The sequence below is a fragment of the Leptodactylus fuscus genome, chromosome 9 (genome assembly GCF_031893055.1).
Source record: "Leptodactylus fuscus isolate aLepFus1 chromosome 9, aLepFus1.hap2, whole genome shotgun sequence".
Taxonomy (NCBI): domain Eukaryota; kingdom Metazoa; phylum Chordata; class Amphibia; order Anura; family Leptodactylidae; genus Leptodactylus; species Leptodactylus fuscus.
The window spans coordinates 53,905,487-54,013,447 of NC_134273.1; the positions used below are offsets into that span (position 1 = coordinate 53,905,487).

Sequence of the window (107,961 nt, forward strand, 5' to 3'; positions counted from 1 at the left end):
CTCTGCCCCAGATTCATGTCCCTTCATCTCTGCCCCCAGATTCATGTCCCCCCCATCTCTGCCCCCAGATTCATGTCCTCTCCATCTCTGCCCCCAGATTCATGTCCTCTCCATCTCTGCCCCCAGATTCATGTGCCCCATCTCTGCCCCCAGATTCATGTCCCCTCCATCTCTGCCCCCAGATTCATGTCCCCCATCTCTCCCCTAGATTCATGTCCCTCCATCTCTGCCCCCAGATTCATGTCCTCTCCATCTCTGCCCCCAGATTCATGTCCCCTCCATCTCTGCCCCCAGATTCATGTCCCCTCCATCTCTGCCCCCAGATTCATGTCCCCTCCATCTCTGCCCCCAGATTCATGTCCCCCATCCCTGCCCCAGAGTCATGTCCCTCCATCTCTGCCCCCAGATTCATGCCCCCATCTCTGCCCCCAGATTCATGTCCCCCCATCTCTGCCCCCAGATTCATGTCCCCTCCATCTCTGCCCCCAGATTCATGTCCTCTCCATCTCTGCCCCCAGATTCATGTCCTCTCCATCTCTGCCCCCAGTGTCATGCCGTCCTCTCCATCTCTGCCCCCAGTGTCATGCCGTCCCCTCCTTCATCTGCCCCCAGTTTCACGTTCCACCTCTATGTGTACACATTAAACTTACCTTCTCCGACGACTCTGAGTCCTCGCTCCCCCGCCACACTCTCTCTCGCGCGCGCTTAACAGTTGTAGATGCGATGTGACGTCATCACGTCACATCATGTCTACACGTCACATCACGTCTACACAGCAGCGTACAGCAGCGAGTAGCAGCGTGAGTTTTGCACCTCTGCGGCCCGCACAAAAATCTTAAACTTTGTTTGACATGCCTGTTGTGCAGTATATGATCCTGTCACACCTAGTATGAGCTATGGTTCTGTATAGATGACAACACCTATTCTTTACATTTTTATACTAGCCCCTTTGCATTTGATTTCAGCAAAATTAAAACTTATGACATCTAGATTATACGTAAAAGACATTCCATAGTATTAGAATTTTGGGCAGGTGGGACCTCTCCTCTTGAGCACTCACACATGGCAGCCACTTATAAGAACCAATATGAATGACCGCCGCACGTCATCAGCTTCTCTTGTGTAACTGCCAGATGCTGCTGGCCTGTCAAGCATTGCACCAGTGCATGGGCAGTGACTGTAAGGCCTCATTCTTTCCTTAATGAACCGTGCACTTCACAGAGATTACCTCTCACAGTATCTGAGCAGACACAATGTCATTTATAGACAGTCAGTAATATACTTGAAGAGATTCATACCTATACTCAGTCATATATATTGCATGGAGTCTGCCTTTTACTACAGCAATATATTGTACATTTAAATGCCATATGTTGCAGAGGAAAAAACCACGTAGCTTATGTCATGCAATAATTTCCCATCAATGACACTGAGGCTACATGGGTACTAGTTACAGTTTGCTCTTTGTGTCTACATATACTATGTAAACCTTTTCCCCAGGGTCAGGATGAGTTGTAGATATCCACAAACAGCTCCATTAGGAAGGAAATTCATTTTATGGATTGAAACACGCACACATACACACATGCACCCACACACAAGCGGGTTAAAAATAGGTCCACCGCCCTCTTATAAAATATGGTCCCCTGTCTGATATGCACCCCACCGAGTAGCACTGAGCTGCTTCCTCTTGTTGCTGCACAAAGTCTAATCTAGAAAAAAAGGATATATCCCAATGAATGGGTACAGGCAGGGGTAGATTAAGGGTACAATGGGCCCCAAGCTGTTCAGAAAGCACCTCCCCTTTCATAGCAGAAGATCACTGTGACACAATAATATCCCATACCGGCCCTCCATGCAGTTTAATATCCCATTGCAGCTCTCCACGCATTATAATGCGACATAGTGGCCCTTCCATGCAGCATAATGTCCCATAGTGGCCCCTGTACACAGTATAATGTGTAATGTGTAACAGTATAAATATAGTGTCCCCCCATACATTATAATATCCCATTGCAGCCCCTCCCCACAGTATAATGTCACATAGTAACCCTTCCATGCAGTATAATGTACCACAGTGGGCCTTCCACACAATATAATTTCCCATAGAGGCCCCTCCATACAGTAGAATGCCCCCATACGTTATAATTAGAGATGAGCGAACAGTGTTCTATCGAACTCATGTTCGATCGGATATTAGGCTGTTCGGCATGTTCGAATCGAATCGAACACCGCGTGGTAAAGTGCGCCATTACTCGATTCCCCTCCCACCTTCCCTGGCGCCTTTTTTGCTCCAATAACAGCGCAGGGTAGGTGGGACAGGAACTACGACACCGGTGACGTTGAGAAAAGTAGGCAAAACCCATTGGCTGCCGAAAACATGTGACCTCTAATTTAAAAGAACAGCGCCGCCCAGCTTCGCGTCATTCTGAGCTTGCAATTCACCGAGGACGGAGGTTTCCGTCCAGCTAGCTAGGGCTTAGATTCTGGGTAGGCAGGGACAGGCTAGGATAGGAAGGAGAAGACAACCACAACAGCTCTTGTAAGAGCTAAATTCCAGGGAGAAGCTTGTCAGTGTAACGTGGCACTGACGGGCTCAATCGCCGCAACCCAGCTTTCCCAGGATCCTGAATGGAATACACTGTCAGTGTATTCCCGTATACCCGATATATACCCCCGATACCTGTTCCATCGGTGTGCCCCCCCACCTTCACCCCAGAAATACCCTGCAAGTCCCCTAGCAATAGAATTGGGGCTATATACACCCACTATTTTTGCTACTGGTATACAGTGCCATTGTCTGACTGGGAATTCAAAGAATATATTGGGGTTACGTGCACCCACAATTTTTACTACTGGTATACAGTGCCATTGTCTGACTGGGAATTCAAAGAATATATTGGGGTTATAAATACCCTCATTTCTTGCTACTGGTATATAGTGCCATTGTCTGACTGGGAATTCAAAGAATATATTGGGGTTACGTGCACCCACAATTTTTACTACTGGTATACAGTGCCAGTTTCTGACTGGGAATTCAAAGAATATATTGGGGTTACAAATACCTTCATTTCTTGCTACTGCCATATAGTGCCATTGTCTGACTGGGAATTCAAAGAATATATTGGGGTTACGTGCACCCACAATTTTTACTACTGGTATACAGTGCCATTGTCTGACTGGGAATTCAAAGAATATATTGGGGTTACGTGCACCCACAATTTTTACTACTGGTATACAGTGCCAGTTTCTGACTGGGAATTCAAAGAATATATTGGGGTTACAAATACCCTCATTTCTTGCTACTGCCATATAGTGCCAGTTTCTGACTGGTAATTCAAAGAATATATTGGGGTTACGTGCACCCACAATTTTTACTACTGGTATACAGTGCCATTGTCTGACTGGGAATTCAAAGAATATATTGGGGTTATAAATACCCTCATTTCTTGCTACTGCCATATAGTGCCAGTTTCTGACTGGGAATTCAAAGAATATATTGGGGTTACGTGCACCCACAATTTTTACTATTGGTATACAGTGCCATTGTCTGACTGGGAATTCAAAGAATATATTGGGGTTATAAATACCCTCATTTCTTGCTACTGGTATATAGTGCCATTGTCTGACTGGGAATTCAAAGAATATATTGGGGTTACGTGCACCCACAATTTTTACTACTGGTATACAGTGCCATTGTCTGACTGGGAATTCAAAGAATATATTGGGGTTATAAATACCCTCATTTCTTGCTACTGGTATATAGTGCCATTGTCTGACTGGGAATTCAAAGAATATATTGGGGTTACGTGCACCCACAATTTTTACTACTGGTATACAGTGCCAGTTTCTGACTGGGAATTCAAAGAATATATTGGGGTTACGTGCACCCACAATTTTTACTACTGGTATATAGTGCCATTGTCTGACTGGGAATTCAAAGAATATATTGGGGTTACGTGCACCCACAATTTTTACTACTGGTATACAGTGCCAGTTTCTGACTGGGAATTCAAAGAATATATTGGGGTTACAAATACCCTCATTTCTTGCTACTGCCATATAGTGCCAGTTTCTGACTGGTAATTCAAAGAATATATTGGGGTTACGTGCACCCACAATTTTTACTACTGGTATACAGTGCCAGTTTCTGACTGGGAATTCAAAGAATATATTGGGGTTACAAATACCCTCATTTCTTGCTACTGCCATATAGTGCCAGTTTCTGACTGGTAATTCAAAGAATATATTGGGGTTACGTGCACCCACAATTTTTACTACTGGTATACAGTGCCATTGTCTGACTGGGAATTCAAAGAATATATTGGGGTTATAAATACCCTCATTTCTTGCTACTGGTATATAGTGCCATTGTCTGACTGGGAATTCAAAGAATATATTGGGGTTACGTGCACCCACAATTTTTACTACTGGTATACAGTGCCAGTTTCTGACTGGGAATTCAAAGAATATATTGGGGTTACGTGCACCCACAATTTTTACTACTGGTATATAGTGCCATTGTCTGACTGGGAATTCAAAGAATATATTGGGGTTACGTGCACCCACAATTTTTACTACTGGTATACAGTGCCAGTTTCTGACTGGGAATTCAAAGAATATATTGGGGTTACAAATACCCTCATTTCTTGCTACTGCCATATAGTGCCAGTTTCTGACTGGTAATTCAAAGAATATATTGGGGTTACGTGCACCCACAATTTTTACTACTGGTATACAGTGCCATTGTCTGACTGGGAATTCAAAGAATATATTGGGGTTATAAATACCCTCATTTCTTGCTACTGGTATATAGTGCCATTGTCTGACTGGGAATTCAAAGAATATATTGGGGTTACGTGCACCCACAATTTTTACTACTGGTATACAGTGCCAGTTTCTGACTGGGAATTCAAAGAATATATTGGGGTTACGTGCACCCACAATTTTTACTACTGGTATATAGTGCCATTGTCTGACTGGGAATTCAAAGAATATATTGGGGTTACGTGCACCCACAATTTTTACTACTGGTATACAGTGCCAGTTTCTGACTGGGAATTCAAAGAATATATTGGGGTTACAAATACCCTCATTTCTTGCTACTGCCATATAGTGCCAGTTTCTGACTGGTAATTCAAAGAATATATTGGGGTTACGTGCACCCACAATTTTTACTACTGGTATACAGTGCCAGTTTCTGACTGGGAATTCAAAGAATATATTGGGGTTACAAATACCCTCATTTCTTGCTACTGCCATATAGTGCCAGTTTCTGACTGGTAATTCAAAGAATATATTGGGGTTACGTGCACCCACAATTTTTGCTACTGGTATACAGTGCCATTGTCTGACTGGGAATTCAAAGAATATATTGGGGTTATAAATACCCTCATTTCTTGCTACTGGTATATAGTGCCATTGTCTGACTGGGAATTCAAAGAATATATTGGGGTTACGTGCACCCACAATTTTTACTACTGGTATACAGTGCCAGTTTCTGACTGGGAATTCAAAGAATATATTGGGGTTACAAATACCCTCATTTCTTGCTACTGCCATATAGTGCCAGTTTCTGACTGGTAATTCAAAGAATATATTGGGGTTACGTGCACCCACAATTTTTACTACTGGTATATAGTGCCATTGTCTGACTGGGAATTCAAAGAATATATTGGGGTTACGTACACCCACAATTTTTACTACTGGTATACAGTGCCAGTTTCTGACTGGGAATTCAAAGAATATATTGGGGTTACAAATACCCTCATTTCTTGCTACTGCCATATAGTGCCAGTTTCTGACTGGTAATTCAAAGAATATATTGGGGTTACGTGCACCCACAATTTTTACTACTGGTATACAGTGCCAGTTTCTGACTGGGAATTCAAAGAATATATTGGGGTTACAAATACCCTCATTTCTTGCTACTGCCATATAGTGCCAGTTTCTGACTGGTAATTCAAAGAATATATTGGGGTTACGTGCACCCACAATTTTTACTACTGGTATACAGTGCCATTGTCTGACTGGGAATTCAAAGAATATATTGGGGTTATAAATACCCTCATTTCTTGCTACTGGTATATAGTGCCATTGTCTGACTGGGAATTCAAAGAATATATTGGGGTTACGTGCACCCACAATTTTTACTACTGGTATACAGTGCCAGTTTCTGACTGGGAATTCAAAGAATATATTGGGGTTACGTGCACCCACAATTTTTACTACTGGTATATAGTGCCATTGTCTGACTGGGAATTCAAAGAATATATTGGGGTTACGTGCACCCACAATTTTTACTACTGGTATACAGTGCCAGTTTCTGACTGGGAATTCAAAGAATATATTGGGGTTACAAATACCCTCATTTCTTGCTACTGCCATATAGTGCCAGTTTCTGACTGGTAATTCAAAGAATATATTGGGGTTACGTGCACCCACAATTTTTACTACTGGTATACAGTGCCATTGTCTGACTGGGAATTCAAAGAATATATTGGGGTTATAAATACCCTCATTTCTTGCTACTGGTATATAGTGCCATTGTCTGACTGGGAATTCAAAGAATATATTGGGGTTACGTGCACCCACAATTTTTACTACTGGTATACAGTGCCAGTTTCTGACTGGGAATTCAAAGAATATATTGGGGTTACGTGCACCCACAATTTTTACTACTGGTATATAGTGCCATTGTCTGACTGGGAATTCAAAGAATATATTGGGGTTACGTGCACCCACAATTTTTACTACTGGTATACAGTGCCAGTTTCTGACTGGGAATTCAAAGAATATATTGGGGTTACAAATACCCTCATTTCTTGCTACTGCCATATAGTGCCAGTTTCTGACTGGTAATTCAAAGAATATATTGGGGTTACGTGCACCCACAATTTTTACTACTGGTATACAGTGCCAGTTTCTGACTGGGAATTCAAAGAATATATTGGGGTTACAAATACCCTCATTTCTTGCTACTGCCATATAGTGCCAGTTTCTGACTGGTAATTCAAAGAATATATTGGGGTTACGTGCACCCACAATTTTTACTACTGGTATACAGTGCCATTGTCTGACTGGGAATTCAAAGAATATATTGGGGTTATAAATACCCTCATTTCTTGCTACTGGTATATAGTGCCATTGTCTGACTGGGAATTCAAAGAATATATTGGGGTTACGTGCACCCACAATTTTTACTACTGGTATACAGTGCCAGTTTCTGACTGGGAATTCAAAGAATATATTGGGGTTACAAATACCCTCATTTCTTGCTACTGCCATATAGTGCCAGTTTCTGACTGGTAATTCAAAGAATATATTGGGGTTACGTGCACCCACAATTTTTACTACTGGTATATAGTGCCATTGTCTGACTGGGAATTCAAAGAATATATTGGGGTTACGTGCACCCACAATTTTTGCTACTGGTATATAGTGCCAATTTCTAACTGGGAATTCAAAATGCGCAAGGCTCCCGGAAAGGGACGTGGACGAGGCCGTGGGCGAGGTCGGGGGAATGGTTCTGGGGAGCAAGGTAGCAGTGAAGCCACAGGGCGTCCCGTGCCTACTCCTGTGGGGCAGCAAGCATTGCGCCACTCCACAGTGCCAGGGTTGCTTGCCACATTAACTAAACTGCAGGGTACAAACCTTAGTAGGCCCGAGAACCAGGAACAGGTCTTGCAATGGCTGTCAGAGAACGCTTACAGCACATTGTCCAGCAGCCAGTCAGACTCTGCCTCCTCTCCTCCTATTACCCAACAGTCTTGTCCTCCTTCCTCCCAAAATTCCCAAGCTTCACAGAACAATAACCCCAACTGTCCCTGCTCCCCAGAGCTGTTCTCCGCTCCTTTCATTGTCCCTCAACCTGCCTCTCCACGTCACGATTCCACGAACCTAACAGAGGAGCATCTGTGTCCAGATGCTCAAACACTAGAGTCTCCTCCATCTCCGTTCGATTTGGTGGTGGATGACCAGCAACCCACCCTCATCGACGATGATGTGACGCAGTTGCCGTCAGGGCATCCAGTTGACCGGCGCATTGTGCGGGAGGAGGAGATGAGACAGGAGTTGGAAGAGGAAGTGGTGGATGATGAGGACACTGACCCGACCTGGACAGGGGGGATGTCAAGCGGGGAAAGTAGTGTGGATGTTGAGGCAAGTGCAGCACCAAAAAGGGTAGCTAGAGGCAGAGGCAGAGGTCAGCAGCTTAGGCGAAGCCAGGCCACACCCGGAATCTCCCAAGATGTTCCAGTTCGTACCCAGCCCCGAAAAACTCCCACCTCGAGGGCACGTTTCTCGAAGGTGTGGAGTTTTTTCAAGGAATGCGCCGAGGACAGATATAGTGTTGTCTGCACAATTTGCCTCTCGAAATTGATTAGGGGCTCTGAGAAGAGCAACCTGTCCACCACTTCAATGCGCCGTCATTTGGAATCCAAGCACTGGAATCAGTGGCAGGCAGCAACGGCAGGACAAAGGCCGCCTGCCGTTCACGCCACTGCCACTGCCTCTGCCACTGCCTCTGCCACTGCTGACTGTGCTAGCGATGCACTCCAGAGGACGAGCCAGGACACCACTTCATCTGCCTCCGCCACTTTGTTGACTTCTCCCTCATCCTCCCGTTCCTGTCTTATCTCCTTCTCCTGCACCATCAAAGGCACCATCAGGCGCTTCTTTACAACAACCCACCATCTCTCAGACATTGGAGCGGCGGCAGAAATACACTTCTAACCACCCACACGCGCAAGCCTTGAACGCCAACATCGCTAAACTGCTGGCCCAGGAGATGTTGGCGTTCCGGCTTGTTGAAACTCCCGCCTTCCTGGACCTGACGGCACCTCGCTATGCCGTCCCTAGCCGTCACTACTTCTCCCGGTGTGCCGTCCCCGCCTTGCACCAGCACGTGTCACTCAACATCAGGCGGGCCCTTAGTTCCGCGCTTTGCACAAAGGTCCACTTGACCACCGACGCGTGGACAAGTGCATGCGGACAGGGACGCTACATTTCACTGACGGCACACTGGGTGAATGTAGTTGAGGCTGGGACTGCTTCCCAAACTGGCCCGGTGTACCTCGTCTCCCCGCCTAACATTCCTGGCAGGGACACGAGAAGAACACCCCCCTCCTCCTCTACCGCCTCCTCCTCCGCCACCGCCTCCTCCTCCGCCACCGCCTCCTCCTCCGCTGTTAGATTGACCCCAGCTACGAGTTGGAAACGTTGCAGCACTGGCGTTGGTAGACGTCAGCAGGCTGTGCTGAAGCTGATCAGCTTGGGGGACAGACAGCACACTGCCTCCGAGGTGAGGGATGCCCTCCTCGATGAGACGGCAATATGGTTTGAGCCGCTGCACCTGGGCCCAGGCATGGTCGTTTGTGATAACGGCCGGAACCTGGTAGCAGCTCTGGAGCTTGCCGGACTCCAACATGTTCCATGCCTGGCCCACGTCTTCAACCTAGTGGTGCAACGTTTCCTAAAGAGCTACCCCAATGTTCCAGAGCTACTGGTGAAAGTGCGGCGCATGTGCGCCCACTTTCGCAAGTCGACAGTAGCCGCTGCTAGCTTCAAATCTCTCCAGAAATGCCTGCATGTGCCACAACACCGGCTTTTGTGCGACGTCCCCACACGCTGGAACTCAACGTTTCAGATGTTGAATAGAGTGGTTGAGCAGCAGAGACCTTTGATGGAATACCAGCTACAAAACCCTAGGGTGCCACTAAGTCAGCTGCCTCAGTTTCACATCCATGAGTGGCCATGGATGAGAGACCTTTGTGACATCCTACGGGTCTTTGAGGAGTCCACAAGGAGGGTGAGCTCTGAGGATACGATGGTGAGCCTTACAATCCCGCTCTTGTGTGTTCTGAGAGAATCCCTGATTGACATCAGGGATAACTCAGATCACACAGAGGAGTTAGGGATAGCATCCGATCCGTCACAGCTGGAGAGTAGGTCCACACATCTGTCCGCTTCACTGCGTTTAATGGAGGAGGAGGAGGAGGAGGAGGAAGAAGAGTTGTCCGATGATGTGATGGTGATACAGGAGGCTTCCGGGCAACTTCGAATCGTCCCATTGTTGCAGCGCGGATGGGTAGACATGGAGGATGAGGAGGAAATGGAGATTGAACTTTCCGGTGGGGCCAGAGGAGTCATGCCAACTAACACTGTGGCAGACATGGCTGAGTTCATGTTGGGGTGCTTTACAACCGACAAGCGTATTGTCAAAATCATGGAGGACAACCAGTACTGGATCTTTGCTATCCTTGACCCCCGGTATAAAAACAACATCTCGTCTTTTATTCCGGTAGAGGGGAGGGCCAATCGCATCAATGCTTGCCACAGGCAATTGGTGCAGAATATGATGGAGATGTTTCCAGCATGTGACGTTGGCGGCAGGGAGGGCAGTTCCTCCAGTAGGCAACCAAGTTCTCACCGGTCCACACAAACGAGGGGCACACTGTCTAAGGTCTGGGACACCTTGATGGCACCCCCTCGCCAAAGTGCCGCCACGGAGGGTCCTAGTGTCACCAGGCGTGAGAAGTATAGGCGCATGTTGCGGGAATACCTTTCCGACCACAGCCCTGTCCTCTCCGACCCCTCTGCGCCCTACACGTATTGGGTGTCGAAGTTGGACCTGTGGCTTGAACTTGCCCTATATGCCTTGGAGGTGCTGTCCTGTCCTGCCGCCAGCGTCCTATCTGAGAGGGTGTTCAGTGCAGCCGGTGGCATCATCACTGACAAGCGCACCCGTCTGTCAGCTGAGAGTGCCGACCGGCTCACTTTGATAAAAATGAACCACCACTGGATAGAGCCTTCATTTTTGGGCCCACCTGTGTAAAGCACCCCAACATGAAACTCCATGTCTGTACTCAACCTCTCCAATTCCTCCGCATCCTCATACTCATCCACCATAAGCGTTGCACAATTCTGCTAATACTAGGCTCCCTCCACCCTGATTTCCCCCAACTCTGCTGGTTAGAGGCTCCCTCCACCCTGCTTTCCCACAACTCTGCTGGTTAGAGGCTCCCTCCACCCTGATTTCCACCAACTTTGCTGGTTAGAGGCTCCCTCCACCATGAATTGGTCCAAACTGGGCTGTTTAGCGGCTCCCTCCACCATGAATTGGTCCAAACTGGGGTTTTTAGAGGCTCCCTCCACCATGAATTTGTCCAAACTGGGCTGTTTAGAGGCTCCCTCCACCATGAATTGGTCCAAACTGGGGTTTTTAGAGGCTCTCTCCACCATGAATTGGTCCAAACTGGGCTGTTTAGAGGCTCCCTCCACCATGAATTGGTCCAAACTGGGGTTTTTAGAGGCTCCCTCCACCATGAATTGGTCCAAACTGGGGTTTTTAGAGGCTCCCTCCACCATGAATTTGCCCAAACTGGGCTGTTTAGAGGCTCCCTCCATCATGAATTGGTCCAAACTGGGGTTTTTAGAGGCTCCCTCCACCATGAATTGGTCCAAACTGGGGTTTTTAGAGGCTCCCTCCACCATGAATTGGTCCAAACTGGGGTTTTTAGAGGCTCCCTCCACCATGAATTTGCCCAAACTGGGCTGTTTAGAGGCTCCCTCCACCATGAATTTGCCCAAACTGGGCTGTTTAGAGGCTCCCTCCACCATGAATTGGTCCAAACTGGGCTGTTTAGCGGCTCCCTCCACCATGAATTGGTCCAAACTGGGCTGTTTAGAGGCTCCCTCCACCATGAATTGGTCCAAACTGGGGTTTTTAGAGGCTCCCTCCACCATGAATTGGTCCAAACTGGGCTGTTTAGAGGCTCCCTCCACCATGAATTTGCCCAAACTGGGCTGTTTAGAGGCTCCCTCCACCATGAATTTGCCCAAACTGGGCTGTTTAGAGGCTCCCTCCACCATGAATTGGTCCAAACTGGGGTTTTTAGAGGCTCCCTCCACCATGAATTGGTCCAAACTGGGGGTTTTTAGAGGCTCCCTCCACCATGAATTTGCCCAAACTGGGCTGTTTAGAGGCTCCCTCCACCATGAATTGGTCCAAACTGGGGTTTTTAGAGGCTCCCTCCACCATGAATTTGTCCAAACTGGGCTGTTTAGAGGCTCCCTCCACCATGAATTGGTCCAAACTGGGGTTTTTAGAGGCTCTCTCCACCATGAATTGGTCCAAACTGGGCTGTTTAGAGGCTCCCTCCACCATGAATTGGTCCAAACTGGGGTTTTTAGAGGCTCCCTCCACCATGAATTGGTCCAAACTGGGCTGTTTAGAGGCTCCCTCCACCATGAATTGGTCCAAACTGGGGTTTTTAGAGGCTCCCTCCACCATGAATTGGTCCAAACTGGGCTGTTTAGAGGCTCCCTCCACCATGAATTTGCCCAAACTGGGCTGTTTAGAGGCTCCCTCCATCATGAATTGGTCCAAACTGGGGTTTTTAGAGGCTCCCTCCACCATGAATTGGTCCAAACTGGGGTTTTTAGAGGCTCCCTCCACCATGAATTGGTCCAAACTGGGGTTTTTAGAGGCTCCCTCCACCATGAATTTGCCCAAACTGGGCTGTTTAGAGGCTCCCTCCACCATGAATTTGCCCAAACTGGGCTGTTTAGAGGCTCCCTCCACCATGAATTGGTCCAAACTGGGGTTTTTAGAGGCTCCCTCCACCATGAATTGGTCCAAACTGGGGGTTTTTAGAGGCTCCCTCCACCATGAATTTGCCCAAACTGGGCTGTTTAGAGGCTCCCTCCACCATGAATTGGTCCAAACTGGGGTTTTAGAGGCTCCCTCCACCATGAATTGGTCCAAACTGGGGTTTTTAGAGGCTCCCTCCACCATGAATTGGTCCAAACTGGGGTTTTTAGAGGCTCCCTCCACCATGAATTTGCCCAAACTGAGCTGTTTAGAGGCTCCCTCCACCATGAATTGGTCCAAACTGGGGTTTTTAGAGGCTCCCTCCACCATGAATTGGTCCAAACTGGGGGTTTTTAGAGGCTCCCTCCACCATGAATTTGCCCAAACTGGGCTGTTTAGAGGCTCCCTCCACCATGAATTGGTCCAAACTGGGGTTTTTAGAGGCTCCCTCCACCATGAATTGGTCCAAACTGGGCTGGTTAGAGGCTCCCTCCACCATGAATTTGCCCAAACTGGGCTGTTTAGAGGCTCCCTCCACCATGAATTGGTCCAAACGGGGGTTTTTAGAGGCTCCCTCCACCATGAATTTGCCCAAACTGGGCTGGTTAGAGGCTCCCTCCACCATGAATTTGCCCAAACTGGGCTGTTTAGAGGCTCCCTCCACCATGAATTGGTCCAAATTGGGCTGTTTAGAGGCTCCCTCCACCATGAATTGGTCCAAACTGGGTTTTTTAGAGGCTCCCTCCACCATGAATTGGTCCAAACTGGGGTTTTTAGAGGCTCCCTCCACCATGAATTGGTCCAAACTGGGCTGTTTAGAGGCTCCCTCCACCATGAATTGGTCCAAACTGGGGTTTTTAGAGGCTCCCTCCACCATGAATTGGTCCAAACTGGGCTGTTTAGAGGCTCCCTCCACCATGAATTGGTCCAAACTGGGGTTTTTAGAGGCTCCCTCCACCATGAATTGGTCCAAACTGGGCTGTTTAGAGGCTCCCTCCACCATGAATTGGTCCAAACTGGGGTTTTTAGAGGCTCCCTCCACCATGAATTGGTCCAAACTGGGCTGTTTAGAGGCTCCCTCCACCATGAATTTGCCCAAACTGGGCTGTTTAGAGGCTCCCTCCATCATGAATTGGTCCAAACTGGGGTTTTTAGAGGCTCCCTCCACCATGAATTGGTCCAAACTGGGGTTTTTAGAGGCTCCCTCCACCATGAATTGGTCCAAACTGGGGTTTTTAGAGGCTCCCTCCACCATGAATTGGTCCAAACTGGGCTGTTTAGAGGCTCCCTCCACCATGAATTGGTCCAAACTGGGGTTTTTAGAGGCTCCCTCCACCATGAATTGGTCCAAACTGGGCTGTTTAGAGGCTCCCTCCACCATGAATTTGCCCAAACTGGGCTGTTTAGAGGCTCCCTCCATCATGATTTGGTCCAAACTGGGGTTTTTAGAGGCTCCCTCCACCATGAATTGGTCCAAACTGGGGTTTTTAGAGGCTCCCTCCACCATGAATTGGTCCAAACTGGGGTTTTTAGAGGCTCCCTCCACCATGAATTTGCCCAAACTGGGCTGTTTAGAGGCTCCCTCCACCATGAATTTGCCCAAACTGGGCTGTTTAGAGGCTCCCTCCACCATGAATTGGTCCAAACTGGGGTTTTTAGAGGCTCCCTCCACCATGAATTGGTCCAAACTGGGGGTTTTTAGAGGCTCCCTCCACCATGAATTTGCCCAAACTGGGCTGTTTAGAGGCTCCCTCCACCATGAATTGGTCCAAACTGGGGTTTTTAGAGGCTCCCTCCACCATGAATTGGTCCAAACTGGGGTTTTTAGAGGCTCCCTCAACCATGAATTGGTCCAAACTGGGCTGTTTAGAGGCTCCCTCCACCATGAATTTGCCCAAACTGGGCTGTTTAGAGGCTCCCTCCACCATGAATTTGCCCAAACTGGGCTGTTTAGAGGCTCCCTCCACCATGAATTGGTCCAAACTGGGGGTTTTTAGAGGCTCCCTCCACCATGAATTTGCCCAAACTGGGCTGTTTAGAGACTCCCTCCACCATGAATTGGTCCAAACTGGGGTTTTTAGAGGCTCCCTCCACCATGAATTGGTCCAAACTGGGGTTTTTAGAGGCTCCCTCCACCATGAATTGGTCCAAACTGGGGTTTTTAGAGGCTCCCTCCACCATGAATTTGCCCAAACTGAGCTGTTTAGAGGCTCCCTCCACCATGAATTGGTCCAAACTGGGGTTTTTAGAGGCTCCCTCCACCATGAATTGGTCCAAACTGGGGGTTTTTAGAGGCTCCCTCCACCATGAATTTGCCCAAACTGGGCTGTTTAGAGGCTCCCTCCACCATGAATTGGTCCAAACTGGGTTTTTTAGAGGCTCCCTCCACCATGAATTGGTCCAAACTGGGGTTTTTAGAGGCTCCCTCCACCATGAATTGGTCCAAACTGGGGTTTTTAGAGGCTCCCTCCACCATGAATTGGTCCAAACGGGGGTTTTTAGAGGCTCCCTCCACCATGAATTTGCCCAAACTGGGCTGGTTAGAGGCTCCCTCCACCATGAATTTGCCCAAACTGGGTTTTTTAGAGGCTCCCTCCACCATGAATTGGTCCAAACTGGGGTTTTTAGAGGCTCCCTCCACCATGAATTGGTCCAAACTGGGGTTTTTAGAGGCTCCCTCCACCATGAATTGGTCCAAACGGGGGTTTTTAGAGGCTCCCTCCACCATGAATTTGCCCAAACTGGGCTGTTTAGAGGCTCCCTCCACCATGAATTGGTCCAAACTGGGTTTTTTAGAGGCTCCCTCCACCATGAATTGGTCCAAACTGGGGTTTTTAGAGGATCCCTCCACCATGAATTGGTCCAAACTGGGGTTTTTAGAGGCTCCCTCCACCATGAATTGGTCCAAACTGGGGTTTTTAGAGGCTCCCTCCACCATGAATTTGCCCAAACTCTGCTGGTTAGAGGCTCAATCCACCCTGATTTTCAAAACAAATGTTGGTGCCAACCTCAACTTACTACAAGGGCCAAATTCACTGCTGGTGACAAGCTCTCCTCACTGCAAGTGCCAAATACACATGTTTCAAGGTGTTTTCCTACTGTCAGAGAGGTGGTATTGAGTGTGTAAAGTGTGTAGTTGTTAGGCTGTGATGTTGGGGTAATAGAGGGTCTTTGGTGTGTTAGATGCCCCCAGACATGCTTCCCCTGCTGTCCCAGTGTCATTCCAGAGGTGTTGGCATCATTTCCTGGGTTGTCTTAGTGGACTTGGTGACCCTCCAGACACGGATTTGGGTTTCCCCCTTAACGAGTATCTGTTCCCCATAGACTATAATGGGGTTCGAAACCCGTTCGAACACACGAACATTGAGCGGCTGTTCGAATCGAATTTCGAACCTCGAACATTTTAGTGTTCGCTCATCTCTAGTTATAATATCCCATGGTGGTCCCTTGACACACTATGATGTCCTATAGTGGCCCTCATACAGTATAATGTCCCATAGTGGCCCCATACAGTATAATGTCAAACAGTACCACTCCACACAGTATAATGTCAGATCAGAGCCTTACTGAGGGTCCCCCTCTATCCCATTTACACATTTATTGAGGAACCCCCTTCCCCTACTTCTACATTCCCTAACAGTGGTGGATGTGTCCCTCAGTAAGTGCATGGCTGGTGTGGGAAAAGTCCTCAGTAAATGTATGAGTGTAGTTGGAGGACCAATCAGTAAATGTTTGTGTTAAGGGGGGGCTCAATACATGTATGAGTGGTGCAGAGGGAGCCTTAAAACATGTATGAGAGGATAAGAGGGGATCCCCTACTGAATGTTTGAGTGACAGGATTAGTACATATAAGTAGGGTGTGGAGGAAGGGCAGTACATGTAAGTAGGGTGTGGAGGGGGCTCAGTACATGTATGTAGGATATGGAAGGGGGGACAGTACATGTATGTAAGTTATGGAGAGAGGCTCAGTATGTGTAAGTAGGTTGTGGAGAGGGGCTCAGTATATGTATATAGTGTAAGCCGATGGCTGGTCAGGTAATGGAGGGAGTGTACGTCTCACCCAGACTACTCAGGTGGGTGAGATGAGAAAACTCCAGGAATGTTTGTTTTCAGCAGACAACTTTCGTCTGCTGAGCATTTTGGTAAATGCTCAGTATTGGGCTGGATTTTTAGGAATGGCAGGTAGGTTGGTAGTGGGACCTGTCATTCCACTCCCCTCAAGTCCACACTTTGGGGATGTGCCGGCAGCTACTCAGCTGCAGAGAGTCTCGTCAAGGAGGTTTAAGAAGCCAGCTCCAGCAGCAGACTCTGGGCAGAGTTTGGCTGGAGAGCTGACAGAGAGGTCGTATTTGTGGAGCTGTGTCCTGAATGACTCAACTGACTTTTGGATTTCTGTTATTCTAGGTGAGGTCACCTATTCTTATGCTTAGTTAGAGCCTAGCCGGGCAGGTATTTATTTTTGTATTGTTTCCTTTTGTTGCTGCACTGTATTTTTGAGTGAAAATAAAACTACCTTTGTTTTGGACTAAAGAAACTGGACTTATGTGTCTATGCCAGCCCATCTAGCAACCCCAGAACCTGACAGTAGGTTGTGGAGGGGGTCAGTATATGTATGTAGGTTGTGAAGGGGGTCAATATATGTATGTATTGTGTGGAAGGGGGGTCAGTACATGTATGTAGTTTGTGGAGGGTTCTCGGTACATGTATGAATGGTATGGGAGGAGGGCTAGTACATGTATGTAGGATGTGGAAGGTTGGCAGTATATGTATGTAGGTTGTGGAGGAGGGCTCAGTACATGTATGAATGTTGTGGGGGGTTCAGTAAACCTATGTAGGTTGTGGAGGAAATCAATATATGTATGTAGGTTGTGGAGGGGATCAGTATATGTATGTAGGTTATGAAGGGGGTCAATATATGTATGTAGGGTGTGGAAGGGGGTCAGTGCATGTATGTAGGTTGTGGATCAGGGTCTCGGCACATGTATGAATGGTGTGGAGGGTGGTTCAGCACATGTATGTAGGTTGTGGAGGGGGGCTCATTACATATATGTAGGTTATGAAGGGGGGGATCAGTACATGTATGTAGGTTGTCAAAGGAGGCTCAGTACATGTATGTAGGTTGTGGAGGTGGCTCAGTACATGTATGAATGGTATGGACGGCTCAGTACATGTATGTAGGTTGTCGAGGGGGGATCAATACATGTATGAATGGTGTGGAGGGAGGGTCAGTACATACATAAATGGTGGTAGTGTCCAGTGGTTCACATGGTCATATTCATTCCATTCGTGAAACATGGTTTGTTTGTCAGTTGTATTTTCCAGACTGACTATGGTTGTCTAAGTGGAACTCACTGCATTATAGTGAGTTGTGATGCAGTGAACTTCCAAATGACAAGATCGGACCACGGATGGAATTCGGTTGTGGATGTCTTAGGAGGGCTACAGTGTTTATTTGTTACTCTCAATTTTGTTTTGTGGAAAACATCATTGGATCCAAAAGAGTAGAGAAAAGCTTTAAAAGACTTTCTTCCCTACAGAATCTGCTCTCATCTTAAGCAAGAAAAATGTGGGTAGCAAATTCTGCATTACAGTCTATCAGATGGCATGCTAAAAGGTCTGCAAAAATTCTGCTGGGAATTGGAAACACTGAAATTTAAAATTCCCTACTGGCCTGTGTGCTATTATTAGGTTACTCCTACACCAGGGAGCACACATCACACAGATAGTAACAAGTTGTGTCGCTGATATCACATCTCTCCATAATCTTACTCTACTTGTTATTCTCCTTTTGTGTGCACTGCTTAGACTACTTGTTTTCATGGTATACTTACATGACAGGGCCTGCCATGTGACTGAAGCCTTGGATCACATTAAATGAAAAAAATAAAGCAAAAAGGGCACCAAGCAGTATTGCTCCTTAATAAGAACAAGCCTGATCCAACGCTGCCCAGGAGCACTTCCATGCTAGTAATGGAGGAAAGAGGGCCCTTTGTTATTGGGATCCCGACACACTCTATATGGGGACCAGCCTTCCCACTAAAAGTGAGATGGGTGTATGCTGATCTGCTGAATGACAATAAGGCATTGGACATGAAGTCTGTGCAGCTACTTGCCATGGACATCCTTGGGAAGCTTTATCAGATTTGAAGGTAGACCCATCACCATCTACAGCTCTAAAGAAGACTCTGCCATGTCATCCACGCACAATACCCCCGTATTATAATATTAATATACAGTATTTATGTATTTTGCACACCATATGATTTTAGGATAAATGGAGGTAATGGAGACCTGAGATATAATTTATACATAGGGTGTAAATGCCAGATGTAGCTTACGAGGGTGACTCATAGAATCCAACTTAGAGTAATTTATTTAGTAGTTTATTTTATTTGATCATGTATTTGGAGATTTGTCACCTTCTGATGAATACCATAAGAAGAAAGACCTGAAGAAGTACGCAGTACACCTCCGAGCCATATACCATAAACCATATGCATTCTACATTTAGACATCTATAGTAGCGTCTACATCTGCTGCTTACATTTTGTATCTCTATCACATCCACAACTACCTGGCGTGATACTGGACTGTACATTCTTTTTCTATGGGTTTTTGGGGTTTCCACACACCCGAACTGAACCACCAGTGACTTGTCACTTCTTGGAGCATTTAAGAAGCTGATTTTTACCCAATAAACTCCAAATCTGCTTCTTTGCCATTTCATCTGTATCTTGTAAGCTTTTATGCTACTGTAAAAAGGGAATACACCATAAATTTCCTAGATTTCTGAAACTGATTCTTTTTCAAATCACCTCCATGTTTCTCAGCCAGTAAAATATGTTGTGCGAGTAAACCCTTGTTATAATTGCAACACTTAGGAGAGAAATGTATTCCTTGCTTGCATTTTGGCAGCTAAGCCGGGTTTGACCCATAACCATCACCTTCAGTAAGCTGCTGTATAGCCCACAATATCAGTAAATCTGAATGTACTAGACTGGAAGTACTACACATTATGCAAAACCCCAACCACACCTTGAAGAACACTAATGCATATGAAACGACTGAGTCAGTGTATACTGTCATCATTTAGGGAAGGAAATATTCCTGGAGCTAAAATGGAAATTTAGAGTACATGAACAAATCCATAAATGTTCTTCTTGATGCTATAAATGTCTCCTTTTCTTACAACCTTTATATCAGTTCTCAGGAGGTTCTGTATACATGAGTGGATATTAAAGACGTGCCTTACGCTGTATGTACTTCCACATTTGTGGACACGTGATGTCTAGAGATGAGCGAGTAGTGAAATATTCGAGATTCGATATTCGTTTCAAGTAGAGACTCAATATTCGAGTACTCGATCGAATATCAAATCCCATTATAGTCGATGGGAAAAAATGCTCATTTCAGGGGAAACCACTATTCGACTAAAGGAGAGTCACCAAGTCCATGAATAGAGGGAGGAGAGTGTTTAGGGGGAGCGAAGTGCAGTTGAGGAGTGTTGAGGAGGAGCGCTGTGCAGTTAAAGCGCACGGACCCCATAGACTATAACAGGGTCCGTGTGCTTGCAGCGCACATCCCGCACAAATGATTTGTGTGGGCAGTGCACGGCAAGCACAAAGACCCCATTATAGTCTATGGGGTCCGTGCGCTTTAACTGCACAGCGCTTGCAGTTGCGCTGATATTCTGTTCGGAATCCTTCCGGATGAGAGGCAAGCGCTAATGTGAACCGGCCCTAAAAGCAAAGTGGAAGGAGTAGGACACGGCGCGGGGAGAATGATAGACCCGCAGGATAATATTGCAGCATCCCTCCTGCAGAACCAGCGTTGATTGGCTGAATGCTATAGGTCTGCAGGTTTCCATGGTTACAGCTTCCTTAGGATGACAGGTTTTCTGTCCTTCTGGTCCCCATACAAATGTGAAGGACCGAACTGAGTGCTAGTGTGAACCTAGGCTTAGGCCTTATTACCCAACAGTGAAAAATGGCAGTGTCTCAGACGGCCATTTTTAAAACAATGGTAGTGCATGAGTATATTCACATGTCCATGTTTTAGACAGACAGAAAAAACAATCCATAAAAAAACCAAACATATTCTATATTTGTTAGGATTGTTCTATTTTGAAGGACACACAGATTAAAGTCTGCGTTATGTCTATTAAAAACCGTGGATTGTGAGGAAAAAAAGACTAGTGAAATTCATCCATTTTTTTATCAGTCCCTTATAAATGGATGCAAAATAGATGACATTTGGCTGGCAGAGATGGACAAATGGATGCAGTTGTGTGAATATAGCCTAACCCTACATTCAGATGATCGTGAGTGAAAATTGTGGTGAAACGTCCATTTGTCACTGCCGTTTTGCACCCGAGTGGCGCCCATTATCACTGATATCTCATATATTGCAGTGTATAGAACGATCCGTGAAAACTGACAAAAATAGAGCATAACTAATATTTTGACCAACACATGCCTGATTCACTTTTGTGTATTGGACAATAATTTACATTAGTAGTTGTACTCTATAGAGATCATAAAAAGCACAGTATTCTCATATATGCAGCCCTCATGTGGTTTACACTCCTGCTTTGGCTTGTAAATATTGATGCAAAACACTAATTAAAATATACATGTGTGAATAAAGCTAGGGCCACATAGTGACTTTTATTGGGCAATTACAAACTGTACTTATGTTATGCAACAACATATTTAATGTATTGCTGTGGTGTGACTATGCATGTGACATCTCTCCCAAAGACATGTAGCACGTTGCATGCAATAGTGACTATGAGCTAATGCCAGGAGTAGACTGAGCAGAAGGTAGAAGTATAAGAAGTTCCCATTCCTTTTGTGATCATTCTTGGCTTTGGTTCAAAAAACCATAGTAAAATCTGCAATAACAAAAAAAAGCTGCGTTTATGCAACATGGGACCTTAGCCTAAACAATGTTGCAAATCTATGTCAGATATGAGCTGGCGTACATGTCTTCTCCAGGCATCTGCCTCGTCAAAAATGACTGACTCCAGGGTTATGAAGAATGGCGATAATAATGCCAGTCTTTATAAATAGCTCCTATTGGCTTTCTCTCTAATTTTTGCTTTGCCTGTAATGTCTGTTTGTGCAGCTGCAATTGTAGGCACATATATAGCAACAAATCGTGGTTATGCAGCATCTCTGTGGCATGGCATTGCATAAAAATCCAATTTTCTTTTTAGTTGTGTGGCACGTTACCTTATAGCCCTTGCCTAAATCCTTAACCATGGTGTGAAAAGACCTCAGAATTAAAGTGGCACCTTTGCGTGGAGCACACATTTGGGCACTACAATGTCCAGTCCTAGCTCAGTTTTTGATGTGATTGTTCATACACTTCTGAAGCACATATTGGATGAATCCACCCATACTAGAATCCCCTTTACCTATATATTTCATTATAGGTTTGGTTACTCTTGCGTGGATGCAAATATCACTGGAAATGATTTTATAAAACAGGCGGCTATAAATGGTATATTCAGCAGTATCTTCAGGATCATAATGGTACACTTTAATTCTGCAAAGATATATGACATGACCTTGTTCATTCAGTATAATGTCAGCGAAGACCTGTGTCAGTAAACTGGCATTATATTAGTCTCATAAAACAAATGTGTCAAGTCTCAGTGATCTTTAGCATCCACAGCGCCTTTCACTTTAACACTTTCAATACCAGAAGCTTTTCACACCTGCGTTTCTAGCTAATGTCATTTGTATAGGTGTAATGTATGCAGATGCAATGAAAGCTAAAGGGTCCATATAGACAAGGCTATTGCCAGTAGGCGAGGATGAGGAGCATTTCTGCCTTAAGCCACAGCTGTGTTTTGTGCCTGAGCATGATGAAGGCCTGCTAGACCGGCTGTCTAAATGAGTAGCTGTCTCTCACCCCTCCCATCCCCTCCCTTTTTTCCTCTCTCCTGTTCTTTTTTTTTTTTCTCTCTTCTCTTTTCCTGCTGAGCGACTGCAAAAAGGAGCTTTTACACTTCTGTTCTGCTGTGTTCACCCTAAACGTCTATTCATCCCAACGTCATTGCTTCCTTTTTTTTTGCGCTCTGGAGTCAAAAAAGCACTAAATCGTTTAACGCAACAGCGACGGTGGCAGAAGCAGCATCATCGCTGAAAGGTAGGGGAGGCAGAGCCCAAGTCACTGTCAATGGGGAGACGAAAATAATTCCTGCTGTGATTTCAATTGTGTGCTGTTTATTTCTATCTGGGTTACAGGAGCTGAAAGGCCTGCAGTCTCCTGTCAGACAGGGGAGATAGGGTTTCTTGCATATCCCTGCTTTGGTCTATTTATAGCAGACGGCTTGTTTATAAGCATCTATATATATATATATATATATATATATATATATTCAATTTAACTGAATTGTAGTGATTCTGCTATATTCTGTTTTTATTATCGAGTTTACCCTTGTACTCATTGTATTGACTTGCTCAAGTTCTCTGTATATAGGAATTTCATTTTAGCCCACAGCTATAGCTTATTTTCTATCACACGTCTCTGCTCCGTCTAGAATTTTCTTTCCACTTTCTAGGTTTAAAGTTCCATTTCCATTTACTTTGGTATTCTCACTCCTCCACCTCTTACCAGCTTGTCCTGACAGCTGAACTTTGTCCTTGCGTCTACTTTAGTGAATTGGTAATATCATTTCAGATGGTGGGTGTGTAAGTTTTTAGCCATCTTATGAGTTAACTGTCTTATTGCCAGAAGCCATGAGTCTATAACTTCCCCTTTCCCTTTTTTCCAAGATAAAACCTAGACTCTCCTCTTCCTGTTTTTGCAATATGACTATTAATGAAATGTCTATGAATAATGGGAATTTCCTGTAGAGTAATAAATTGTTTTCATGTGCATGACAATAACGGTGTAACTTGTGATGTAAAATATGAAGCTGCATTGTGCACGTAGTAGTGAGCAGGGCCGACCGTCCTTGAATATTCCTATAACCTCAGATGTGTTCTAGCTGTAAATAACACTGGCATTTCTAAGATGCATTGTCTTTCATTGACATAGTACAATAGGGCAGAAGGTGAACACTAATGAACTCTTCCTCCACAACCTTGTGCTAGGGCTGATAACCAACAACAACCTCTGGTGGCTGTCAATACAATATACACGGGCTACACGACCACCGCACCTAGTCATGGCTGTGAATGTTTCAGGATATGCCATAAAATTTACAAGAAATTCCTAAACTATTAGATGATGGGTTAATATAATGTAATATAAATCTGTACCCTTTAGTGCAAAGGGGCTGGGGGTATGGCTGCCTGTCCTGTAAGTTTAGTTATGCTGGAAATATTTATATGACGTGTAGTAAATATGATACAGACACTCATTATCATTAGACCATACTGACATGGGTGACCCTGTTTCCATAATATTGTGCCTGCAGCCAAATGAAAAATAATAATGGTCCACATTTACTAAGGTTTTTGCACCAGAATATTCGCTTGGTTTACGCAAATTTATCATTGATCCCAACTGAAAAGAACTGATGCTTGGGCTTTTCAATAGACAAGGGGGTGTGGTTTTGTCGGTCCTTAAATGCTCCAGATTTATTACTGACGGGCACCAGTTTTTTGTCTTAAGAAGGACAACTTATAAGAGTTGCTGTAAAAAGAGCAAAGTGTTTTAGCAAGCAAACTTTTATCAAGATGTGTCAAGTCTATCACACACCGTGCACAACTGAATGTGGCGCTTGTAGTGACTGTGGGGTCCAAGTTTACACTGTCACACTAATGGACCGTAGAATAAATACAGTGAAAATCATCTGTGCATCTTCTGCAGACTTTTTACATCCCATTACTGTACATTTAATTTTATTAACCACATCTAAATGATCCTCAGTGCCCAATATTGGTACAAGAAGAAGATGGACATTTACATCCTTATCATTATCATACTGTATGTACAGGGAAAGTCGCCCTAGATTTCTGTAATAATTCTTGCTAGGAAACAATCTGAAGAAAACAACCTGCAACATGATCCTCAGAATATGGAGCTTTGGACAGCGGTGACACATACACATACAGTTTTGCCCCTTTTTCAGCTCTTTGACACATTTAATAAGATCTCCCAGTCTCCAGTGGTTTTGTAGGCGACTGCTCCAGATGATGTTGCATGTCACTATTTGTGTTGTGCAACTTTTTTTGGACAGTCTTCTCCATGAGATAGGATCAATGATCTTGTTGTTTCCAATTTCTGTATACTCTTCTGTTACGTCACAAACACCATCTGACGTAACTTAAAGAAATTGGTGGCCCAGTAGGTTTTAATCATGAATCTGCTCTGCTCAATACTGTATACCACCATCTTCAGTCGAATGACTGAGGGAATGAGTACAGGGATATGCACTATGTGGTGGAATGCACCGGGAGGGTGCAAACTGAGGTTACGCATTGTGACAACGGTCTGGCGCCTTCCTCATTGCTCCAATGTGTAGGCATACCAGCTTGATCTAAGTGCCATATACTATAGAGCACATTGCATTGTTTTGTTCAGATTGCGTTGTCCTAGTAAGAGTTGTTACTGAATATTTGGGGTCTCATTCAAGTGACTCTCTCCGTAAGAGGACTAGTTTTTAAGAGAAACTTCATCATAGTAGAAATACAGTAAAATTGGAAAAACTGCAGGAAATTATTTGCTTCCAGTGATACAGATTAGACATGGATGACCAGTTTTTATCTTTGCTGTCATTGCTACAATGCTTAGAAATGTTTATTACATAATATTGCTGCAGTTTTTTTCTGGCTGATTCTTTTTCTTATTGTTGTTCTGTTATGGTTGGTTTTAGGGTCACAAGTAATATTTTTGAGCCTGCCTGCTTTTGACAATATTTCATACTATACTGCTCCTTATCATATGGAGGGGCAGTTTAGTTATTAAATAAGCACAATCGGCCATCTCGAGTTGGGTGACCCTGAGCCAGGAGCAGCCGATTGTGCCAAACCCGATGACGACTGAACAGTCTCAGTATTTTCATTTTGGCTTGCAAAAATCTAATGTGAATAGTCCTCTTAAAGCTACTCTCACACTAGTGTCTTTTGGTTAGTATTTCCAAGCTAAAATCAGGAATGGTACAAGCCATGTTCCATGGAAGAACTACAAATCACTCCATTATATTTGTCTTTATTCTAGTACTGACTTTACCTTCTAAATACTTAAAGGGGTTGTCCCATTAAGGATAAGGTATACGTGTCAGATTGCTTCAGGTCCATTCTCATGGTGGAGGCATAAGGTACCCCATTCTCCTGTCCATTGGGGTAACGGTAGTTGGACCCCCAATGATCTGAGATTTTTCCCTATCCTGTGAATGCGGAATAAGTGTCTTTAATGAGACAACCCCTTCGACTACTGACCTAAACATGCAAGTGTGAAGTAATGGCAGTAACAACAAATCTGCCGTTTGGGTATCTTAGGCCTTATTCCACTTGCATACAGTTATTTCTTAGCCTATATTAGATTTCTTTTGCATTACAAGTGTATTGTAAAAAAAAACTAAACAAGTTACAGTCCGTCCTAGTGCAAACAATCTCAGTTCATATATTACTCACATGTTCATGCTGTAATCTTGGCTCAGATTGCAATACAGCATATCACAGATGATAAAGGGCTGTGGAGTTCTGGCCTTAAACATCTCCCATCTCACAGAAACAGTCTGCACAAGTAGACATTGTGAATAACCCCTTTTACTGTATCTGGGACTATGATATTGTTTGCCTTGTCCTCCGCATTACTTACCAAGCACAGCGCCTTACATTGTATAGTGGCTATGCTTGGTATAGCAACACCTGTCCATTCATTTGAATGGAATTACGTGCCAGTATGGCATGTGACCAATGGATGTGATGTCACTGCCTGAAAAGAGGAAGTGGAGCTCACTATCATAGTCCTGGATAACTTGTTTGACTGTGGTTGTACATTTACTTTATTGTACCTTTTTGTTTCTCAATGCAGGAGTTTTAGATTTACCTTGGTACCTGAACTGTAGCATGGTGGAAAGATTCTTCACTCCATAACCACCAAGGGCCCCCATCGCCATCCCTTCTAGTAGTCTCTAGTGATTTGATAATGCATATTTCCTAACGTCAACCCCGAACGTACACAATTCTGTACTGAGCCAGATGTGTCCGCCCCTATAATGTATACCTCAATTCTTTGATTTAGATCATCACTGACAGCAACATGCCAACAGGAATGACTCAATGGGGGAAATTATTAAACTGAGCATGCCAGTTTTTGAGCGGAAAAGTTGTGTATTTGTTTTTGTTGTATTATTGCTTACTGACAACAGATGTGACATTACTTATATTTTTTGCCAGGCTTGCTAGCCAGGCAGGATGAGAAGACAGGGTGGGACATGGGACACCTTGGCCCAAAAGATTTAGTATAGTTTGCACCAGAAAACTCTCTGAATGCTAGCTGGCTTAGATGTCAGATCTATAATAATAATAATAAATTTTATTTATATAGCGCCAACATATTCCGCAGCGCTATACAATTTGTAGGGTTCAAATACAGACCGATACATAACAAAGAACATCATTTCACACAATGGGACTGAGGGCCCTGCTTGCAAGAGCTTACAATCTAAGGATCTGATGCACAGAACCTCCTGACATGCACCAGAGTTCTTAGGCGGCTAGAGCAAATAGGGAAAAGCAATTCTTAGTCTTAACCTAATATGTGATCATGTTTGCAATGCTATTAGTTTCTGCCGCTATCTGCTGTAAGGCTGTTCAGGAAATCAGTTTCATTACATTATCATCATCTTCTTCTTCTAAACTGACTATAGGAATTCAAAAGCAGAAATAGTTGTGATCCATTCCTACGCATTTCCTTTTAAAACATCTTGTCTCCAAGTTTCTAAAGATAAACAGAACATAACAGAGCTTCTTGTTCTATAAAAGTTTGGTATAGTTGTGTCTATCCATTAAAAAGCCAGACAGCACAAGTGTAAGGAGGTTGAGAAGAGTCACCACTTAATATAGGTCACTAGTGACCTTGTTGTGATGGAAATATCACCTGCTTACCAATGTTGTGTCAGTGCTGTGTATGTCACATAATGTGATGACCTTCTATGATGTGACTGTTGCTAGATAGTATTACGCCCTTGTAGCATGCGTAATGTTACTTTGATGTCTTTGTAATATGACAGACTCACAACTGCTAACATTAGGCCTCAATTAGTAATGATGTCCTAGTTGGAATTCGCAGGGGAGATACGCCTATAGAAATGCCTCATACAGGGTGTTGCGGGGTGGCAGTTACAGAGTTTTTGGTACCATTATAGCTGGGCAAAGGTTTTTCACTTTGTCATTGAAGTTAGAGCGTGAACTAGTCTGCAAGGGGTCGGTGGGCTCATAGTTCAGCATAGGTTTATCCTCACGTGCGTCCTAATACCCCAGAGAATGTTAAGAGTGCGTTTCCCAACAGTAAAAGGTCTCAACTCCAGGTAGAGATGAGAAACCCTCACTATTTAGGTCCACCCTAGGGCTATGATAGGGCAATGGGATGATAAGGAGGCGCTCCCGGAAAGGAATTGTGAGAATTTTTTTTAAATTTTCCACCTCCACTCCAAATTTCGGCCAGAATCTACCTCTGTCCAATTCCAATGTTAGGCAGTGAAGGACATCCATCCCACCACTGTTCCCAACATCTTAGTGTGCCACATGACCACCTGCAAGATAAAGACGGTGTACTTGTATCCTGCACTCTCCAACCATGAGCAGACCAGCATGTATGCGGTTGTGTGATGGTACCCACAATGGAAGTCACATCCTCTTGTACTTCTTGATGATTATAAGCCAGCTCAGGGATGCCACCAATACCACTGGCTGCAGTAGTGGCAAGGCTTTCCATACACTTTGCCAGCGTCCTATGCATTCCATCTTTTTGGTGCCCCCCCCCCCCCCCCCCAGACCACCCTTTTCCCTAACATACAGCTACATAAGCCACAACTCAACAATGTTTGGAAGCTGTATATGCCTCTAGATCCTTGTTGCTTTCCTCTTCATTCTGCATATACCTTTTATGCATATGTCACTTACTATATAGTACACACCAACTGTCCTGACCCCTGCCACCTTGCCCTTTCATTATGGCAGCCATCAAAAGAAACGCTCATCTCCCAATTACTGTCGCCTACACCTCAAACGTTACAATAGTGTAAAGCTCGGCATCATCACTGCTGCCTGCACTGGAGCGTAATACTTAGGGGACAGCAGTTGTGAGATGAGAACTTCTCTTGACCACGGTTGGTGTCAATTCTTTCTAGAGGAATACTGTGTGGAGTTACTCATAAGCATTATTGCTATGCGGGATGGCGGAGGCACTAATGGGGAATTATACTTTGTGGGGGGCATTAAGGAACATATTGTGATGTGGCATTAATAGATCATTATAACATATCCCAATAGTGTACCCCAGATAGTATAATGTAATGTTGGTACCCCTCCACAGTATAATTCTCCATTAGTGCACCACATACAGTATATTGTTTGTAGACTCCAATAGGACATAGTTTGGGGACACCAATGGGGCCTTTTGTGTACAGTACAGACCAAAAGTTTGGACACATCTTCTCATTCAAAGAGTTTTCTGTATTTTCATGACCAACCACCATATCTTTGTGCGACGCAGAAAAGGTGAACGGATGGACTCTACATGCCTGGTTCCAACCGTGAAGCATGGAGGAGGAGTTGTGATGGTGTGGGGGTGCTTTGCTGGTGGCACTGTTGGGGATTTATTCATAATTGAAGGTATACTGAACCAGCATGGCTACCACAGCCTCTTGCAGCGGCATGCTATTCCATCCGGTTTGCGTTTAGTTGGACCATCATTTATTTTTCAACATGACAATGACCCCAAACACACTGCCAGGCTGTGTAAGGGCTATTTGACCAAGAAGGAGAGTAATGGGGTGCTATGCTAGATGACCTGGCCTCCACAGTCACCAGATCTGAACCCAATCGAGATGGTTTGGGGTGAGCTGGACCGCAGAGTGAAGGCAAAAGGGCCAACAAGTACTAAGCATCTCTGGAAACTCCTTCAAGACTGTTGGAAGACCATTTCCGGTGACTACCTCTTGAAGCTCATCAAGAAAATGCCAAGAGTGTGCATAGCAGTAATCAAAACAAAAGGTGGATACTTTGAAGAACCTAGAATATAAGACAGATTTTCAGTTGTTTCACACTTTTTTGTTAATTATATAATTCCACATGTGTTACTTCATAGTTTTGATGCCTTAAGTGTGAATCTACAATTTTCATAGTCATGAAAATACAGAAAACTCTTTGAATGAGAACTGTTAGTTATTCTCCCCTCCATTTGTCTTCCCTAGCATACCAAATAGTGGTTCAGACCCTTCTACTTCATTTGACCATCAGAGAAGATTTAATTAATATTAAAGAATTGTTCTAAATTTTGTCTAAAACTGGAGTACATTTTATAATCGGCCATGTCTTATCATCCAAAAAATGTGGTAAATACTGGATATGTTCAGCTTGAACCTTTACTTGATGGTGGACTTTTTACTAAAAGTAGTCAAGTACCCCTAGCCCTACCCCTGTTTCTGTACCTATGCACATTTGATATGTTTTGATGTACTTGGCTGGAGGCCTCCAGCACTATACTGTTATTAGCCATAAACACTCATATTATATGTCTTGACTCCATACAGATCTGGCTTGAGAAAGGTCAAGGATGACCAAAATGTCACCAATTGTCTCAGATCTGGAAATATAATGTAAAACATTTTATATACAATGGCTGTGGCTTATTGTATGTCAAAATAATTTTACCTATGAATACCAGTGAGATGAGCGAGTACTATTCGAAATGGCCGTTTCGAATAGCACCCACCCATAGGAATGAATGGAAGTGGGCACTTAACCCCCTGCGTGCCGGCTGCGTCCATTCATTCCTATGGGTGCGTGCTATTCGAAACGGCAGTTTCGAATAGTATTCGCTCATCTCTACCAGTGAATAAATTGGATCCCTGAATTGCACCTACAACTGTGTGCCATAGATTTGCTTTCACAGATGTTACTGTGAAGTAACGTGTGTTACTGGAGAATCCTACTATGAACATCCTGTACATGTGAATGTGCAGTACCATTGATATTTCGGTACACACAGGCATTTATATATATTTCTTGTTTAACATGAAATATATATGCATGGGTTCATGGATATATATAGATGTGTACATGCAACACAACCTTTTAATTCAGTACCAGTCAGGACCATATAACTACTGGTTTTGCTATGTTGGACATGCCCTGTACTCAGTATTAATAAAACTCCAAAACAAAAATTATGTTGAGGTGAATGAGACTTACGGATTTATTAAATTCAGCTCTAAAGGTCCTTTTCAACTAGTCTGAGAATGGTAAACTGTGATAAGTGGGACAGAGGGAGAAACAGTACTTTGTGTTTTCGTAGATATGGGATAATGTCTGTGATGTTTACTGCCTAAGGTAGATGGACAGGTATGGGAATAAGATAACATATCACTCTGGAGTGTGTAATATTTATGTACAGCATATCTCAAAGTTCTCTCCCAAAGTATGTCAATGTAGACAACTGCTTATATCAATAAGGTGTATTAGTCTATTAACCTACCCTAGTGAGGTTATCTTATGGTGCACATTGGAGCAGTGATGAAATATTATACAATCTGAATGTCAGGAGCTCTTCGCCAGGGTCGCTTTATCCATAGGTCAAATGGTGCACTTACACCAGGCCCTTTGGTAGTGGGGGGCTCCCTTGGCACAGCGGGACAGTCCACCATTTAGATTGTTGTCTCGCTATTCTGGGCTGTTGGCCTGAACCACCCCATTATGTCACAACTCCTACTCATCTGCTTTCTCTGGGTACAGATGAGTTGAATACAATGGTGAAGCAGGAAGCCATCTGCTCCTTGCTTTACCGTTTGTCTCCTGTGTCTTGCTCCCAATGTCTTGGGAGCAGTAGGTGCAATGTGGTGACGTCTCTTACATCATGCCTGTTGTTCCATAAAACCTTTTCTTTCACAAAGAGGCATGGGAATCTTGGTGATTACTATACATTTTCATGGTCCATATGGATATTGGTCACATTCACTTAAGTGGTACAATGCTTGACATGTTTCCTTCACTGCCGATGGGTGCTGGTGCATCTGCTACAGGAATGACCCGCTCACCCAATAATAGCATTATATTGTAATAAATGGCATGGGATCAATGACTACATTATACAAATGGGTAACACAGTTCTCAGTAAATGAAAACATTTAGTAAAGAATAGGGGCAAGCGTGTGAAGAATTATTGCTGGAGAATGTATACTGACCTGATTTTCTGCACCTAAAATCAGAAACTCAACAAAATGTCTTAAACTATTTAAAAAGAATTAAATCTGTTGAAATATGTAGAGCGAATTTGTTAGCTGGTTGTAAACAGATCATAGTGCCTTGTAGAGATGATTGTACAGTTTCCAAATACGTCTGTGTTATTCAGTTTTGGAGCCCCATTGTCATGTAGATCACCATTTTATTCATATGCAAATGAGACGAAACGTGCTTTGTGAGCATGCCTTAGCTTTCTTGGGCTTTGGTCTCCGCTATAGACTCCCTGGGCTCTAAACTTGAATAACAGAGGCATATTTGGAAATGGTAGACTCGCCTCTACTAGGTTTAGTTCAAAGAGCTTGGGTCTATACCAAATTTACTTCATATAGGTTCCATTTTTAAAATTGAGTTTTTATTGAATTTTTAGAACCTACATACAAGAAAAGGAAAACCGTATTAAAACTGAAGGTTGGATATCAGGACAAACCCATATAATGTAAAGACAATACCAGCAGCACCGTCTATATACATATTCACATGCCAAGGTCAAGGATGGTTCAAAAAACACTCAAGCAGTACCATACTACTTTCACTAAAAGTCCAACAGAATTGATGGATCAAAAAGAAAAAAGCCCATTGCCCAGATAAAGGCATGTTAGCAAGTAGGAAATATCTAATCAGGCTGTGTGTATGTGTGGGGTGGGGGTGTTAAAGAGGAAACTATACATATCGGAAACTATAGATATCCATAATGAGATCCTGTGTTGAAGGGTTTCCTTTGCATAATAACTCAAAAGGTGTAGGTTTGAGAATTTAGGACTCGAGTCTTGCAGATGGGCCATCTTTCGGATAGATAAATGATGGGTCCAGACTGTGTACACCAAATCTAGACTGGGGGGATTGAAATTGCAGTTTATTTCTAATGGTCAGCAATGTCCACCTAATACGACAGGCCCAAATCTATCCAGGGTCTGATCATGGCGGAAAGACTAGCAAGGAGGGAGTGAATGAGAATAGTGTCATTGGGGCTTTCAGGGATGTTGGGGACATTTGTTACAGATGCTACAAAGACTTTTAGTGAAGCTCATATGACCCACAGTTTCTCTCAGTCCTTTCGTTATTATTATAAAGGGATTCTTGTATATTTGGAGGGTATGCATGAAGATTTGCTGTAAAGATTTTTCCATTATAAAACTAGGTAAATACATTTTGGATTCTAATTTAACTAAAAACTATCCAACTAGCAATAACGTAAGAATCACTAGCAATATTAACAATAAAGGTATAAATGATGTCATTATGGCATATTTGGTGATATCATAGTTTTGCATCCTTTATGTAATATGTCACCCTAACATACCAGACATCACCGTATTTTGTAAATTGCTGCAGGTATGTGCTACAATATTGAACTTAGATGTTTATACCTATTATTGTTGCGATGCTACGCTTGGAGGGGTCTTGTTTCTTTTGTTTATGTTCTATTGAAATAATTGCAAACAAAATGTTTGGATTTTTTTTTTCTGTTTTCTCAATTTGCTAAATCAAATATTTCTTGTACATGGGTGATTTCACATGTAGGATTATTTTGGAAATTTTTGTACAGTTCTTGATCCAAAGCCAAAAGTAGATCTAGAAGGTATGGGAAATATAAAAGAAGGACGTCTCTTTCCTACTGGATCCACCTTGGCTTTTGCTCAAAAAACTCATCAAAATCTCAGTGGTATTTTCCAAAAAAAAAGTGTGAAACCGCCCCCAGGCCAGAGTTACATGGTGCATTAATGCAGCAGATTAATTCCCACAATTGCAGCACTGTGTCATAGGACTTATCCACATGTCAACATTTTATGGATGTGTGATGTCTGGGATAATATATCCTGATTATTTTTGGTTAAACCATTACTGAATTCTCTGAATTTACTAAAAGCACAGTAAAGCATTGAAAACAATCGGACATCTGCATGAGCACATTAAAATCAATGGTTGCACATAAAGTTTGTGGTTTATATAGATATCACATGTCCGCATTTTGTGTCTAAGTAAATAAGCCCTAACTGTGCTTTTGGCAAATAAGGGTTTGATCCAACATGTCACCTAGTGTGCAGCAGCGCACAGAACTGCAAATCGCACACAACAGTACTTTTAACTATATACGTATCTGAATGACACATATACAGTTGAAATGCATGCTAGAGCAGGAAGCATTCAGCTTCCTACTCTGCCACAAGCCACTTCAGGCTTTCTGGCTCACAAGATGTAACTGCGGACAAGATGTCTGCTTTGCTTCCTGGTACAAGCAGGTGCAATGAAGTTACAGCATTGCCTCCTCCAGGTAGATGTCTTGTGTGTGTGGTCACGGCATCTTGTAAGGGAGGAGATAGAATAGGCAGCTGCTCTGTGCATCAAGGCACTGTAGGCAGGTGATTAGGACTTTTTTTATTTTATTTTATTTTTATTTTTTTTTTTTTTTTTTTTAGGAAGGGGGCAGTTAGAGTACTTACTATATGAGGCATCAAGGGATCATTAGAAGGCATTATGAATATAAGGGGTATCATTTATATAAGAGATTGTTAGAGGACAGTATTTAAATCAGGGGATATTATAAGAAGGCAGTTGGGCTGTATTAAATTAAGGGGGCACCCAGACTGTAGTAAAGAGGTTTTCTATCTCATTTTATTGATAATCTAACCTCAGGATAGATCATCAGTAAGAGATCAGTGGGGTTCATGGGGTACGTACAAGTATGGTGGCCCCATATGTACATTGCACACTGTCTGTTTATCGTGACCATGTGATGTAATTGTAGCCTTGTCCCATAGAAGTGTATAAGATGAGGCTTCAGTTACATTACATGACCACTATGAAATACATAATACAATGTAAACACAGCACTTGCACAAGTGTCGCGATCCCGTTCATACAGATGTTCAGCATGAGTTTCCAGGTGTCAAAACACTGCATTATTAATAAGGGGCACTATTTAAGAGGGCACTTTATTAATCCTTATATTAGATAGTTTAGTTAGGGAAATGTGGATCAGATGTCTGAAAAGTAAGGACCCAAAGATGTCTGTGTTGCAAACTTTACAGACACAGCTGGAAGCATTGTTCATGGCAGTCTGGATGGAAAGGACGGGAAATGTGAGCGATTATATGCAAAGACGTCACCTGTAAGTCAGTAAATGTTCCTGTGCTGTATTCACCTAAATTGTCTGCGGAGTCCTGTTTAGAGCTGGACCAGTGGCGTAACTACTGCCGTAGCAGCAGAGGCTGCTGCCACAGGGCCCGGTGCATCAGGGACATGGCGACAGCCGCTACTGCTGCAGTTTTTTTTCTCTTAATAGGTCAAGGTCTTCGGTGTCGGGGGGGGGGGGGGGGGGGGGGGGGAAGATGTCAAAAGTTCACCACGGGGCCCCGCCATTCCTAGTTTCGCCACTGACCTGGACTTTTCCACTATACAGACTGTATAGTGATAGTATTGGTATATCATTGTTGGGAGCCCAGTTGACATGTTTGCCTCTCTTCCCCATGCTAAACCCCTAACTACACCTCTGACATAGATGGAATTACAATTCACCTCTCCACTTGAACCTGTATAAGAAGACAGCAGCCAACATAACACAGTACAAAGTAATAACAAAGCTTCAAAATACAACAATCATACGTTGGTGAGTGAAATGAGAATAACACCAAATATAACTCAGCAAACAGAGGCTGCTAATTTGTCTTGGGTAGGGACACCCACTTAAGACTACAAGCTAGAGGTTTACCTTCACTCCTCTACAATTGCATGTCCTGCAATTCCAAATCTGATATGGCGTTGCTGTATATAAGCATTATGCACACGAAGTGACGGTACACATTATTGCACTGACTCCAAGCAGTTCATGAAGACAAACTTGTGCTGGAATAAGAGAAGATTGGGTCACAAAGGAAAACATATGAGCAGCACAACAAGGCCACAGTCTCTAAACTATACCAAATAATGACTTAATAAACAAGATTCAATAAAGAGCAAGATAACAACCTCCGGGTATCAATTTAGAAGAAGAAAGGATTAGTCAAAGATGATGTTGATCTTATCTCTCCAGTTGCATTGCCTGTAAGCGGAGGCACAGAATGTTCTATATAGAGCAGCGAAGACTGTTGGGTATAGAGCAGACATGACGTCACAGTGCAGGAATGTAGCTGAGGCTCTGAGAAGCCTCTTAAAACTGTCGTTAAAAGAATATCTCAATAACTTTTCAATGAAATGGAGAGATGTAGTCCTATAACTTTAGGATGGTTTATAATGCTCCTAAAAAGGCCAAAATATACAGATATAAAAGAGTTAACCTGAACTTTTGCAATTGCTTAAACTGCTGCAATGTGATATGTTATCAATGAAGACCACAAAAAAAATCAATGACAAATATTTTTCCATTGACTTTTTCTGTTGACTTCATTGAGAACATATCCACACTGTTTGGGTTAACTCTGCTATATCTGTTTAATAGAAAATCTCTAAACTTGTATCCTCGATGCGGCTGGAATAGAAGTGTGTCCTGTGTTAACCAGAAATGAAATGCTGATGTTTAACAACCTAATGAAAAGTCGTCTTGTTTATGAAAGGCTCCATATAGCAGACTAAATTATTCATTGATATTGAGTTGTGTGTGGAGTTAACTGCTGGGCGCAGATGCTGCGTCTGAAATGTGGGTCACCAAGCGCTGCTCAGCTAATATTTGGATGTAGCCCAGTGTATTTTAATGGATCAATCAACAGCTTAAGATAAAATGGCTTTTGTTGTGTTAACAGAAAATCAGTTTTTTCTCAATAGACTTAAATTGTGCGGGATTATTTAGCAAATACCATTTTACCAAATAATTAATAATTGTGGCTAAATCTGTGGGGTTTGAAGTGGTTCTATTAACTCACAACGTGAGGAGAAGGTAGCCCGCATTGTTTTACCGCTGTACTATTCATACCTGCCAAGCCTACAAGAAAATTCTTCAAGTCACCGAATTGTTGTATTTACATTGAACTGTTCTGTCCATTCATCTCCACGAAGAGACTTCTTTTCCTTCAAGAAGTTCATACAAGTTTCTGAGTAGTCTAAAATGTACAGTAAATCTCCAGATGAATGGAGGATTAATTTTGACAAGTCCAGATGTGCAATTCAGTTTGTGACCATAAATCTCCCAGTAACCAAACCTATTCGTTACCTAGAGCTTTAGACTGGAATCACACATAGCATTTTGATGGTGTTTCTAGCAGCTTTTTTATTGCCAAAATTCTTGCAGCCAAATGTCGGTTTAAAGTAAGTTTCAAAATATGAAAAATTCTACATTTAGATATTTGGCATTTAGTGCCATCTATCAAAACCTGTTGCATTATAGGTATTGTGTGTGTATGTCTAGAGATGAGCGAGTACTGTTCGGATCAGCCGATCCAAACAGCACGCTCGCATAGAAATGAATGGATGTAGCCGGCACACGGGGGGTTAAGCGGCCGGCCGCCGTCAAAGCGGAAGTACCAGGTGCATCCATTCATTTCTATGGAGCGTGCTGTTCGGATCGGCTGATCCGAACAGTACTCGCTCATCTCTATTTATGTCATAAGTTAAATTTATCCACTGGGATGTCAATATGGCCACTTATCTGACTAGCCCTTGCCATTCCCTTCAGAGTTCTACAATCTCAAACCTGTCAGTGTCTGAATCTGACAAGGTTTTTTCTGCTCTCTGCAATTGGGGAGCCTTGGTACAATCTCTATGTGAGAATAAGGCCTTGCAATGCAAGTGTTAATGAAGCAATAGGGTTAACAACGTCATAGTCTTGGGAAAATTTTAAATGAAAATTTTTAATATAGTTAGGCCATATAAACTGGAGGACTACAAGGTCAACGTTGTACAGAATAGGTTTCTCAGTTAGAGACATACCTTCTCATAGATTGTAAACTCTTGCGCGTGAAATGACGTTCTTTGTTATGTATCTGTCTGTATTTGAACCCTACAATTTGTACAGTGCTGCAGAATATGTTGGCGCTATATAAATAAATTTATTATTCTTATTAGTGTTTCAGCACACAGTGGCACCTCTTGGATACAGGAGATGAATAAAATGGCCCACAGAGTCTCCTTAAGACTCACAGTATGGCATTGGAACTCGCTCCGCAATGCTCTGTTACATACTCAGTAGGGTTCCATCTGATGCCATCTAAGGGTCCATTCACACAGAGGAAAATGGCGCTTTATTTGGCGCTGAAATTTCCACGCTGAAAAAAAAGCCTCCCATTGACTTCAATGGGTTCCTTTTTCAGCAGAACTGAAATTCTGCTAGCAGAAAGAGGAACCCATTGAAGTCAATGGGAGACTTTTTTCAGCACCAAATTCAGCGCCATTTTCCTCTGTGTGAATGGACCCTAAGTACCCCTAGCACCAGTCCAGCTACTGCACATGACTGTTGCAGTCTTTGGGCCTATTCACACGGAGTAAAATGGCGTGTAATTTGGAGTGTAATTTTTACACGTGTAAAAAAAATTTACACGTTTATTTTGGAGTGGTTTTTTTTTTACACGTGGCGTTTCATTAGCGTTTACGGAGCGTTTTTTGGAGCATTTACGAGTGTAAAAAAAACCGCGTCCGTAAACGCTCCAAAAAACGCTCCGTAAATGCTACTGAAACGCCACGTGTAAAAAAAAAAAAAAAAAACAAACAAAAAAAAAAACTCCAAAATACACGTGTAAATTTTTTACATGTGTAAAAATTACACTCCAAATTACACGCCATTTTACTCCGTGTGAATAGGCCCTTTAATTGGATAGTCTGGACACTACTTCAGCGATCAGAAGAAGATGCCATTATTATACTTATCCAGGGCCTGCTCAAGGTTTTTGTGGGTACTTGGGCCCCTTGAGCTTGAGCTTCACTGGGCCCCTTTTGGAGCAACCCATACCCACTGCAGCAAAAAAAAAACAAAAAACCCCAAAACAACTGAAATAGTGTTTTTTTTTTTGTTTTTTTTTTGTTTTTGCTGAGGCGGACCTACTGGAGTGGAGGGGTAATACAGTCCATTCCACAAGAGCAGATAGAACTTGTTCAGACATCAGAAAGGAAAGAGGAATTTTAGGCCCATAGGTGCCTCTGCTTCCTCTTCACTTTCTGCTCCTAGCTCATGGTGGTGGATACAGAGCACCAGCGGGCCCTTGCAGCTTTCTACTGCTGATTAGGCCCAAATAAATGGGGAGTCTCAAGCCGCAGCCTCCGAATCATCTGCAGAATCCGCGGCAAGATCCAGCAGGACACTTAATAATTTTTTTTTTTTTTTTTTTTTTTCTTCAGCGTCCTGCACTAATTGTTTTCAATGGGAGGAAGAGTGAGGGAAAAATCTGACGCTGATTTAGGGGCAAAATCCGCGCCAGATTCCACCATGTAAACGGGGCCTGATTCTATTAACAGTGCAATTAATTCTTTCATCTGTATTAATTAGTGCTCAATGCAAAAAACTGATTTGGCCCCCACAGATACATACACTCATATACATGCATGCATGCATGCATGTATATATACACAGACAGGATATAATAAATATAAACAGGGACATAACTAGCAAAGACTGGGCCCCATAGCGTGCTTTTGGCTTGGGTGCCTCATGGCATAGCGGGCCCTTTCCTGGCCTCCACATAGTATAACACCCCATTTAAACACAGTATAATGTCCCACAGTGGCCCATTCATACATTTCACATGATATATGAAGGAACTCCATTATAAATCTTGCCCTGGGGCCCAGGAACTTAGTTATGCCTCAGTCTGCTATAATCCCCACCTACTGTAGAGTCCATAACACCATGAGAGTCGAAGCCCTGGCCTCAACACGAAAGAAACATAATGGAACAATCGGTCATCTTCTTTCCTGCAAGAGAGCATATAAAAACAAAAATCTAGCCCCTAACTGTACCCTCCACATTTTACATCTGAATGCCTACATGCATGTCACATGGTACTCTTTGCCCCCACCATAAACTACCTCATTTCACTGTACCCTGCCTTCCTTTCCCTCATAGATTTACTGTTGCATGCTTGTGGGTATATCGTCCCCATCTGATTCATTCATTTTTTTTTTATTTGTTGGTAAGGCTCACAAATGAAATATATTTTGGAAGGTAATTTTCAGCTCATACGATGTCTTGTACTAGAGTGCTCTCCAAAGACTATAGTGCTTACATTAGACAAGAGGTATAGTAAAGACAATTAGGAGAGAATTAGAACAGGGAGGAGAGATGTATTTGTAAGTATTGTGCTTACTATTGACAGGTATCTTTAAGATAAAATAAGATAATCCTTTAATAGTCCCACCATGGAGAAATTCAGTGCGTTACAGTAGCATGGATAATACAATCTACAAATACAAAAGCTCCAAGGTAGAGGCATTGCAGAGACAGTAGGTACAGAAAAAGGTAGTAGACGGTATATCATAACTTAAAGGGATCTTATCATTCAGATGACATTTTCTCTTAAGTACCACGTTGGAATAGCCTTAAGAAAGGCTATTCTTCTCCTACCTTTCGTTGAGTTCTCCGTGCGGCCGTTTGCCTACAATCCCGGTTCTTGTCGGTATGTAAATTAGCTCTCTTGCAGTACTGGGGGCTATATTCAGCCATCGATTGTTTGCCTGCTCCAGCATTTCGGCAGCTCTCAAGCTGGTCTGCTACTGAACTTGTTCCTCACGCCGTGCCTGTGATTGTTCCGGCATCTCAGCAGCTCGCTAGAACGCCATATAATGCTATAGTGCTATTGGCGTTGATAATCCCCCTCAGCTCCGCTTGAGGAGAACTCTGTTGACTTCTGGCTACCTTCATAGCTCTCGTTGTTTGCGACAAATTTGACTTTCTTTTTCCAGACATATTTAAAATTGGCAAACTGCCAATGTAGATTAAAGATGTTTTCCCATCCAGTGTCAGCATGTTGCCTGGAGCAGATCAGATAATATGCAAATGCATGTACATAATCCACTTATGTTAGCTGAGTTTTTACATAGCTTCGGATAAAGCTATGTAATCTGAGATAAACTGCTGGCAAGAGCAGTGTAATATAGTATGTGAACATAAATTCATAAGTCGTGAAGCCATGTCATTTACTCGGATAAAAAGTAGCCTATGTGTTAATCGAGGTTTCAAACTATCTATGTGCCACATTTCATTCAAATCTGTTCAGGCGTTTTGCGTGATTGAGGAACAAACATACAAACATACAAACTTTAGTAGGATTAAGCAACCATAACACAACATAACCTTGGTAATTCATTCACACGCACTCACTGTTTTTGATTGTCTATTACAATTTTTTTTAATTAACTATAGTGTAAAATTAAGGTCCCCCACATAATCTGCAAGTCGAAATTAAAGATTTAATGAGTTTGTGTAAAGAGGGTATTTAACATAACACCCATAGTAGAATTCTACTACAAATGTACGTACTATAAATATCTGCCTGAATTAAAGGGTTTTTTCCAGGGCTAAGGGGGCGTTAACACTACCTTCGGTGTCCGACATGTAGTGTTCGCTCCTAGTGTCCGCTCAAAATCTGTCACGGACACTAGGAGCGGACACTAGCTGTGTCAGTGACACCTGTCATTCATCTCAATGGGCATCGGGTGCGTTCTTTTGCACTCCGTGCCCGTCCTTCCCTGTCCGCAAGTGAAGATGTCCGACTTCACAAGCAGACAGAAAAACCCGACATGCAACATTATCCTATTAATATTATAAATTAAAGTTTGTGTATTTGGATGTTTGTGTTCCTCAATCACGCAAAAACGGCTGAATGGATTTGCCTGAAATTCGCCACATACATAGATTGGAACCCCAATTAAAACACGGGCTACTTTTTATCCCAGTAAATCACATCACTACACGACCGCTATGCACGAATTTAGGTTCTCCCTACACTAAAGGACCCATGATGACATCATCACAGCTCACTGAGCCGTTGTCAGATAGGATCATGCTATTGGGTGGGCGGAGCTACACGCTATTTTGTGGGTGGGGTTATATAGGATGAAACTGGCCAGTGTGAAAGCTGAAGAAAGTGGAGTCTCATGGAAGATCAGGAGACTACGAAACATGCAGGCTGTGTGTGGGCAAGAGGAATATATCGGGTGTAGAGTTTCGGTGAGTACGACGGAGGAATGTGTTGGTCTGCCTCTGATAGTGGAGGGGGGAGAACTGTGGCACATTTCAGTAACATCCATTCAGCCGTTTGTAACACAGAGGCTGCTCAGACACTCACATAACCATACCCCTGTACAATTGCCTGATGTACCAGAGCTTAGGCAGTGCTGTAGCACAGCTCTGTAGGCTCTCCATATGCAAAGATATACATACAGCTGGGTATCCTACGCATATGCAGCGAAGTAGCAGAGCCGAGGGAGCAGGCTAATCGAACTGTGGCAAATATCAGCACGATCCGTTCAGTCGTTTCCACCACAGAAGCTGTTCAGACACTGACCTAAGAAGCCCCGTGTACTCCAAATGGCCAGACGTAGCAGAGATTAGGCAGCGCTGTAGCACAGCTCAGTAGGTTCTCCATATGCAGAGATATACATACAGCTGGGTATGCTGCGCACATGCAGCAATATAGCAGAGCCGAGACAGGAGCAGACGGATCATCGACAACAGCAATTGGCTAAATATAAGCGGCTCAGCGCCAACACCAACCTGCAGACTAAGTCGCAGGCAGATGTTAGTTTATATATAATCTGTGAATATCTACATATACATATTTACGCATATATGTATTTGTGTGAATATATAATCTGTATATGTACTTACACATATATGTAGAGTATATATGCAAGTGTATATGTACATTTCTATATACAGTGGGGCAAAAAAGTATTTAGTCAGTCACCAATCGTGCAAGTTCCACCACTTAAAAAGATGAGAGGCGTCTGTAATTTACATCATAGGTAGACCTCAACTATGAGAGACAAAATGAGAAAACAAATCCAGAAAATCACATTGTCAGATTTTGTAAGAATTTATTTGCAAATTATGGTGGAAAATAAATATTTGGTCAGTAACAAAATTTCATCTCAATACTTTTATATATCCTTTGTTGGCAATGACAGAGGTCAAACGTTTTCTGTAAGTCTTCACAAGGTTGGCACACACTGTTGTTGGCCCATTCCTCCATGCAGATCTCCTCTAGAGCAGTGATGTTTTGGGGCTGTCACTTGGCAACATGGACTTTCAACTCCCTCCAAAGGTTTTCTATAGGGTTGAGATCTGGAGACTGGCTAGGCCACTCCAGGACCTTGAAATGCTTCTTACAAAGCCACCCCTTCGTTGCCCTGGCGGTGTGCTTTGGATCATTGTCATGTTGAAAGACCCAGCCACGTTTCGTCTTCAATGCCCTTGCTGATGGAAGGAGGTTTGCACTCAAAATCTCACAATACATGGCCCCATTCATTCTTTCATGTACCTGGATCAGTCGTCCTGGCCCCTTTGCAGAGAAACAGCCCCAAAGCATGATGTTTCCACCCCCATGCTTTACAGTAGGTATGGTGTTTGATGGATGCAACTCAGTATTCTTTTTCCTCCAAACACGAAAAGTGGTGTTTCTACCAAACAGTTCCAGTTTGGTTTCATCAGACCATAGGACATTCTCCCAATACTCTTCTGGATCATCCAAATGCTCTCTAGCAAACTTCAGACGGGCCCGGACATGTACTGGCTTAAGCAGTGGGACACGTCTGGCACTGCAGGATCTGAGTCCCTGGCGGCGTAGTGTGTTACTGATGGTAGGCTTTGTAACATTGGTCCCAGCTCTCTGCAGTTCATTCACTAGGTCCCCCCGCGTTGTGCTGGGATTTTTGCTCACTGTTCTTGTGATCATTTTGACCCCACGGTGTGAGATTTTGCGTGGAGCCCCAGATCGAGGGAGATTATCAGTGGTCTTATATGTCTTCCATTTTCTAATTATTGCTCCCACAGTTGATTTCTTCAATCCAAGCTGGTTGCCTATTGTAGATTCAGTCTTCCCAGCCTGGTGCAGGGCTACAATTTTGTTTCTGGTGTCCTTTGACAGCTCTTTGGTCTTCACCATAGTGGAGTTTGGAGTCTGACTGTTTGAGGGTGTGCACAGGTGTCTTTTTATACTGATAACAAGTTTAAACAGGTGCCATTACTACAGATAATGAGTGGAGGAAAGAGGAGACTCTTAAAGAAGAAGTTACAGGTCTGTGAGAGCCAGAAATCTTGATTGTTTGTAGGTGACCAAATACTTATTTTCCACCATAATTTGCAAATAAATTCTTACAAAATCTGACAATGTGATTTTCTGGATTTGTTTTCTCATTTTGTCTCTCATAGTTGAGGTCTACCTATGATGTAAATTACAGACGCCTCTCATCTTTTTAAGTGGTGGAACTTGCACTATTGGTGACTGACTAAATACTTTTTTGCCCCACTGTACATTGACTGTGCTTTACAGGCCATCATGCAATCTGGCCTCATGATACACAAGATTTCCTAGTAAGGCTGTGTTCACGCAGTGCATTTTTGCTCAAATAGAACATGCAGAAAACCACTAGCAGTTTAAAAAAAATAAATAAAAAAATTATAAATGTTGCCTGGTGCCCATAGCTCAAATAAGCAAGTAGTAAAAAGAACAGATAGTTGCAGCTCTTACCCAGAGACGAGTCTACAAAGTAGGTGGTAGTAGACACGGAAATTAGACACTGACCTAAGCCTTTATTAGTTCCAAAGGGGCAGGAAGGAGGCAACGCACTTCAACACCAACCTGCCATCTTCACCAGGCCACTATATATATATATCTCACACAACCAATGGAAACAAGACACACAATAAACATAGTCAATAAGCCAACTCAAAAAAACGTAATTTAAAAATCACAAGTACGAAAGAAGTGTCTAGAAAGTAATATCAAAAAGATAGACTTTAGAATGACTGTGCATAAATAAATAGATATAGAATGTGTATATAAAGTAAGTATCGTATATACTCGTGTATAAGCTGAATTTTTTAGCACAGTTTTTGTGTTGAAAAAGCTCCCCTCGGCTTATACTCGAGTCAAGCAAAAAAAAAAAATATTTTTTTTTTTTTTTTTTTTGGGGGGGGGTCTATGAGCAGTTGCAATAGTAATGTATAGAATCTCCCAAAAAAAACAGTAAAAAAAATAAAAACTTTAAAAAAATATTGTAAAAAAATAAAATGTTCTAAATCACTCCTTTCCCTAGAATACATATAAAAGTAGAAAATGACTGTGAAACCCGTACACATTAGGTATCCCTGTGTCTGAAAGTGCCCGGTCTACTGAATATAGCATATCTGCAGTGCTCCTGTTCCGTTGGAAAGAGGTTAATAGAAGCACTGCAGATACCCTATATTCAGCCAGGCTGAATTCCAAGTAGGGGGAAAAACCCCAGTCTTCAAGCTCAGGGAAGGGACAGATAGACGACTAAAACACCCCCTCCCCTTCCCCAGCACCCAGCAACTACTGCACCCAAAAACTCCAACCATTTTAATTTTTGAAATTTTCCAATAGCTGCTGCATGTGTGAAGCAGGCTCTGCCTTGTCTGGTGATCAGGACCAGCCCCCCCACCTCCTGACTGGTCTGGTAGTCATTTAAGTTTAGACAAATACTGTTTTCATCGCAACTAACATTACATCCATGGTGGGTGTGGCGAAATGAACTGCACGTGACCAGGACCAATAAGGAAGTGCACTGTGCACAGAAACTGTTTATACACTGTGTATATGATGATGCATGTTGAGAAGGGACCATATATAAATTCAGATAACAGAAATATAGAAGTAACAGAAATGTTAAGTGGTCCACTCTAAAGGATCCAATAACCAAAATGTGCTATTATCTGACCAGTCACCTAGTACTTTCACCTGATCCAAAACCTGGGACTCCAGCACTGTATATTGTATGAGCACAGGTTTATGGTAGTGTAGCTCAGTATTATCAGGGCACTATAAGGCGTTATTATTTCGGTCCTATATAGCTCTGTAACTCTGCCTTTGTAATTGAAATGTATTGTTCATTATATAGTTTTAAAAGGGTTGAAAACAATGGTTGCTTTTTTCAAAAACAGTGCCTTGCCTGTCCACAGGTTGTGTATGGTATTGCAACTGAGATGTAGTCAATTTGAAGGAGTTGAAGTGCAATACCATACACAACCCACGAACAGGTTTCTGAAATAAAGCAGCCATGTTCTTTCTCATGTGTATCTTTAAGGATTTCTAGACGCTATCTGTTGCTTTATATAGGTATTCACCATTTTAATCTACACACAATAGTAGGAATTTATTTAATTTTTCTCATGTTATCACATTTTTGAAGTCAAAATATATCAAGTCTTTTTTACTTTCAAAAAAATTTAGAGAAGCGGACACATTTCTAAGGTTTAGTTCACATGGGCGTGTAATAGCATATTTTGGCCCTGGTTTTGACGCGGGAAGCCATGTCAAAATCGGGACCAGAATACGCCTGCCGCGACTGTCACAGCTTCCCGCTCCGGAGTAGGCCCAAAATGAATGGGCCTAGCTCGGAGGGTGCTGCCGCAAGGCAGAAGCTGAGGCTCAATGAGCGGCAGAGTCCGCCTGAAGAAAGTGCAGCACGTGGTCTCCATAGACCACCATTGTGAGGGCGCGAATTATGATGTGGATTCCGTGCCATAATCCGCCCCCTCTGTGCCTGTGTGAACGGGCCCTAGAATCTGTAGTTACTGGAGTAGGTAGAAACTACTAAACAAGGGCACAATCTACAATATTAAAGGGGTACTTTCCATTTTGGCTGTATACCTAGGATATGCCATAGATTCACTTCAGTTTAATTGACAGACTATTAACACTTCTATTTTTTAAAGCGTTCATGTATAACAATGCATTCAAAAATAGAAGTGTTAATAGTTTTTTGCCAATTAAGAAAATACAATGAATGAACAAAAGAGAAATCTAAATCACATTTAGTATGAGCAACTGCCTAACATTTTTGCATGTTACTGCATATACTGTACATACATATATACTGTGTGGCAAAATTATTAAGTCTTACTAAACACGCGACTGGCGCAGGGCACAGCTGATCTATGAAGAGTGTGTAGCTTCTTCATAAATCTGTTGGAGGTAATTCCGCCAGAATGGAAATCCACAGCAGGTAGGAACTAATATAGATTGACATTCTAACTCTGATTGGAAACTGGCGTGAGCTGTAATAAATCAGCTAGGACTGCCCCTGTCCCCTCTACACCCACATTCTCAGAATATGGAGGGCAAGGCGTGGATTACAGCTTGACTCAAGAAAAGGTCTTAATATCATCCTGAATTATAAAGTTCACCTAGTGTGCGTATGTATAGAACTTCCCCATTTCTTGCACACCCTTTCCCCCACCATAGGTCTCTTATTCATCCCCATAGTTTTTAGGGCCCCATAGCAGCTGCTATTCTGGCAGATATGCCTATGGACCTTATAGCAGTCCAATCCTATCCGCGTGCAGCCTGTGTGTGCAGAATAGAAGATAACCTTGTGCACTTGTCTACAAGGGCTTTTAAGGATCATCTTTCAACCACATTTACCAACCTGCCTGATAATGAGTCCCTTTACTTTAAAAGATAGTATTGCATGTTTATTTTGGGCCATTGAATTATTGGGTGAGTTACCTTATTGCCCCGCCAGTATTCACCTCCAAATAGCTACTTGTTAAGTCTTTTCAGAACATTCTGAAAGCTAAGTGCTATACCTATTGTTTGAAGGACTATCTAACGACTTGGCAATTAATAGGTCAAATAGCGAGGGTGACCCTGAGAGGTAAGCAATAAATGGTCTTGCCAGGAATAATAATTCTAAGAATAGCTCTAGCATGATCTGAAAACCATGTTCTCTAATGTTCCCAGGCAAGAGGACGGAATGTGATTCCTGGCCAAGCAAGCGATACATAATCAATAGACCTTCTAAGATCGGGAGGGTTTGATTTCCGTTTTTATTGATTTCCTTATTGCTACTTTATCCAATTCTGCCTGTGTTCTATGTGGGGGCAGAATGTCAGGCAGACTTCTCACAGCTTTATACTTCGCAGTGGGGTTCGCTTCACACATCTTTACACCATGTTTCCCATATCTTCCTTCTGCAGTTAATTGCAGCTTTTGGACGATGTCTGGATCATTGGCTGTTATCTATATTTGTCTAGTAATGCTAGGTTACCGCACCAGCCCACACGCTTCGAGAATGGACAGTTTCTATATGTTGTTCCAAGATGTTTGACAAGTAACAAGCAAGTTGGGGTTTTTTGGTAAACTATATTCTTGTGAATTCCGGAATGAATATTTTCATATGTTTCTACATCGAAAGGTTATGCATATGCTTATGCTTGGCTGCTTAGATTAAATATGTTTGTGAGCCCACATGCCCTTTATAGTGCTGCCTCCGTAAAATTGTTCCCAGCAATTCTTTGTGGGATTATAACACCATATGGAAATCTGCATGATGTCAAGACGATATTTAGGCTGTATTTATTACTTCTGACATATTAGTAATTCTCAATATTTGCATTAGGCTAAATGTAGAGAGAACTTTGTGCATGGACAGTGTACAGGATGGCATGGAGGCATCCATGTGCTTCTTTGCAGGCTATGTTATATCCCATATACTCTACACAGAAAACCCCCATATGCATATGGAAGTTCAATGGATGTCCCACTCCCCTGAATGGGAGCCCTATTCTGCACTTTACAAAGTAGTGCTGTAATCCAAGCATGTACTGGTAACATACTATAAGAAAGCAACCAATGACAGTCTGTTGAGGCGTGCAATTGTCCATAACACAACCCACACAATTACATGGAGCCAAAAGGATTGGGAGGCCCATTATGGGTTGCATTATGGCATTGCTTTTTTTTTTATTGGCTTTCCATCTATTGGTTTATTCCAAAAGCTAATGGACAGTATTTTATTCACCCACTAGATGGGCTGGAGGTCAAATTGGAGGAGGACATGGCCAGGAGTAAGGATGGGTGAAAAAATATCAGTCACTAGTATGCTGTATTCAGCCAAGTAAAGGAGGTAATATACCGTGTGGGGACCAATGAAGTGGATGTTTTTGATCTGCAAATGGGGGGCAGTGCAGGTAAGGTGGGGACATGGTCTAAAAATTTGGATTAATGGGACCCCCCGACATAATTTTGCTTGGAGCTTCTGAAATAACCAGGCCCCTTCCCAAGTCTGTTTTATAGGTGCTAAACCAACAATATTGCGTAAAATCTCTGATTGGTACATCCCAGTAGGCATTATTTGCCAACTAAAACGGTTATTCTTCTTATCCTGAAATGTATTATACCATAACACTTTTTAAAAATTTATTCTGTCTGCCTAGTCACATTTTGTAAAGTAACAGTGATACTGCTGAAGCTAAGCCAAGGAGTTCCAAAAAAGCATCTCTGACAGATGTCTAAGGAATTTCACCCGAGTCCACAAATTACATTTATTTCCTATCTCCTTTGTCCCTGTCATTGTCATTTTCTGGTCTCTGCTTGGTGCTATGAAATATATGACAATGCTGAATGTGTATGATCGCACTATGCATGCAATTGCCCAATCATGGGAGAGTTAAAGGAATTTTTGAGGTTCAAAGTAAACATTTGAGCCCCAGCCCCTCCCCCCAATAAATCCGCCTATCATTACTGCTGCATCTTTTCATGAGATCAGATCAATGATGGGCTTCTGTAGTAATATGGCCGCCATATATCCATACCGCAGGCTGTAATTGGCAGCCAGCTCATATATTCCTTATGGATGATATGTCAGGCCCAGTTTACATCTGTGTTCGATATTCCATTTGGGGAGTACGGAGAACGGAATACCGAACGCTTTAAGAATAGAGATGAGCGAACACTGTTTGGATCAGCCGATCCGAACAGCACGCTCCCATAGAAATGAATGGAAGCACCTGTGACGCCGGCCCGCCGCCGGCAAAGTCAGTGTCACAGGTGCTTCCATTCATTTCTATGGGAGCGTGCTGTTCGGATCGGCTGATCCGAACAGTGTTCGCTCATCTCTAATTAAGAAGCAATGAATAATGAAACCACACGGACCCCATAAACTATAATGGGGTCCATGTGTTTTCCGCGTGGTGTCCGCATGAATTATGCAGTGACTTCAGGTACTGCTTGAAGTCACTATCTCATATAGAGCTAAATCTAAATTCCATATCAGTATGCCTTTGGAGTGTGAGAGGGAACAGGGGTATCCTGGGGAAACCCACACAAACATAGGGAGAACATACAAACTCCTTGCAGATTTTGTTCCAGCACTGCAGGGTCCTAGTACTAAACACTGAGCCTTTTTCCATTACTAATAATACTGCAATCGATTCTGCAGCTCTGTATATAGAGACTGACCATTCATATGATCACGTCTTACATATATGTTGATTAAAATGACATTATTGAACATTACTAATTATTATATATGCCGTAGAGTGTCTGACACCCTTGTACCCACAAGTTAGTGACCCAGAAATCCACATTTAGCCTGCATACTGCCATAGATGACTATTAGTAGTAAAATCAGCAGTGGTGAGAATATCTTTACCTTTCCCTTACATATTCACACCCTCTGTATTTACCTGCAGTTCGCCAGAGCCAGCTATCTAGCTGAAAGGAATCAGATACTCTGTGGAATTTGAGCCCTAAGGAGAATTGCAAGAGTCAACATGCAATATCATTTGTTATTCTGTTTCCTTGTCAGCTGTTTCTTGACTGTTACCTTTATCTTTATTTTATTTGAACGTTTTTGATGCAAACCACATGTTAAAAAGTAAACATAGGTAAAAGGAAAAACTATAAGTCCGGCATGAGCTAGGAGCTTGACCCAAAGCAGAGCCATAGCTTGAAGCTTGTGAGCCCCAATACAGAAAAGCCTTCCTAGAGCCCTCCACTTGTCATGTGCCGTTTAGAATTATTGTCCTCTTATTTCGCCTTTAGCCCCTCAGGAACCAGGATTTGAAGATAACTACACCTTCATTAACCCCTAGTTAAGGATGAAAATTGTAAGAAACCTGAATTCATAAAAAACAATGAGAAGCAGATTTAAGGAGTCACTCCAGTAATTTTGATTTTTGGTTCCTCTGGTTCTCAGTGTGTATTGCTAAGTTATTCGATAACATGATGACAGCTTTATTGCAAAGTTATGTGCTCCCCTACGAAGGTGCTCACAGGGCTTCCTTTATGAACAAGAGGTCAGACTCTCACCGGTCCAGCTCCACAGACTTTCATAAAGTTTTTAAAGGGGTTCACCAGTTTATAACTTTTTCCAGTATTGTGCAATATGTACCTTAGTCTCCAATGTGTTACTCTGTGGGAGTCAGTCACAGGACCCTCCCTCCCCTCCCCTTCCCCATCAGTAGCCATATCTGTCATTATTTGTAGCACAGCGGTGATATGGTGTTTTTATTGCACAATACTGGAAACCCAAAGAAACTGGCCCATCCCTTTATATCAAATGTGTCAGATGAAGATACTGAATATCACAGCTACATATGTACAGATTTGCACTGTTTGGCTGCTATGAGCACTGAAGGCATGCTGTCTGCATAGGAGTCAGTGTATTAATGATGGAGGAACTTGCTTCTGTCCCTCATGGTGGGCTGCTATATATAAGAATACTATCTATCTATCTATCTATCTATCTATCTATCTATCTATCTATCTATCTATCTATCTATCTATCTATCTATCTATCTATCTATCTATCTATCTATCTATCTAGAGTTGTCTATATATAAGAATACCCTTCAGTATGTCATGTCACTACCTTGAGTAATAGAAAGTGGGGACTCTTAACAAAGAGGCTACTTTTTCTTCTTTCAGTATAATATTTTTTTTTGTGTGCCATTTTGGCTACTAGTAGTATAGACCGATAAGATAATCCTTTAATAGTCCCACAGTGGGGAAATTTCAGTATGTTACAGCAGCATAGTAATACAGATACAGGATAATACACAGTAATATATTACAGAAGTAGACACACATATGCTGAGAAGAGAAGATATACTAGGAGTCCATAGCAGCTAAGGAACAGAAGAAAGAAAGAAGGAAGACTTCATAGTCATTTAGTTCTCTGTGCGGAGTGATCTTTGCGGAGTTGATTATACAACCTGATCGTGGTGGGAAGGAAGGACTTACGATAGCGCTCATTCTTGAAGCAGACTGTCACTTGCAGTGCTGCCAAGTGCCATCAAGGTCTCCTACATGGGGTGGGATTTGTTCTCCCGCATGGAGCTCACCACAGACAGTATCCTTCTGTCACCCACCACCTGTAGAGTGGTGAGTGACAGAGCTGGCCCTTCTGATCAGCCTGTCAAGTCTATTTCTGTCCCTGGTTGATATACTCTCCCCCCCCCCCCCCCCCCCCCCAGCAGGCCACACCAAAAAAGATGGCTGAAACAACCACAGAGTTGAAAAAGATCCTAAGAAGTGGCCCCTGGACTCCGAAGGCCCTCAGCCTCCTGAGCAGGTAGAGTCTGCTGTGGTCCTTTCTGTGCAGCGCCTCCAGGTGATCAGCCCAGTCTAGTTTATTATTGAGGAGCACACTCCGGTACTTATAGGTCCTGACTATCTCAATGCATGTCCAGTGGATCTCCTCCGGGGTCGGAGCACTCCTCCATTTATTAAAGTCCACCACCATCACCTTGGTCTTCCCAGCATTAATACTGAGGTGGTTCTGCTGGCACCATTCAACAAAGCCCTGGTTTAAGTCTCTGTATTCCCTATCGTCACCATCAGTGATAAGGCCTACTATAGCAGAGTCATCGGAGGACTTCTGTAAGTTACAGCTGGATGAGTTGTGCCTAAAGTCAGCAGTGTACAGTGTGAAGAGAAATGGGGCAAGAACTGTACCTTGTGGTGCCCCCGTACTACAGATCACAGTGTCAGACACACAGTCCCGGGCTCTCACATGCTGAGGACGGTTTGTGAGGTAGTCTAGGATCCAGTTGAACAGGTGATGGTCCACTCCACCAAGGTTCAACTTCTCCCTCAATAGCCCTGTCTGAATGGTGTTGAACACACTGGAGAAATCAAAGAACATTATTCTCACAGTGCTCCCGGGTTTCTCCAGGTGAGAGAGAGCTTTGTGAAGAAGGTGGATGATGGCGTCATTCACCCCAATGCCCAGCCAATAGGCAAACTGGAAGGGGTCCAGAGCGGAGCTCACTAGAGGGCGTAGGAGTATCAGTCTCTTTAGGACCTTCATCAGGTGGGATGTCAGTGCTACAGAGCAGTAGTCACTGTAGCCCATCGGGTTGGGTTTCTTTGGTACTGGTACCACACAAGATGTTTTCCACAGTTGAGATACCACTCCCAGCTTTAGACTCTTATTGTACATGTGCGTAATAATACCACACAGCTGGTCTCCGCACATTTTAAGAACTCTTGCGCTTATCCCATCAGATCCTCCGGCCTTGTCTGCTTTAATCCTCTTGATTTCCCTACACACCAGAGACTCCTTGAGGATCAGATGTCATATCTGCTTTTACTAAATCATTAAAAAGCTCAGCAGTTTTGCAATATATACTATACTTTAAATTTCTCTAGATTTTATGAAGTCTGTTCGATGCCAATGAACTGAAATATTCTTGTTTTACATTCAGGGTTTGAAACCTAAAGTACCAGGCCCCCCAACCATAATGTATCATACATAGTATTGTCTCTGCTTATTGGTAAGAGACCCCTTATGGGACCCCTAAGGCTCAACTTCAACAACTCCATCTCTGTATCCCCTCAAGTTACGCTCCTGCTTACAGGTCAAATACTTACAGCTAAGAGTATACTGCAGTATATTGTGTCTGTAGGACTGGGATGATCTTAGAAATGGAGCATATTCTACTCTGCTGCTAAACAATGAATAAAAGAGAATTCTACAGAAGAAACTTTCTGGAGCCATATTGCAAATACCTTCAGCAAATATACAAATGGTGTATAGTCTCTCGTTGTCCATGTACTTACTAGTGGATGACCTGCTTCGTTCATATATTTACTCCTCCCAAGACTTTAAAATAACCAACACTGTATTCTTACCTTTCCGTTTTCCTGAGGATCCAGCAGAGACCATACGTTTATGTCGCAAATCTTTGCACAGTCATTGATGGGCAGCATCGCTCACGCAGGGCCCAAAGGTCAGGAACACCAGGGACCCGAACGCAGACTCTCTGCTGGATGCCCAGCCGAACAGAGAGGTAAGTATACTGTGTGTGTTATTTTAAATCTTGGCAGGAGTTAAAATATAGACTGGAACATCCCCTTAAGCTCCAGTATTTCAGTCCAAAAGACAAAAAGCTGGATTGAAAAATATTTGCTACAGAGGATTGAAGCCTCCTCCTGCTTCTTTGTGTGTTAGTTCATGAATATTTGCTGAGATTGAAGTGTTCTTATCACTAAGCTGTTGCAGTACTTCAGCCGCAATATCGAAAATGATGGCATTGCTAAATAATTGTGATCTGTCACTGGATGTCATTTATCCTCTAAACCTCATGTCCTCATCCTGTTATCCTTCACATTCTTAACATCTGAACTAATTGTCTTTCATCAGTGAGTACATGTAATCTGTGCCATGTAAGTAAAGATGTTAACCCGCTTACTGATTGAAAGGCCTCTTATCTGGGGCCCATTCACTTATTCCAAGCTTCAGACCTTGTCCGGGCTTTTTATGCAATGGTTGAAAAGGTCATGTTCAAATATGACCACCATAGTCATGAATGCTCTCCAGGGATTGGCACACTTTTTGATTTTATTTTTTTTAATTAAATTTGCAACAGTATTCTCTGTTTTAAAGAAACTGATTCTAAACTACTTCTATGCTGTGGTAGGGTGCTTGATATGGTGAACATACCTTTTATGTGTCAAGAAAACCAATATATAAATGAGCTCTTTGGGGTTCATGGGGATGGCCATGTTTGCCAGGGCACCAGAGCATTTTTCATGCGGTTACTTGTACACTCCCTTTAAAACATATGGTCTTAGACACAAGCTAAGCTCAGGGATATATTGTTTTCAATGACTTGATTCAGTATTTTTATGTAACGCACTGCTTAAATGTTGCCACGGCCAATAGAAAAGTCTTAAGAGTCTGCTCCGCTCAGTCCACTCACTGGTGATTGACAGCTCATCCTGATTACAGACTGAAACAAGGAAAGTTGTCAATCACTTTATGTGGGTGGAGGAATCGGTGCTGGCAGCCTTTTACGAGAAACTACTAAAGCAAATCATTGAAAACTATAAATCCCCAAAGCCTCACATGTTTCCCTCTATTATGTGCTGTTCTAAAATAAAGAAGAGTCACTGAAGACTTAACAGATCCTATTATTATTATTATTATTATTATTATTATTATTATTATTATTATTATTTCTTAATAAAGGCAGGGACAGGTCCCAAGAGAAAAATATTTATCCTAATATCCGTCTATACAATCCTTGATTATGTTCCAGGAACTTAGGTGAATACCTTTTAGTGGCAACATGTTCCTTTCTCGATCAGTTGCTGATGGATATGACTATGACTGCAGGAACTTTCTATGGTCCTTCACTTGTCAGAAACCCAGCCAGGATTTCCTTATTGAGGCCGGGTTATCTTCTCTTACATGTATTGCCCCAGTCTGATAACCTGTCCACAATAAGGAAATTACAATGTTGTTTCTGACATTTCCCTGACCTTTAGAAAGTTCTTGGTTGTAACTGATCAAGACAAAAGTCTGTTACCAATAGGCCAGTTACATAAAATCTTTACAACACTACAACATTTTTAATTTTGTATATTTGCAAACATGTTTAAGTTTTGTCTACAATTATTATGTTCATGGAAAAACCCCTTTCGAGGGGACATTCACATGGAATAACGCAATGCTGATTCTTGCGCGATAACTTGCGTAAGAATCAGCGCTGCAAAACAGAATCCCATTGATTTCAATGGGTTCTGTTTAACACGCATAACACATTGAAATCAATGGGTTAAAAAGTCTCCCATTGATTTCAATGTGTAACCCGCGTTAAACGGAACCCATTGAAGTCAATGGGATTCTATTTTGCAGTGCTGATTCTTATGCTTGTTATCATGCAAGAATCAGCTCTGCGTTACTCTGTGTGAATTTCCCCTTAATTAAAAGCCTGGCGATGGGCTGATCACCATAGATCTGGCTTCTCTAATCCCTGGTGATCAGCTGTTATGGGTGGTGAAGCTGAATCCAGTTCTTTCTTAGTAACTGTAAAGTAACAGTACATGTTCGATTTTTCTTGGCCAACCATGGGCTGAATTACTTTGATGCAGTGTCTCCATGTTCTGGATTATAAAAAGAAGTGTCGACCACCCTTTGACATTGACATATAATGTACAGCTTCCTTTGTGAGGCAGAACCTTAAGTGAGGCCATAATCACGGACATGCATTGTTTTACTTACATATTGATCAATGTAATTTCCACACATACAGGCTCCTTTTTAGTAGAGTTGACTCAATATGATAAGGGGAAGAGGTGGCTCCTGGGAGATTGGCTGTTCTGACCGGCGCTCATTCAGGAGACCCCTCCAAGTTCAGCATCTTTTGTGGGCTTGCTATATGTAAATCTCAGCAAATGAATTCACAATAAGCTCCTATTGATAAATTCCTCTGCTCATTTTAACAGATGGTTGGTTAAGCAATAATAAACAACCAATAGTATATTAACAGGAGAAAACAAACCATCTAGGACCTTTACAATCAGGGTCAGACTGGGGTGTTTAGGGCCCACCAGTGGAATTGTTTGTAGGGGCCCACTGCCAGGACCCTGCAGATCAGTGGTACCGAAACAGGGCAGTTAAAGGTAATAACATGTTGGGATGCTGCTCACGCACTATACCATGTGCACTACATATACCTACTGCTACAGCCTGTATGGCAAGTGAACAGCATGGCTCCTAGAAATGTTACCATTACCCGTAGCTGAAGTGTCCTGGAAAAGCTGATCTGCAGAGGTCCTGATTGTTACATAGTTGATGAGGTTGGATAAAGACATTAGTCCTTCAGGACCAACCTATAACCCTACAATCCCCTACAGTGTTGATCCAAGGGAAGGCAAAAAACCCCACGAGGCTCATGTCAATTGCCCTATTTCAGGGGAAAAAATTCCTTCCCGACTCCAAATCTGGCAGTCAGTATAAAACCCTGGATCAACGTGTCCTTAAAATCTAGAGACCATAACCCATTATATTTTTCTTTTCAAGAAAGGCATCCAGGCCCACTTTGAACTTGTTCAGTGAATCCGCCATCACCACTTCCTGGGGCAGAGAGTTCCAGAGCCTCACTGTTCTTACTGTTACTGTTCTTAGAATCCCCTTCTATGTTTCTGGTGAAACCTTCTCTCCACCAGACGTAGAGGATGTCCTCTTGTCACTGTCACTGGCCTAGGAGTAAAAATATCCTTAGAAAGTTCTTTGTATTGTCCCTTCATGTATTTGTACATTGTTATTAGATTTGCCCGTAGACGTCTTTTCTCTAAACTGAATAACCCCAAGTTTGTTAATCTATCGTTGTACTCCAGTCCACCCATTCCCCTAATCATTTTGGTTGCCTGTCTTTGCACTTTTTCAAGTTCACTTATGTCTTTCTTGTATATCGGGGCCCAAAATTATGCACAATATTCTAAGTGTGGCCGTACCAGTGATTTGTATAGAGACATAACTATGTCCTTGTCATGAGAATCTAGACCTCTTTTGATGCATCCCATAATGTTATTTGCCTTGGCAGCAGCTGCCTGACACTGGTCATTAAAGGTAAGCTTGCTGTCCGCCAAAATACTTTAGTCTTTTTCATTGGCAGTCTTACCCAGTAATTTACTATTTAGTACATAGTCATACATTTTATTACGTCGTCCAAAGTGCATTAAACTTCATTTGCCAACATTAAACTTCATTTGCCAAGTCTCCGCCCATGCTTCCAGCTTCCTTAGATCCCCTTGTAATATTCTACTATCCTCCTCATTATTAATTACCCTACAAAGTTTAGTATCATTAGCAAATATGGACACCCTGCTTTGTAAACCCTCTACCAGGTCATTAATAAAGATATTAAACAAGAGAGGACCTAATACTGACCCTTGCGGCACCCCACTGGTGACTGCAGTGGCGGATCCAGACTTTGTGGAGCCCTGGGCAATTGAATTTGGAGGGGTCCTACTTACCGGGGGGTCTGGGAGGTATGAAATACCCCCCAGGGGTACAGGGGGTCTGGGGGTCCCCCCCCCCAGGATTTTTTGAAAAAATTAGCCCTAAAAATGCGTTTTTGAGGCGTTTTTTTAACTAGTGATGCTAGGTTCACACTAGCGCCTGGAGTCCATTCTGAGTTTCCTTCTTCTGCATGCAGAAGACGGAAAGCTGTCAGATCGTGTCCGGCCGTGAGCGCCAGTGAGCGTTTTATGCTCTCTGCTGCAAAACCGTATTCCATGTCCGACTCTGTCCGGTTTAAAAAAAACCTGTTTCACGGCAGAGAGCATAAAACGCTCACCGGCGCTCACGGCCAGACACCTTTTTAACCCATACCTCCCAACTTTTGAAGATTAGAAAGAAGGACAAAATGTGCGGCTCTGCCCACTTTTATGTTGACCCATTCTCAATCATGTTTCATGCGCTCCCACGCAGTATACCTGTAAATTATATGTCCCCTCTCCATCTCTCCCCCAGTTTCATATACACCCTTCATCTGCCCCTAGTTTCATGTCCCCCCGTTTCTGCCCAGTTTCATGCCATTCTCCCCCGCTTCATCTGCCCCAGTGTCATGCTGTTCTCCCCCACCCCACCTTCATCTGCCCACAGTTTCATGGCCCCCCTGTCCCTGCCCCAGTGTCATGCCGTTCTCCCTCCCCCTTCATCTGCCCCAGTGTCATGCCGTTCTCCCTCCCCCTTCATCTGCCCCAGTGTCATGCTGTTCTCCCCCCCCCTTCATCTGCCCCAGTGTCATGCCGCTCCCCCCCATCTGCCCCCAGTTTCATGGGCCCCCTACATTATGTTCCACTTTAATGTTTAACACAAAAAAACACACTCGCCTTCTGTCGCTCCCCCGCCGCTCTCTCATTCATACACATATTGTAGGTGCGATGTGACGTCATAACATTGTGCCTACAAAAATTTCTTTTAATTCAAAAAGTTTTATTGGTTTTTAAAGATTTTGTAACAAACAGTACAAAGCATGAGAACAAAGATGTAAGCCAAAAGGAGTAACAGAAGCCTAATTTAATATAAAGATGATTACAAATGACACAAAAACACTTATGGACATTAAAATAAATTGTATATGCTTAAACATAGAAACCAAGCAAACTGATGGCAGAAAATAACACATGGTTCACCTAGTTTGCCCTTATATTATTTCCTTTCATATCCTTAGGATAGGCATGTGTTTATCCCAGGAATGCTTACATTTACTTGCTTTAGATTTCCCAACTACATCTTCTGGAAGTTTGTTCCAAGCCTCAATTGCTGTTTCACTGAAATAATAACATAAATTCCCATGTCCTAAAGTGTACCTCCGATTAAAAAAACAAATTAATATAATATATAGTACGATAGAACAATTTCTTTGATACTCTTGTTAAATTAAATAAAAAAAATGCTTCTTCCTCCATTGATAAGACTTATCCCCCTCCTTTCATTCAGTCTCTAATCCCTGTATGTATTCCTCTCCTTCTCCCTCCTGCAGCATCTCCTTCTCCCTCCTGCAGCATCTCCTTCTCCCTCCTGCAGCCTCTCCTTCTCCCATCTCCCTCCTGCAGCCTCTCCTTCTCCCATCTCCCTCCTGCAGCCTCTCCTTCTCCCCTCTCCCTCCTGCAGCCTCTTTTTCTCCCTCCTGCAGCCTCTCTTTCTCCCTCCTGCAGCCTCTCTTTCTCCCTCCTGCAGCCTCTCTTTCTCCCTCCTGCAGCCTCTCCTTCTCCCTCCTGCAGCCTCTCCTTCTCCCTCCTGCAGCCTCTCCTTCTCCCTCCTGCAGCCTCTCCTTCTCCCTCCTGCAGCCTCTCCTTCTCCCTCCTGCAGCCTCTCCTTCTCCCTCCTGCAGCGTCTCTTTCTCCCTCCTGCAGTGTCTCTTTCTCCCTCCTGCAGCCTCTCCTTCTTCCTCCTGCACCCTCTTTCTCCCCTCCCTTGTCTATAGTAATAACTTGACCAATGTGTGAGGCTTGACCATCTGTAACCGCTCTCTGGATACAAATTCTATTAGTGATAACAGACTGGAGGTGGGTGCAAAAACAGTCTGATAAATAGAAGCAATTTCTTTTAATAAGGCAAATGACAAAATTTCTTATATTTTCTTTTACAATTCAAGCTCTTTTATAATTTGAAGTATAAAAGTCTAAAGATGTTCTTTCATGTTTTGCATGAAATAGTATATTCCTTGGCAAAGCTGTATTCAGAACACTGTCAGTTTTGCAGCTATGTGTCCCAGTACCAGAGCTATCGGTTCTGTTAGTTTCAGACACCGATTATTGCTGCACTGACAGGGGGGCTGTCCTGAGCTATGAGGCCAGCCCCTCTGACAATATAGTGATATTGGTAACCAAAACTATCAGCACAGATATCTCTGCCACCATTGTACACCTGCAAAACCGAAAGGGCACTGAATTTACTGTAATGTCAGCTTTGCTGCGGTATATCCTTAGCACATCATAGAGAACATGAAAGGTCCTCCATAACTGTGTATCTTGTCGTGTTACCTTCACAGCATATTAGAGTTCTTGGGATACATGATCACTTAAAAATGATAAACTCACAAAGAAAAGCAAATCGATCGCTGCTACGGTTGTCTGTCTCTAGTGAACACATTCACTTTGCAGCTCCCTTTGGTATGTGTCTAATTTGCTTACCCAATACCATTCCTTACCTCGGCACCTTTTTCTTCTTATGAATAAGTCTCTTGACTTTCCCCAGACATTTCTTACAGGATGAATGTTGTTGAAGGAAACCTGTTGATCCCACAGGCATTGCTATCTGCAGAAGTGCTTCATTAGTAGAAGGATTTCATTAGCAACCAATAGGGAGTCATTTCTAATTGAGAACTGTTGGTCGGCATACATTATTTTTATTAGTGTCACCCATGGCTCTCCTCAAGCATGAGATTATTATTAATATTCCAGCATGACGCTTATTTACCAATGGCTGTAAGACTAGTAGATATTATCCAGATTTTCATTTAGACATCTAGATCTGCACCTAGGCCTACATGTAGTGCATTCTGCAGCACAAGGCTCTTCCGACTTTACTTTGTAATTTTTATCATCTGGAGTAAAAATTTTATTAACCTATTACTAACCTTTCTACACCAGTTTTTATTCCAAAAGATTTTGAGTAGTTTTATTTTTAGCTTATAAGACACAAACTTAACCTGGGGCCCAATGTGTAGACACAATCTGTTATCTTGCTGCATCATGAAGTCGTCTTCTGCATTTGCTGTGTCTCATTAATGCTTGAGAAGTGCTAGACTGGTGTTTTATGATCTGCTGACACTTCTGCATTGAATGACCTAGTCTTTGCTGTATTCTTCTGGAAAAGTCTAATACAGACCCTGATGTGAGATCTTGTCTACTTGCATATAAACAGATTTGTTGTTTTGTTGTTTTCTCCATCCATATCCTTTTTAAGCTGAAGCCGTGTACAGTTAGCAGATGTGCATTTTCTCCATATTTATTCCCAGGTATTACATGGGTGGACCAAGTTCACCAAATCCAGAGTTGGCTCTTGGTGAACAGGTCTAGCCCACAAAGGAAGGGCAAGGAGGTGTCCATATGCCCATGTGTCTTCAAGTTTTGCAGTGATTTCAGTGGAGCGTTGGACTATAGTTGTAAAGTTCTTAGTTATATAATATTAGCCTGACCTAACTAAAGGCATTTTCACAAAAACTTTCAGGAACCACTTGCATAGTATAAATGTATTGCACAATAATAAATACTGTATCAGAAGTGGGAATAGTTAAAGGGTTTGTCTACCACAAATGGCTTTTTGATACAGTATAGGTCATCAATATATGGTGTTGGGGTCCATACCCAGAGTCTGTAGACCCAGACTCTGCACAGATCAGCTGCCTCGAGTTGCGGGAAGTTACAGCAGTGGACAAGGAGTGCGCACAAGCTGCTTATATTCGTGCAATGGGCACTGCAGTTCCCTGGAACCATCGCTATTAAGTGGATGGGACTAATGTGTTGTGTGAATTAGGGGTGACATTTTTTTTTTTATCATTTTTTTATTTGCTTATTTAAATAGCACCATCATATTCTGCAGTGCTTTATAGACATTGTCAGTCGCTGTCCCATATAGGGCTCACAAACTAAATTCCCTATCCGTATGTCTTTGGAGTGTGGGAGGAAACCCACTCAAACAGGGGGAGAACATACAAACTCCTTACAGATGTTGTCCTTGGCAGGATTTGAACCCAAGACTCCAGCGCTGCAATACTTCCGTGCTAACCACTGAGCTATTGCATTGCCCTATGTTAGCACAATATAAAAAAAAAAAAAAACAATAGAATTAAAATGATATTTTTAATGGCTATTTACAAATTTTAATGAGATTGCAAATGGGGTGTGATCTGTAGCCAGGATTTTAATACCTTTGATAAAAGCCAAGCATAATATTGTAGTATACCATTGCTCCGTTGATCTAGACTAGATCTAGGAGTGTTTCCGCACTGTCTACCTGGAATTGTATAAATATAAAGTGTCATTTCCTAAGTGCTAACACCCAATTTAATTCACTATATAAAATATAAAACGTTATCCCACAGGAAGCAGACTATTGTGTGCTAGCTGAGTATAAATCCTTAAAGACAGCCAAAGCTATGCTCCAAGAACTATTTTCTTACAAATGGTGACCTGAAATGTATTTATTTATTTTTTCCTCCTGATTTTAAGTGATTTAATACAATTATTGGAAAGGTATCATTTCTAGAGTAGCATCTATAATAAAATGTTAATTTACAGTAAGGAAACTATGAATGAGTATACTATTTGTATACTCTTTCCACCAGGGGCTCGGGTCCTCGTCCTTCTCCACAGATTGGCAGAATCCGGGAGAGAAGACCCCCCCCCCCCCCCGCCCCCCGACCCAGTCCTGTAATCTCCAAAGTTTCTAGGATGCAGAACTGTGGTCTACAAGCTCGGGACAGCTTTAATGTATAAACACTAAAATGTTCGGGGTTCGAAATCCGATTCGAACAGCCTCACACTGTTCGACTGTTCAAACGGGTTTCGAACCCCATTATAGTCTATGGGGGGAAATGCTCGTTTCAGGGGTAGGCAACATTCGATCAAATTCTACTTACCAAGTCCATGAGTGAGGGTCGGGCTGGATTCTTCTCCCTGCGTAGCATCTCCGCGTCCTCTTCCGGCCTTGAATTCACTCTGCTAGGCATCGGGCCTGGGCTGAGCCGACTGCGCATGCCCGCACTACAAGCGGACATGCGCAGTCGGCTCTGCCCAGGCCCGATGCCTGGCAGAGTGAATGAAGAGCCAGAAGACACCGCGGGGAAGCTGCACAGAGAAGACTTCTAAAGGTAAGAGAAGAACCAGCGTTGATTGGCAATGTATAGCATTCGGCCAATCAACTCTGGTTCTGCATCGAATCTTAACTTCGAGCAGCTAGTAGTACTCGATCGAGTATGAGTATTTCGAATACGGTAGTATTCGATCGAACACCTACTCGATCGAGTACTACTCGCTCATCTCTAGTCCACAGCTTTTAATATTGGCAAATTTCTGAGCTGGAAATGGATGTTGGCTCGCTAGTTTTAGAATTCCATTGATATTGGAGCAGAGCATTGTAGTTTTACCTGTAAATTTGTTTGAAGATATTTACTTCTACAATAAAGGTGGGAATCTTGACTTTTGCTGAATAATTTAGTTATATTGATGACCCAAATATGATAATCTCTGCTTATAGTAATATTTCTGCTGCCTTCCTACATGAATGTATTTAAAGAGGTTTGTTAAAGAACCCTGTAATGTTCCAGGCTTATTAACTAAACTCTATGAAGACAAAGAGCAGTCTCCTTTTGTACAATTATAAAGAGGTAGAGAATGGGTGGAAGTGAATCATTTTATCTTCTATTACATTACGGAAATTCACTTTACCAATAATGTCTATTATGAGTTTATTGAGTAACCTTGGACAATTTTCTTCTGAGCAGGGTAGTTAACTTTGTTTCATCCTGTATTCAGCAAATCATACACTAAACAGGATGGTAGATAAGGGAGAGGGCTATTTATAGAAATGAATACAGAGCTCTGTAAAGCCCATGTCTCATTGGCAGACATCCAGAAGCAGAAAAGAGTGGTAAACATTTACTATGTATGCCGAGAGCTTGACATGGGTCTGGAGATACAGCATGACCCTTGCATGAAATGGCAATCAAACATATGACGCCGGTGTCATGCGGAATATTGTCTGGCATGTTTTCTGCCCTTGGGAAGACAAGCGTAAGAAATCTGTGCCGTGTACTCACAGTTTATAGACTATGATCTGATTGTGGAGGGCAAGGCAAGAACAGGAAACAACATGTAGACGTTTTACGTAATTCTCATTACAATGCATCTTCTGTAGGTCATGTTCTATTCAGGTTCACGAAAGCAAAATTATCATTATGATTATAATTCCCAATTTATCCTTGTAACATGAGGGCATCAGTCTGGTTTCTGTTCTGTAATTGAATAGAACATATCTTGCAGATTTTTGGCCTTGGTGCCAAACGTAACTTGGGCTTAGAAGCTATTGAGAATTTAATGCAAAATACTTGTATCCAAGCTGAAATGACATCCACGCTGTTTCCCTGAAAATAAGTCATCCCCTGAAAGTAAGATTAATCAAAAAATGTTGTCGCACACACAGGTTTTGTTGCCAAAAAGGGAAATAAATTTATTTACAACACCGTGTACATCATTTGTTGTGCCTTTGGACGTAGGGGTCGCAGTAATATGAAAAAGACTGATAGATCACAATAGTTGACGTTTCGGTCGTGTAGACCTTCATCTGAACTGATCTATAGTGTGAATACAAGGCATGTAGGATGCGTCCCAGGCCTACGTCCCTACGTCCAAATTTATTTCCCTTTTTGGCAACAAAACCTGTGTGTGCGACAACATTTTTTGATTAATCTGATTGTGGGGTCGAAGGACCCTTTGACGTCTGCACCACACTTTCTAAATTTGTGAGTGTGCGGCACCATTGCCTTTTTTTCATCCCCTGAAAGTAAGACATAGCAGAGGTGTTGTTGAATTGCCTAATATAAGACATGCCTCGAAAGTAAGACATCCCCCAATGATGATAATCTTTCTGTGTAAAGATTATATGAAGAAAAATATTGCAGCCAGTTGAACACTGTGCACGATGTTCTGTGTGCACAGGTATGCCGGCTGTTGACGCCGCTGCAATACGTAGATGAGCTGGGAGATGCCTGTTGTGAATACATTAAGCATCATATGCGGCGGGGAGTCCACTCTCCCAGCTCATCCCACAGCAGCCGGAACAATGGATACAACATACGGTATCGCAGCAGCTGGCTTTCCTGTGCACACGTAGCACTGCACACAGCGTTCAGCCAGTTGCAATGTTTTTCGTCATACAAGTCTTTGCGCAGTAAGCACATCTCAGCATAGCGCAGTGATGGCAGCAGCACACAAAAATAAAATAAGACATCCCCTAAAAATAAGACATAGTATATCTTTAGGACCAAAATTTAATATAAGACACTGTCTTATTTTCGGCGAAACACGCTAGCAGATCACATTGCTAATCTTTTATTCCTCCCATTTTTTTTTCTCACAAGGTATACCACTGCAGAGAAGCTAAGTAGAAATATAAAGTTAGGACATTTGCAAAACTCTTCTTTTTTGTGAAAAGCGCTGCAGAAAAAATCGCACCATGTTTCCGCCATGATCTTTTATGTTTTTTGATGGCGGTTCGCTACATGGGGCCTTAGCCTAAAGGAAATGTATACAGATAAGCTCAGCGCTACATGGAGATATCATGCATTTCACATTTATTACGGTATATAATCCGAAATGTATGTGATGTTTCGGTTGATGCAATATCATCAGACATTGAGATAATTGAGAAACAGATGCTGGTGTATGCCCATGTGAGGAAGGCTGAGGAAGGGTGATGACGTATCAAGTCAACTGAAACATCAAATGAGTTTTGGATTATATAACATAATTCTGAAATGCAGGATATCTTCATAGAGAGCAGAGTTTATTTGTATACTGTAGTATAGCATACCTCCCAACTTTTGAAGAACCGAAAGAGGGACAAAATGTGCGGCGCCCCGCCCACTTTTGTGTTGACCCCGCCCACTCGTTAATTTTTCATGTGCCCGCACACAGTATAATCCTCCTACAGTCACCCGTAAATTATATGTCCCCCCTCTATCTCTCCCCCAGTTTCATATACACCCTTCATCTGCCCTCAGTTTCATGTCCCTCTTCCATCTCTGACCCCAGATTCATGTCCTCTCCATCTCTGCCCCCAGATTCATGTCCCCCATCTCTGCCCCCAGTTTCATGTCCACTCCATCTCTGCCCCCAGATTCATGTCCCTCCATCTCTGCCCCCAGATTCATGTCCCCCCATCTCTGCCCCCAGATTCATGTCCCCTCCATCTCTGCCCCCAGATTCATGTCCTCTCCATCTCTGCCTCCAGTGTCATGCCGTCCTCTCTTTCATCTGCCCCCAGATTCACGTTCCACCTCCACATTAAACTTACCTTCTCCTCCGCTCCCTCGCCGCTCTCTGCCCGCCTCTCTCGCTGACACATGCGGCTGAAGCAAGGAGCTGACACAGGTCAGCTCCTCACTTCGCTGCTGCCCGCCTCTCTCCCTGACACACGCGGCTGAAGCTGCTCGTGTGCTCGCTTCGCCACTGCGTCTTTCTCTCTCGCTGACACATGCGGCTGAAGCGAGGAGCTGACCTGTGTCAGCTCCTCGCTTCGCCGCTGCCGCCGGCTCCTGGCTTGTACATCGCGTCTACAAGCCAGGAGCCGGCGGCAGCGGCGAAGCGAGGAGCTGACCTGTGTCCTCGCTTCAGCCGCATGTGTCAGCGACAGAGAGAGACACAGCGGCGAAGCAAGCACGCGAGCAGCTTCAGCCGCAGGTGTCAGGGAAAGAGGCGGGGAAGCGAGGAGCTGACACAGGTCAGCTCCTCGCTTCAGCCGCATGTGTCAGCGAGAGAGAGAGACACAGCGGCGAAGCAAGCACGCGAGCAGCTTCAGCCGCAGGTGTCAGGGAGAGAGGCGGGCAGCGGGGAAGCGAGGAGCTGATCTATGTCAGCTCCTTGCTTCAGCCGCGTATGTGTTCAACTCAGATCGGCGTCCTCTGGATGCCGATCTGAGTTGAAATCAGGACATACCTCCCTCCAACCGGGACCGCGGGACATGTCACCCAAATCGTGACTGTCCCGCGGAAATCGGGACGGTTGGGAGGTATGGTATAGGGCGGATCCCTACTTATGTACCTGAACACAAGTAGAGCGACTTGTATCCTCTACCTGTACTAAAGAAATGTGTCACCAGAAAATGGCAACCTATATTTTTAATCAAATATTGTGTTACATATTTTTAGGGTTTTTGGTGGGTTTTTATAGAATTTTTTTTATTTCATTTTGTTTATAGTTTAAATAAAAATGCTATTCTGACACTCACCACTAAGACAAATAATATGCTGCCACTGTTTTGTATAGGATGTTTCTTTGCAGCTAGCACACTTACCAGCACACTGATGATCACAGCTGTCATACATGTATAGGTAACAGAGAGTGCACCAGTCACTATAGCTAATTTTACAGCTTATCTACTCCCCTCGCCTACAATGACCTCTGCATATGTCAGAAAACACTCCCATAAGAGTCAATAGGGTCTTCTCAAGACCACTGTATATATGCCCCATGGTCCATCTCTAGGAACCAGGAAGTGACAGACTATTTTAGGCTTAGTGTCAAGCGTTATAAATCAAGATCCGCTTCTAACAGCAAGAAGCTATTCACTACAGTCTGAGCAGGAAGCATAGGTCGCCTTACGTTAGATAAATGGGCTGAGTCTGGCAATTTTGGCAGGACCAGCCAACCATCTAATGTACTGGGTTGTCTCAACTGTTCCCTGATGACAGATGATGAAAGTTAGAAGGAATTGGGTATGTTGGATTTTAATGTGCGTGATCCTTGGATCACATGGGAGATATGCTGCCAACTGAAGTGTCTGGAAGTGGCTTATTGCTATCTTTCTATGGTATAGAGATATAACTGTTCATTCTGATTTCAACAATTAACAGCTTTGTAAGGTGTTTGGCCACTTTAAAATGTAAATAAGCTTATGAACAACTTTTAATTTTCTATCAGCATTTGTGAAATTTATTTGTTGCAATATACAGTAATGAACTTTAATGCACTTTGACTTCTTTCTATGAAATTGTGCACTAAAACCCACATTCTGTCCCTTGTGGTATTCTTTGTCCTGTTCCTAACTGTACAGGTGGGTGGGCTTGTGCACAATGTAGGAAAGCCGAGACTGGGAAGAGGTAATTTCAAACCGATATATCTCAGACAAATCTAGAATTGTTCTGGTGTCGTATGAAATGAGATTTTCAGCTTTCATGGAATTTCATGATTTCAGTTCAACCTGTAGTATTTCCAGAGATGTCACCAACTAAAAAAACAGCCCATATTAAAATGAAGCTGCAGTTGCTTCTGATCCCAACTGTGTTTGTTTCTAACTGGTGATATCTCTGGACATTAATACAGGTATGTACAACTGTGATCTCTGTGTAATTCAAAAGCAAAGATCCTCATGTTTCACATGGTGTAAGGAGCTCAGATGCAGGTACAAGGTCCAGAGTAGTCAGAATAGAGAGAAGCAGCAGAATGGAACCTAATGACCGCTAGCGGAGAAACTGTAACCAAATTGCTACACACCCAGTATGAGCCAAAGCCAGTCTCAGGACATCTTCACCAGAGCTCCTGGTGGTGGAGATGGACTTGGCAATCTCAGACTGGAGTTGACAACACAAATAGATTAACAGCGAGCAGAAGCCAAAGAGCAGAATCGCAAGCAACTCGCCAGATGAAGAGTAGATGACAAAGTAGTGTCGGCAGCAGAGATAGCGACGAAGAACAGGAGCGAGTGATGGAAGGAGAGGTTGAGGTACATGGCCAGGGTCAAATGCCAAAGAGTGTAAGTTCAGCAGTCACTATCCAAAGAGAAGTCCAGGAACACAGTCCGAAGGTTAGAGCCAGAAAAACACAAACAGCAATCAGGAACAGGAAGTAACAGAGATGGGAGCCAAAACCAGGGTGAAACCAATAGCCGGCATGGAAGAGAAATGGAGGGGATTATAAAGACCCAGACTGGCACATAAGTTAAAGCACAGCTTCTTAAAGGGGACGTCTCAACCCTAACACATGGAACCAGAATCACTGTTCTAGGTTTTAAAATAATTGATACCCTATGTAGTGCATGCAAAACTGACATAGGGAAAACATTATTGATCACTGTTTACATTTCATGTCTTAAGCAAAGAGTGACACTGTTTTTCAGAGGAAAATAAATAAATTTATATTTTATATATCTTACTTTTACAGTTCTATTTTATTTGAAATCCTGTAGAAACAATGCAGAATCCATCCATACATCTCCGCTTACTGGACCTTTTTGTTAATAGAATGACTTTCCAATGGAAGGTCGAGTGGTACTAAAACAAGATTATTAGGGATATTGGACAAGGTAAAACAAACTGTAAGATTTCTATCTTGGATTTTAAACCTGGACTATAAGAATGCCTTTATTCTGCTTCTCGGTAGCTCATACTTGCTTCGGAGGGTAGCTGATAACTACTCATGAATTAGATGTTACCATAACAACATTTATTGGCACAGACTTTAAGACAGAATGTAAACTGATTTTAGCTACCATAGGCTGCGTCACCGTGTGGGCTCATCAGAAGGAGTATGTAGAACACTGTTTAAAATTGCAAAGACAGCTGGGAGTTTTTAAGAGAATGAATTTGCATTTTGTTGCTAAAAATAATTGTTGCTGGTGATGTGAAACGATACAAATGTCAGCATTTTGGTTGTACTTCAAATATTAAAGTATAACACATGTGGAAATGTATATTAAAAGTAACATATCCCCTGGCATTTAGAAAAATGTTCTGTGCTAAGCACAATATACATAGCTAATAGGTTTTACATATTTGGAAAACCTAAAGCTTTAACACTCCAGGTCCATAAAAAAGCCTTTCATTTGAGAAGTAAAAAAAATCTTGAACTATCTCCCTTTTTACTGAGTTATAAAAGTTATGTATTATTGAGCTCAGAAGGGTTAAACTTGGTGGACATTATTTAATACTAACTATTTATAGCCTATGATGCCATGTGTCATTCGATGTGTAATCATGTAGCCCTTTATAAAATGCTGACCTAGTATCTGCCATTACTGCCTCTTGTGGTAGAGTACAGTACTGCATAGTTTACACTAGCTGTAAAGAACCTTTTCCAGTACAGTTCTTGGAATAAATGTCATCCATGTTTTTTTTCCTGTCTTCCTGGCTGTTTTATACAACTGGCACCAATTACGAATGGAACTAGAATAGCTCCATATTGGATCTCATCAGTACCCCTGGATCAGTGTCATGACAGCCAGAAGCCTATGAAAATGCACCAGATCTATCATAGATTTCCTAAAAAGAGAGGCCTTACACAGATGTGTAGATGATAATATAACCGGTGTCGAAATATAGCAATGAAGAGAAAATGTTGTTTTAAAAGACGTTTTATAATTGTTTTCAAAGGCATTAAAAATCTATATAAATTTGGTATTTCTGTGATAGTTCTGATCTGCAAAATAACTTGCAAAGAGAATGCTTTAAAAGCCTGTAAAAAATGATCCAACTGTTTTCTTTTTTTATTTCCACCCTATTTAATATTTTTTTTCTCTTGGCTTCCAAATTATTATTATTATTATTATTATTATTATTATTGTTTATTTATATAGCACCATTAATTCCATGGTGCTTTACATTTGGGGGTTACATACAGTACACAAAATATACAAACAGATATAATACTAACAATGACTGACTGTTACAGTGGGATAGAGCGTCCTGCCCGCAAGGGCTTACTATCTATGAGGGAAGAGGGATAGAGGCAGAATGTGAGGGGAGAGACTGTTCAGGTGGTGGTATGGTGATCGTAGTGTTATTGCAGGTTGTAGGCCTTCCTGAATAGGTGAGTCTTCAGGGCTTTCTTGAAGTCTCTGATTGTGACGGTTAGTCTTATGTGTCTCGGTAAGGAGTTCCAGAGTATGGGGGATGCACAAGAGAAATCTTGGAGACAGTTGTGTGAGGAGCTGATGAGCGTAGAGCGGAGTAGGAGTTCTTTGGAGGAGTGGAGGTTACACGTGGGCAGGTAGTGGGAGGTAGTTCAGAGATATATGGAGGGGACAGGTTGTGGATGGCTTTATATGTCAGCGTGAGTAACCTGAACTCTATTCGCTGGGCAACAGGTAGCCAGTGAAGGAGTTGGCAAAGGGGAGCAGCTGATGAAAAACATTGGAATATCTCTAATATTAAGTACAGTTTGTCCTGAAAATAACAAGACCACATATGACCACAAGACCTCAAATTCTTTTGGAAGGAAAAAATGAAAATCTAATAATTGAAAATTTACCATGGCAAAATAGGGTACAAGGGAAGCACCTGTCTCCTTCACCCAACCCCCTGCTTGAAGAGATGGCACCTCCGAAGAGCACCACTTTGTCTTCTCAGTCCAGTGAAATCACTTTTTTTTTGGGATACACGACCATGCTCCAGCTCAGTCTCTTTAAAATGAATGAAAATGAGCTGCAGTACCAAGCACAGCCACTATTCTATGTATAGCACTATGCTTGGTATATAGTGAAGAGTCTGCAGCACTCACCTGAACACCATGACCTCTTCAAGTGGCTAAACTGGCTGTAATATCATTCCCCAATGATATGGTATAGGATAGATAATCGAAATCGTAGTCCCGGAGAAAACCCCCTTTAAACCTAATAGACTATTACATGCAATTTTCATGGCTATCACTAATGGTTATGAATATTGTAGCTGGGTTCAGGTACCTCATAACATTTTATATGGCAATTATCAATATTTATGGACAGGGTTGAAACATTATATCAGAATTATGGTTGAGCCGATCTTGAGATTTCAGGATCGTTTTTAAAATCCGATTTTCGATCATTTTCCATTTGAACCCGATCCCAATTCCGATCCTAATGAAATTCAATGAGATTTTTTTTAATGATTGAAGATCGGATTTTAAAAACAATCCTATTCATTACACAGCATGAAGTCCAAAAATTGAACGCTTCAATTTTTGGACTCCACGCTGTGTAGTGATTGAAAAAAAAATCCCCCAGTTACTTAATTCCTCCCACTTACCTGCACAGAATCGCTGCTGCTCCCCGTTCTTCTCGCTCCTCTTCTCTCTCCTTCACATGCCTTCAGAGCGTCGTGCGCACCCCACCTCCCAGGCTAGTGTTAGAAATGCTGGGAGTGGGTGGGGGTTGTTGTGGTTTAAGAGAGTGTGGGCGGGGAGATGTGAGTGCATCACTCACGTCTCCCCTCTCAGTACCCGCCCACACTCTCCTAAGCCACAAGCCTTGCCTTCTCCCAGCATCTCTAACACTAGCCTGGGAGGCGGGGGCGCGCACGGTGCTCTGAAGGCATGTGAAGGAGAAAGAAAAGGAGCGAGGAGAACAGGGAGCGGCAGCAGATCTGGGCAGGTAAGTTGAGCGATCGGTATCAGAATTCCGTTCCTGATTTTTTTTTAGGCGGAATCGGAACCCGATCACGATCGTGACATTTACTTGATTACCGATTGGGATTCGATCTTTTCCGATCCCAATCGCTCAACCCTAATCAGAATGTGTAGTATGTCTTCCAGTACTCCAGACTGTTCATTATTAAAATGGTCTTTGCTTTTCCTACTTTGTCTTTCTTGTATCAAGATGTATAAATCATGTCTGTCATCTCAATACTCACAAGTAGAGGACAATTGCAAAATAAATTATACTAGACACTGCAACTCAACTACATTTTTCTCTGTACAGGTCCTTTCTGCCCTAATAACAGGCCAAATTAACAGTGGATGGAGCTCTTCTGATAATATGGGCTATCTTGATTGACATCCAGGACTTCCATGTGTCCTATTTCTACAGCTTCCCTTCATGGTTTGCTAAGCATGTCATACCATATATTAATTAGATTGAGTAAACTAAGCCACGGGCACACCAGGCATTGCCATAGATGCTGTATAGATTTATACTGTCATTGGGAGACTTGATGGATTTCTGGTCACTTAATGTAAGCGTCTTTGTAATTTATACATGTGGCTTCTTGACATGCAAACTTCTATTCCATATAATATAACTTATGAAAGAGAGAATTCTTCACTCAATATTCCTTGAGCTTCTGCAAGGTCCAAATGTACACACAAGTGCAGCTGCTGCTTCTTTATGTTTAGTGATTATTTCTTCATCTTATATTGTTCAAGTGCACTTAAGCTATAACAAACTCCCTCCTCCCCCCTCCCTCCCCTACATACACACTACCAGACACACACACCATGGGTTCAATCTGTATTTTGCATTTGCAGTTTAAGGCTAAGGCCCACAGGATGGCCAGCAGTTATAAAGCGCTGCGGGAAAAAACACGGCAGGAACGCATTGCGGTTCTTCCTGCAGCGCGTTAAACAAAGTTTGTAGAGTTTTATGTATAATTGACATGCTGCAATTTCCAAAACTGCGATGGTTTTGGAAATCGAAACATGTCTGTGCTGTGGTTTCTACCTCAAAGTAGGTAGGGGATTCACAAGAATCCCATCTACTTTGCAGTTACTGTAAAACGCCACGTTTCCAGCCCGTGGGGACCCAGCCTTAAAGCAGAAATTTAAAAGTGTGTGGTTTTTTTTGTTTTGTTTTTTTTCAGATAATCATCTGTACTACTGATTTATGAGAAATTTGTGACATTTATGCTTCTTTATTCTCAGATTACGCAATGGTGGATACGTCTTTGAATACTTGGCCTGACTTGAAAGGTGTTCACTAGAAATGATTTTTCTAAGCAGTCAGTCTGGAGCTGACTGAATAAATATGGGATGTGCTTCAGCTAAGCATGTATCTACAGTGCAAAATGATGAAGATGCTCAAAATGGCAAAAGCTACCAAAACGGGGATGCCTTCTGTGGTAAGAACAATCTATAGTCATTGTTTTCTCTTTGAATATGAAGCTTTGTGGCCAATGGCAGGAATCACTGAATGTAAATGTTGATGAAATTTATTGCTAATGTTGTTCAAGACATGTCATTTATAAGGCACAGATGATATACTGTACGTGTGTGATATGTACTGTCAAGTCTGCAGAAATTTTTCACTGAAATGCTTTGCAGGATAATAAAAAAAAAAAATTTGTATTTTACTTACTGTTTCTGATATTATTAGGTTTTAAAATGTAGGTTTTTGAGTAGAAAGAAGTTGATTAATACAGCTTAGTTGAATTTTTTTTCCCCTTCCCCTTTGTCTCCCCTTATCATAGCACTTCATGACAAAACTGTGTGTATGTATGTAGTGTGTGCCTATATATATATATATATATATATATATATATATATATATATATATGTGTGTGTGTATATATATATATATATATATATATATATATATATATATATATATATATACACACTGTAAGCCGATGGCTGGTCAGGTAATGGAGGGGGTGTACGTCTCACCCAGACTACTCAGGTGGGTGAGATGAGAAAACTCCAGGAATGTTTGTTCTCAGCAGACAACTTTCGTCTGCTGAGCATTTTGGGGATGTTCCGGCAGCCACTCTGGCTTTTTGGATTTCTGTTATTCTAGGTGAAGTAACTAATTCTATGTTTAATTAGAGCCTAGCTTGGTAGGTATGTATTTTTGTATTGTTTCCTTTTGTTGCTGCACTATCTTTTTGAGTGAAAATAAACTGTACCTTTGTTTTGGACTAAAGAAACTTGGACTTGTGTGTCTATGCCACCCCACCTAGCAACCCCAGACCCTGACAATAAATAAATTAAATACATATATATCTATCTATCTATCTATCTATCTATCTATCTATCTATCTATCTAATCCAAACACAGTGCATGTGACTATTTGGTAGTGCTGGATGTCATAAGTTTTACAAGAATATCTAAGAGGCCTGGTCCGGTGGAGGCCTTGGCACAGCGGTCACTTTTCTATGCTAATACCATAGAATGAGATAAACTACCCTTCTGAAACTCCTAAGTGTAAATTATATTTTTAAGAGGTTTCTGTTGCTTACAAAGTATTTAAAAAAAACCTACTATACTTGCTTCAAAATAATATTTGGAATTAGACCTGCAAAATTGCTTGTCTTGCATTGATAGTCTTGTATTTTAACAGAATATTATTCCATTGGGTCTCTGTTGAGATAGAGAAATTATCTATACATTACTTTTCAGTAATACACTGTATTTTACTATTCTGCTGCATAACCTTTTGTCCTTGAAGAATAATATCCCTGATAAAGGCTTCAAAGTATCCCTGAGGATAATACGATTTAAACAATCCATGTCTGCTTCTAGAAATGTACCCATTCCAAATCAATCTGATCAAAAGGAATCTGCGTTAAAACAGAAAGATCTTACATTCTCTGCTATCATTTATTGTTTCAAAGATAACTGAATAAAGTAAAGCTTGATCTGACATCCCTCAAGAGTTGTAGTAGACCCCACTAAGGGTCTGTTCACATCGCGGAAAATGAAATAGAATTTCTCTTCATTTTCCACCGCTGGCACTTTCGCGATGGTCTAGCCAAGACAGCATGCCGATGCAATGCACCAGCATCCCATTGCAGCAACCCACTCCTGATTTAGCCCCAGTTGAATGGGCATAATCAGGAGAGAGTATTGAGAGCAGCGGAATCCGCGGCAAGATCGAGCAGGACGCTTCTTTTTTCCATGTTCCTGCTGCGATCTCTGACTCCCATTGAAAACAATGGGAGACTGACCCTGAGAGGAATCTGCTACAGATTCGGGGGCGAAATCTGCCCCCAAATCTGGTGCAAATTCCTCCATGTGAACACACCCTATCATGCGGAATCATAAGCTCATTAACAAAAGTCATCTATTCTTGACACCGTATTGTCAACCTCAAAGAACAGGAAAACTCCATATATTGTCAATCTAGTTCTGTTATTGGCCAAGATATCATATCAACGTTTGCTGGCTTGCGTCAGGGTCACTCCAACTTCTCATTTAATGCTTCATTAAAGGCAAGAAGTGGATCATTCTGATCTGCAATATACCTCGCGTAATACGTGTAACAGTCTGTTACACACATATATCATGTGATCTACTGCATTGCAGAACAGGTTGGCCGCAGTAAGTGGAGAGTAGTTCTTGCACAGTCCCTTGCTGCTGCTGTCAGATTTCTAATCCGTTACACTGTTTGTTGACTTCCTTAAGAAGTTGAGGAAAATGGCTATCATTATATAAAGTCAGATTGCAAGACCTGTTAAAGGGTCAGACATTGACTTAGAATAGAATAACTTCGATAGGTGGCTCTAAAGAAGCGGCTTTTGTCTGTAAATGACCGTCAATACACATACCCTTCAGCCCAGGAAGAATTGCTTGGCCTACAAGACGATGACAACTGGCAGTCTCCATAAGGTGAAACCGTAGCTCCCTAAACCTGAAGTAAGTGTGTACATGTCAGCCCATATACATTTCAGTTGATAGAAATCCAAACACAAAAGATGAGGGAAATTGTTTAAGAACAAGTCACACTGGTTAAACAGAGCCGAGCTGGCATAGGTTTTGGGTGGTGCTACTACAGTATCTGATGGTCTTTCAACCTTGGACTTTCTTTATTGATTTATGAAAACCTTTCTGGAAGATGCTTTGACTTTTTCTGCCAGTTTGTTGTTGTAATGCCAATGTCTCACTGTCCATTGTAATTGCATGCAGGGTTTTTCTGTCCGCTTGAGAAGTCGGACATCTTCACTTGCGGACAGTGAAGGAAGGGCACGGAGTGCAAAAGTACGCACCCGATGCCCATTGAAATAAATGACAGGTGTCATGGACACAGCTAGTGTCCGCTCCTAATGTCCGTGCCAGATTTTGAGCGGACACTAGGAGCGGACACTACCTGTCGGACACCGACGGTAGTGTGAACGCCCCCTAACTAGATGAAACTGAGCTAAGTAAACTGACTGACATCCTGTGTCCTGTGCCTTCAATCCCACCAAACACCAAGGGCACCCCAAACACAGAATGTGCCTTGAGGTCTGTGCAGAAACTCTTCTGTTTAACCCTCTCATCACCCGTGTTGTTGACCTCGCAGCGGCAAGAAGATTTAGTGCCAAAATCTACTATAACTAAGAAATGGGCAGTGACTGACAATATCTGTAAAAGCGCTGCAGAATATGGTGGTGCTATATAAGTAAGCATAATATATAGATTAAATAATAAATAAATGGTGAGACAACATCTTCACACTGCTGAGCTCCAGTGGTGTCTCTTCATTTTTACTTTGGGGTCATAAAACCCCTGTGATGATGGTCGCAGCAAAATTGTACATGTCTTATTCTTTTTCCAGCATGTATTGAATGTGTGTATGTTAATCTACATATATGTAAGTCAGTGTGGAATTTCATACATTAGAGATCTGGGAAATTGCCTGTAGTGCTCTTTGCAGAACAAGTCGAACCAGCTTCTCATGGCCATACTACAGCGATGTTATAACGTCATACACACTTATTCAGCGCTGCAATACACACAAAAGGCGGCAGCAGCACTCTGCTGGCCCCCAGAATATATAGGGGGTTATGAAAATGAGGTGGTTCTTGCACATTTTGATAAAATAGTAAGTTCACATCTGCGTTAGGTAATCCGCATGGGGACCCCCGAACGGAATACCAAACGCAATTGCAAGCGCTGTGCAGTGAAAGCATCCGGACCCCATAGACTATAATTTAGGAAAATTGTGCAAAACTGCAGGGGTTTTTTGCCATGATTTTCCATTCAGTGCCAAAGCTAGAAGTGGATGTGAAACTAATGGAAATTATATGGAAAGACTATCTCTTTTTGGATTAAAGAAAATGCTGTCTATGAATCCGCCCGTAATGTAAAATTTTAATGGATTCACCATTCTCTTATAACACATCTCCGTGTCAGATCAGGGACTTAAGATTCCATATGTAGATGTAAGGTAAAAATATAGTCTTGATAACCTTACTGGCCATTATTGATTGTAATAGAGTAACATATTGGCTTTCTCTCATTTATCTTATCTTGCGTCTCAGAGCCCAACACTATGCTCAGAGCAAAGTTCAGCTAATAGAAATCGACCCATAGTGTAATTTATGAGAACGCTAAACCTGTGTGCCCATGTTAGTCACTGCCGTAACCATTGGACAGCAAAAACTCTGGTCTTAAATAAGATTCAGTACAATACTCCCCAAAATCCAGATGATTCCAAGATTGTTTTTTCGTGACACATTGTATTTTTGTCATTATGGTTTAAACACAGATAGTCATATCGCACAAAATTCTTCATAATTAACATTTACAATCTGTATAATTTTATATTGGAATTGTCTCTTTAAAGGATATTAGAAGGCTTATAATATTAGTAGCAAATTCTAAGCTTTTCAAGAAAATGTCAAGATTCTGATTTCTAGGGACCTATTCAGTAGTAGGGACCCCATTTTAGAAACTGTACTCCTCAAATTATAATTTATTCAAAACCGTGTACAGGAACTTTAACCCTTTAGGTTTTCCACTGAATTCATTCAAAATGAAGGTGAAATTTCCAAATGTCATTTATTTTATGCACATTTTCCAATTGAAACCAGTTTTTCCTGTATCAGAGACTGAGTTAACATCAAAACCTACCATAATATTCATTACTCTAATTCTGTAGTTTTTAGCGCCACATATTGGATAGTTCTATCGTGCAACTTGAGTCAAACACAGTCCTCAGAAATTAAAGAGCACCTTTGGGGATTTCGGTGCAGTGATTTTATTAGGATATTGTTTAGACATCACCCCTTAAGGAATTCATCTAGAGGTGCAGTGAGCATTTTGACCCCACAAGATTTTCAAACTGCAATTTTCAAATCTTATGCCATTTCAGTGCCCAATATATTGTCCTCAGCATGGGCCAGCAGACACATAGACCCCATAAATTGTAATGTGGGTTCTCCAGGAGATGGTAATATCCTACATGTGGCTGGGGGGGGAGGGAGTTGAACCTGCAATCATTTGATTGCAAGTCCCATAGACGGTAATACAGTATTGCCGTCTATGGGACACTCTGTATATTACTATTACGGCTGGTCATAGACTAGCCGCAATGGTAATATAGCAGTGACAGGCCTGGGAGCCTTCAGTAGGCTCCCGGCTGTCACCCGAACAGGTCGGCTCCTGCAATATCGCCATGCAGGAGCCGGCCTGCAACTTTACAGGTATGGGGCCGGTGGGGACCGGCCCCGGGGGAGAAGGGGCCGCCAATACAGACCCAGCATCCGCTGTACTAGAGAGGCGGATGCCGGCGATGGATAGACGCCAGCACAGGTGCCGGGGCCTGAGACATCTCTACGCTCCTGCCCTGCATGAAGCCAGCAGCGGCAGGAGCGATGCTGATATTCCCGGTGGGAGGACGGAGGAGCGGAATGGCATTGCTCCTGCTGCCGCTGCTGGCTTCATGCAGGGCAGGAGCGTAGAGATGTCTCAGGCCCCGGCACATGTGCCGGCGTCTATCCCTTGCTGGCATCCGCCTCTCTATTACAGCGAATGCCGGGCGGCCACATTTGGACTATAAGATGCACCCTTCTTTTCCCCAAAATTTTTTGGGAAAAAAAGTGCGTCTTATAGTCCGAAAAATACGCTAATTCATTTTATGTAGGAAATGGTCAGTTTGGGGCTTTGTAGATGTTATCTATTTTTTTTTCGCATACGTTACACTTTTTTTTTTTTTTTTTTTTTTTTTTTATGTCCCACTAGAACACCAAAATGGTTCAGCACTATACACTACAATACATGAGTATTGCAGTCTATAAAGGAAGTCAGTCTATGTAGACTCATAGGCTGACTTCCTGCATTGGAGGCAGGATCAATCAGGTATAGGGGCTTCTAGCCATTGGCCAGACCCCGGGCTGCTGAAAATGTATAATGGCATCTTCCAATCTTGCCACGGTGGCTGCTGGTCATTATTATTGTGCAACCCCTTGGATGCCACAGCCATGTTTGCACCGACCGGGAGTTAATGGGGTAGCTGGTCCTAGTTCTCGGCTGTGTAACACAGCTAAGAGCCGGATGTAATGCCTCGGGCACAGAAACTGTGCCTGCGGCATTACAGCTCAGTACTGTTACGGCACTGAGCGTTAACATAATGCTTAGCATGACTTAATAGTACGGCGCACAGCGGAAAGGGGTTAATTATCTTAGATATAAGTGACTGTTTCTGTGGGGGGGTTGCACCTTTTTATATTTATTGCTAGAATTCAATGTTTCAATTCCTAAATGTTATTGTATCTATGTGGTGTCTTCATGGGCTGTAGGTGTCTGATTAGTGGTATACCACGAGTCTGTGAAGATTTTGTGGCCAGCTGCCCTGTTGCAGGGTTGCAGGGTTCTTCTGTCCGCTTGAGAAGTCGGACATCTTCACTTGCGGACAGGGAAGGAAGGGCACGGAGTGCAAAAGAACGCACCCGATGCCCATTGAGATGAATGACAGGTGTCACGGACACAGCTAGTGTCCGCTCCTAATGTCCGTGACAGATTTTGAGCGGGCACTAGGAGCGGACACTACATGTCGGACACCGATGGTAGTGTGAATGCCCCCTTAGTAGGTGTTTGTTGCCATAATAATGACTGGATGTTTTACGGTCTGTGGTAAGGAGCCTCACATAAGAGGTGGATATTGGGCTGGTGCCTAACTGGGGTGTATATGATCTGGGTGTGAATAAGTTCACAGAACTCTTACACTTTTATTTAAAAATCTAAAATAAGGCTTTGTTTGCATTTTTATATGATTTTTTTTTTATGTGTTTTGGTATAGTAACTAGAGATGAGCGAACAGTGTTCTATCGAACACATGTTCGATCGGATATCAGGGTGTTCGCCATGTTCGAATCGAATCGAACACCGCGTGGTAAAGTGCGCCAAAATTCGATTCCCCTCCCACCTTCCCTGGCGCCTTTTTTGCACCAATAACAGCGCAGGGGAGGTGGGACAGGAACTACGACACCGGGGGCATTGAAAAAAATTGGAAAAAGTCATTGGCTGCCGAAATCAGGTGACCTCCATTTTAGACGAATAGTGGATTTCAAATCCGGGTCATATGAGAATGTGAACTTTGTGACTATGAGACAGGGATAGCTGTACAGGCAGGGATAGCTAGGGATAACCTTTATTTAGGGGGGAATGTTATTAAAAATAACTTTTTGGGGCTCTATCGGGTGTGTAATTGTGATTTTTGTGAGATAAACTTTTTCCCATAGGGATGCATTGGCCAGCGCTGATTGGCCGAATTCCGTACTCTGGCCAATCAGCGCTGGCCAATGCATTCTATTAGCCCGATGAAGTAGAGCTGAATGTGTGTGCTAAGCACACACATTCAGCACTGCTTCATCACGCCAATACAATGCATTAGCCAGTGCTGATTGGCCAGAGTACGTAATTCGGCCAATCAGCGCTGGCTCTGCTGGAGGAGGCGGTTCTAAGGTCGGACCTGAATGGAGACTGGTGTGGAGCGATCTTAGACTCCGCCTCCTCCAGCAGAGCCAGCGCTGATTGGCCGAATTCCGTACTCTGGCCAATCAGCACTGGCTAATGCATTGTATTGGCGTGATGAAGCAGTGCTGAATGTGTGTGCTTAGCACACACATTCAGCTCTACTTCATCGGGCTAATAGAATGCATTGGCCAGCGCTGATTGGCCGAATTCCGTACTCTGGCCAATCAGCGCTGGCCAATGCATTCTATTAGCGTGAACTGAGTTTGCACAGGGGTTCTAGTGCACCCTCGGCTCTGCTACATCAGATTGCTACATCTGATGTAGCAGTGCCGAGTGTGCATCAGATGTGTAGTTGAGCAAAACTGACTCAGCACTGCTAAGTCTCTGCATTCGCATAGGAATGCATTGGCCAGCCTTCGGCCAATCAGCGCTGGCTCTGCCGGAGGAGGCGGAGTCTAAGGTCGGACCTGAATGGAGACTGGTGTGGAGCGATCTTAGACTCCGCCTCCTCCAGCAGAGCCAGCGCTGATTGGTCGAGTTCCGTACTCTGGCCAATCAGCACTGGCCAATGCATTTCTATGGGGAAAAGTTAGCTTGCGAAAATCGCAAACTGACAGGGATTTCCATGAAATAAAGTGACTTTTATGCCCCCAGACATGCTTCCCCTGCTGTCCCAGTGTCATTCCAGGGTGTTGGTATCATTTCCTGGGGTGTCATAGTGGACTTGGTGACCCTCCAGACACGAATTTGGGTTTCCCCCTTAACGAGTTTATGTTCCCCATAGACTATAATGGGGTTCGAAACCCATTCGAGCACTCGAACAGTGAGCGGCTGTTCGAATCGAATTTCGAACCTCGAACATTTTAGTGTTCGCTCATCTCTAATAGTAACATATTCTGAACCCATGATCAGTCAAACCATATTCATTGTGACTCTGTTATGAAGCCAGATTGTAAATGAAAGCAATGCTAAAAAGACACACAAGTATTTGCAATCCTATCCAACGTGCTTTAGATCATAATTTTGTGTCCCAAGAGATTGCTTTAAATTTATTTTTTTTTTCGATCACAGATGAATACAGGATCAAACCAGTTGAAGAAGTCAAATACATGAAAAATGGGGATGAGGAAGAGCAGAAAATTGTTCAGAAGAACCAAGAAAATTTGGTAAGCATTTACTGGGTTAGACTAGTTAAAGGGATTTATCGGGCATTTCATATTGATCTCCCATTCTTATCAGTTCCCTGTCAATATCAGATCATTGTGAGTCATCTGCTTGGGAACTGAACTGCAGTAATGTGGATCCGCCACTACACAGTGGACGCAGTATTCTACAACTGTATCCACTGTATATAGCTCTGGCATCTGCAGCTTTCTATATCAGCTGACAAGTGAAGTTGCTGACTGTCTGATGTCCACCAATCTGATATTGATGCCTGGAAAACCTATTTAAGGACTCCAATTTCTCATTACCTTAATGTATGGTGTAAGGTGTTTGTAACCTGCTGTTGGCATATTACTAAACCGTAATTTCCACTAGACTCTACTATCTTCTGTAGTCCCTTAAAGTTGAATAGTGCAGTAGTGGAAATACGTAATCGCAACTTCATTCAAACAGACACAAGACCTCTGTTCACAGGACCCAGTGGGGGTCCTTTCGTGGGCTCTCTGTACCCTTCCCATCCCCCTGAATGTTTCATCCATTTTAATGCCTTGTAGTTTAAATCTTTTTCGATGCGTACAACATTTCTGAACAGTTAGAGATTATCAACTCTTAAAGAATTGTTAACTTATCCCTAAGACAGGTCACCATTTTTAAGTTGGCAGGGGTCTGACTGCTGCAACAACTCATAACCACCACTACGAAAGAGACTGCAAGTCAGAACTGCAAACCCTCTGCATATAATCAATGCAGGGAGCAAGGGTCAGGTAAAAAAGCCACCAATTCTAGAACAGTGGATAACCCTTTAAGGCTAAGGCCCCAAAGGGTGACCTGCAGTTATAAAGCGCTGCAGGAAAAACCGTGGCAGGAACACATCGCACAGAGCTTTAAACAGAGAGTTCGCTGAGTTTTCTTCCGCAGATTTTCTGTTACGATTATATCTACGGGAAGCCACCGGCGTTTCCGTAGATATAATTGACATGCTGTGATTTCTAAACCCACGCCGGTTTTGGAAATTGCAGCGTGTCCGCGTTGCAGTTTTTACCACAAGGTGAGCATTACTGTAAAATGCTGCAAAAGCTGCATATAATAAGCAGAGTATGAGAAGTGTTTTTTAGGTTGTTTTTTTTGTTTTTTTAAACATGATTTTTGTACATACAATATTGATTTATGGAAAATGGTTTAATAGAAAAATTAAAGTGTATCTATGTCCATTGCTTATGGGGTGATAGTGCGTGCTGTCAGGAATTAGAATTAGAGCCAAACATCTCTTTATACTAGGCCATTGCTACAGTGGATGAGCCATGCCAAATCCAGCAGCAATATACAGCAGACATGAATGAAGAGCAGGTATGTATGCATTACATATTGACTGGCATATCTGCAATGTGTGCAGTGTTTGAAAGACCATTTACAGATTTTGTGAGTCTTGTAGTTTGATCATGTGATGTGAATATCAGTATGAACGCCACAAGCGGTGGCTAACTACACATTTCTATATGTAGAACAAGAAGCATCAGTGAACACTCTCCATTAGTTATTCTGTAAGGTCTATCGATAAAACAATTCAATGGCATCAGGTCAGTGATGTCTCTACTAAATGGAAAAATTCTGAGATCTAAGGTATTTGACACTGGTGGGGGATGTGACTTTTCATCCCCTCTTTCTTATACATAAGCATCATGAGGCTTCATGGCACCAATTTTCCTTCTTGTTAACTGACGCAAAGTTGGGTAGTAACATTAGATGGCAAGAAAAGGTCAGAAAATTATATAAAAATAATGAATTAAGGTCAAACCATCTCTCTGTAGGTAACAGATTAAAGGGAGTCCACCACCTCCACCAAACATACTCTACTGCCAACAAATCACTACAGAGTTACATTACAGGGATAAACATACCTTATGTAGGTCACTTTTATAGATTTGGAGAAAAAAAACTTATGGACATCTTATACAAATGAGGTAGTTGTGCACTGGGGTAAATGGAATACTAATAGACCTAAATAGATCTCTCTGCTTGCTCCCAACTCTTGTCAAAGCTTGCTTGATTTGCATTTTCAGGGTTCTGTGAAAGCTGGGAATACTCCATAGCATGTGGGGCTGTAATAGAAAATACTGAATACTACATTTATCTAGTTAAATCCTACCCCTTGCCATGTAATTGTGCTATATAATGTCAGATGTGCATTTCAAGATCACGGGGAAGCTTGACAGCACAACAGGTAATGCTGCATTAGGCTGGGGCCCACATGGTGGAATCGCCGTGGCAAAAACTGTAGAGTTTTATAGCCTGTGCAAAGAGGATGGGATTCTAGCAAATTCCATCCACACAAAAATATGCACAGTGGAAATGCAGTGATTTCCAAAACTGTTCTGTTGCATGTGAATTCTACCTACAGAAACGCCGGCGATTTCCCTGTAGTTATAAAAACCTTCCCTTTTGAGAAGTGTTTTATCGTGCAGTGCTTTTTCGCTGCGTGGGGGTCTTAGCCTCAGAGACTACTGAGTATTGAATACACCAAAGTAAACCCTCCTCCTTGCTCCATAATTGTTCATTAAACTTGACAGATGTCTTTGAGGAACTTTGAGAGTTCCAAGAAAGTTGGGTAACATACCTGTTAGTACTGTAATATAGATTGCTGCAGAAGCAAAATCTACCTATATAACGCTCTTTTTAGTTTATGACACCGCTAGCTAATCCTGCCTTTCTGTAATCTGGGAAAGCCAGGTCCACATCTGCGCTTCGGTTTCCTTTTGGGAAGTCCACTTGGGGACACCCTGAATTGAAACCTATCCGCATATTTAAAAAAAAAAAAAAAAAAGCGGTTACCTAAGGAAACACATGGACACGTAGACTATAATGGGGGTCTGTGTGGGTTCTGCATGAAAAATGCAGAGAGAAAAGTGCTGCTTGTAGGACTTTTCTCTCTGCATATTTCATGAGGATAGTTGAACGGAATGACCCGAACGCAGATGAGAACTGGGCCTTAATCCTCCCCTCTCCCTGGTGTAATTCATGCTCTGGAGCTGCATGGTCTCTATTGATCTAACGAAGTGCTTTGAGTATAATATAGTAAATGGGAGCCAAGCCCTGCCCCCTCCCAAAATTCCTGAGAAGCCATATTAGTGCTTATAATGGCACAAAGGCAGTTAGCAGTGTCTACCTTATCTGTTTAAGATTTCTGCAGCCGTTTAGCAGTTAATCTTGAAGACCTGGCAAGAGATGAACTATATCCTGCAGCTTTTTGTTTTTATTCTTGGTCTTTTGGGGTTTAGTCTCCCTTTAAGGAAGTGCTTTGACTTTGAGTGAAATGTCCACCCTCTTCATTTCTCTCAGCACATCTACATTTCTTGGATGAGCAGGATCTCTGCAATCTTTACTGAACTTTATCTTCTACCGATTAAAGTGCAAGGTTAGGAGCAATAGTGGTTTTGACAAAAGAAGCAAGGAAAAAGGTGAGGAGGCATCAAAAGCCCATGGAGGTTAATTGAGGGCACATTTTAAAAAAAATCTTTAAGATAGAAAGATCAAAGGAAATGAGATCTAGAGGTAACTATTGGGATATTGTCCATTACTGCTGAAAGTTAGATGAGAAACGCAGAACTTGAGGTCAAGTCATAACCCTGGAACTGATGTTTTTAAAGCCCATTTCTGAAGCAAAGTATTTTCTATTTCTCTACAAAACTGTGCGAACTATTAAAGGGAGTCTGTCATGTGGAAAATGCCATAGCAATAATAGTGCCCTTAATAGGAGCAGAAACCTACCTTTGTACATGAAGCAAATCAGAGCTAAGTAAATCAGCCTGCTGCGGACAATGACCATTACATACATAATATATTATATCAATAAAAATCCGTCACAGGAAAATCTTGTTTGGATAAGGGGGGGGGGGGGGTCCTCTTAAAGATGGTGGGACTTCATCTATTGTACTTTATACAGTATAATACTAAACTTCTCCTTTAGGTTTATCTGTGTTGTGTACTAGATTTTCTGAAGACTGAGGATATATACACAACCATTACCATTTTATAATGGCCATCACTCAGATGCAAATCTGACTATAAAAACATACCCATTGCCTTTTTTTTTTTTTTTTTTTTTTTTTTTTTAATCGGCTGACCACTTTTTCTGTCCATCAAAAAAATGGAAACACGAATTCACATATTCAGCCTTGTTGTTTTTATCCCCTTTAGCCAATGGTGTATATGTAGAGCGGCTGTATGGAAGCGGATATACACAGCGGATGCCAGCAGTATAATACAGTCAACACCTGCCGCTAACTGGCGTGATCAGTGTTAACACCTTAGATGCCGCAGTTAAACACGTCCGTTGCATCTGAAGTGTGCCATACTTTACTGATCACTGTCCTCCAGAACATTATCGGAGGGCAGCGATCGGTTGCCATGACAGTCAAGAGCCTATTGAAGGTTCCTAGGCTTGTCATTACCATAAATCAAAGAGGGATACATTACTTGAAGCTAAATGGTGTCAGTGAAAGGTGCAATGACCAAATTAAAATTCAACATTTATAAATGTATAAAATAAGGAAATCCAAATGAACAAAACAGAAAAAGTTGTGATGGATAGATCTCCAATACATTCCTTTTTAACCTATATTCAATTGAATACACTACAAAGACAAGATATTTAATGTTCAAATGGATAAACGTTATTATTATTATTATTATTATTTTATTTTTAAACAAATATTCACTCATTTTGCATTTGATGCCTGCAACATGTTCCAAAAAAAGCTTGGACAGCGCAACGAGAGACTGGGAAAGTTGAGGAATGCTCAAAAACCATTTGTTTGGAGCACTCCAGAGGTGAACAGGTTAATTGTTGAGTGTCATGATTAGTAAAAAGGGAGCATCCCTGAAAGGCTCAGCCATTCACAAAGTGGTGAACCTCGCCCCATCCTTGCTTGTGAGCAAATGTCCAACAGTTTAAGAACAATGTTTCTCAACGTACAATTGCAAGGAATTTAGGGATTTCATCATCCACTGTCCATAATATCAACAAAAGATTCAGAGAATCTGGACAACTCTCTGCAAGTAAGCAGCAAGGCCAAAAAACAACATTGAATGCCCATGACCTTCTATCCCTTAGGCGGCACTGCATTAAAAATCATTCTGTAATGGACATTACACACGGGCTCAGGAACAGTTCAGAAAACCATTGTCAGTGAACATCTACAAGTGCAAGTTAAAACTCTACCGTGCAAAGTGAAAGCCATATATCTTTAGCCATATATTTCCACACAAAGTGTAAACGTGTCCTATGGTCTGACCAGTCCACATTACAAATCGTTTTTGGAAATAATGGACATTGTGTCCTCCAGGCCAAAGAGGAAAACTACTGTCTGGATTACTATCAGCGCAAAGTTCAAAACTCAGCATCTCTGATGGTATGGGGATGTGTTATGGCCCATGGCATGGGAAACTTGCACATCTGAGAAGGCACCATTAAAGAGGACCTTTCATCAGATCGGGCACATGCAGTTTTATATACTGCACAGATTGGGAAAGCCGAGAGTGCGCAGAATTCAGCGCACTGTCAGCTTTCCAGCAGTATATAAAACTGCATGTGCCCGATCTGATGAAAGGTCCTCTTTAAAGGGGTTGTCCCATCACAAGGATCCTATCTATAATGCTTGTTAATGTGGATGTAAGACTTTTCCTAAATACATTGCTTCAGCAAAACTGCTTTGTCTGTCCACTATCTTACTTTATTCATTTTTTTTGTGGCCACAGCCCTGACTTAGCTGCTCCTGAGTCAAATGATGTATCTGCTGCTCTCAGGGGGGAGGGAGGAGGGGCTATGTGCATGGAGCCAGCCTGTGTTTCTAGCTAATCCTGTGTCTACACCATGTGACCTAGGTCCTGCACTCAGATAGAGGAGAGGAGCTGCTTTCATTTCTTCTGTTCTCCCAGTTATCAGGCTAGCTAATTCAGTTGTGTTCATTATGGCAGAGACAGGCAGTGTCTGTATGTAACACAGAATGGAGTTGCTGCTGCCTGTACTTCATAGTCCAATGTGGGTGGGCGGGGCTACACACGAATTTGGGGGCGGAGCTAAACGGCAGGTTGCCTGTGAAACCCCGCCCACCAAATGATGCAAGAAACCAGGAAGAAAGAAGATTTTACAAGAGTGAAGACTGCTGAGTATGTGAGGTGGGAATACCCCTTTAATGCTGAAAGGTACATACAGGTTTTGGATTTGCTGCCACACAAGTGACGTCTTTTTTAGGGACATCCCTGCTTATTTCATTAAGACAATGCCAAGCCACCTTCTACACATGTTACAACGGCATGACTTCATAGTGAAAGAGTGCGGGTACTAGACTGGCCCGCCTGCAGTCCAAACCTGTCTCCCATATAAAGCGCAAAATACAACAGAGACCCCGGACTGTGGAGCAACTGAAGTTGTACATCAAGTAAGAATGGGAAAAAATTCTATCTACAGAGCTTCAACAATTCATGTTCTCCATTCCCAAACGTGTTGTTAAACGGAAGGTGATTTAACACAGTTGTAAACATGGCTCAGGCCCAGCTTTTTTGGAACGTGTTTCAGACATCAAATTCAAACTGAATGAATATTTGCAAAAACAAATCAAGGTTTATCCATTTGAACATTACATATTTTGTCTTTGTAGTGTATTCAATTGAATATAGGGTGAAAAGGATTTGCAAATCATTGTATTTTGTTTTCATTTGTGTTTTACACAGCGTCCAAACTTCATTGGAATTGGGGTTGAAGAACAGGATTACAAAAAAGGGGGGTTCTGAGGACTAGGTGAATAAAGTTCTCAACCCAGGAGATGTAATTGTCTGGTAGATCCAGGAAAGTGAGGTGCCCCAGTGACTTGCAGATCCAGTTATTTGCTGCATCAGTGTTATACTCCTATGCCCCAACAGGATATACCCGGTAAAGAATTCTCTCTTGGAAGATGGGGAGGAAAAACCAGATATGAAAAATTGTCTCGGTCTTTAAGGGGTTAAAATGGCCATGTGATGGCTGTTTTTCACTGTTGTATGAATAAGGCCTTACAGTGACTGCCAGTTTCTCTCTTCCTCCACTAGATGGCACTGTGGTAATGCTGCATGGGCCTGGACTGTGCTTATGATTATAGTTTTATATCCAAAATAGTGACCCCTTTTTAGTTTACCTACTGTAATCTTTCAAGATAGTCAGGAATATCAAATGATACAAAAGTGACCATTGAATATAAAACATCTAGAAGCTAGGACAACAGTTATAAGTTACATAAATAAATCAACGTTGCTGAATGCAAAATGGAAGCACTGAATAAAGATCTAATCATAAGACCTATACCATAATGTATCTGCTCTGTAGGTAATAATATAATGATACCCATATTGATTCCTATTTACATAGGAAGTACTGTTGAGTGTTGGCAGCTGGATTTACCCCTTAAAGGAATCCTATCATTCAAACACATTTTTTTTCTCTCTAACACGATGAAATAGCCTTTAAGAAAGACTATTCGTCTCCTACCTTTCGATGTCTTCTCCGCGCCGCTGTTTGCTTGAAATCCCAGTTTTTGTCGTTATGCAAATGGTTCTCTATAAGGATGCAGCCCAAGAATTATTTTTAATTTTTTCATCATCTTATTTGAAAGGCCATTATTCTTTTCTTTTATGTTGGTATAGCTATATGTGTGTCCCCCTCTCCTTCATAATTGGCTTAAAGGAAACTTGTCATCATGAAAATTCTGTGTAGCAAAATGCCTAAGGAAGAGTAATTGAGTCTAGTGGGAGGTACTACCCGAGTTGTTGATCCATTTTAGGACCACCTATTGGACTCCATTACTCATTCTAAGCCTAGAAAGAACAGATAAATGTCAGATTACGGAATCTTTTCCTACAAAACTATATCTCAATCTGCTCTGCACCCCCCGCTCTGACTGTCTGCAGATTAGACTGCATTTTTATGGTGATAGGATCCCTTTAAGCAGCTGGGATGGGTGTTCTCATCACCCCAACTATTGCAGTGGGCGCCTAGCTGTCAGGCTCTTGTGGTGATTCTATTGTTTCGATCACCAGCCACGCATGTATGTGAGAATGGATTCCCTGACATACATGTATGCAGAAATACACAAAGCGGTTAGAACTGGGTTAGATTTGCTGCCCATAACACCAATGATATCACAAGTCACTCGTTTAACTTCCATTCATATACAGCTATCGTTGTGAATATGAAAAAAACAAAACAAATGATTCAATCATTGACCAGCGAGTGTTTGCCCTTTTGTCAGATGATCTATGTGCATGTTTAGATGAGGCAACAATTGGGAATAACTATTTCTACAGTCATTCAGTCAATCATTGCCCTTAAAGGAGTTTTCAGGTAAAAGTTATGATTAAAAAATACCCTGCAGGAAAGTTGATGCTTACTGATACTTACCCAGGTCCCCTCTGGTCTTCTAGTTCCTTGTGTCCTGACTCACAGATGAAACACTGGAGATGCCCACTCAGCCAATCACTGACTGTGGGATCAAGGATGAGCAGCCATCTCCAGTAACTTCCTTTGTTTGAAGGTACTAAAATGTAGAGCTTAGTGGAGACCTAAGCAGCCTCTGAACTGGAGTATAGCTATATATATATATATATATATATATATATATATATATATATATATAATATATATATATATATATATACTGTGTGTGTATGTGTGTGTGTGTGTATATATATATATATATATATATATATATATATATATATATATATGTATATAGGGCCGGCGTCAGCGCACGGCATAGTCGGGCAAGTGCCGGGGCCCACAGAGCCTCTGGGGGCCCCCCGGCACTTGCCCGCCCCAGCACTTGCCTGTCCCGATTTCAGCACATCGGCGTCCGACGGACGCCGATGAGCTGAATACATAGACGATTAAAGCAGGAACTGTGAGCGCAGCTCCTGCTTTAAAGTCGCGGCCCGGCTTGCGTGTGTAGGCGCGATGACGTCATCACATCGCGCTTACACACGCACGCCGGGCCGCAGCTTAAAGCAGGAGCTGCGCTCACAGTTCCTGCTTTAATCGTCTATGTGACTGGAGTGAGAGAGCGGAGAGAGGAGCGTCGGGGGAACGATGGAAGGTGAGTGTGAGTGTAAGTGTTTGTTTTTTATTATATTAAGGTGGAACATAATGAAGGGGGCCTATGAAACTGGGGGGCAAATGAAGGGGAGGGAACGGCATGACACTGGGGACAGAGAAGGAGGGGGCCCAATGAAACTGGGGGGCAAATGAAGGGGAGGGGGGGAACGGCATGACACTGGGGCAGATGGGGGGGTGGAACAGCATGACACTGGGGCAGAGACGGGGGACATGAAACTGTGGGCAGATGAAGGGGGAGAACGTGATGAAACTGGGGGCAGAGGTGGAGGGGGGGGACATGAAACTGGGGGCAGAGGAAAGGTGTATATGAAACTGGGGGAGAGATGGAGGGGGGGGCATATCATTTACGGGTGACTGTAGGAGGATTATACTCTGTGGGAGCACATGATAAATGAATGAGTGGGTGGAGCCAACATAACAGTGGGTGGGGCTAAATTTCCCACGGCACACATTTTGTCCCTCTTTTGGTTCTTCAAAAGTTGGGAGGTATGGGTACAGGGGGAAATAGAAAGATGTTAGAGGGTGGACACGGGGGGGGGGGGGGGGGGGGGATTGTTGGGACATCGGGTGTGCGGCACTGTGGAGCGTGCCGCACATTTTTCCCCTCTTTCTATTCTTTAAAAGTTGGGAGGTATGGCGTTGGTTACGTCACTTGCTTCATCTGCAACGCACAGTGTCTCGACTCCCCTGCCTCCTTTACAAGGGGGCCCACTGAGGCTCTGTCGCCCAAGGGCCCATAAAAACCTGGAGCCGGCCCTGTGTGTGTATATATGTATGTATGTGTATATATATATATATATATATATATATATATATATATATATAATATTTCTACAGCCTGCTTGAGTACTTTTTACCAGGGACATGTTGGTTGGTACAAATATTAAACACTTAGAAGTCCAGTTAGTTCATCAAAAAAACGTGTAGGGTTTGTGCCCTTGTGGAATCTAGAGGATGGTGAGATGTCCATTGGTAGGAAAATACATATGAACAAATGGGTCAGTGATGAATTTGGATGCAAAAGTCCATCCTAAACCTTTTACATCAGGCGGTTGACAGTAACTATCAGCTGTGAGCATGAGATCTCACTATTTGCCAAAGGAACTAACACATGTTATCAAGATAGCTGCATATGTCCCCCACCTCTGCATAAAAGCCTGTTATATCTACATTCTGTGACCCCTCCTCGCAGGGCCGCCATCAGGAATTTTGGGGCCCCATACAGCCTAAGTGTCTGCCCCCCCCCCATTTTAAAACTACCTTATTTTGCGTCATACCAATTCTGTATTACATTTCCCTTTATTTAGCAGCATTACAAGGCTTAATCAGATTCTATTTGCAGGTAAAATCTGCTAAGTGTGACAGCGCCTATAGAGAGCCAACACCATTTATAAGAGCCCTCTTAATAAATCCTCAGGGCTTTTTCACATTGCGTTTTTGGCCTCCCTTTGCCAGGATACATTGGTAACCAGTCAGAATCAGCTGTCAGCTTATCCCTGCACGAAGAACTGGCCAATAAAAAAAAAAGGGGGGGCCTGCAGTTCTCCGTGCAGGGATAAGTGGGGAGCTGATTGTGACTGGTTACCAACGGATCCCGGCAAGGGAGGCCAAAAACGAAATGTGAACACTCCTTTAAAGTGAAAGTCCCACCCCCAAACAGGCTGCTATGCTAGTAGTATAGCGGCCTACATCATTATTAATAAAAAGCACACATACCTTTGGAGGGATTGTGTGCTTTGTAGTTCTCCAGCTAAAAACGCATATATTATATATTATTGCCCCAGTTCCCTCTCCACAGTGCCGCACACCCGACGTCCCAACAATCCCCCCCCCCCGTGTCCACCCTCTAACATCTTTCTATTTCCCCCTGTACCCATACCTCCCAACTTTTGAAGAACCAAAAGAGGGACAAAATGTGTGCCGTGGGAAATTTAGCCCCACCCACTGTTATGTTGACTCCACCCACTCATTAATTTTTCATGTGCCCGCACACTGTATAATCCTCCTACAGTCACCCGTAAATTAAATGTCCCCCTCTCTCTCCCCCAGCTTCATATACACCCTTCATCTGCCCCCAGTTTCATGTCTCCCACTCCATCTCTGCCCCCAAATTCATGTCCCCCCTCCATCTCTGTCCCCAGATTCATATCCCCCATTTCTGCGCACAGTTTCATGTCCCCCATCTCTGCCCCCAAATTCATGTCCCCCCTCCATCTCTGCCCCCAGTTTCATGTCCCCTCCATCTCTGCCCCCAGTTTCATGTCCCCTCCATCTCTGTCCCCAGATTCATGTCCCCCATTTCTGCCCACAGTTTCATGTCCCCCATCTCTACCCCCAGATTCATGCTCCCAGATTCATGTCCCCCATCTCTGCCCCCAGATTCATGTCCCCTCCGTCTCTGCCCCCAGATTCATGTCCCCTCCGTCTCTGCCCCCAGATTCATGTCCCCTCCGTCTCTGCCCCCAGATTCATGTCCCCTCCGTCTCTGCCCCCAGATTCATGTCCCCTCCGTCTCTGCCCCCAGATTCATGTCCCCTCCGTCTCTGCCCCCAGATTCATGTCCCCTCCGTCTCTGCCCCCATTGTCATGTCGTCCTCTCCATCTCTGCCCCCAGTGTCATGCCGTCCTCTCCATCTCTGCCCCCATTGTCATGTCGTCCTCTCCATCTCTGCCCCCAGTGTCATGCCGTCCTCTCCTTCATCTGCCCCCAGTTTCACGTTCCACATTACACTGACTTACCTTCTCCTTCGTTCCCCCGCTGCTCTCTGCACGCCTCTCTTACTGGCGCACAGTTGTAGACGCGATGTGATGTCATCACATTGCATCTACACTGCCATTAGGCGGCGTTTGCGCGCGAAGGAAGGAGCTGACCTGTGTCAGCTCCTTGCTTCAGCCGCGTATGTCTTCAACTCAGATCTGCGCCAAAACCGGGCGCCCCCCCCCACACACACACACTTTTCAATTTGGCCGGGCCCCTGACGCCAGTAGCAGTAGTACTGGCCTATCGGCGGCCCTGCCTCCTCGTGTCCTCCAACCACGGTCAGGCTGTATTATCAACATCACTTCGCACAGAGAACTAAATGATCCTGCAGTTTTGTTTCTTCCTTTTTAGTTGCTATTAGAGATGAGCGCGTACTGTTCGGATCAGCTGATCCGAACAGCACGCTCGCATAGAAATGAATGGACGTAGCCGGCACGCAGGGGGTTAAGCGGCTGGCCGACGTCAAAGCGGAAGTACCAGGTGCATCCATTCATTTCTATGGAGCGTGCTGTTCAGATCGGCTGATCCGAACAGTACTCGCTCATCTCTAGTTGCTATGACTCCTAGTATCTCTATCTGCCATGAGCTTGTATATGTTTCTCTCTTGCTATATACTACTTTACTATCCATGATGCTGTATCACACTGAATTTCCCCATTGTGGGACTATTATAAAGGATTATCTTATCTTAATTCCATTTGGAAGAATCCAATATTTATAAAGAAGTATCAAAGTTACTCTTGGTAGAAAATGAGTTTCTCCTCTAACATAATCTCCCCTTAAAATATAGAGAGATGGAAGTCTGTTTATTTATATGAAGGGATGTATCACATGCAGATATTATGTATGCTTAAAATAAAATACAATGATTTGTAGGATTCAGTGTTGGTCAATTTGGTGATTGTAGTGAAATAGATTATGGCATTTTTATTTGCATATTAGGCCTTGTAATAAGGTCCATTTTTTTCTAGTTTGTACCAAACACAATAATATTATACTTTTAAGTCCTATGTCGGTTTGATTATTTTTTTTTCTTTAACTGTAAATTTGTTTTATAGTTCACAATATAGTAACAAATAAATGATGAATTCAAAACTACACAGGATAAATATAATAAAATGGAAAACCAATAAGAGGGGCAAAACAGATAAAACACCAGGACAAGGAAGATGAGGGGAAGGAGGTCAGAAATTGTGCAGCACACAATAAGTATCCCATGGGGACCAGATTGCATCAAAAGCCACCACCGTACTATTTAGGCTTGCCGTCAGTATTCCACGTTCTGGATGTTCTTTACTTGGGCAAGGAGGTCATGAGTGGATTGGGGGATAATTGATTTCCAATGAAATGCTATAAGGGAGGATGACTGAGGACGGGAGGAAGCATGGAAATACGAAATGGCCGTTGTCTATACAGTTTGTGTCTGTGGCATATTTTTGATGTTTGTCCTGCAGTGAGCTATTAATAAAGAACAAAAAAGTTTTTAGAGAAACGCGAGTGCCGCTTCGCTTTCTACTATCTTACACGTATAGGAGATTTAACTGCATTACTGAGATGAAGGAAGTGTTTGGCAGATTTCTAACCATCTGTCTCGTGGCAAGTTAAGCAAATGGATGATGGGGTCCAACGGTACCGATTATAGAAAGAGGTTGTCTGCAATAGTTTTAACTCCCCTCCAATAGCCTCATATCAGGGGGTAGTCCTGGAATATCAGATTGATTTGTGGATTTCTGTATGTAAGGCTCCATGCACACAAATGAGTACTTTGTCAGTGTTTTTAACTGCTATCACACTGACTCATTAATATCTTATTTCAGCGTACCTACACCCATGTATTATCAAGGGTCTCTGTAGGGGGCCATGAGCCCATGGACAAAACTCAAGACTCCTTTTGCTGTACTGTTCTCTCGGCCAGGCTTATTAATGAAATGAGTGGGTCCCTGGAGGGTAGCGCACAGTTATCATCTATGTGCCACTTTCTCATGGACCTGTATGCATGTAGCTTGTGTGTCAGTACTGTGTACTAAACAATTATACATGCAAATACAATTGTATTTCTTGCATCCTAGGAGAAAAGTGCCACTCATAACGCTCGACCTAGAAATAACACTGAAGCTCCAGGACCAGGGCAAAACCATCGACTAAAGTAAGCTACAAGCTGCATTTAACACGTTGGGAGTCGAGCCTTTTTTTTTTTTTTTTTTTTTTTTAATACATAGTTTCTAGAACCCTCTACTGTACATCCATAATTCCCCAATTTCATATACAAAGAAACTAAATGGCATCTTTAAGTCTAGTTGCATTAATATTACCTGCTTGTGAACACTGCAGAAAATCTATAGAATTCAAGTGTTGTGTTTGTATCATATCAGGTAACAGCTGAAGGCATAGAAACCCCTAGAATGTAATTTGTTGTAGCTCTCAGATTATCCACCATTGGATGTATGGGATTCAGAGTGTACAAGCCTCAGATTATTATTTCTCTTCCCGATACATTTTTCACAATGCAACCTAGACCATGTGGATGATCTGTCACCACTGAATCCATGAATGGTGAATTTACATAATTCCAACTGACTTTATGCTACAGATCTTATTTTATCTTGTGCAATCTTGTACAAATTTAATGTGTTCCATACAAATAACCTGCATCAAAGCCAGTATATGTCAATTTGGCTTTACTATTTATCTACAGGAATCGTACCCGTGCTTGATTTTATTCACCCAATGCTTTTAACTGAATATAAAGTTGGGATGGCAAATATTTGTGTCCAGAACTATGTATAAGATTCTCATGTGGACTCAATTGTTCCTATATAAAGAAATGATTTTGATTATTTATTGTGACATAATCCAGTAATTTTTTTTTTTTTTTTTTTTTTAGCATACACATCTCTGAAAGTCAGCAGGAGTTTTTCAGAATGCTGGATGAAAAAATTGAAAAGGTAAATTTAAGATTTAAAAAAAAAAAATTCCAATAGAATAGTATGTTAGTAACTGGAGGAAAATGTTGTTCTGATACCTTCAAACAGATGTGAGTGGTAGGGTAGTAATGTATCTGATAAAACCGATGAACATAAGAGTGAACTATAGGCAGCATTTATAGGGAAACGTTCTCATGGCACACCACTAGCTTAACCACACAGTTAAGCACAATTCTGGATTGACACACAATGCAAGTCAATATACAGAATAGTATATAGGATTACCTGTCTAAAACCCCCATGAAATACATCTGATGCTTGTATTGTCTGCTACTATGTCGGAACAACTACAGTATACCAAATCATTCTGGAATCCTGACTAGACAGTGCCTGGCTTAAGAACAAGTTGACACTGTAACTTACATAGGACTAGAGATGAGCGAGTACTGTTCGGATCAGCCTATCCGAACAGCACGCTCGCATAGAAATGAATGGACGTAGCCAGCACGCAGGGGGTTAAGCGGCCGGCCGCCGTCAAAGCGGAAGTACCAGGTGCATCCATTCATTTCTATGGAGCGTGCTGTTCGGATCGGCTGATCCGAACAGTACTCACTCATCTCTACATAGGACTGCTTTACATGAATAGAGAGACAGCAGTCCTATGTAACATGAAGGAAGAGGCAGCAGACCTATGTGAATAACGTTACAGTGTCAGTCTGATACTGTGTCTTATATAGGACTCTCCCTTTAACACAAAGCAGTCCTGTATCTGCTTTACATGGAAGGAGAGATGAGGGAATCATCTTGGGTTAATCAAGATTCAATCCAAAGTTTCAGATTCTACCAAGTCTAAAACATTTGCAAACTGTTTCGGACGAACCATTCAAAATGGCCAATAGCGACTTAACGCGTAAAAAGACGGCCACCGTTTATCTGACACCACTTACTTCAGCTGACTCCATTTATATAATAGGGCTACTTATAGATATTTTTCAAGGGACACTTTCATGTCCTAATCCGCTTCTGGATTTATGATCATAAATCGTCAGTGTTGTGACTGGGACCTTTGCTCAGACCTCATAGTAACTGCCTACCCTACCTATGTGGCAGATGTGTCATTGTTTGGAGGACACCCCAAGCTTTCATAGTGTAAGCCTCAATAGACAAGATCATGGGTAATATAAATGTCCTAGATGAGATATATATGTATCTTGTACTAACATATATATGTATATAGATGTAAAACGGTTTCTTAATATTTGTTTTCAAGGGTCGTGACTATTGCTCAGAAGAGGAGGACATTACATGAGTGTCGTCTCCTGTAGAAAGTGTGTAAATATCTTTTATTATGTACTACCCACTGGATATTTTCTACCAAACAACCTATGAAAAGGAGATCTGAAATCATATGGCAGCAAAATGCAATGTTTTAACGTGAACTGATGATCTAAACTTCTTTTCATAAAGACTACAATACTGTATCTAGCAAATGCTTTTAATTCTCATAAACAAGGCTGTGTGACATCTGAAAATAAGCTGACCTACTGTAGCAGGAGATTTCTATGCTTCCAGATTGCTATTTAGCCCAGCGAACAGATAAGAGGGCACTGCACTGCTTGAGAGATTACAGGGGGCAGATCTGATGTTCTTCACTTGGTAGCGGTTTGGGGGATAGCTGCCTATTCTCTCTTCTCCCATAACAATGTCATGACATTCAGTCTACAATTTGTTGCACATATTAATGTCCATTTGAATATTTTCCCCATTTTTATATAATATATATTTTTATTTTACTAAAATAAATGTTTGTTTTCGGTTTGTTGTGCATTTTCATTGTGTACTGGAAAGACTTGTGCTTGAGTGTTGCCCGCGTACAAATAACAATTGGCTGTGGTTTTGATATTAACTGAACTGGGATCTCCATACTGTACATACTCTTCAGCACTCATAGACTAAAGACTTGATGTCCAAAAGCTAGATTGGGATCCCTTGTTGAACCCTCATCACTTATATGATAAAACCTAATGTAATGTCGTAAGATGCCAAATTACCATATAGTGTTAAATGTGGGCATTTCCAGTTATTTTGATACTGAACCCCTCCAATCCTTCCAATAAATTGCACTTGTATTGAAAATCTAGAATTCAGAAACAATTGCAACTATTTAATGGCCTCCAGAATGCTGATGACAAAGAAGACGGCATCAAACGATCTTGTATCACCACAAATAGCATATACGGTATTTCATATCTAGAGCTATTACATGTGAACATAAGCTCAGACATGGTTATAACCTCATCCGAGCATTTGACGTTATACACACTACTCTGTTATGAAAGTATGTGAGAAGGTAGAGACGTCTATCTGACCATGTAATGCCTTTATAATTCACAAGTCCTAATAAGATCATTCTCCTTTATCCTCAAAAATTGTTTAATTTTAAAGGGGTTTTCTGAGCAAATTATATTGCTGGATGGAGTTATTGCAGCTCGGCTTCCATCCACTTGGCATGTATGCTATATAGAGAACAGCGCTATCTGCTTCTCAGTATAACAGGGAGTTGCTCCGTATCTCTTTGGAGCAATGAGGGTGCTCAATTGCTCCAAAGGGCTCACTTATATAACCGCAAAAACTAGATCTCCGTGATGGAAGCATGGGGAAAACACTGTTAGATGAGGGTCACCTGGATCAAAATGTGGGGCTGGGTTCTGGTGACAAACCCCCAGGGTGACAGGATGGGCACAGAAGCTGCACTCTGTTAGAAAGTGGCGCCCTGTGATGTAATCGCTGTGTGTCAATGGCAGTTGGGAGCCATAGGTATGGCCTTAGCGCCTCTTAGTAACACATTACTGAAAAACAAAATCTGCGATGAAGGGATTACTGAGACAAAAGCACAAGAAAAGCTTCATACCATGTATCTGCTATAGTGTCTGTAGAGCAGGACGTATGTTCAACTTAATATTCATTCCCAAATGTGTCCTAAAAACTGACACGCTTATCTCTCCTACCAACTGAATCCAATTATAAAACATCTTTAATAAATGAATAGTATGGGTAAATACAGCTTAAGAAACGTGTTTCGTTCTCCATTTATCAAGCTGAGTTACTTTTTTATATATTAGTCTAAAGAGAGGGAAGGGGGAGGAGGGATCTGCTGGAAATCGCACACTGCAGCCGCTACATTCTACTATTCCGTGAGCCAGGTAGCTCTTTATACACGACTATTCTTCAATATAAGACACTAGCAATACACAGAAGGAGGCAATAAATCAACAGCCGCCTCCTACCCTCTCCATAGAGTTCTGTGTGAGGTGAGTACAGAGACAGTCTTATGTAAACACACTGTATGAGCAAAGATATGGAGGTCGTCCTACAGCCTAATCAGTGAAAAAGGAAACAAATTTCCTTTTTAAGATGTATCACAAAGTTTCTTATACTCACGTATAGCATTCAAGAATGAAAAGTTAATTGGAGATATGTGGTTTGCTGTAAGCAAATGCATAGTAAAGAATCAAGCCTCATCCACCATGCCGTAAATCACTGTGTACATTAGGTCCATAGATAGTGTTTGGGGAAAATCAGATTCATTCTTGTTTTTAAGAACTACAGTACATGGCCCATATTACAGTATTGTGAATTTGCTGTTATAGAAGGAAGTAGACTGTGCAGTCCTCGTATTTCCAGCCATTGCGCTGTAAGAGGCCTGCAGATCTTATCCACTGGTAATCTTTTAACTTTCATGCTGTGAAAGATTATAATCCCACAGACTTGTCTCCATGTGTATGTAATTTTCACGGTTAAAGATTTTTTTAGGATAATGTGATGCATTAGATTCTTTTTAAAGTTTGCAGCTTAAAATGGACTGTACATTTAATGTAAAAAAAACAAACAAACCCAAAAACAAAAAACCTTTTCAAGGCGATTCTCTTACACCATTTATTAACATGAGCTCCATTTGGTCTTCAACCAATGATCTGCATAGAATATAGAAATTATGAAAGCATAACTCCAGTGATAAACTACCTAACGTAAATGAATAGTACGCATGACGCTAGGTTCACACCTGCGTTCATCACTCCGTTCTGAGCTTTCCGTCTTCTGCATGCCAGAAGACGGAAACCACAGACCGGGTCCGGCCGTGAGCGACGGTGAGCGTTTTGTGCTCTCCGCCGCGAAACCGGTTTTTTAAATCCGGACACAAAGTACTGCATGTCTGACTCTGTGTCCGGATTATAAAACCCAGTTTCGCGGCGGAGAGCGGAAAACGCTCACCGCCGCTCACGGCCGGACAGCTTTCTCACCCATTCAAATGAATGGGTGAGAGACTCCTGCAAGTTTTCGTCTCCTGCCTCTGTTTTATGCAGGAAACGGAAACCTGCAGTATGGAGAGGACAACGCAGATGTGAATGAGCCCTTAATAAAATATATTACAAAGTTTCTTGTATGAAGCTGTTCTCCTGCTCCTCATCTTCAATCTGACTGTTTGTTTACATTAGATTTGTCTCCGTATTCAGCCTTTACACATAGGGCTCTATGAAGAAGGTAGGGGGGAGCTGTTGCTGATTTATTGCCTCATTCTGTGTTGTAGTAATAGACCAATATGTAGAAAGTAGATCAATCAGAAAAGTGAAGAAAACCTATTTCTTGGATATTACAATCTTATTAAATAAATGTTTTGTTTCCCACTTTCTACATATTAATCTTTGAAGAGGGAAGGGAAAGAGGCTACTAGAAAGTTAACTCAATTGTTGCTGAACTCTGCTACTCTTTCAGCTTTTTGAACAAAACTAAGTTGTAGATAAGAGGCAGCAAATCAACTAAGAAGGCAGCAACAACTTCTGACTCCATCCCTCCCCTCTCCATAGAGCTCTAAGAGAGCGGCTGAATAAGGAGATAAATATAATGTAAATAGAGGTCAGATTGAAGATAATGGGCAGGAGAATAAGTCGTGAATGAAACAGATCTCCTTAAAGGGGCTCTATTATTGGGAAAAGTCATTTGCCCTTAGAAAGTCTATTCCACACCTACCTTTTGTATGTAAATCGCCTCTGGGTTTTTGAATAAGCCCGTTTTTATTCATATGCTAATTAGCCTCTCGGTGCACCCTGGACTTCTGATTGATGCATCCTCTGCCTATTGTTCCCTATGTATATGTACAGCACAAGCTGCTGCTGCTGATGACTCAGCTTCCTGTTTGCACACACACATAGGAGATAATAGCAGAGACGACTGCTGCTGGGAACTTCCTGTGCTGGCTGGAAGCTAATTAGCATATGAATAAAAACAGGCTCATTCAACAACCACTGAGGCAATTTACATACTAAAGGTAGGTGTGGAATAGCCTTTCTAAATTTCCTATGCAAGCATGTGCTTAGTTAAGAATGACTTTTTCCAATGATAGAGCCCCTTTAATAAGATATATTGCAACGTTTTTTATATTGACATGCACTATTCATGTATGAAAAGTAGATTAGAACTGCGGGTACGCTTCATGGCTACGGACAGAACACTTATCATTGGTGTATTTAAAATTCTATAACTTTGGAACAAAATATCTCCTGATGTGTCATTAAACCCTTATTAAACAACCATTTTCCAGCTTGTGTGTGTCTGGTATGTGTTTGTTTAGCTGAAGGAGGGCGTCTGTAAAATAAGAATTTCAATGATCTAGGCTTTGAAATATGCAAATGATATAGATTTATATGTATAATAGATTGTATAATGTGACAGAGAGGTTTTGTGAAAACAAACAATGTTATATAACTTCTTAATTTGGCTATAAAAATGCTATTTTTGTCATATGTTTATATTTTTGTCATTTTCAAATCTATGAGTATGGAAGCTTCAGAATGGGCATAGGATATTTTTATAAAAATACCATAGGATACAATAAAAACAAAACATGACCTTCCCTTAAGAAATTCTCCAATCCCTAACGTGATTGAAATCTACTAGGACAATGTTAGGTCTCCTGAAGGTAGTGACATTCATATTAAACCAGCCAACCACCTGCATACACTTATGTAAAGTCAACTCTACTTTTGTGACATCAAATTGTTCATAGTTCAGTACCTATATGTAACGTACAGTATAATTGCCAAAACGTAAACCGCTATATTCCACCCTAGTAAGAGGGACTGGTGCAGTTTTATTGCCCCATAAAAGCTGAAGAATTTCAACCGCTTGCTATATAGTCCAGTAGCGGTCTATAGCTTGCTGGTAATGTCTCGGGGCAATTATGGGGCTTTAAAATTCTTATTGCTGTGGTTCTAAGTTTTCAAAATGCATATGTACAGCTGAGCACGGTACCACAGACTGTAAGAAATATGGCATTTCCCTTAGACCAGGGGTGCTCACACTTTTTCAGCATGTGAGATCTTTGGACTTGGGCATGTTACAAAGTAGCTACTACCCACTTCTTGTGGGCGGGGGCAGGGCGGTCCTGTGGGTGGGGCCGGGCAAGTGGGCGAGGCCAGTGCGGAGCAGGAGACAGCGGAGTTCTGTGGCCGCCCAGGGATCCCCGCTGTCTGCTTGTTCACAGCGCAGGCAGAGAGTTATCTCTGGACACTGGTAGGCTGGGGCTGTGGCAGCCCCACCTGCCAGTGTCCGTAGATGACTCTCCCTGGCTGCATCCCGTGATCGACCCATACGTCATTTGCGATCGACCAGTTGATCGCGATCGACATATTGGGCACCCCTGCCTTAGACTGTCCCTTTTGGCTCTTGCTGGATAGTCAATCTGGTTCATCCTTAAACTTCCAACTTTACACCAAGTACGGGATGGATTATTTTGCTTCAAAAGTTTGAAAGTCTTTAACAATTTGAAATTTTAAAATAATTTTATTTTAAAGCTAAACATTATTGAGACTATATTTGACTATTTTGTAGAGTTTTAAAGCCTTTTTTTCTGTAACCATTTTAGCTGTAGCTCTCTTTTGCTTTGACAGGTTGCTGATGTGATGATTTCTATGGTCTGGTATTTGTTTAGAAATGGAGTCTTGATTTACTTATTGTGACCAAGTTATTAGGCTGGCATTCACAAGAAGATAACCCGACCATAAGGAAATCATGACTGGGTTTCTGTTAAGTGCCAGACCATAGAAAGTCACATGCATGGTTATATCCATTGGTAAGCCATTGAGACAAAAGACTCCACACTGTGTATTGCTTTGTTCACACTTGCACCCCCGGGTGTCTGGTGTGTGCATTCCGCTGGGTTTCAGTCTTCAGCCCTGGCAAAACTGGACAGGGGACAGAAACCCGGTGGTCTGTTTTAAAACCCATTCACTTGAATGGGTTTGTAAAGGTGACTGCCTGCGGCCTGTCTGTGGGGGAAACCATTATTTTTTTTAGCCTGACAAAAAGTTTGACATGCAGGACTATGTGTCCGGCTAAAAAAAACTCCCAAAAACCGGTTTCCCCACGGACAGGCCACAGGCAGACACGGGCGGTCGCCTTTACAAACCCATTCAAGTGAATAGGTTTTAAAAGCTGACCGCTGGGTTTCCGTCCTTGGTCCAGTTTTGCCAGGGCTGAAGACGGAAACCCAGCAAAACGCACACACCGGACACAAGTTTGAACCGCCCCAATAATATATAATCCCAATCATAGAAAAATTCCTTTGGACATGGAAAATATAATTGAAGATGCAACCAATACTGTACAAATTGTGATATTCTTTGTCATTTCTCAGAAAAATCCATGAAGTATAAGACATTTGCAGATCTTACCTTACATGTGAGTCTTCTTCTGCTGCATGGGAATGGGATTAAGTAAAAACCTATTCTCTTGCATTTTCAATACTTTTTTGGGTTTAAGCGTAGAATTGCAAATTTGCAATCATGTAAACGTAAAAATGGTGAGTCCAAATATGTGAGAGAAAAGCAAATTACATTTTAGCAATGTTCATTAAGTTAATACTTCTAACAGCATAACCCTATCACTGTATTGCATCAGTCATACGTTCAACAGACACAATGGAAGACACATGCACAACTTACAAATATCAGAATTGTTCAATTCCCCAAATTTCAGCACAAAAAAGAAATATATTCTTCATGGGGTTTATTACTTCAGAGTAGACAGTAAACCTGTAAATGAGTATAGTATTTAGTAGGAGTCCTGCACCAGTCCATTCTTATATTAGGGTGACTAGATTTAGATACAGTAATGTATCATCTGAGCTATAAAAAAAAAAAAAAAAAAAAAAAAATGAAATAAATTTTCCTTGTTGCTTAGGCTGGATATGATTGTCTATATGGCTGTGTTGTAGCTGCATAAAGAGACAACTGTATAGACAATATACTGTGCATAAGAGGCTGCTTATTGTTTGTCTGGCTACAGAGAAGACCACCGAAGTTCATGAGTATCTAAGTCATAGAAATATCCAATTTTTGTCAATTTTCTCTACAGCAATTTGATCCAGTAGAGCGTGATCAGAACTACAAAAAGATAAAATAAAATATGTACAGTATAAAATAAACCACACACATTGTTTAGTCTCTGCAGGTTCCTTGTAATCTTAATCAATGGTCAGTACTCCATGCCCCCTTCACAACACTGTGAAAGGTATAATATATTCATAAACCTTCAGTTTGTATAATTTGTTCAATTCACAATGAAATCTATTCTTGTAATATTTTGTATTATGATCTTCTTCCATATGTAGATTGTAAAAAATGTATTGTAAAACTGCACTGTGATACTTGATTTATTAGATTTTTACTAACACGGGCAAATGAGATTACAGTATATAATGTAATTGTATGAAAAATGTTAATGCTTATGAAAAATCTCATTAAGAAACTTAAGTGTTTTGCTTTTATAAAGCGAATGTAATTGGTCCTCCATATTGTTTTAAAGGGGTTCATTTAAAATAAAATTTCTTCAAGCCTATATTCTGTACTTATTTCTCAAGTATGATGCATCCCGCTTAAAGGGGTATTCCCACGTCGCATACTCACCAGTCTTCACTGCTGTAAAATCTTCTTTCTTCCTGGTTTCTTGCATCATTTGGTGGGTGGGGTTTCACATGCAACCTGCCGTTGAGCTCCGCGCCCAAATTAGCATGTAGCTCCGCCCTCCCATATTGGACTATGAAGTACAGGCAGCAGCAACTCCATTCTTTGTTACATACAGAGACTGCCTGTCTCTGCCAGAATGAACACAATTGAATTAGCCAGCCTGATAACTGGGAGAACAGAAGACAAGTTCAGAAATGAAAGCAGCTCCTCTCCCCTATCTGAGTGCAGGAAGCTAGGTCACGTGGTGCAGACACAGGAATAGCTAGAAACACATTCTCTCTCCCGTGCACTTAGCCCCTCCTCCCTGAGAGCAGCAGACACATCACTTGACTTTTGAGCAGATAAGTCAAGGGCTGTGTCAACAATGAATTGAATAAAGTAAGATAGTGGAGAAACAAAGCAGTTTTGCTGAAGCAGTGTATTTAGGAAAAGTCTTACATCCACATTAACAAGCAGTATAGATAGGATCCTTGTGATGGGACAACCCCTTTAACGTTGCATATGGGTCTATTGGTTCATTTCGTTCTCCTCAAGCTGTGTAGAGGAGGCATTGACAAAAGCGATTATATGCTGCACAGGCTTCTATGTGGCCATATCAATATCTGGTTTAGCAACAGAACTGACTTGTGCTTTTGCTAAAATTCTAGTCTGTTCTGGGAAAAAAAAATATATATACTGAGAATTTTATTTTGTCGAATCCTGAGCATCATCATAATCTTCTAGTTGAGGAGGTTCCAGTGGAAAGAGGTTAGGAAGCTCTGCTTTAGTTCACACATATGCTATGTGTTTTTTTTAGCTATGGCCCAGAAGAAGTCTTGCCATAAAACAAAATATTTATTCCAAATTATTAAAACTCCAATATAAAAAAACCCCTAAAAACTGTAGAGGCAAGGGCTAAGATCGATTCACCCTAAATTTCCCCAACACCTAGGGCCTTGCCTAAAAATCCAGAAGAGACACTCCAATATGGTCAATCCTGTGCAGAAATCTTAACCTAAGGCCCCCAAATTCCATCCCTTATTTCGGAGAGATCAATTGCGACCTCCAAGGTAGACACATTATGGTATTCTAGCATCTAAAACAAGAAATCATAAGTTTACTTAGAAGATGAAAACGATTTTTCCATAAGGCTTGAACAACTTTGCACCATCTAGCTTTTGGGGA

At 42.4% G+C, this 107,961-nt stretch overlaps 1 protein-coding gene across 2 annotated transcripts; it reads left to right on the forward strand.

Moving 5' to 3' along the window:
- Window positions 1–22,533: 22,533 nt before the first annotated feature.
- C9H1orf21 (chromosome 9 C1orf21 homolog) lies at window positions 22,534–99,592 on the forward strand. 2 transcript variants are annotated; one of them, XM_075286722.1, is made up of 7 exons: window positions 22,534–22,747; window positions 74,034–74,230; window positions 82,858–82,952; window positions 84,229–84,297; window positions 96,920–96,996; window positions 97,735–97,795; window positions 99,045–99,592. In XM_075286722.1, the coding sequence occupies exons 2-7, from the start codon at window positions 74,137–74,139 to the stop codon at window positions 99,081–99,083; spliced, it is 435 nt and encodes a 144-aa protein (XP_075142823.1). In that variant the 5' UTR covers window positions 22,534–22,747; window positions 74,034–74,136; the 3' UTR covers window positions 99,084–99,592. The 2 variants fall into 2 exon arrangements, with proteins under 2 accessions (XP_075142823.1, XP_075142824.1); XM_075286723.1 differs by lacking the exon at window positions 84,229–84,297.
- The last annotated feature ends 8,369 nt before the right edge of the window (window positions 99,593–107,961 follow it).

Coding starts and splice junctions, on each gene's coding strand:
- C9H1orf21 (XM_075286722.1), top strand. CDS start 74,137: ATGGGATGTGCTTCAGCTAAGCATGTATCTACAGTGCAAAATGATGAA. Junction 74,231..82,857: donor AAACGGGGATGCCTTCTGTG/GTAAGAACAATC, acceptor TTTCGATCACAG/ATGAATACAGGATCAAACCA. Junction 82,953..84,228: donor AGAAGAACCAAGAAAATTTG/GTAAGCATTTAC, acceptor TCTTTATACTAG/GCCATTGCTACAGTGGATGA.